The following is a 144179-nucleotide window of genomic DNA, read 5'->3' as shown; positions in this document are numbered from 1 at the left end:
CTTGGGACCTCATGTATTGCGAGGTGCTGTGGGCCCGGACTTTGTAATGATGAACAGTAATGCTCGACCTCATAGAGCACGGGTGGTTGATGTTTTCTTGGACACGGAAGATGTTGCACCCATGACGTGCCCTGCTCGCTGTTGTGGTTTGAATCCAGTAGAACATATATGGGATGCACTGTGGAGATGGGTTGCATCATGTCAGCATGCACCAGTCACTCCCCAAGACTTGCAAACAAATCTGCAGGCAAAATGGGCGTTATTGCTTGAGCGTGAGATTTTTGGTATCATTCACTGCGTGTCCCATTATTGTCAGGTCTGTGTTGCTGTCAGAGGTGGTCATACCCAATGCTGAGCACATTAACAAGTTGTCGCAATGTGTGTGCAAATCCGTCTACCATTATGCATGTTGCAGTTGTTTACGTTCTGTATTATTTACTATCGTCTGTTTATTCTGCTTTGTGGCAATATAAATGCAATCTTCCAATATTTTCGTTTGTTGCTTTAGTTTTGCACACGAGTTCAGTTTTAATAATAACCTACTTTTCTTAGATTTCTTTGAACAATTCATACGGTTTTGAAATAATGAACAATGATTGATGCATCAATTTGATATTCAAAAACAAATATTATAATACCAAAGAAACAAAAATTACTGCTTCTTTAGTATATCTGCACTGAATTGAAAAATCATGAGTCAATGTAAGTTTTTATCTACACTGACGTGTTATTTTACGATTGTTCGTCTTATGTCGTCATGTGTCGTTCTCATCATCTCCAGAACCACCGTGAGTTTAATTTATTGTAAACAAATCATGAATCTAAATAAGCCTGAAGCTATCTACTTCAGAGTTCCACGTGTAACATCGTTTTACCAGATGTGACTGTAGGGGGAAATAGGTGCTTATGCGATATTTTTTATTGGTGCTGTAGATCATACATTTTGTACAAGAAAGCACATCATGATATAGGCAAAGTCAGTTTGAAAATTATGTTGAGACGGTGTATGATGAAAAATGATGGTAGTGATGCATAACTCACGTAGCAGAATAGTATATATAGACAAAATATAAAAAAGGTGTTGTGTGATGGGAGATGACAGTGGTGATACATACTATACATAGCATATAAGAGATACATATAAGAGATAGAGGCAGAATATAGATAAGATGCAATATTTAACTACTACTGAAGGAAAAGCTTATTACAAGTAATTAAAATTTTCTGGTACAGACTTCACATAGCAGAATACATATGCAAGATACAGACAGAATATAAATAAGATACAATAATTAAATTATTTTACTAATTAAAATATCTTTAAGTGAGTAAACAGCTTATTATACATAATTAAAGTTTTATTTCAAGAAATTCATGTACCTAATAGAAACAGTGATTTAGACATAATTCCTTTAATTTAGTTCTCATAATTTTGGGGATTTTGCTTGTTTTCATGTCTGTTGGGAGGTGGTCATATATTTCAATTCCCATACACTTAACCTCATTAGCATATAATTTTATGTTGTGAACTATAATTTTAATTGTTTTTTTTCTGATCTCATGTGTGTGGTGGTCTGCATTTCTGTGGAGGAATTCCAAGTGCTGTACTGTAAAACAAGTTAGTTCCATTATATAATGGACTTTTTACTGTTGAAACAGTGGTTTACAGTGTTCATTTATTTTTTTAGTTTCATTATTCTTGCCACTTGTCTTTGTAACTTGAATAATATGAGAGATTCAGAGCTATTTCCCCACAAGATTTGTGATAGTGCCTCAATACATGGTTTCCCATATAGAATGTAACTGATGGTAAGTCCAAGCAATTTGGCGTCTTGCTTGTTAGTAATGTCATCTTTGCCAATAACTAAAACTGCATTGAAGGGGGGAAGATTTTGTCTAGTGTGGAAGTTCATATTTACAGTTTTTTGAGTGTTTATGAGTAGTCTAGTTACTTCGAACCAAGACTGTAACTGACAAGTAGTTTCACTGACTGCATATTGCAATGTGTCACCTCTACTTGCTATCAGAACATTTGTGTTGTCGGCATACAGAAAGGCGCTGGCATTTGGTATGTGTTCTGGAAGATCATTTATGAACAATATGAAAAGAACAGGCCCAAGAACAGATGCCTCAGGGATGCCATTTGTTGTATGTAATATATCTGACCTGCAGTGCCTGGTTGTCTTTGATTTTCTTATTTCTACATACGGCTTTCTTTCACTAAGGTAGCTACGAAACCAAATGTAGGCTACACCTATAATTCCATATTTCTGGAGTTTTATAAGAAGCAGCTTGTGGTCGACCATGTCAAATGCCTTGACTCATCATGAAGTATACCAACAGCAGGTGGTTTATGGTCAACAAAACTTGAGCAATTTTCTAGAAATGCATTCAAAGCATTTGTGATGGACCTATTTTCCGAAATCCGTATTGGGAAGATGGGATTCTGTTTTTAGAATTTAAAAATATTCTATTCTAATTGACATACAGTATTCAGATATTTTTGAGAAGGCATACGATACAGCAATTGGCCTATAGGTAGCAATGTCCGTTTTCTCTCTCTTCTTGTGGAGAGGTACAATTTTAGTAAGTTTGAAAATGTTCCCTCTAGGAATAAGGTATTTATGATATTTGACAGGGTTCCACTAACGTTATTTGAACACTTATGAAGTAAGAAACAGGGTATCATACCATGCCCTTCAGAATAAATCTTTTTAATCCTTTTTTAAAATAATATCTTCAATTTCATATGGTGTTGTAGGAGGCAGGAAAAATCAGGTGATAGGAGTCTTTTTTTTTTTTTTGAGGAGATGGTGTACAGTGTTTTGAGAGTTAGGAGGTTTGTGGGAAAAGAATGTACAGTATTTGAAGAGTTGGTTACGATATTTGTGGAAATTTCTGAAAAATATCTGTTGAATTTATTGGAAATTTTATATGCATTTTCAGTCTTTTGTCCTTCTATATTTAGTGTGATTTTGGCCTCTATCCTTAACTTTCTATCAGTCTGTTCATACCCAGATGGTCTTATATTTGTTGGAAGAGCACCTAATTGTTTTATCATTTAGAGCTTTTTTAGCCCAATTGATAATTCTCCTGTATGTGGTTTTGCAATTTCTATAGTATACCTTGAACTCTTTGGATTTAACACTGTCCAGTTTTCTAAGTCTGTGCGGCAGCCTCATCTTTTCTGATGAAGTTTTAATACCTTTTTGACCCAAGCATTCTGTTTTTTGTTAGTGTTAGTCATTGTTTTTCTGGGAAATGGCAATTAAAGTAATATTCAAATATTTGCAGGAAACTGTCATATTTTTCATTTGTAGTTGAAGAAATAAATACATTTTTCCAGTCTTCTTTCTTTAAGCTAGTTACAAAGTTATTTCTGTTACTGTCACTATAACTTCTATACTCAATAACTGTTTTTCCTGCTGGGAGTACATTGAGCTGTGGATTAAAATGTATTGTTAGTGCACTGTGATCTGAAAAACCAACATCTATAATTTTCACAGTGGAATCAGTGTTAGTAGCAACCTGATCAAGACAGCTCTTTACTCTCGTTGGACATATAACTTTCATATTTAAGTTGAAAGACACCTTTAAATTTACTTATTGCGGCTTCCGACCCGATTCTTCGAGGAAATCAGTGTTGAGATCACCACATAGTATTATATTTCTTGAATTATTGTGTCATAATTTTTCTAGCAATAGTGTAAAGTTCTGAGGAAGACAGAGAAAATACCACTAGTTGATCTATATAAACACATTATATACATAATAGGTCGGCAAGTACTACTTCAGCTATTTCAATGTCTTTCTCTATGGAATACACTTCAGAGGAATGGAAAGGTTCACAACTAAAGCTATATTTTACGTAGATACAAATTCCACCAACTCTGTAATTTTTCCTACAATAGTGGTGAACTAATCTAAAGTTTTGATTATACTGATAAGGTAATTCTGACTCTTTTAGCCAGTGTCCTCTAATACACAATAAGTGCATGTGTGACGAAACAATAGTATCACTCATAATAATATCAAGTTCACGTACTTTAATTCTCAGTCTTTGTATATTATGACAGTACATGTTAATGTTGTCACATTCTTCTATGCGAGGATGATTTATATCTGCTGCGTCCTCTTGCGAAAGAGGTGACTTGACCATAAGAAATCTTGGTTATTACCTGACACTTTTATTATTTTTCTTCACGACCTTCTCGGAGATATTGAGACCTGCTACACTTCCCTCCAGTACTAAATAGGTGATACCTTGATGTCTCAGAATGTGTCCTATTAACTGATCCCTTCTTCTAATCAGGTTGTACCATAATTTTCTTTCCTGCCCCCTCCCCCATACCTGGTTATTAGTTATGTGATTTACCAATCTAATCTTCGGTATTCTTCTGTGCCACATTTCAAAACCTTCTTGCGTAAACTACTTACTGTCCATTTTTCACTTCCATACATGACTATACGCCACATAAATACTTTCAGAAAAGACTTCCTGTAATGCTTTTCTTACTATTACCAGTATACTTTTTATATTCTCTGTGCTCCAGCCATAATCAGTTACTTTGCTACCCACATAGAAAAATTATCTACTACTCGGTCTCTCGTTTTCTAACCTAATTCCCTCTACATCACTTGATTTAATTCGACTACTTTCCATTCTCCTTGTTTTGTTTTTGTTAACGTTTGTCTTATACCCCCCTATTCAAGACACTCTCTATTCTGTCCAACTGCTCTCCAAGTACTTTCCTGTCCCTGACAGAATTACAGTAGCATCTGCAAACCTCATACGTTTTATTTCTTCACCCTTGACTTTAATTCCTATTGCAAATTTTTCTTTGGTTCTTATTTTTTACTGATTGCTCAGTGTAAAGACTGAATGCATAGTATGAATGAAGTCGGTGATTTCTGTTGAACTGTACTAATAACTAAGCAAGCAACTCATAAAACAATATGACTAGTAATGGATGTATAGCTAACACTTATTTGTCTCAGACTTACATTTACTTTTATTCATTGGAAAGCTGTATCTGAGTTCATATATCTAGGAACTCTTTACATCTCTTTGGACTAAGTCCCAGAAACGTTTTTCAAGTCTCTGCTCTCCGTGATTTATTTTATCAAATAGTGTGTAATACTGGATTAAAAAATAGAAATATTGCTGTTCTTACGTATTCTATAAAAACTTGTATGGAAATGATAAATAAGTAAGGGGAACTGGTTAAAGAGATACAGACACAACCCAGTTTATGCTCCTCATTTATGAAACATTGTATCTTATAATGCTTTTATATAATTACCAAAAATTTTCAGTTTAGATTTTTCTTTATATAATTATGACCTGCAGCACTAATACGAATACTATCAAGTTACACTTAAAGGGGAACAATCATAATAAGTTCAGGCATCTAATACGTTCACTTCATTTTCTTTTTCTTGTTTCATTGGTAAATCATACATTATTATTGCCTTTTATTCTTCAGGGAACATATTATGCTAATAGCTACTAATCCACTGTATTCAATTATTTGAGCACTGTAAAATTAAAGTTTTTTGATTCTTGAGTACACTGAAGCGCCAAAGAAACTGATATAAGGATGCACATTCAAATGCAGAGATACGTAAACAGGCAGAATACGGCGCTGCGGTCGGCAACGCCTACGTAAGACAAGAAGTGTCTGCGCAATGTTAGATCCGTTGCTGCTGCTACAATGGCAGGTTATTAAGATTTAAGTGATTTCGAACATGGTGTTACAGTCGGCTTACGAGGGATGCGACACGGCATCTCCGAGATAGCGATGATACAGGGATTTTTCCGTACGGCCATTTCACGAGTGTACCGTGAATATCAGAAATCTGGTAAAACGTCAAATCTGCGACATCGCTGCGGCCTGAACAATGTCCTGCAGAACGGGACCAACGGCGACTGAAGAGAATCGTTCAACGTGACAGAAGTGCAAACCTTCAACAAATTGCCGCAGATTTCGGTACTGGACCATCAACGTGCCAGCGTGCGAACCATTCAACGAAACATCACCGATATGGGCTTTCGGAGCCGAAGGCCCACTCGTGTATCCTCGATGACTGGACGACACAAACCTTTAAGCCTCTCCTGGACTCGTCAGCACCGACACTGATGACTGGAAACATGTTGCCTGGTCGCACGTATCTCGTTTCATATTGTATAGAGCGGATGGACGTGTACGAGTATGGAGACAACGTCATGGATCGGTGGACCCTGCATGTCAGCAGTGGATTGTGAAATCTGGTGGAGGCTCTGTAACAGAGTGGGGCGCCGGCTATTGGAGTATTATGGAACACCTCATACATCTAGATACGACTCTGACAGGTGACACGCACTTAAGAATCCTTTCTGATCACCTACACCCATTCAGGTCCATTGTGCATTCCGGTGAACTTGGGCAGTTCCAGCAGTAGAGTGCGACACCCCAGAAATCCAGAATTGCTTCAGAGTGGCTCCAGGAACTCTCTTCTAAGTGTAAACACTTCCGCTGACCACAGAGCCCCCCAGACATGAACATTATTTAACATATCTGGGACGCCTTGCAACGTCCTGTTCAGAAGAGATGTCCACTCCGTGGAACGCTTAAGGAATTAAGGACAGGCCCAGCAGGATTCATGTTGTCAGTTCCCTCCAGCTCTACTTCCGACGTTAGTCAAGTCCATGCCACGTCGTGTTGCGGCACTTCTGCATGCTCGCGGGGGTCCTATACGATATTAGGCAGGTGTACCAGTTTCTTTGCCTCTTGAATGTATTTCTGATCACGAAGAAGTTCATAGCAACCTGAGAATGGTTCCTACTCGTAACGCGTCAATTAAAAGCTTTAGTTTGCCAGCTGGTGGCTTCTTATTTAGTGACGAATACAGGAATTGTGCATTACTCCTACTGATTTGGAATATAGTCGCATTCTTCCTTCGTGACTTTATGTCACAATTACAAGCAATTGAGGTTTCGTTTGTAGCAAGACACTCACCATTGGTATTTTCACGCAAGTAGTCTGTATACGGCAATCTCAAATCCAGAACAGTTCCTATAGATGCAGCTTGCTCCGTTAAAATATCAACTCCCTTTCTGTAGCGGATACCAGCGTAGGAATACATCCACAGCAAAATGAGTTGTCCGCCCCCCTCCGACTAGTGCGAGCATATTCCAGCACCACATTCAGTGAATAACGTTTGACTGTTTTATTTCACGTAAATGAAGTCGCAGAAGGATACCTAGCGCTGATTGCAGACCTTAGCGATAAGTAACTGCCAGAGGAGTAAGACTGTTGCTACACTGTCAGCTATGTGGAACGCTAAAATGTATTACAAATTAATAAATAAAACACATGTAACAGAGTCACTTACGCACAGAAAGAGGAAGTTCCGATACTAGACATTTGCTTTGACCAGTAACGTACTTAACAATCGGCTGTCGCCGACTGATGACATTTTGAAACGTAAATGAGACAGACATTTATGATAACGAGAATATATTACACCGGAAAAAAGTATTTCGAATCACAACCCTTATGATCAATCAAATGCTAAATGAGGGTATCTCTTCGAACGAAATGAAACCATGTATTCTAGACAGTGCTCTACAGCTATAATGAAGAACGCTAATTTACAGTAACAGCTAAAAATATTACTTACAAAGAAATAAACGCTAGTATCGGAAAATTCACTTCAGCCTAAGTTCAGTTACAAGGAGAATCTTGCAACACATGTCACACGAATCACATAAACAATTGTCATGTTTGCCTTAAGCACGTTGGAGGGGCTAGGATCATCTATCACTATCGATTTAGCAGTTGACTGAAAGCAACTCAAAACTAGCATACACAAACACTATTATGCAAGTAAGAAGTACAATCAAAATATATTCTGCAGTACTTACAAACAGCAGCTGAGTAATGTAATGTGACAAGGAGGTTACTCTATAGCTTTCTTGGTCAGCGCTAAGGATACGCGAGAGTAACAGTGAAGTGTAAAAGTTAAATATCTTCTCGTTTCTGTATCGTAAGATGTCTGTTTATATGTTGTCCAAAAATGTTTTTTTTTTCCTACTGTTTTGTATGAGTGATGCAGAAACAAAAGAAACAAAGCCACAACGACGGCAGTCTTCACGCCGCAGGTCAGCCATAAGAGTATCTGGTCGACTTTGCCATCCAGTCGACTGCCACGGGAAAGAAGAAGATGCCTCGCACGTCGACTCACGACTGCAACGGCTTTTTAGTAGCTAAAAGGAAATTTCGTGTAACTTTGACTTGTATAGAGTCAGTCTGCCGGCCGCGGTGGCCGTGCGGTCCTGGCGCTGCAGTCCGGAACCACGGGGCTGCTACTGTCGCAGGTTCGAATCCTGCCTCGGGCATGGATGTGTGTGATGTCCTTAGGTTGGGTAGGTTTAAGTAGTTCTAAGTTCTAGGGGTCTTATGACCTAAGATGTTGAGTCCCATAGTGCTCAGAGCCATTTGAACCATTTTTTTGAACCATTAGTCAGTCTGTGTAATGCTGTTAGTCATGACAGTTGCGATCTCCTGCATGTCATAGATGTTCACGTTAGGTGCTGTATGAGGAGAATGAAATAAAATTATCTGTAACTGCGTAAAGTTTCCATGAAGAGTTTTGACTTGCCTAAAGTTGGATCGACGTCAGAAATATTTGAGTCTGTTAAGAGGTATCAAGATTTTTCCATCTGTGAAGAATTTATGCAAAAGTAGAGTCTATTTCTTCGCCATACAGTTGACAACGAGCAGCATCTTTAATATTTCTCGCACTTTATTTAAAGGGAAGTTGACACTTACTACTATAGGCTGTAAAAATACATCGCACCGGAATACTTACTTGATTGTCATTTTGATGTTGAAGTGACATCCTAAGTGGTATTTGGAGAGGTTATTTATGTGAGATAATTTTGGCATTTTCTGTAAATACGTGTAACGTGAGATCCAGAGATAACGTAATCCGCCAATTGCGTCATGAAGAGAGTCTCTGGTGGAGCGAGCTTAACAAATGTTTGCGATAACTGGCTGTTAATTAACTCAAATGTACATCGACAACATGTACAGTGAATTAAAATTTAAGAGGAGAAACTGATGAATACTGGTGTGCCACAGTAACCTGAGATACGTACACATACTGATTTCGCTAATAGTGTTGATAACTGGCTGCAAAGATAAATAGAGCGTGGGAGGTAGCAGGAGCAACGATACACTGGTGAAAATTTCGCCATACATGACCGTAATTAACACCGCCTTATTAAACCTACACATTTAACTCTGTATGCCAACACATAAACTGCATAAACACCAAATCAGCATAGTTTAGATAAAAATTTCTTCGAAGCTATTGGCCAGTGGCCATGTGAAGGCGTGTAATACAATCCCAAGAACATTGCACTGCGCCGCGCGTGACTGCTGCTAGACTTCCACAACACGTATCACTAGAGGAAAGTTGCTACCATTACAGTATTTTTACACGTAGTATCCGTACAGCAAATTAGGCTGAAAGAAAAAGATCGCCAACACTGGAATCCATGAGAGGAATTCAACTTTCAAATCTACCGAGTCTCTTCAAAAAATCTTTGAAATCCAGAGCAGTACCAACCCTCGCGATGTTCTCCATACTTCGCTGTTAAAATGACTACTTAATGACGAAATGTTACAATTCCCAACAATATTTAAAAATGCAGTCTTTTGTTTTTCACTCACAGAAAAGGTTAAGAAATTTATTATCTCGAAACCAAAGATAAAATCGCACCAAATATCGCTATAAATGAATGCAATTCAAAACACGAATCAGGAAACTGCTTTAGAACTTTGCGTCGTTGGTTAAAAACATCACTAGTATCGCAGATTCTTCTTTATCTACGTACCCTGCCAGCGCGTTGGCCTTCACAAATGAAAGCCACAGATTACTGTTATTGGGCGACCGATTTAAATCGTGTACTGGTTGTGAAACCAAACCGGAAATCCTCGTTCACTGACAACCCCTAACTGGCTATGTGTTCCTAGTTATATACGCCGCAAATGGAAGCAGGCTAGTTATTTAAGCGTAATTACAAAGACGGTAATAAAAAGTAAACATATACATGACACTAAAGGTGCTAATCTCTCATGTTTCGCTCGAAGATATGTTTCATCTCTAATGGTGACGATAGAGTTCACACAAAGCTCCAAACCCTCTGTCAGAGATTTCAGTGATTCCTTTGTTTGAATCAAGACTTCGCCTTGCGCGCAGTTACAGGGCACTATATCGACACTGGTCACTATCAAAAGAAACTCGAAGTAACGCTAATTGACAACAGACGACGCTCCATGGGCTTTTGAATTGTTGAGATCGTTCTCTGGAATTAACACTGAACTGCAGATCACTCCTCAGTGGTATATTGGTCATATGCTTTGAGTTTTCCGTTCACATGTCTGCGCAGAAGAATTGGGAACTACTTACAATAATGCTGTGCAATTATTGATTACAGTTCAGATGAAGCTGGTCTGTATCGGTAAAAATATTCATTAAAAAATGTGTCGTTAACCCACAGACTATTTAAAATGAAGAATTTCCCATTAAAATCATTCTATTTAGGTGCTGTTGGTAACAGATTTGCCTAAAATTAGGTAACAAGTGAAGTGGTTACAACTTGAAGAAACTGACAGTATTCCTTACTGGAGGACCGTGCACAGATTACAATCGCAATAGCCACAGTCAGTAAAGATAAGTGAAGTACCCAGATATCCCGCCATATTTTTATGTTGCCGTGACCATCCTGCTCTGGAAACGAGCGCCTTTCATGATTCCAGCAACACTGCCAACCAGTAACTACAGACAGACCATAATACATCAAACTTGTAGGAAACCTTCATTAAAATTATTCTGGATGTCCCGTCTTGTTATAGAATTCTAGAGTGTTTGTTTCTACCTTGTTGCAGCATCTTCCTCATGGCGCTGATTAAATTAACAGGTGAGTGTATCCTCAGTACATTGCGTTACTTATGGTGTTGCATGTATCAAAAACGGCTTTATCGATCCTAAAGTACCACTGGACATGACCACTTCTCCAGTGTTCCATTTAAGGTAACACTGGCTACCCACCCTGGTCTCGCACTAAGTACACTATGAGGTCAAAAGTATCCGACCACCCTCAAAAACATACGTTTTTCACGTTAGGTGCATTTTGATGCCACCTACTGCCAGGTACTGAATATCAGCGACCTCAGTAGTCATTAGACATCGTGAGAGAGCAGAATGGAGCGCTCCGCGGATCTCAATGACTTCAAACGTGATGACGTGGTTGAGTGTCACTTGTGTCATACGTATCTACGCGAGATTTTCACACTCCTAAACATCCCTAGGTCTACTGTTTCAGTTTTGATAGTGAATTGTGAAGGGACACGTAGAGTACAAAAGCGTACTAAGCCGATCTCGTCTGTTGACTGACAGAGACCGCCGACATATGAAAAGGGTCGCAATGTTTAATAGGCAGACATCTATCCAGACCATCACACAGGAATTCCAAACTGCATCAGCATCCACTACAATTACTATGAGAGTCACAGGGAAGGTGAGAAAAGGTGGATTTCCTGGTTGAGCGGCTGCTCATAAGCCACACATCAAGCCGGCAAATGCCAAACGACGCCTCACTTGGTGTAAGGAGCGTAAACATTGGACGATTGAACAGTGCAAAAACGTTGCCTGCAGCTACAAATCACACTGCACAATGTGGCGATCCGATGGCACGGTGTGGGTATGGCGAATGGCCGGTGAACGTCATCTGCCAGCGTGTGTAGTGCCAACAGTAAAATTCGGAGGCGGTGGCGTTACGGTGTGGTCGTGCTTTTCATGGAGGGGTTGCACCCCTTGTTGTTTTGCGTGGCTCTATCACATTGATGTTTTAAGCAGTTTATTGCTTCCCACTGTTGAGGAGCAATTCGGGGAAGGCGATTGCATCTTTCAACACAATCGAGCACCTGTTCATAATGCACGTCCTGTGGCGGAGTAATTATACGACAATAACATCCCTGTAATGGACTGGCCTGCACAAAGTTCCGACCTGAATCCTATAGAAAACCTTTAGGATGTTTTGGAATGTCAACTTCGTGACAGGGCTCACCGACCGACATTGATACCTCTCCTCAGTGCAGCTCTCCGTGAATAATGAGCTGCCATTCGTCACCTGCTTGAACGTATGCTTGCGAAAGTGGAAGCTTTCATCAAGGCTAAGGGTGGGCGAACACCGCATTGAATTCCAGCATTACCGATGGAGGGCGCCACGAACTTGTAAGTCATTTTCAGTCAGGTGTCCGGATACTTTTGACCACATAGTGTATATACGAACGGACGGCTGGTCTGCTGTAGCGATAATAGATTACACAGATGAATCTTCCTCGTGAAAGAGTTTATCTGTCAGTGAAAAATAGTTTTCATGAACAGCCAAAAAACCAGGTAGGGACCTCTCTTTTATACATGGTCCTGTCATATTAATGTGGCCATCACCTATGTTCGATGTCGGTGGCAAGAAATAACCGGTCACAGGCGACAGGTGGCAGCACTAGCGGTGTTCGGACGCGGAAGCAGTTGCACTCGTTGCTGTAATGCAAAAACGGAGAGATTTATTCGACGTACAAAAGGACATGATCATTTGCTTTAGAGCCAGGCGTAGAAGCAGTTTCGAAACTGTTAATTGATGATAAGGGTAAACGACGTCTACGGAGATGTGTACGGGTGAATAGACGTGCAACTGTTGAGTTAGAGACCCCCTAGATGAAGGAAAGGGGTACCAACAGTGTTTCCTCAACTACAGTTCAGCGAACGTTGCTGCCTCCTCAGGAGGCACCTGGCTCATGAACTCCAGCAGAATGCGGTTCGTGGGCGACGAAAGCTGGCATCTTCACGCCAGTATCACGATTGAACATCCACTGAATGGTGACAGGTGGCCTCTTCTGATAAATCGCGTTTCATGCTCCATTGGACTGATAGCCGCAGGCGCGTACGGCGTGAAAAGTCTGAGAGCAAAGACGCTGCAGCAATAACTGGAGCGTTACAATGTGGGGAATGTTTCTGTGGTTTTCCCTCGGTTATCTCACCATTCTGGAGTCACAGTGGATCGGCATAAGTACGGGGACCATGTATGCTCTTACATGCAGCTTGTTTTTCTCTCTGCACAATGACATCTACTCACAGGACAATGCAACGTGTCTCTTAGGTTGCAGTGAAGATGCGTGATTCGAAGAGCACCAGGATGAATTTGCCATACTTCCTGGCTATCAAAATCCCCGTATTTGAAACAATCTGAGAATTTATGGGAACACATCTAACAGGCTGTTTGCACCATTGATCCTCAACCGAGAAATCTAGAGCAGCTGTTGACGCCGACTGTGTCGGCACCGTTCCATATCCCTGCCGCTACCTTCCAGTACCTCGCTGACTCTCCCCCCGCACGTCCGAGCTGCAAAATTTCGGTATTCATTCTTCCGACAGGTGGTGACATTAATATGAATGGACCGTGTAATACGACATGTGTACATTCCAGTCATCCTTCGCTGCTCACTGGAATTCGGCGGCTGTTTACTGTTATTCCCGCCAGGTACTGCCTCCTCTGTGCGTCACGCCGCATGTAACAGGACTACCGCAACTTGGGTACTCGCTCACACAACACTCTCCGTCCATCATAGAGAGAAATTACAATTTGTAACTTATATATGATACCCACATGAGAAAACAGGGAAAATAGCAAAAATTAAGAACTTTTTATGAATTTCTAAATAACTGCATTAGAGACAGCTATAAAGTACTTTGATAAATTTCATCAACCACACTGATCAACAAACGCTCTAACAAGAACAACAAACTTATGGGCTCCTATCAACATCGAGACTCTGCAACACAGTGCGTCAAGACATGGAACGGATCAAAGCTGCACGAACAAGCCACGACCGGAGTCTGCCACCCTGTGACAACTAGCCACAACGAACTGTATCAATCTTCAAATTATTTCCAATTTACAACGCTGAATTAACTATGTTAATTCATCAGATTATAATAAAAGCTTATTAAAAAAAGTTGCTCAGATTCTTGCCACGAGATATCATTCCAAACACCAATTAAATATGGTACATGTAACATACATATGGTTCAAATGGCTCTGAGCACTATGGGACTTAACATCTGAAATCATCAGTCCCCTAGAACTTAGAACTGCTTAAACCTAACTAACCTAAGGACATCACATTTATCCATGCCCGAGGTAGGATTCGAACCTGCGACCGTAGCGGTCGCGCGGTTCCAAACTGAAGCGCCCAGAACCACTCGGCCACTCCAGTCGGTTGTAACATACATACATTATACATTCATCATTACTATAATTATAAACTATACATACGAATGTTCCTTGGGAATCAGTCTATCTATTCGTCGAAAGAGTATAAAAATCCTTACAGTGGTTCCTGAGATCAGTGTTCACATACAGACAGGGAAACACGACAGGGGACTTTGATTTGTAATATATATATATATATATATATATATATATATATATATATATATATATATATATATATACTCCTGGAAATTGAAATAAGAACACCGTGAATTCATTGTCCCAGGAAGGGGAAACTTTATTGACACATTCCTGGGATCAGATACATCACATGATCACACTGACAGAACCACAGGCACATAGACACAGGAAACAGAGCATGCACAATGTCGGCACTAGTACAGTGTATATCCACCTTTCGCAGCAATGCAGGCTGCTATTCTCCCATGGAGACGATCGTAGAGGTGCTGGATGTAGTCCTGTGGAACGGCTTGCCATGCCATTTCCACCTGGCGCCTCAGTTGGACCAGCGTTCGTGCTGGACGTGCAGACCGCGTGAGACGACGCTTCGTCCAGTCCCAAACATGCTCAATGGGGGACAGATCCGGAGATCTTGCTGGCCAGGGTAGTTGACTTACACCTTCTAGAGCACGTTGGGTGGCACGGGATACATGCGGACGTGCATTGTCCTGTTGGAACAGCAAGTTCCCTTGCCGGTCTAGGAATGGTAGAACGATGGGTTCGATGACGGTTTGGATGTACCGTACACTATTCAGTGTCCTCTCGACAATCACCAGAGGTGTACGGCTAGTGTAGGAGATCGCTCCCCACACCATGATGCCGGGTGTTGGCCCTGTGTGCCTTGGTCGTATGGAGTCCTGATTGTGGCGCTCACCTGCACGGCGCCAAACACGCATACGACCATCACTGGCACCAGGGCAGAAGCGACTTTCATCGCTGAAGACGACACGTCTCCATTCGTCCCTCCATTCACGCCTGTCGCGACACCACTGGAGGCGGGCTGCACGATGTTGGGGCGTGAGCGGAAGACGGCCTAACGGTGTGCGGGACCGTAGCCCAGCTTCATGGAGACGGTTGCGAATGGTCCTCGCCGATACCCCAGGAGCAACAGTGTCCCTAATTTGCTGGGAAGTGGCGGTGCGGTCCCCTACGGCACTGCGTAGGATCCTACGGTCTTGGCGTGCATCCGTGCGTCGCTGCGGTCCGGTCCCAGGTGGACGGGCACGTGCACCTTCCGCCGACCACTGGCGACAACATCGATGTACTGTGGAGAACTCACGCCCCACGTGTTGAGCAATTCGGCGGTACGTCCACCCGGCCTCCCGCATGCCCACTATACGCCCTCGCTCAAAGTCCGTCAACTGCACATACGGTTCACGTCCACGCTGTCGCGGCATGCTACCAGTGTTAAAGACTGCGATGGAGCTCCGTATGCCACGGCAAACTGGCTGACACTGACGGCGGCGGTGCACAAATGGTGCGCAGCTAGCGCCACTCGACGGCCAACACAGCGGTTCCTGGTGTGTCCGCTGTGCCGTGCGTGTGATCATTGCTTGTACAGCCCTCTCGCAGCGTCCGGAGCAAGTATGGTGGGTCTGACACACCGGTGTCAATGTGTTCTTTTTTCCATTTCCAGGAGTATATATATATATATATATATATATATATATATATATATATATATATATATATAAGGCATGCGTATTCCGTATTCAAATATGTAAACAGGCAGAATAGGGCGCTGCGGTCGGCAACGCCTATATGAGACAAAAAGTGTCTAGCGTAGTTGTTAGATCAGTCACTGCTGCTTCAACGGCAGGTTATCAAGATTTAAATGAGTTTGAACGTGACGTTATAGTCGCCGCACGAGCGGTGGCATACAGGACCTTCAAGGTAGCAATGAAGTGAGAATTTTCCTGTACGACCATTTCACGAGTGTATCATGAATATCAGGAATCTGGCAAAGCTTCAAATCTCCGACATCGCAACGGGCGGAAAAAAATCCTGCAGGAATGGGACTAACGACGACAGAAGAGAATCATTCAATGTGACTAAAGTGCAACCCTTATGCAAACGCTGCAGTTTTGAATGCCGGGCCACAAACAAGTGTCAGAGTGCGAACCATTCTACGAAACAGCATTGATATGGGAGTTCGGAGCCGAAGGCCCACTCCTGTACCCTCGACACGACACAAAGCTGCATGACCCAAAGCTTTACGCCTCGCCGCGGTCCGGCAGCACCGACATTGAATTACTGATGACTGGAAACATATTGCATCGAGCGGATGGGCGGGTACGGCCATGGAGACAATCTCATGAATCCATAGACCCCGCATTTCAGCATGGGACTGTTCAAGCTGGTGGAAGGCCTGTAACGGTGTGGAGAGTGTGCATTTGGAGTTATATGGGACCCGTGTTGCGTCTAGATACGACTCTAACAGGTGACACGTACGTAAGCATTCTGTCTGATCACCTGGATCCATTAAGTTACATTGTGCGTTCCCACGGACTTGCGCAATTCCAACAGGTCAATGTCACACCCCAGACATCCAGAATTGCTGCAGTGGCTCCCTTTGGCTACACTGGCTAATGGATTCTTCTAAGAAATACCAAATTAAGATAACCTGAAGATGCCTAAATGAGGCGGACCGCGTCGTTCAAAAATAAACTATAATTGCAACCAAGACTGTTTTTAACCAATACTGTTAAGCGCTGCTTTGCTGCAAGCCATTTATGAATTTTAAGAATTTCGACACTTTTCTGAGTTTAAACGCTTCCGCTCGCCACCAAAGTCTCCAGGCATGAATATTATTGAGTATATCTGGGATGCCTTCAATGTGCTGTTCAGAAGAGATCTCCATCCCCCACGTACTATTACGGATATATGGACAGACAACCTTACAAGATTAATGGTGTCAGTTTCCTCAAGTGCTATTTCAGATATTAGTCGAGACCATGCCATGTCGTGTTTCGGCACGTCTGCGCGCTCGTGGGCCGCTACACGATATTAGGTAGGCGTACCGGTTTCTTTGGCTCTTCGGCGTATATCAGACAGGAGCAACTGTAGCCGCATGCAAACGGTTTTAACCTAACTGCACCATATTCTTTCATTAAACTGTACTCTCAGAATTTTGTTGTCACAACAAGGGGACAACAAAAATCTTTCACTGGTTGTGCTGGATTCTAACTCGCTAAAATAAAACATTTAAGCCCTACATCTTTTGATTGATCTGGTAAAGGAAAACAAACGAACGCAATGTATACGCAAAGATCCGACAGGACCATGCATTGAAGGGTCGATTTACGTTCAAAATCAAATGGCTCTAAGGACTATGGGACATAACATCTGAGGTCATCAGTCCCCTAGACTTAGAAATACTTAAACTTAACTAACCTATGGACATCATACATATGCATGCCCGAGACAGGATTAGACCTGCGACCGTCCAGCAGCGCGATTCCCGACTGAAGCGCCTAGAACCGCTCTGGCACAGCGGCTGGCATTTACGTTCATTCGGTGCGCATATTCTTTGGTAGATTACTGACATCACGCAAATATTCTCTAAAGGAAAGGGAAGTTGAATAGTTTCGAATAATAGTTAACCTACATCCAGAAGTCTGATTATTCATGGCAAAACATAATGCCAGATTGAACAAATGCATAACATGAACCATCTTATATTATGTGTTCACGAGGAAGGAGAGGAAATTGTCAATTTACATGGGAACTCAGCACGGAAAGCCTCTTCATAGAATTTGGATAGGCATCCACTTCCAAATGGATTTAAGGACATGCAAAAACGCAGGGAATCCAGGCAGAATCTGGATAGTTGTTCCAGACTAGAATAAATTCTATGGAGCCTCCAGATTGTTCATGTAGTTTAATGAGTTCTGGTACTCGTTACTGATTTGCGTACGCGGTGATGGCGCCTGATAGCGACCCAGATGGGTTCCAAGGGATTTACGTCAGGCGAATCTGATCATCATGACATTAACATGAGTTCACTAAACTGCTCCTCAAACGACTGTAGCTCCGAGATACGAATAATTATACTGCTAAAAGAAAACATTGCCGTCGTGAAACACATCAAGCATAAAGCGATGCAGGTGGTTCACGGTTGTCAGCATGTCATCGATTACTACCACCGGTCCCATGCAGGTGCAGCACATAGCCTCCCATAGCATAATACTGCTCCCACCAGTCTGTGCCGGTAGTGCACTGTACTTTTCGAGCCGCCGTTCACCTCGATGATGGCGTATGTGGAGACGACCGTCGATCTAGTGTAACAAAAATGTGATTTCATTGATGGACGGTCAAATCCCCCATGGTCCCCTGCCCATTGGAATTGTTATTGACAATACCATTCAGTCAAATGTGTACACCTAGGAGATAAGACTGCTGTGGAGCCGTATGTTCAATGTTATACGATGAACAATGTGCTCCGAAACAACAGCACCAGCATTGTGCCCTCTGGGCAAAAATGCCTCACATTACCGTCTGTCCTATTTTACAGACGAGACAAGCCTCCGAATCTCACGTTCTGTGAAGAGCCGTCGACGTTCAACCATTAAGCGCTTAGTGGTACCTTCGTTGTCCTACCTCTTTCCGCATATGCTCACGACAGTAGCTTGTGAACACTCGACCACTTCGACGTTTTCGAGGTACTCGTTCAAAGGCTCTCCACAATAGTAATCTACGATAAAATGAACAGTCGTGATCGCAATAATATTTCTTCACTAACCGATTTCGGCTTATGTACCAGCCATATTCAGAATCCGACTTTTGCATAAGTCGAAACCGGTTAGAAAAGAAATATTATTGCGATCTCGACTGTTCCTTTTAACGTAAATATAGCATCAGGTTGCTGCTCTCCATAGACTTTGTTTTCAAAATGTATAATAATAATGTACCCTTTGTCAAAGTCGCTTATCTCAATGGATTTCCCCATTTACAGGCCATATCTTCGCTAGGGTGATCCCCCCCCAATGTCAGCTACACTGGCAAACTTATGTTACCGCGGCATGTGGACGCAATGCCATCTGGTGGCACCCAACGTCGCGGTGGGCAGTGGTCATAATGTTTTGAATTATCAGTGCGTCCATGAAAAGGCTGCTCGCAGAATCGCAAGATTTGGATGGAGGAAGGCGGGAGAGGGGGGAGGGGGGTATTCTTTGTGATCACTTACAGTTTGAGCTAGGAACATGGGGTTAAGACCTTGGTTTAGCCGGGACCAGTGACCATTCGAACATCTGTTACAGTATATTAGACAAGGCTAGAATCAGAGCTGGCATCTAGGTAAATTGTATGAATCGATTTCTTCCTTTTCCTAAATGTTTTAGTTGGGCTGAAATTAATGCTCAGCTAACAGTACCATTTGTATGTGCAGAGTCGGATTTTAGGTGTAAAAACCATTTCACTCATTCGGATTTTATTGGTAGAAACGGTTATCCTCAAGCAAACCGGACTGGAGTGAAACTGATGGTTCGAATTTGGTCCACCTCGGTATTGGACCATGGACTAACATAAGTTTTATCCGCTTGAAAAATGTTGCTTCTTGTGGATATTACGTGCAAGGAAAATAAAAGTTCTGGAAGGTTTTGAAAGTGCGTCACTTCCATACTTTACAATTGTAGGAATCGGTTCAAACGTTTCGTGGACATACATAAAGGGATAAAGTAAGAACCAGTTTTTTAATCGCATAGACTTTTCCGTTGTCAAGATACGATAGTTTAAAGTCGTAAATGTGATATGTAAAATTCGTTATTACATGAACTGAATGCCTGGTAATGTCTTAAAGTGATTGAAATAATTAAAAAATGCATTCTTATAATAGAATTGAAAACTCACTGTCAAAAGAGGGAAAAATAAGAAGTGAAGGTCATGAGGTCAGTGGTCATACTAAGTAGGATGCAGTGTAAGGATGCGCTATTTGTTCCCTCCTGTTCAACCCACACATAATGTAAGATGTCATGGTCTCCTGACCTTCATTGCTTACATATTCCGCCCTCACAATCACGTTCCGCACATCAAGGCGCTTCATTCGAACCCAAACTCGATAAGATAAAGTCAATGTTGTATGAATTCATGTAAATGATATGCAAATAACTAGTAAATCGCACGTGCACTCCGAGTTTGAAATATTCGTGGCTGGTGTACACATACACATTCAAGACACGACGGTCGCAGGGGCTTTCAGTTCGGGAGAGGCCAATCCCTTCAGAAGACGAGTCAACCTATCTACTCTCCTGGAAATGGAAAAAAGAACACATTGACACCGGTGTGTCAGACCCACCATACTTGCTCCGGACACTGCGAGAGGGCTGTACAAGCAATTATCACACGCACGGCACAGCGGACACACCAGGAACCGCGGTGTTGGCCGTCGAATGGCGCTAGCTGCGCAGCGTTTGTGCACCGCCGCCGTCAGTGTCAGCCAGTTTGCCGTGGCATACGGAGCTCCATCGCAGTCTTTAACACTGGTAGCATGCCGCGACAGCGTGGACGTGAACCGTATGTGCAGTTGACGGACTTTGAGCGAGGGCATATAGTGGGCATGCGGGAGGCCGGGTGGACTTACCGCCGAATTGCTCAACACGTGGGGCGTGAGGTCTCCACAGTACATCGATGTTGTCGCCAGTGGTCGGCGGAAGGTGCACGTGCCCGTCGACCTGGGACCGGACCGCAGCGACACGCTGATGCACGCCAAGACCGTAGGATCCTACGCAGTGCCGTAGGGGACCGCACCGCCACTTCCCAGCAAATTAGGGACACTGTTGCTCCTGGAGTATCGGCGAGGACCATTCGCAACCGTCTCCATGAAGCTGGGCTACGGTCCCGCACACCGTTAGGCCGTCTTCCGCTCACGCCCCAACATCGTGCAGCCCGCCTCCAGTGGTGTCGCGACAGGCGTGAATGGAGGGACGAATGGAGACGTGTCGTCTTCAGCGATGAGAGTCGCTTCTGCCTTGGTGCCAATGATGGTCGTATGAGTGTTTGGCGCCGTGCAGGTGAGCGCCACAATCAGGACTGCATAAGACCGAGGCACACAGGGCCAACACCCGGCATCATGGTGTGGGGAGCGATCTCCTACACTGGCCGTACACCTCTGGTGATCGTCGAGGGGACACTGAATAGTGCACGGTACATCCAAACAGTCATCGAACCCATCGTTCTACTATTCCTAGACCGGCAAGGTAACTTGCTGTTGCAACAGGACAATGCACGTCCGCATGTATCCCGTGCCACCCAACGTGCTCTAGAAGGTGTAAGTCAACTACCCTGGCCAGCAAGATCTCCGGATCTGTCCCCCATTGAGCATGTTTGGGACTGGATGAAGCGTCGTCTCACGCGGTCTTCACGTCCAGCACGAACGCTGGTCCAACTGAGGCGCCAGGTGGAAATGGCATGGCAAGCCGTTCCACAGGACTACATCCAGCATCTCTACGATCGTCTCCATGGGAGAATAGCAGCCTGCATTGCTGCGAAAGGTGGATATACACTGTACTAGTGCCGACATTGTGCATGCTCTGTTGCCTGTGTCTATGTGCCTGTGGTTCTGTCAGTGTGATCATGTGATGTATCTGACCCCAGAATGTGTCAATAAAGTTTCCCCTTCCTGGGACAATGAATTCACGGTGTTCTTATTTCAATTTCCAGGAATGTAAGTCGGCCGGGGACCGCCCGTAGAGCAGACAGCGTTTGCCCGAGTGAAAGGGAGAATGACCCCGTGTTCGGCTTAAAAGCAAATTCCGCTACATCGTGTGCGAGCGCCCAGCCTACACATTCTTTACAAACATAGCACGCAGTTTCAGTGGTTTTCACAGGGAGACAGGAAACGCCAAACGCCGATGCTACAGATCTCCGGATTGGTCGTCTGAAACCAAACATCATTCCCCGTTTTAGAAGAGCTATGCTGATTGGCAGATGATATTCCTGACGCCTTGAGCTGAAGGAGTAATGGAAGTGTCGGAAAGATATACCCCTTCATGTCTTGCGTTAAGAGAGGCTATTCCGTTGTCGCTTTTGGAGCGAGAACACGTAACGAGAACATGTGCACTTATATGTGAACTCTGTCAAGAGTGAGATTCTGTATTCAGTCCTTGCAACTAAGTGTGGTTCAGTGAGTTGGCCGCCACACTTCAAGGGCAGTTTGAATGGACAGAGTTATAGCTACAGAGTTATAGATAAACGACTGCGAGCAAATTTTTGAGTGCCATCGCAGTGGACTGGTTATGTGACCAGTGTACCACGCCAATAGTTAGACTAGGGACGAATAGGAGTCCTTGACTTTATCAAGGCGAAGGGAGAGTTTGATTGGCGAAGGTCAATCCAGATAGAACGAGAGTTATCTTATTTGTCAGCAGCGAGCGGCGCAGACAGCAGTCAATGCTGCTTACTGTATTGTGGGCTACAACTCTTGCGTGTCCCATATTTCCTCCACAACAGTACACTGCACTGCATTTCACATACGACAGCCTTGACGGTACCTAGCAACATTGTCACGGATAATCACTCAAGTTGAGTAGGTGCGGCTCTCAACCATTGTGCCAAGTCAATAATAATCTTAAACTTTGTATAGAAATTTCATTAGCGAATCCTATCCTTCAGAGGTAACTTCACATTCCGAAAAGAACCCGGAAATAACTTGTTCAGTTCATACCTATAAGTGCCATTGTGATTTCTCAGAATTTTTGCAAAATAAATAATAATTTTCGTTAGTCTCATGTTTTTGTTACACTAACTAGCACTGCTCCAGTACCCAAGTACCCCACTAGTTACGTAAGAAAATTTGTGAGTTTTTGTGTCATTTCCTGACAATGGTCGACTCCAGAAGATATTTATTGCTGACAGTTTTTCAGGCATTTCTCTTTAGAACGTTAGGAGCGTCTGTCAGACTTCTGTAGTAGTGTGGGGGTGGAAATTGCATCTTTCGGAGCTACAGGGTAAAGGGTACATCTCAGATTAATCCGTTGCTCAGAATGACAGAATAGCACCCACACGCTCACAATAGGAGAAACAATGATGTAGATAAAAGTAAGGTTCAGAAGTAAGATTAAGGTTAAAATTGAAAAGATACTGGCGATAAAATTAAGAGCAAAAAAATATAAGATTAACGGAAACCACCACGGATAAAGTGCCCACTGCTAGCTAAAAACGATTTACTAATATAAAACATAGGCATTAATTTTGTGAAGAAATACCTGAGAATGTACTTCATGTGGAACTGAATGATGAACAGTGGGAGCGCCTGGAAAGAAAACTGAAGAATTTCATATGTGGTGTGACGTTAGGATACTGAAAATAATGTGGGCTGATAAGATAAGAAATGAGAAGGGAATATGTGGACGAACGGGCAGGATGAGAGGATATGACTGTGTTAAGACATCAGGGAATAACACTGGGTGTATTAGAGGGAACTGTAGTGTGCTGAAAACTCTAAAGGAAGACTAGGATTCAAATAAATCCAATACACAATTGAAGAATTCAGATTTAAGTCCTATTACGTCCGTACGATTTAGCAGAACTACATTTTCAATCATAATAATGAAATTACAGGATGCATTAACGACAATAGTATGAAAAGGATAGATTGATACTCGCAATATAGTGGAGATGTTCAGTCGCAGATAGGCACAACAGGAAGACTGTCAAACAAGTACCCTTTCGGCTGAAAAGGCCTTTATCCGAATTAAACAGTAGTGTGTACGTATCTAATTCGTATGAGGGCCTGTTTGGTCGAAGGCTTAGTTGTTTCATAGTTTTTTGTTGTTTCAATATGAAACTCAACATCTGCTATATAGTGCATAGCAATCTATCCTTTTCATAGTATTTTTAATCATCTTAGCAGTTATAAAGCTGCTTGGCCTGGCAGAATCAACTTATGACTCCTTAGGTACAGAGGATTAAGCCTACAGTTGGGGACAATTGCACCTCTTAAACAAGTGCCCAAAGACAGTGGTAGTTACTGAATCGTTGAAGACAGCGTATATGATGCCAGTCTATTAAAAAAGGAGAAGATACACCTGCCAAACCCCGGAAGAACAAGCGTACTAAACGATTCTTACGAACTTTGCCAAGAATTATTAAGAAGAGAATCGGAAAGATAACTCGTGTCTCTCTAATGGAGGAACAAAATCGATTTACAGAGAGACAATGTTACAAATGCTCACTATTTAAGTGAAAAACGACGATAGTACAACCTGAACATATACATCACGTTAATAGATTATGAGAAGGCTTTCGATAAAGTGAACAGAAGCAAGCTTTAGAACATCACAGAAAAATGAAGTGTTTTAGCACACAGAAATTAAAACAAACACAGAGAAACTGAAAATAGAACCAACAGAGATCAGTACTGTGACACGGCCGTAGCCTTTCACCTGTTGGATCCCTTATATATACTATGTTGTTAAGACAATAGAATCGGGTTAGCTAACAAGGCGTCAGGTTAATACCAGGACATTCACAAATAAGCACTCTGTATCTTGCTCATGACCAAATAATTATCAGAAGACAACATTATCTCCTGTTTCCAATAATTCGCCTAACTGAAGTATAGTATGTACTGACTACCAGTGTTCTCAGGCTAGCATTGCTAGCTATTCATCAAAATGTCCTGTTCCGAGTTAGAACCTAGTCGCTGTTTGCATTCTGAATAAAAATCATCAGCAATCACCCTGTCGAGGAGGGAATGCTGCCAATCGGTGATCGGAATGTCGGAAATTTGAAGTTAGCATATGCGAAAAAGAAAAACGCAAAGGCTCATTCGAGGTATAGAGGGAGTCAGTGACGTGAAATGGACATATTGTATATTTGGATAAGAATTAATTGCAATATTGGCTGTAGTCTACAAAGATATTGTGATGATATAATTAGCTCACAAATTCACAAAGACTTCCAGTCGTCGACAGTAAGAACCCGGAAGTATGAAAGCAGATGTCTTAGTTGATCATGTGACTGGTGAATGATAAAGATCACCGCATGGCGTGGATCATGTGACAATCAGCGGGTGTGCACTTCTGCGATAAGCTTCTCCGCCGTATCCATGTGGCATCTCGCAGTCAAACAAGGCTGCTTGTTCATTGCAACATCAGACATCACGGTAGCAGCCCGTGTTACGGAGACGAGTAGTTATCAAGATGATGAGCTAATGTCAGATACGAAGCGACAGCGACCAGTCAGACTTTGAGCGACGCTCTGTGTGGCAATCCTCAACTGCTTCAGAACAGTAGGACGCTACTCAGCACTCGTGTTTGGGCACAGTAAATCCTGCAGGTAAGAAAATACTTCATTAGTCATCATTTCGTCTCTTTACATTGTAACGTTTTATAATTGGTGAGGTGTGACCTGCTGAAATACTAAGATGGAATTTTCTTCACCGTATTATAATATGTAGGGTTCCTGACGATTACTGAGGAATTCTATAGGAAATATTATTTGGTTATGGGCTATAGCGAGTATGAAGGAGAAACACTGAAATTCAACTGCCACCTCTTAGCATATTCCTTTCGGACAGTACCAAGAGAGCCATCGAACTTAATAACTCCGTCAGTGGTCACAGATACTTCCACAATGCGTAAAGGTTTGCGACGAACATCACTGACGCATAGTGATTGTAAATGTTGAGTCACACTTTCGGTGCTCAGATACTGGTGTTGGATACTTCTTCAACAATTAGGATTCGAAAGAGTTATGCTAACATCGTGTACAAACACCCCAAAGAATTCTTGTAAATTTCTAGGGACTGGATTAAGAAAAGATATCGAACTCCATTAACGTGCTGTAGGACCGAACAAAAGGGAACACTTACCGTCGCAGTATTTAACGAAAGATTTATTTCAGATTCTCCATAGTTGAAAACGAACAGATTCTTCGATGTTCATTCCACATTTCAAAATAACTTCTCAACATTCACACTTACTACTGGCAGGTAGGTGACGAACAACCAGAAACAAATTGTGTAATGAAATTCTATAGCTTCCATGTGGAAAAGGAAAGGTTGCAAGAGAAGAAATTGGACTTTAGAGTTGTTTAAGGATTCTTCCGTTACTTCTTGGTAGAACAATTCCATACTTAAGGCTGAGTAAGAAGTTCACTTCTTTCGTTCTTCTGACACTTATTTCTATTTAGTTTTCGGCTTATTGGTCCATCTCCGGGAAACACTGATTATCAGATAACCAAACATTATAAGAAATGATACAATCCAGTTGCATACGATTCTGTACACCATAATCTTTGGTTGAAATTACACTTTAAGAAATGGACAATATTAAACACAAGAAATATTTAAACTACAAGCTATTACAGTTTACATGTTCATAATGCTAAAGTTTGTAAGATCTTGGAAGTGGCTGAGAAACAGTCAAACTGATCATTCTTCTTTTATGTTGTGCACCACACACGTTTTTTAACACGAGGTGGAAATGTTACCTACATAAGAGTAAACTGAAAAATACTACATACGAAATCATACAACATCTCCATCCTAGGAAAAGCACTGAAATCCGTAACATCATCATAGATATTAAGTAAGGCGGGTGATAACTTTAGATTGCATTGAAAGAACCAGTAGTCGCGCTGTTTCCAAACGTTGCCTAACGCCACCTCCACAATGTGAGTGACTACCTCCTGCTTGTATAACAGCACTCTGTGTTGGATGTGTTCTCCACGTATTAGTGTCTCCCTTGCTATTAGTTCTCCAGTAATGTGGCGTTGCATGTAAGCTAACTAGGTTCATGTTCAGAAAAAAACAGAACGCCTTGACTGACTAGAAATAGATACTTATGTGGATGTGGTGTCCGAAAGAACAGACACCATATCCAAGTAAGTATATAGTTCTGGGAATACCGGCCATGACCTTCTTCAGTGCCGATGCACACATATTCCCCGATCTCTTACGGGAATTGGTAAGAATGTCTTCCACAAGTAATGAGTGAGTTGGGGTGAGACACTAAGAATGCAGTGTGTGGATATACAAGATGAGAATGTGGGCCTCGCGGGAGGCGTGCGTGAGATAGTCCCTGCAGTCGCACTATCCTCTGTGTCCTCAATGGCTCAGATGGACAGAGCGTGTGCCATGAAGCAGGAGATCCCGGGTTCGAGTCCCGATCCTGACACACATTTGCAGCTGTCCCCGTTGATATATATATATACGCCCGTCAGCAGCTGAAGGTATTAAAATTAATTCTAATTTCGACTAGAAATAAGGCGTTCATATTCACACGGGGTGCACATTAGTATGTTCTGCTGAAATGATTAACATTTGAACTATGTTAGCCCGCCTTGTGAAGGTCAACATCGATATCGCGGCGCAACACCACCTACGGGTAAAATGTGCCTGCGGGTTTCGTTGTCGCCATAAACCCAAGATTATGGATCAGTGTGACCTGAGCAGACGCGCAGGATGCCTCGCAGAGGTATGCGCGAACCGTACCGACAAATCAGTGAGTTTGAAAGAGGGCGCATTATTGTCATGAAAGGATGAGATGGACCGAATCGGGAAGTTGCTGTTTCATGTGGGACTAAGTGTTTCGGCAGTGCAACGGATGTGTGTAGAACGGTTCACGGACGGCCGTAGAACACGAGGAGATGGGTCAGGACGCAGCAGTCCCCAGGAAGATCGACACCTCATCCGAATGGCATTGCAGGACAGTTCTGCGGCCTCCTCGGCTCTGGCGCAACAGTGGAACAGTGAAACACATCCTACACTATCAGTCTGTCTCCGTTATTACGACATGGGTTAAGTGCGCGTCTCCACTTCTCCGTCTACCCTTGACGAAAGTGCAGAAATATACTAGACGCCAATGGTGTGCGGAACGACGTCATTGGGGACAGGAATGGCATCAGATGGTGTTTTCGTGCGAATCCAGGTTCTGATTGTCTCCAAATGATGGCCGCATTCTGGTTCGCCGCAGGCAAGGGGAGCAACATCACACTGACTGCATTCGCACGAGACATACTGCGCCATCTCAAGGCCTTAAGGTGTGGGGTGCTGCTGGGCAAAACCACAAATCACAATTGGTGTTTCTCAGTGCATTGTGAGCAATGTGAACTTCTTGCATGGCATCCTGCAACCCGTAGCCATACACTCTCTGCACAACTCCCCAGACGGCACTTATTAGCAAGAGAATGCACGACCACAGTTTGCTGCACGAACACGTGACTTCATGGTGTCGCAGGATGTCGGCCTTTTGCCCTGGCCCGCTAGACCACCAAACTTGACGCCAATCGAAACTGCATGGGATATGGAGATAACACGCTCACAGCGCTGTGACCCTATGCCAACCACCACAGATGAACTTTGGAACCTGGTGAATGTAGCATGGTTGCTACACCATAAGACGCCATTCACGCCTCATACGCGTCGATGCCATCACGCATCAAACAAGTTATCAGGAGCCAAAGCGGACCCTGTGCCTACTAGGCAATAGGATACATGTAGAACTCAGATGACTGAAATGCTAATGATTTCTGCAGACCGTGCTAATTTCCATGTACTACGAATATGAGCATCATATCTCCAGTCGTTAAGGTGTTTTGCTGGTTTTAAACATGAGTGTGTCAGTATTTCAAATAATAAAACACATGAAAATTTTTCCAGGATAAACTAGATTTAACTACTTATCGATCTTATGTATGATATGATTTTAAATCACTGTCATAACTGAACGTTTCTTTGTCTGCATGTAAAAATCGCAGGCGGATAAACTATCGTGTATGAGAATATTTAAGCAAAAATACATCATCTCGGTGTTAAGAGGCAAAGATCATTTTTATCACTTTTACTAATGAATTCCGTGTAGATATTGAATTATTTTTTAAATTTCACGCTGTCCGGTGTGGCTGAGCGATTCTAGGCGCTTCAGTCTGGAACCGCACGACCGCTATGGTAGCAGGTTCGAATCCTGCCTCGCGCATGGATGTGTGTGATGGCCTTAGGTCAGTTAGGTTTAAGTAGTTCTAAGTTCTAGGGGACTGATGACCTCAGATATTAAGTCCCATAGTGCTCAGAGCCATTTGAACCATTTTTTTAAATTTCACAAATAACTAAATTCGACATTTGCCATGACGAGGTCATCAGAGCTGTGTAGTAGGACATGTAACAAACGATAGTGCAGTGATGTTTCAAAACGCAGAAACGGTGATGTGTAAAATATGTGTAAAATTCGCCGTCCAGATTGAAGTTCTTAGTAAGCTATGTCATTTGAATTGACTACGGGTGTCAAATGCTTAACAATATGCTCACCCACCTTACCACAGGAGCAGACAGGCCTGGGTGAATATGACGAAATGATAAAATGAAATGTCTTTCATCCACTGAAGAAAGTAGTTTGTTCTTTAGAAAACCCATATCTGGTATCTTTATCATGTTGTATTAAACGAAGGGAGAGAGAGTTTGAAACAAGAGCAGTGCGATACGTCACTGCATCATTTATTCAAAGACGAACACTTTCCAGTGTGAGACGCTACTTATCGCATCGACAGTTTTGTCACAAAATTTTTGTCTATGGACGAACCAAGCAATATATCACACGCCCTCACACCCAATTTCGCGTAATTAGGCCTACCATGAGGTTAATATTGCATAAATTCGGGATTATACGTATGCAAACCGTCTGTTGCACATTCGAAAAGGAGATGTTTAGAGAGAGGGGCCAGGAGGGGAGACGAGAGTCAGAAGGATGGAGTGACGGAATCACTTGCACACCAGGTATCCTCCACGACACACCATACGTAGCTTTATAGATTGAAGATGTGCTCTTCATTTGCCTATTTGTTTCTGGTCACAAACACAATATCTTACGAACTTCCTTATTCATAATTAACTTCAGCGCAAGACAAAAAACACCCAAACAGGGTGACGTTGCAGGCAGTCACCGTTTCATGGACGAATTTAAGAACAGCAAAATTATTTCCCGAGCCTACAACTAAATAGTTCAAACTGAAACACAAAAAGGAAAATTTCACAAACTTCTATTTGCTGACGACCAGATCATAAGGGGAATGGTTTAAATGAAATAGAGGCAGCGATGTGTAAACCGAACCATATACAGGGAACTGAGCACTATGGGCCTTAACATCTGAGGTCATCAGTTACCTCGTATACAGGGAATAACTAAATTCCCATTGCAGTTCAGGTTCCTTATACCAAAATAAGAAAAGTATGTTTTGTAAACATGGGCTCTAAATCCATGCTATAAGCACTTGTTTAACAGAAGAGATGCGTTTCACATTAGCGAAGGTTAACAAGTGCTCATAGCTGTTAAGGTACGCGTTTTAGGACCTAAGTTTCTTGTTTTGGTATAAGAAACACGAAAATTTCCGTAAGTAAATCTAGAGTGATGGCATTTCGCTGATTGTAAGCAATAAGAGCAAAGACTGTAATAAATGGGCAAATAATCGATCAAATAACTGAACTGCAATATTTGGAACGTGATTGTGATTGTACAAAATAGGACTATGATGAAATTAATCTTCAGACATCCAGGAACTTCTGTGGCACAACTTGACGAACACTAAAATGTAATGTTCTTAACGAAACACTGCCCAAACTAAACAAAGTCCGTCGTTGTCCGGGTGCGAAAGTTGAATTCTGTCTTCCGATCACATAAGAGAATCTGAATTTCTCGGAAATGAGGTTTTACCGCAATGTAGCAGGAGACTTGCTTCCAGATCATAAGAGTAACGTTGGTACTAGTCGGCAATTAACTATGCGTTCGGGTGCAGATATAAAAAAATAAAATACCGAATAAACAGAACGGTCACGTTCAACACATGGAAAAAAACTGGTGTGCAATAAAGTCCGTAGGAAAACGAAATACTGACCACATTTCAGAATATGTTGTGAACAGTTTTGTGGTGTACCATGCCACTAGCTCTAATATATGACTACGATGGTTATGATGATGCTGATGAAAAAAAGAACTTTGGCAAGCAGCTGTGTTACTGTTGGAGAAGATAGAATAAACCTTCACCGAGCCTTAAGACAGGCACACTTATATTTCCTTATACATATTTATGGTCTTCAGTCCAGAGACTAGTTTGATGCACCTCTCCATGCTACACTATCCTGTGCAAGCGTCTTCATCTCCGAGTACCTACTGCAACCTACGTCCTTCTGAATCTGCTTACTGTATCCATCTCATGGTCTTCCTCTACGATTTTTACTCTCCACGCTTTCCTCCAGGACTAAACTGCTGATCCTTTGATGCCTCAGAATGTGTTCTACCAACCGATCCGTTCTTCTTGTCAAGTTCTGCCACAGATTCCTCTTCTCTGAAGTGTGTAATCTGAAATAAAAAATGCTAAATGGGTCATAGATTGTGTCGTCGATATATCGCGGAAAATTACTCTTGTCAATAAGAGACGTGTCGACGTTATCGGTAGTTATCTGCTTATTTGTCAGAGATTGCTGACTGTAATCTGCTCGTCATACCCTCATTTACAGTCCGACACGCCGCTTGTCCTCACTAGACGGCTAAGCGTGCACCTGGCAACTCAGCGTCAGGGTCAAATGGGCAAGATATTTGACGAAGCAGGGGCCCTGACGCTGTCCTTTCAACCTACATTCACCTACCCTGGTTTGAAAAACGTAAGGACGAAAGTAGCTGTCGCATGATGTATCACTGCCAAATCGATGAAGCATGGACCACACATAGAAGGAACTGCTGTAGTGTACTGCTGTATACTCGTCGCCACTGTGGAGTCTTGAACTAAGGAAGCGAGGGAGAGGATGTGGTTATGAATGGCTCGTATCCTCTTTGTACAACACAAATGCACACGTGGTTTCATATGGTTTTTTATTTACGTGAACATATAACTGCTACGTAACTTTAATAATGTGTTGTGGTACAAGGTCTTCCGTAATAGTCCTCTTGCAGACAATATCGATACTCTTGCTATTACATTAAGCTGGACGCTAAGAACTGGCGTAGTCTGTGGTGAACTATTCAGCTGCGCAAATGAATAACAGATGCCAACCTGGAGTACTGTACTGAGTCAGTGACTGTGCTAGTGAGTGAAGCCTCCCAATCAGTGGTGCCAGCCTAAAAACCTGCGGTCGAGAGGGCGTTGCGGCTGTTGCTTGTTGAAGCGTCGCTGGTCTCTCTCGTGAGAGGCAAGCTTGATTGATCGTCTATTATCTATCTTCGCAAGATCTTTGGCACTACATCTTTGGCGACAGCTTAAACCAGCACATATATTAAAGAAGGTAATGGAAAGAAATACGTAATGATACGAACAGAATTGACGTTTTTATTCAAAGACGATAATTACCCTGAAGCCACAGCGGTTTATGATCCCCCCCACCAGTCCAGTTCACAACAGCTTTATTGTGGTTGGTGTATATACACCTGATGCTGTATGTCTCCCTAACTCATCCTACACGTATTTGATGAAATTTTAAGGGGGTAGGAAGTCAAACGGGCCGACTTAGAGCAGGAGAGTCACTACAGGACATTTTAATTTCCACTGTCGATACTTTTACAATTAAATTCATAAAACTTTGTAACCATGACCAGGAAGGATGGAGAACTCCTTCCTGGTCATGCTGTTAGAGTTTTATGGATTTATTTGTAAAAGTATAGACAGTGGAAATTAAAATGTCCTGTGGTGTCTCTCCTGCTCCAAGTCGGCCCGTTTGACGTCCTACCCCCCCTTAAGTTGGGTTAACGAGCAGACCAGTCCAGTCACCGAATATCCTGTCGTTCCAAGAGCTCTTTCATCTGTCTGTTCGATACGGTCGCACACTGTCATCCATAGAAATGAATCCACTCTCTGACAGGACACAAATAGGCAACGAGTACAAGGTCACAATAGCATTGACTCTTCACAGACCGTGTTCAAAGATGTGGAGATCAGTACGCGCATGCAACATCATGCATCTGCACATTACAACACATGGATCACCAAATGGTCATTTTCGATAATGTTTCTGGGTGATTATGTGTTCCCGCCTGTTGATGACGTTTTATGCATCCCTAAATATTGCATCTGGCCTTCAAAAGACACACGTGAGATTTTCATATTCTGTCGCTCGCTACGTGCCAACTACACTCCTGGAAATTGAAATAAGAACACCGTGAATTCATTGTCCCAGGAAGGGGAAACTTTATTGACACATTCCTGGGGTCAGATACATCACATGATCACACTGGCAGAACCACAGGCACATAGAGACAGGCAACAGAGCATGCTCAATGTCGGCACTAGCACAGTGTATATCCACCTTTCGCAGCAATGCAGGCTGCTATTCTCCCATGGAGACAATGGTAGAGATGCTGGATGTAGTCCTGTGGAACGGCTTGCCATGCCATTTCCACCTGGCGCCTCAGTTGGACCAGCAGTTCGTGCTGGACGTGCACACCGCGTGAGACGACGCTTCATCCAGTCCCAAACATGCTCAATGGGGAACAGATCCGGAGATCTTGCTGGCCAGGGTAGTTGACTTACACCTTCTAGAGCACGTTGGGTGGCACGGGATACATGCGGACGTGCATTGTCCTGTTGGAACAGCAAGTTTCCTTGCCGGTCTAGGAATGGTAGAACGATGGGTTCGATGACGGTTTGTATGTACCGTGCACTATTCAGTGTCCCCTCGACGATCACCAGAGGTGTACGACCAGTGTAGGAGATCGCTCCCCACACCATGATGCCGGGTTTTGGCCCTGTCTGCCTCGGTGGTATGCAGTCCTGATTGTGGCGCTCACCTGCACGGCGCCAAACACGCATACGACCATGGCACCAAGGCAGAAGCGACTCTCATCGCTGAAGACGACACGTCTCCATTCGTCCCTCCATTCACGCCTGTCGCGACACCACTGGAGGCGGGCTGCACGATGTTGGGGCGTGAGCGGAAGACGGCCTAACGGTGTGCGGGACCGTAGCCCAGCTTCATGGAGACGGTTGCGAATGGTCCTCGCCGATACCCCAGGAGCAACAGTATCCCTAATTTGCTGGGAAGTGGCGGTGCGGTCCCCTACGGCACTGCGTAGGATCCTATGGTCTTGGCGTGCATCCGTGCGTCGCTGCGGTCCGGTCCCAGGTCGACGGGCACGTGCACCTTCCGCCGACCACTGGCGACAACATCGATGTACTGTGGAGACCTCACGCCCCACGTGTTGAGCAATTCGGCGGTACGTCCACCCGGCCTCCCGCATGCCCACTATACGCCCTTGCTCAAAGTCCATCAACTGCACATACGGTTCACATCCACGCTGTCGGGGCATGCTACCAGTGTTAAAGACTGGGATGGAGCTCCGTATGCCACGGCAAACTGGCTGACACTGACGGCGGTGGTGCACAAATGCTGCGCAGCTAGCGCCATTCGACGGCCAACACCGCGGTTCCTGGTGCGTCCGCTGTGCCGTGCGTGTGATCATTGCTTGTACAGCCCTCTCGCAGTGTCCGGAGCAAGTATGGTGGGTCTGGCACACCGGTGTCAATGTGTTCTTTTTTCCATTTCCAGGAGTGTATTTGCATTACAAAAATACGAGTATGACCTTTTTGTATGATATTTAATGTACAATAATGCTCATAAATTAAGAATAATTGCAGAATGTGGTGCCACACAACGTGGCACTACACAAAACTGGTGCTAATAACATAGGCACTTAGGGAACACACACGACAAAGATCTCTAAGTCCTCTGTATTGGTGGTAAGTTTAGAATACTGTCCCGAAACACATGTGCTACAAAACACCACTCCTTCCTGTCCATGTACCTTGACATCAATATGGGATATGATCACCATACATACGTACACAGGCCGCACAAGGCGTTGGCATACTCTGGACCAGGTGGTCCAGCTGCTGCTGGGGTATAGCCTCCCATTCTTGCACCAATGCCTGTCTGAGCATCTCACGTGTTCTAGGGATTTGAAGCCGTGCAGCGAAACGTCGACCGAGAGCCACCCAGACGTGCACCATGGTGTTCAGGTCTGGAGAACAGGGAGGCCACTCCATTCCCCTGATATCTTCTGTTTCAAGGTACCCCTCCACGCTGGCATCTCGATGGGGCCGTACGTTATCATCCGTCACGAGGAAGGTGGTACCCACTGCAGCCATGAAAAGGCGGACATACTGGTGCAACATGACGACCGATACACCTGACCTGTTACAGTTCCTCCTTCAAAGACATGCAGAGGTGTACGTGCACCAATCATAATCCCATTCCACACCATCAAACTATGACCTCCATGCAGGTCCTTTTCAAGGACATTAAGGGGTCGGTACCTGGTTCCTGGTTCAAGGCAGATGCAAACCCGGGGAATCCTGTTCAGACTATACCTGGACTAGTCAGTGAACATAACCTGGGACAACTGTTCCAATGAACATGTACAGTGTTCTTGACACCAGGCTTTACGGGCTCTCCTTTGACCAGGGGTCAGTGGAATGCACATTGCAGGTCTCCGGGCGAATTAACCATGTCTGTTCAGTCGTCTGTTGACCATGTCTCTGGAGACAACTGTTGCAGTGGCTGTGGTAAGGTCCCGAGCAAGGCTACCTGCAGTACTCCGTGGCCGTCTGCGGGCACTGATGGTGAGTTATCGGTCTTCTTGTGGTGCTGTACACTGTGGACGTCCCGTACTGTAGCACCTGGACACGTTTCCTGTCTGCTGGAATCGTTGCCATAATCCTGATATCACACTTTGTGCCACACGGATCGCCTGTGTTGCGGCCTGCTTTGACCAGCTTCCAGTCGTCCTAGTATCCTACCCCTCATAACATCATAAATATGTGTTAGTCGCTGCCCTGTACTCTGAAATTCACCAACACACGTCTGCATATGTGGGCTGCTGCCAGCGCCACCGTGCGACGGCCGCAGGTCAAATGCGCCTCATGGTCATACCCCGAGGTGATTTAAATCCGCAAACCACCCACCAGAGCGTTCTTTCACCATGTATCACCATTATCTTTCATTTATGAGCATGAGTGTAGTTATAATTTCTACTGGGACACGTTTCCACTAGAGGCCGTAGTTTTCAAGTTACTTAAGAAAAATGTACAAAAGTGGCCCTCAAAAGCTTCTCCTCGCTCACCACTCATCCGTCACCAGCCACGATTTCTAGTACGCTGTTCATGGCATTCCCTCCTAGCGCTGTACAAAAATTAGAACTCCACGAATTATTTCTCACATTCAACCCTTTTTAGTCTTCATTGAGTGGTCTTATTACACCACGGGCTTATTCGAGCACTTATAAATTGTAAAACTGAAGTTTGTGTAAATTGTATCCCACTATTTTGTGAATTTTAACAGTATAAAACAGACAAATTGCATCGTTATATTCGTCAGGCACCCTGACCTCCTGACTAAGAAACTGCAGTGTCTCTAAGTTTTAAGTTTGAACCGAACTGTCGATGCAATTAGTTTTAGCGTAACGTTTACGAAAGTCATTTTTGTTTAGGTATCCTCACGAGCGCATTAGAGTTAAAAATGTTAACGAAGTACCCGACTATGGTGGTGGCGTAATATCCCAGTCAAGACAGACCAAAAAAAGTCGAATATCGGGAATAGCTTGTGTAGTTGGGAACTGTTGCAAAATTGGTATCCGTATTTCTTTTTTCCACTGTTTTAGTAATTAACTAATGCTCATAGTAGTTAAGGCCGATGTAATCTGATGTATTATCTCTGTCTTTTGGTCTCGGCCTTATAATTTTAATACTTTTTACACTTTTTTACCTCACAATTCGCCTCATTGGCTTCTACTGTCTTCATGTGCAGACGTTGTGTGGAACTTCTCCAATTCAAGCCATAACGTGTTCACGCTAGTCGGGAGTTAACTTTTGTGCCTTTACCCAGGCAATTGACGTTTGTACCTCTACATAGGTAGTTAGCGCTTCGCCCGCTGTCTCCGTTCATCACCTTAGGGTATAAATATTCCAGTGTTTTTTTTATAGGTCTTATTTTTTAACTTTCATTGTTGCTGTGTCCCTCTAAATTGTAACGTTACCTGCATTCCAATATCTTGTACGAAGATGATCATAACTGATTGAAACCTTTTACCACTTTAATATATATTTTATACGATCAAGACTGTTGTAAATAATTTTTAACTTAATATGAGTGGCTCGATGGGGCTTTGAATCCAGTGCCTCTCGAATGTGAGTTAAGTACAATTTGTTACTTCGGAGATGTGAATTAATTAATTGTGACCTGAATCGGAATCGCAGTCGATGGAAGTGCATCACGCAATATCGTCGAGGAATAAACTAATCAGAACAATGCAATGCGTATGTGAAAGGAAAACCAGTGTGTTTTGGAATCCGGTGTATGTGAATCTGTGGGCATTTTCAAGAAGTGACAAACAAATAATTCTGTGTAATGTATCACCACTGTGATGAAATCATGCCTTAGTTCACCAATGACCTTGCGTTACAGTGAAAGATTATGCACTCGAAAGGTAACCACTACTCTTTATACAAAACTTGCCTCATTTATGTTACAGACTCCTTGTTCTGAGCTCATAGGTAGCAAACTGTGCCTAGTACACGTCCATCGCGGCGCTCGGAGGTCACAGCACAGTTGCGACACCTGAGGGTGGTGTTACGAGAACCCGAAAGCGGCCGTGACAATAAAACAAATTTACAGCTGAAACGGTATTTTCCACCTCTAGCTTATAGAAAAGGCTACCATCTATTAGGACACTTAGGGAAACTGGATATGGTTGTCGCTTTAAAGTTGGGGAAACTGAAAAACTTCGAGCATAGTTTATTGAGATGTAAAAGGAAGTTAAAATGTACATAAATTATATTGGAAAGCGAACGAATAATCACCAGTGTGACTACTTGATACGTAGAAGTAATTACGGTTTTCTCTATTATTTGAGAAATGAATACCTGCTGACGTTCTATATGACCCATACTTTTTTTCTATTATTTAGGAAATGTATTTCTGCTGATCCAATTGACCCAAGTTCAACGTCTATCGAATAAACTGGCATGTCGTGCCTACGAGCACAGGGGTATCCGTACATACGAGCTCCAGAGTTTCTGTTGTGATAAAAGTACAAGACATACAAAAAACAATGACATCAGTAGACAGAGCTTCTTTCCAGGCTACGAATCGTAAGACACATCACAGCGTAGATGCCTACCACTAGGCGTCAGGCGTGTCAGAAGAGGTAGACAAATCATCCATTCCCTACTCTCAGATCAAAATAGTTCTTGCCTGCAGATAGGCAACCCAACGAGCAGTTTACCAAAGCTGCCTGCTGTCGTAGCGACCTCAGTGAATTCCTTGTATGTTATCTTCCGTCCCAATTAACGCTTGTAGCATTACAAATGATGTCAACACTGAAAACCTGTAACATGAGTTACTCATATAGAGATGCTTTATCCACTGTCACGTGGCGGTTTTCTCTCAGTTGTCTTCTGAGACCCACGAGGACCAAAGATGACCACTTATATCGTTGTTCTGCACTGCTTAACAGTTTTTTGGAATTGTTAACAAGTGCTCATTCACATAGTATATTTTGGGGTTATTTAGAGCATGAGTATGACGTGGGCTAATTTTAGTGAAGTGCTCAAAAATTTCTTATTGAACACAATAAGTAAGTTTCCTGAATGTCTTCATTGATAACTGACGTTCTGTCGTACTTGTAAGGTGCTTATCCTCCAACAGTAACAATCGTTAACGTATTTTTTTCAGTTCCGAAGATGACTGCTGCGAAAACAGCTGAATATGAAATCATTCCACCTGATGGAGGCTGGGGCTGGATGGTGGTCCTGGGGGTCGCACTAAATTACGTAAGTACTGCGTCTCAACTTTTCAAGTTATCAAATTACTGTCCTGTTCTAATTCTGCACAACGTTGGTTCTAATGGAATCCAAGGAGAACACTTAGCGGTTAATGAAGTGGACAGCAGACATTTGTTTGCGACGCCCAAATACTGTGTAGAGAATTGTGGCTGGTTCCAATTCTCAAAACAACAGCCATTTTACAAAGACAGATTATCTTAGCTGACTGTCAACGAGAGGTAGTCATAAAGTTTTATTTATACCTCGGAATAAAGTTACTAGCTTAATTTTTGGTTTGACTGCAGATGCATGTTATGCATGTTTTAAGTTCATGTACACACTAGCTTAGCGCCCGCTGCTTCGCTTGCTCATACTCTATGGCATCAAAAGATTTTTTTCTTTTTATTTCATCGATTTTTCATGTTGTTCACAAATTTAAACACATTTTAAGGTTTTCATGTTAATTAAGATCATATCAGAATGGTCTTTTCCTAATATACCTCTGACCAAGAAGCGAGTCTGGTAGCTGGATCCAAATTTTTTGTTACTTATGCCTTTTGCGTTCTTGTGGAGATATTTCCACAGCAATTCGCACCCCCTAACAAATACTTCTTTATACCTAACCGAGAATTGAAATACCAATTTTCATAAATTTAGCTTCACAATTTTTAAAGCAGAATTTTCTTCAAAAGTTCCATGCCCTATTGCACTCTTTTACGGGATGAGTCTTCAGAAACACTGAAACACGATTTTTTTTTACTTTTGACTAAGAAGTCTAATACAAGTTGTCATAGACGTAGCCTTGAAAAATTCTTTAGTAGCTCTTAAGTAATTATTTATTTTCACTATTTTATTCCCTTGGTGGCTGAATTACCAAAAATGCTGACAAACATTTTTTTTTATTTTCTGACTTTGAAACCAGATATCAGTTTTCGTAGTTCTAGCTTCAAAATACTCTTAACACCGGCTTACTTTTGAAAAAGTTTTCATCTCTACTTTCAGCCCCTTAGCAGTGAAATTTCCGGCAATCCCTTCTTAAATAATGCTTACAGTATAAGATCCACACCCTGTCCAAATTTGAAGTTTCTATCCTTAAAGGTTTGGGCTGGGCGATGGTGAGTTGATGAATTAATCTGACCCTGTTTCATCCGCTTAGGGGCTCATTTTCGAGAAGCATTGAAAGACGTATTTTTTCATTTCCAACCTAGAAGCCACACATAAATTTTCGGATATTAAGTTTTAAAAATACTTTCGCAATGAAATATTTTCATAAAACGTTTCACTCTCTATTTCACTCTCTTAGGGGTTGAATTTCGAGAAGCAGACCAAGCGTATCTCTTATTTGTAGCAGAAAAGCGAGATACAAACTTTCATAGCTTGATCTTGAAAAATGATTAAACAATGAAATATTTTATAAAAACTTTCATTCCCCGTTTCAGCCTATAGGGGCTGAATTTCCCAAAACAGTGAAACACATTTATTTTTTATTTATAACTGAGAACCGTAGTTTAAATAATCGTAGATCTAGGTTTAAAAATGCTTTCATAACGAAATATTTTCAAAAAGTTCTCATCACATATCTCAACCCTTAGGGGTTCAATTTCACAAAACACTTAAACACTATTTTTTTATTTGTAACCGAGAAGTTAAATACCAACCTTCATCTATGTAGCTTAAAAATACTTCAGTAGTTCTTTAATAACGATAAATTTTCAAAAAAAGCTTTCACGCACTATTTCGCTCCCATAGGGTTACATTTCCAAAAATACTGAAACACGTATTTCTTTATTTCTGACCGAGGAACCAAATGCCAATTTTCATTTGTATAGCCTCCAAATAACCATAATAGAGACATTGTTCAGAAAGAAAAAAATGCATCCCCTATATCTCTCCCTTTAGGGTTGGAATTTCGAAAAATCTCTTCTTAAGCGACACCTACAGTATAACATCCAAGCCTTCTCCAAATTTTAAGTTTCTATCCTTAGCGGTTTGTGCTGGACGATTGTGAGTCAGTTAGTAAGTCTGTTAGTCATGACATTGCCTTTTACATGTAGCCATTTAAATCTTCGCTCCACGATACTGGAGCACTCCGCTAGACGAGCCAAATAAATTCGCCAAATCTCTTTGATAATTTGGAGTAACGTGCGGTAATTCATTATCTGCATTTGATGGGGAACAACGTTGTCACAATCCGTGAAGTGTTGGTGGATGTGTACGACAACGATGCACATCATATGACACAATGATTAGGTGGCGCAGTCGCTTCCAGCGTAGTCAAACAAGCCTAAGTGACGGAGTCGAAATGTCATACCAACACTAAGCAAAAAAAAAAAAAAAACTAAAATGGAAAGACTGGCGATTCACAGTCGAGGTGACAGTGGAAAACATGAAAGATACCTAATACATTAATATTTAACATATCTTCATGACTTTTTAACAAAATTCGTCGACTTCTGGGTGCCACGACTGCTCACAGCTGTTCAAAAACCCACCGATCTCAGGCAGCAGCGGAAGTAGTCCAGCTGTCTCAGGTCAATCCAAATGGCCTCTTTTGCCTCATAGTCACCATGAAATAGTGCTGGGAAACAAAACAGCAAAATAAGCAATGGCACCATGAGATTTCAACATCACCAAAATGCAAAAGACTCAACAACCATGAGGCACGGTGAGTCACAGTGTTCTTTGGTATAGCCATGGTGTGGTGCTAATAGTTTATGCTCCTGATGCACAGACTGTCACAAGAGCTTCCTACGGAAATCTTATGGATGCTACCAAGTCATTCATAATTGACAAGGTAGGTTGCAGGTTGTAGTCTGGAATGAAGAGGTTAGCACAGGAGAGGAACTGGTTGCGGGCCGCAGCAAACCAATCAGAAGTCAGATTGATAAAAAAAAGTCATTAATCGCTGGGAAAAATACGTCACACCGAAGGGTAAATATGTAAAGACTGGCCGATATCAAGTCTCATAGTCGCATCTCTATTAGTTTAGATTTTGTTGTCCCGCGACCGCTACGGTCGCAGGTTCGAATCCTGCCTGGAGCATGGATGTGTGTGATGTTCTTGGGTTGGTTAACTTTATGTAGTTCTAGGTTATGACCTCAACAGTCGAGTCCCATGGTGCTCAGAGTAATTTGAACCCTTTTTTGTTGTCCGATTCCTTGAACACTGAAGTGCCTAGTAATAACTCAATTAATTAGAGCCCTCTACATAAGTAACACTTTATTAGTTAAAACAAAACTTTTCTTGCCTCGCCAGGCTCGGCTGTAGCTATCAAACTGCACACGTGGACTTGCGGTTCAGAAAACACTAAATGAACAGCAATTACTGAGTCGCGAATTGATACAAGTTCATAGTGACTGTAACGTGGCTTCACTACAGTCACTAGGAAACGCTAGTTCGTAGACACTTGCTGACACAGTTCTGATAGCAATGGCGGGTAGACACAGATCACAGGAGAAGGATGCCACTTCACTCCCCGACGGTTGACACGGGCTGTGTCACGGCGAAACGGCAGCACAACGACGATACTCCGACAGGAACTTCCTGGAAGTGGGCAGCATCCGAACTCGAACTGAAGTGCCCTCCTGGTCTCTGACGACGCTATTTCATGGGAGGGGCGCTGCCGTGGCCGCTCGGAACTACGGCAGGCACGGCGTCTCCGTAGCATCTCATTGGCGCCTCGTCATTTGACTTTGCTGTGCAGTATCTCTGCAGTGGTCAGTACTTCTTGCACCTCTCTCGATACTTGACAACACCGTAAATACGAATGGTAATAGAAATAAAGTTTAATGACACATGAAGTGATTTTTCTGAAGAAAGCAATGAGGAATGTTTAGGTACAATCTCCTTCCGAACTTAAGGGTCCATAGTATTGAGCAATGGGAAACAACGTGAACCCTGAGGCTCGGAGTAAGGAGTCCTGTACAAATGATGACATAAAAAAAAATAAGGGAAGGAACTTGACCCTTTAATACCAATGGAGGAAACGGACCATTAGGCAAGAGAGGCAGCATTTTGATAAACATTCTTATTCTTCGTATGTCTCCATCGTTTCCCTGAACATCTATATCCGCTCTTCTTAAAGCAAGTGCATTTACTGCTGAGTACTGTTGTATTTCTCATTTAGTGAAAACTTTTCAGAATGCTTTATACAGTTGTTCTCAGACAAGCCAGTAGCATTAAAAGCAGTCTCAAGTCCTGTTTAAGATAATGCTACTACACTATTCGCAGATGATTTCGGACGTACATTTTCTTGTTGAGCACGTCGAGCGACAATGAAATTTCGACTTAAACTGACCGCTGAAAAGCCTTCATGGTAGGTGTATAGCACTGGCTGTGGTGAAAAAATTTAGAAACAGTCATAGAACTTTGCGCTTGTATTACCAACGTGTGAAACAGCATTTACGAGTATGACCACGTATAGACAACAGTTGCTATCCCCATTTGTGGAAAAAATTTTCATCCTTAATTATATGGGATCTCTTCAAACAATTTTTTTTAGTTTGACAAAATCTTATCCGCATGTGAATTAAACATAAACCCACTTAAAATAATGTATAATGCAATATGATTTAAATGTTAAGTGTCTTACAAGAGATCTATTCACAAATAATGCTACGTATAGATAAAAATTCATTTTCTTGATTTTTGTGTTTCGTTATTTTTGGAATCGCAACGACAACTCTTACAATGCCCTTTATTTTGGACAGCAATAGGTTGTCCCTTTACTTAACAAACAGAATGATCGTATTTCTGTAAGAATACAAACTAGATGACTGTCAGTGGAACTCACACTTAAACAATGTTGCAGCCATGAAAATTTAGGAATTTAAAAAAATCAGTAGGCTAGCCCACTACATCTAGTAATTTTCCAGTTGGCTCCCCTCTTAATTAAAGAAGATCAAAAGTAATTAATTATGAAACTAAACGATACAACGATCAGACCGTGGTGCTTAATTCATCTCCCAAATGCCTGTTACGAAAACAATAGTTCTTTAATAACCAAACTATTCAGTGTTTCCGATAAATGTAGCAATATTTTTATATTAAACACACTGTGGGGAAACTTGCATTCACAAAACAAATCACTCTCCGCACATTATTGTGAAATTGTTCCTGAAACAAGTTATAACCGCCTTTCTGTATGCAAGTTCACTGACATCACATGATTGATGAGGAACCAACTTCGCATTTGTAACACCCTCCACCTATAGAACTGCTGTTTATCATGTAATCGACACTCGAGATAAAATCCCCGATTACTCCTTGTATATATCCTTGTTATCTATGATTCCAGACTGTAAACGCAGATTTGTCATTGTCAATAATCATTTGAAAGGCGTAAGATGTCACAGAGATACAAAAATTAATATAAGTAACAAATATTTTTTTAAAGAAAGGTGTCCTGGGACACTCAGGAATAGAAAAAACAAATTGTAAAGGTGGTGTTACTACAACGTGCAATAGTTAATATCCTGTGCAGACGACTCTTACGATGCCACTGCTTATGTTTTATTGTTTCTCTGCAGATGACCAGTCAAGCCCTCATCTCAGTGTTCAGCGTGTTATTTGGACAAAAGTTGATCTCGATGGGGCATGAGACAACAAGTGCAGCCGTCATAATGAACGTCATGACGGCAGTCATGAACTTCTCTGGTGAGTACGAGAGATAATCTCCTCATTATATTGTTGTCTACTTGTTGCTCTCTTTTTTTTTTCATTTCTTATGCTATACCCAAGTGGACAGTTTTAGTTGTTTTTCAGACCTTATCACAGTGAACTGGCAATGGAAGGATTCGATGTTTTAAAAGCGGATGTACCGGATTCGTCTTAAAGCCAAAGAAACCTGTTCTGTATCCTAGGTTGAAATTGAGATTCTCATATAATTTATTTTAATGTTGGGTTAATACTATCTCAATCAAACCTACGTGACCTTAGCGCTCTACTAGTTGCTACCTACAGTTTATTTCACATACCAGTAGTTCTGATAGACACACGGAAAAAATCGCAGTGTCCAAAAATAATTAACGTACAGTAATGAAATTTCGAAACTACGCTTGTCTAGATAACATTGCAAGATCACGGATTAATGTAAGTATGAGATAAGCCATTGCAGATATGAAATTCTGGTACATTAATAAACAGCCAACAACCAAAATAATGAACGCAGACAGCCATGCCTTGTGTTGTACAGGTGCCGAATGCCGGTTTGTGGGCTGGAATTCCGTGCCTGTTGCACCTGGTCGGTTAATACAGAAATGGTTAGTACTGGTTGTCGATGACGTTGGAGTCGATGTCTTGTGATGCCTCAAATGCGATCTATTGGAGACAGAGACGGGGACCGATCAGGTCAAGGCAACCTGTCGACACTCTGTAGAGCATGTTGGGTCACAGCTGCGGTAAATGTGCGAGAGTAATACTGCTGGAAAACACCCCTTAGAATACCGCTCACAAATGGCGGTACACCAGGTTCAAATGGTTCAAATGGCTCTGAGCACTATGGGACTCAACTTCTGTGGTCATCAGTCCCCTAGAACTTAGCCAGAACTACTTAAACCTAACTAACCTAAGGACATCACGCACATCCATGCCCGAGGCAGGATTCGAACCTGCGACCGTAGCAGTCGCACTGTTCCGGACTGCGCGCCTAGAACCGCGAGACCACCGCGGCCGGCAGGTACAACAGATCGAATCAACAGATTGACGTACAAATTTAGAGCCAGGCTGCGTGTGATAACCACGAGATTGCTCCTGCTGTCTTACGAAATTCCATCTCAGACCATGGTCCAGCATTCAGACATGTTGGTTGCAAGTCCTCTACAGTCCGCTGTCTAACCAACACACGGGCATCACTGGCACCGAGGCAGAACCAGCTTTCATCAGAAAATACAACAGACCTCCACACCACCCTACAATAAGGTCTCACTTGTCATCACTAAAGACGCAAATGGCAGTGGTTTGGCGTCAGTGGAAGGCAAGCAACTGGGGCCGCCTGGCCCAGAGCAGTCCATGGAGTACACGATTTGTAACATTTCGTTACCTTTTTTTATCTAATTGACTCTTATATTTTCAATTTTCTGATTTACTCCTAATTTAATATTCGCAACGGCCCTGCCGCAGTGGATACACCGGCTCCCGTGAGATCAACGAAGTTAAGCGCTGTCGGGCGTGGCCGGCACTTGGATGGGTGACCACCAGGAGCCATGTCCTGTTGCCATTTTTCGGGGTGTACTCAGCCTCGTGATGCCAATTGAGGAGCTGCTAGATCGAATAGTAGCGGCTCCGGTCACAGAAAACCATCATAACGATAGGGAGAGCGGAGTGCTAACCACACGTCCCTCCTATCCGCATCCTCAGCTGAGGATGACACGGCGGTCGGCTGGACCCGATGGGTCACTTGTGGCCAGAAGACGGAGTGCTTTTTTCACTGCCTACATTAATATTATCAACGGTTAATGGCATAATTATTACTGTATATAAAATATACATCATTGTATGTCACCATGATTATGGAACATGTACGACCTGTTTAACGTTTCCAGATAAGAGGCAAAGTTTCGAGGCATTAAACTGAAACGGAATTGAACTGATTAGTCACTGTTTATTGAACATGCACCAACTGTTTAACGTTTCCAGGTAACAAATCAATTGAAACGGAACTGAACTGAATTGTCACTCAGGTACCAACTGCTGTTCAAATTGCTGCTGCAGATACAGTGCGATGCCCCAGAGCCCCTGAACACTGCTGTCAGCAATCATGTGTAGTTGCTACATTCCATAAAAAGACCTTCCGTAGTATTGCACAAGAAATATCAAGCTTCTCGCAGACGTATTACACTACCTCGATCAAACTGAGTGAGGTACTGATAATGGCGTCTTTGACGCCTTAAGGGCATTCTTGATTAACGTCGTCTCACCATGTCTAGGCTCAAAGGTAACTGATGCACATGATCGTAACAGCGTGAATTTAAAGAAAACCTGATTTGCATCCTCATAGTGGCGCTATTAGCGTCATTCTTATGTGATTGGCGTGGAATTTTCAGATGTAGAAACACGCCTACCAACTTTCGTTTATACCGCACGACTCAGTAATATCAGAAAACTGAGTCCGCCTAGATGCAAAACACCTTGTTATTCGTTTATTTCTTCATTCTCCCAAACTAGTTACGGCGACAAATATCACCATCATCAGTGTTTATGTAATCTAATTTTTGTATGTTAAAACATGTTTTAAGGAGTTATTGTCGCTGTCTGCGACATATTTTCTGTGCGCTTTTTGTTTCTGTTGCCGTTTTTACTTAGCGAACATCATGTCATGTTCGTTGAATTCAATTTATCATTGAAGTGGAAAAAGACCAGGCTATTTCGATGTGTTATTCATGAGACACACCGATGGCAGTCTAAAACATAAAGTGTTTCGGAAGAGCACACATACTGATAGATACTTACATAAGAACTGCAATCATCACCCACAACAAAAAAGAGGTGTAATCCAAAGTTTAGTGGACAGGGCAAAAAGGATTTGTGCGCCGGAACATCTGGTTACGGAACTGAATCATCTGAAACAGGATTTCGAAAAGAATGGGTATTCAAACAAAGAAATTAATAGAGTTTTAAGACCTTATTACAGCAAGCCAAACGACGAGGATGTCACACAACAGTGGAAGAAAACGGTATCTTTACGTTTCATTAGTAAGGTTACAGATCGAATCGGCAAAATTTTGCTGAACCATAAAAGTGAAACCGGTATTCAAACCTACCAGAAATATGGGACAAGTACTTCGTTCTGTTAAAGATAGAAGGCCACCATTATCATCTAGCGGTGTGTATAAAATTCCGTGTACCTATGGCAAGGTCTATATTGGTACTACGAAAAGAAGCGTGAATACGAGGGTAAAGGAGCATAAAAGTCTTTCCCGACTGGGTAAAATAGATAAATCGGCCGTTGCGGAACATGCACTTCAGTCCGGTGACCATGTAGTTAAGTTTTATGAAACTACAGTTTTGAGTGCTACCACGAACTATTATCCACGACTGTGTAGGGAGGCTATTGATATTTATAAACATGAAGATAATTTTAATAGAAAAGAAGAGGCATTGAAATTAAGCGAGATATGGACAGTGGCGTTACAGAATCGACAAGTGATTTTTATCTATGAAGGACTATTATCGATAGTTACATTTTATATTTGACTAGTTTTCTCTTTGCTACTATGTGCAAGCTAGACCACGCCCACTTTCTTCGGTATTTAGGCCGCTCTCCGACACCCGACTCGTCAGTCGGCAGGACTCAACAGGACCAGCCATACCTCTGAGGATGTCCAACGTAGTATTGGACGAAACGTTAGGAATAGAAGTATTCCATGGATCACGGCCATATAACCCGGAAGAATTATCAACAATAGCAGTCGATACTACGAGAGGTGATATATCGATACGCGCTACTAGTGCCGGTCACGGTCAGGCAAAGCAGCAAGTCACACGGGGAGGCCACGGCGTTTGGAACGCGGATTCACTTCAAACTTCGTACACTCGTAGTACTTCATTAGGATATCAAAATGTGTAAGCAGTAGCGCGCACTTCTCAAGCGTTATTGGGATAATCGCAACATAATTTCGGTCATCAAATATATACTTGTGCGTTCTCAGTTTTACCATGAAGCAACAGTCTGCCTTCGGCAGGGCAACAGAGCGGAAGCGTCCGTGCTGACTGCGTGCGGAGCGCGAGCTCGCCTTGTTTACATTCTGACGGCCGTTGCTTAAGTGCCGACTAACCTTGTTCGATCCATGGCGAACCGTTACCGTAAATAAACACTCCGATTTACTTTCTCCAACGATTATGCCCGACCCAAAGCACTCGAGGTGGAGCGTTTTCTGCGAGAGGAAGTGACGATCCCAGCGACCGATATTATCGGCATACATTTGTCAATTGTGAGCAGCACGGTCTATGTTAAAAATATTAACGACGCGGCGTGCGAACGCATACTACGTGAGATCAAACAGGGGCTCCGCTTCTGTCACGCTGATGGCAATGTGGGGGAGGTAACCGTCGACCACGCAGGCTTACGTATGCGAACGATCCGCATTTTCGAATTGCCATTCGAACTTCCTGCTGAGGAAGGCGTCGCGGCACTACGCCCATACGGCACAGTCCTGCGGAGAAGTGGACACAGTTTCGTTCGTATCCTGTCCTAAACGGGGTCCGACAGGTCACCATTGATCTCCGAAGCCACGTCCCGTCCTACTTACAGATCGGCGGATGCTGTGCAATAATTATATACGACGGCCAGCCTCGGACCTGTTCCGGGTGCGGCAAAGAAGGCCACCTTACATCCGAGTGCCTACAACGGCGTATTACGCAACTTCCAGCTGCTGAAGAACCACCCATGTTGCAACCTACAGTGCTACCGGTGACCTATGCTGCTGCTCTAGCTTCTCCTACCACTTTGCAACGTCGCCCGGTCACCACAAACGACGCCACCAACGATCCCGACCAGACACCGACGTAGAGCGCCTCGTACGGCCATCGACGCCGCTGCGACGATGCCGACGCAACCGGACGCGGACACTGACCCCGGAAACACGATGGAGATCTACTCGCTCATCGTTCCTACAGCGGCCTTTCTGCCAGAGCGACGCGACCCCCTTCCGTCGTCGGACACGGAGGGTCGCACAAGGAAACAACGTTCTCCGAAACGTCGCAAGCGAAGACGTAGCACAGTTTCCGGCCGAGAGGAGACGTTACAAGTCGGGGAGGACGTAACCGTCGACCAGCACGAGGCCTCAGAACCCGTTACTGCTGACGAAGACGTTATGAGCGAGGAGACATCTGTCGGTGTGCCTACGTCCCGTGCTGACGCTGAACTAAATCATGAACGTATCACAGGCGACACTACACCACGCACCATTACAACATCTTCTGCAGACAAAATGGGCGATACACCAGTTTCCGCTTCCACGGCATGGCACGAGGAGGAGGTCGAGGAGCAGGACCCGTTACGGGACCCTGCGCCGCCACGGCCGCACCACTAACCATACTCTCCCCAGACTCCCCTGCGGGCCAGCGGGATAACGTTCCGCTGCGACGTCCACACCCTTGCGCGGACGGCAGAGTGGACCAGCCTCCAGCAGTCCGACACCAGGCCTACCGGATAGCAACCATCAACACCAACAACATCCGTTCCAGGGTGAAAATCCGCCTGATGCAGGAGATGTTCTGGGCTTCGGATATTGATTTCGCCCTTCTGCTGGAAGTTCATTTGACTAGTGTCCCGGATATCAATGGCTACACCGCCCACGCCTCCGCGAGTGACCCTATGGGCCGCGGAGTGGCCATCTACGTCCGCCACGGGATTTCTGTGACCGACGTCGCCTTCTTTCCATCAGCTCGGGGCATAGCACTCACTGCCATGGGGACACGCATCATTAATGTATACGCTCCCTCAGGCACCGACCGACAGCTCGAAAGAGCTCAGTTTTATTCCGAGGAAATCGCTCCCCTGTTTTTAGGGCGTTATGAGCACTGCCTATTAGGAGGTGATTTTAACTGCGTTCTGCATCCCAAAGATCAGATTCCCTACTATACTACATGTCAGGAACTACATATAGTGGTGCGAGACCTCCTGCTTCACGATACCTGGGAAGTTCAACACGGGGACCGTTCTGGCCATACCTTTCTTACCAGTCATTCCGCAAGCCGACTAGACAGGATATATGTCTTACAAACTCTTAGATCTGCGATACGGGGCGCCGAACGCTGGCCGCTGGCCTTTTCCGACCATTGCGCTTCCATCTGTACGGTCCTCCTTTCGGCGCAATCAGTATGGCGCAGCCGTGCGCCATGGAAACTCAATACGTCACACTTGCATGACCTGGCGTGTCGCCAACAAGCCACTGAAACGTGGGCAGCCTGCGAACGACGCCTTCCCCGCTACCGCTCGACATTGTCATGGTGGTTGGACTGCGCCAAGCCGGCGATCCTGCCGACACTGATGAGACACGGGAAGGACATGGCCGACTGGCACCGCACCACTGTTGACTTTTATTACGCGATTCTTCGAGATCTGGACGCTCAACTGCCATCCCCGAACAACCAGTTGGAACTGCAAAGAACTAAGGCGAAGATAATTACACTTGCACGCCGGAAACTGCAAGGGGTTGTGATACGGACGCGACGCCACGATCACGCGGATTTAGAAATTCCATCCATGTATCATATAGTGTCCGACGAACGACGGCGTCGTCGGCAGATCATTAGCACTCTGACCACGCCTCATGGCACGCAGGTGACTACTCAGAATGACATCGTCCACGCATTCGTCGAACACTACCGTCGTACTTATAGTGAAGAAAACGCCGAAACTGCTGCAGACCACTCCATTTTGCATTACGTCACGCGCACCCTCCCCCACACGGAGGCGGATGCTCTGACAGTGGCGGTCACGCGTGACGAAGTCAACAACGCAATCGACAAGAGTGCTGTCAACAGATCGCCCGGCTTTGACGGCTTACCGATTGAGTTTTACCGTACCTTTCGGGACCTCGTGGCACCACGGTGGACGACTATGTATGAAGAACTGATGACATCTGACCAAGCAATCCCACCCGCCTTTTCTGAGGGCATCATCATACTAGTCCATAAACCAGCCCGTGGTTCGATGGTCACGAGGTACACACCACACACCCTACTCAATGCCGATTATAAGATTTTCGCTCGCTTACTGGCAATGCGGCTCCGAACAATACTCCCTCATATCCTCTCGCCTGAGCAAACAACGCCTGGAGGACAGGTTAACATACAGGCTGCCACAGGGGAATGCCGCGACTTAATTGCGATGGCGGCGGCCTGCAGACTCCGTGCAGCGGTCGTCGCTATAGACTTCGATAACGCCTTCGATAAAGTGCGCCATCGTTTCCTGTTTTCGGTGGCAGCCCGAATGGGCATCCCCCCTCCGTTTCTCGACGTCATCCGGCGTCTTTACAACAGTGCCAGTTCACGTGTCCAAGTCAATGGGCGATTAGCTGGGCCGGTACCTATCTGCCGTTCGTTACGGCAGGGGTGCCCCCTCTCTACCCTCCTGTATGCCATTGCCCTTGAGCCCCTTATTGGTGGCTTGACGACCAAGCTGGCCTCACCCTACGCCAACACACTTTTCGCTGTCGGGCATATGCTGATGACCTCCTCCTCCTCATTCGCTCCGGCTCTGAGATTCGAGAATTGATTACCCGTTATGAGGCTACCGCTGGCAGTGCCATAATGTCGCCAAATCTTCTGCAATGCACATTGGACGAGGCCTCCAGGAGGGTGAAGTGGCACCCCTGCCGCTTGTGCGGACTTTCCGGTACCTGGGCATTACCTTTACCCCCACGGTCACACGCACAGCGGCAACGAATTTCCGTCGCCTGTTACACGTCATCCGCAACGACGTTCGCCAGAATCTCTTTCACCGCCAGGACACACTTCAGCAGGTTGAGTTTCTTTATCTTTATGTGGCATCAAAATTGGTTCACATTGCGCAAGTTCTACCTCTGCCAACTGCAATTGGCCGCAACCTTCAGGCGGCATTTGGCTATTATCTCATGGCTGGTTCCATGTTTAAAGTCCGTTATGGGACACTTACCCTGCCCTCACGGGATGGTGGCGTCGGGCTCGTCAATGTCCGTACCATGACCAAACAGTGGATGGGCCATTGTACATCTCTAACACGCAGCTTGCTTGAGATCCTCCTACCTGCTTCCACCTCACCACCGGTGTCTGTTGGCCATATCGTGCATCATTTGTCTCATATTTGGACCTTTTTCGTCGACTACTGTTACATGCATACCAGTCTCCCAGATACGCGCCCACCCAGGACTAAGGATTTTTACAGCCTGCTGCTGCGCTGTGTTCCCCAGAATGCGATGGAGACCAAACATCCCTAGATCCAGTGGCCCATAGTGTGGACTACCGTTCACCAGCCCTTCCTCCCTATGAATGTCCGGGCACTGTGGTATCACATAGTTAACAGGAAATTTGCCACGAAGCAGCGACTGCACAACATTGGCTTGTCAGAATCCCCTCTTTGTCTCCTTTGCCAGCAACTGGACACTGATGAACACCGTCTGACATGCGCCTCATCACAAAATGTGTGGGGCTTCGTGCAGTAAATCATTGCCTGCTCTCTCCGGGTGCCACCAGACACAATCGAACCTCGAATGTTTCTATACCCGGAGGACAGACATTTTCCCGCCGCCAAATATCATGCTATTACGTGGGCCAAAAGGTGGGCGGTCGCTTATCTCTCATGAGGGACCTAAATCCCGCCTCGACTTCTGGACCTATTTACGAACAGCCCATCCTCCCCCGGCTTTTTCTTTTTCTTTTCCTTTTCCTTAACCAGAATTTATATTTCTTTTCCTCTTCCGCCGATGTGTTTCACATAATTTCATGATAACAGTGAATATTACAAAAACACATGCAAATAAATATATAACAACAATGACTTCCACTACTGTTGATTCCTGTGACTCCCACTTCCCTAAGCACCCCAGGATCGGTGGTAGTGAGGGGGACACTGTAACCAAGCCTTGGGTTTCGACCCCTGCCCACTTTGACCCCCGAGCCCCCACTGGTCCAAAACCAGAAAAAAAAAGAAAGTGGTTAGCGTTCAAGCTCCGTAATCGCTGGTTCTCTGGACAGAGTCCCGTTCGTCCTGTTTTTGTTTTTCAACACAGTCATATTCTTTACTATGTATATTACAATTGATGTAATGGGAAAAATACGTGGAATCGGATGAACATTATTAAATTTACAATGTTATTTGGGAGTCTACAAATTTTTATTATCACAAATAATATAATATTCATAACTATTACTAGTAAACGACCAAAGGCATAAAGTGATACTGAAAATGTATGCTTGTCTGTGATTTGAGAAATCCCTTACACCTGGAAGGAGCTCGAAACTACTTGTTAGTCCGCAACTCGTGGTCGTGCGGTAGCGTTCTCGCGCCCGGGTTCCCGGGTTCGATTCCCGGCGAGGTCAGGGATTTTTTCTGCCTCGTGATGACTGAGTGTTGTGTGATGTCTTTAGGTTAGTTAGGTTTAAGTAGTTCTAAGTTCTAGGGGACTGATGACCATAGATGTTAAGTCCCATAGTGCTCAGAGCCATTTGAACTACTTGTTACCTGCAAGTTTTGACCGACACAGACGGCTTTCAAAGAACGAGGGCAGGGCTAGGCTCGAACCGGGATAGAATGAGGTTCAATTGACGGTTAACTCGCATAGCGGTAAGACCTCGCTTATGTAGCAGGAATAAATAACCATCCTGCAAATTGTACTTATAATATCGAAAGCGAAGATTACTTGTACATCTTTCGAAAGCCGTCTGTGCAGCTCAAAACTTTCAGATAACAAGTAGTTTCGGGCTCCTTACAGGTATAAGGGATTTCTCAAATCACGGACAAGCATACAGTTTCAGTACAACTTTAAGCGTTTGGTTGTTTACTGGTCGATAGTTATGAATATTGTATTATTTCTGATAGTAAAAATTTGTAAATTTAATATAAGTTCATCCGATTACACGTATTTTTCCCACTATATCATTTGTAATATACATAGTAAAGTATATGACTGTGTTGCGGAAAAAAAAAACGGACGAACGGGATTCGATCCAGCGAACCACTCGGCTGCCGCCGCTTCATGATAAAAATGTCAACGCACAGGTATATATTTAACGACCGAAATTGTGTTACGATTTTCTCAATAACGATTGCGAAGTACGCGCTACTCTTTACACATTTTGTTGTCCTCATGGAGTACTACGAGTGTACAAAGTTTGCAGTAAATCCGTGTTCCAAACGTCGTGGCCTCCCCTTGTCAGTGACAGTAGTAATTTAAAATAAGGTAGTGAGCTGGAAGTACGTTAAAAACAGGGTGTAAACTACGTGATGATGGGAACACGAGCCGCGCACAGCTCAAGTACCGTAACAGAACGTTTACTGAGCGCCGGCAGATAACCTTCGAGGCTTTTGATAGGTGGTCACATTAATGTCACTAGACAGTGTATACAGACCAAAGCAATGTGGTGTCCAGCCACTGTGAAATAGTGCCAATAATTTGACCAAGGTGGCATAGATGTGGGTGAAGCCGATCAGGAAAGAACATCGACATCGACCGCAAGCTGAAAGAGCATATGGGGGAATAAGTTTTTTCAACGATGAGGACGTACACGCAGCAGATTTCGAATGGTTCAAACACAATAGAGTAGTTTTCTATCGTTGAAGAACTGAACGTTTGCTAGAACGTCCCTTGTTTACAGAGACAAAGTGACTGCGTTGAAAAAGTGTGTCATGTACCTGTGTCATTTCCAAGTATAATGCAGCGTTCGCTTTAAGTTACTTGACATTCTTATCTAATTCCCTATTTCATGTTCAGTGTTTATGAGCTATGAATAACACAGTGTCATCACTCCTAATTGTTTGAGCTGACGCAAGAAACGTGCTTTTCAGGTCTGCTTACCGGACCGCTGCTGAAGAAGTTCTCGATGCGGCAGGTGGCTGTCACCGGAGGGTGCTTTGTGGTGACCGGGCTGGTGCTCACCAGCTTCGCCAATTCCATCATCCACATCATCATCACCTACAGTATATTCGTAGGTAAGACAAAATCAAAAAGTTCAATGTACTCTTGCGAGTAATCGCATAATCGAATTGGCTTTGTTCTGAATTTAAGCTATTCAGCGACTTTGAATAACTGGTTTAGATTATGAACTGCTATTTTTCTTTTTTTTTTTTTTGCCCACTGCGATAATCGTGTTCCTTCGTTCTTGTTTTTCACTCTGTTTATACGCAGCACTGTGGTTTACTTTCCCTCATTTCGTTTTGTTGAATGTATGGGTAATCCGAGGATGACCTAAACTACGCGTTCACTTTCAAGCATAGTACACTCTAGGTATTGTGTGAGGGCGATGTTTATTCCAGTTTCTGGTTTCCTTACTAGTACAAACTTTACATTAATCATCAACAATTTCCTATTCAAAAGCACGTTACATAATACCGTAATTACATCTTTTTTTATTATTGTGTTCTTAAGGCACTATTGGTGGTAAAAATAACAGTCTCTTTACAACGCCATTCACGCATCTTGGGTCCAAAACATGTGTAGGTGTATGAGGAAAACTGTTATGAAAATATAAAAAAACTGTGGAGAGAGCAGTACAGCTCATAAGTTGTCTTTATGGATTTACAGGAAGCTCCACTCTTTGATGCGTTATAAATGGTTCACTATAGACCCATGCACACATCTAAGCTGAATCACCAAAAATTTTCACCGCCAATATTTCGGAAATGGAAAATGCTATTGATGCACAGCTTTCACAGAATGGAGTGATAGTCGGGTCTCGTTTTGTTAGCCAAAAAACATAGTACATAGAAAGTGGCTTTGTGCAAACATGCACTTTGTTGAATGCAACAATGCCTATTCACACGAGCTAACTAAAAGTAGTGTAAATTACAATGTCAGTAGTGTTTGTTGCCGGATTCTAGTGTGAGTCATTTACGAGATATCGTATTTTTAAAAGTTTGCACGCTGACACTTGTTTGTGCCATTTAACCGGCATACTTGCTAGTTACGATGCTGTTATGTTTGCTTATACTGTGCCTCTGTGTTCCAAGCGTGCGACGGTCCAAGCAGTAGGTCGTGAGTGGACTATTTCATTTACCAATGCAGAGAAAGCCGGCATGCTCGTGACGTTCAGAGAGTGTAGGAAGAAAGCAGTTCATTCTTGTACAATTTTTGTAGCAAGATATCCCAATAGACGTCAACCATCTAGGCAATTACTTATTAATCTCTTCAACCAGTTATGAGAAAGTGGTATTGATCTGCATGTTAGCTCCCGCGCTATTGGACAGGGAAGTTCTCCATCGACGTAGGTTCCATCTGGATCACATCTCCCTCCATCAAGAGCTGCATGGAAACGATTATAAGAATCGTGTTAACTTCTGCACATGGTTATTACGACAGGGTACTCCAGATGTATCAAATGTGTTGTTTAGTGATGAAGCTACATTTACCAATAACGGCTAGGTAAGCCACCGAAACATGCACTACTGATCTGGTGAGAATCCGTCAGATGGAACGTCAGCATCCATGGAGGATAAACGTGTGTTGTGGTACAGTGAGCCATTAGTTGATGGACCTGTTTTTCATAGATATCCTGCGTGCATGCTTACAAACAAAATCAGGTGCGACCCTCAGATCGGTACAGCAACAGTCACAATAACGACATACCTGCATGACATATCGAGATGACTTTTGTTGATGTTTGTTCATATACAGCGTCCATATCATCTTTTCATGTTTAAATTTGTACGTAATTATTGTGTGATGTATGTATCTTTCTGTTTTGTATTGAACGCTTTTGATAATCAACGAGGTGGACTGAATGTTGGAACGTACAGGGCAGTAGCAGGACTGTGGGAGGGGGGGAGGAAGAGGTTGGGGAATCGATGAATCGGTGAACAAGGAGGCGAATGGTGGCTGGTGGCAGAGGACAGCAACTCTCTCTGTCTTGGCGCTTATATGAGTTGGAGGGGGTGGGTGGAACAGCGTCGCGTTATCGCAGTAGTAGCTCTGAGTTCTTTCTAGAAAATCCGGCAGTTAAAACGGACGAACAGGTCATCCATAGGGAGCACTTTTGGCGTGAGCCATTTGGGTCGTTGTGTTGGGCCGAGAAGTTAGGCCCATGATTGGCCGAAATGTACATCAGAAAGTGCTTCCTCTCAGGGATAATGAGTGAGAGCTAATGGTATTTGGTGGAAGACGGGATAAGCTACAGTGTGGACGTGTTGGCCGGTGAGGACGCACTGTGCAAATGCTTGCTGGCCGAATTTGCTGAAATATTTGTCATGCTTGTCGCAAGCCAAATTCTTTACACTGTGCTGTTTTAGGTTGACCAATATGTTTGTTCTCTCGCTCCAATATTGTAACTAATATCCATTTTTCTCTCACTCTGTCCTCATACCCTGTAAATCGGTTAACAAAACAGTAAGTTTATTAGCCCCGCGAATCTCTGTGAATGACTAATGGCGATTTTCTCTCTTGTTCTTTACCCCCAGCCACGCTTATCTCTGTTGCAGCATGATGGCTTACACGCAATCTTATAAAGTTGAAAGATGGTGGTGCCTCATGGGCAGGCAACTGCCATCGTAATACCTGTCAGGCTGCTCCCCTTTCATTTTGTTTCGGTGGTTATCATACATCTTCATTCGCCTTTGGTGTATCTAAATTTTCCCTGATTGATATTAATGTGATGGGCTATGGGGGACCGGCGGGGTGGCGTAGTTCTAGGCACTACCGTCTCGACACACACGACCGCTACGGTCGCCGGTTCGAATCCTGCCTGGAGCATGAATATGTGTGATGTCCTTAGGATGGTTAGGTTTAAGTAGTTCTAAGTTCTAGGGGACTGATGACCTCAGCAGTTAAGTCTCATAGTGCTCAGAGACATTTGAATCATTTAACTATTAGGGTTAGGTAAAGGACTGATTGATCTCACAGTACTTGCATGACTTGAGCAGCAGTAGGAGAATTCAAATTGGCTACAGAGACAGATTTTTGGACCCTGGAGGTGACCATTGCATTAGGGATAGCTTTAGAACTTTCTTCGAGCAGCAAGGAAGTTGGCGGATTCCTTTGCAGTCAGCGAAGCGGGCCGTGGACCCGGCGGGGCAGTGTTTTATGGGCAGCGTTGTTCCACTAGCGGCCAAGCAACAGGGTGGGAACACCATGGTTGAATGCGAAATGACACTTCTTTGGAAACTGGCGGCGCCGGGAATCCTGCCGACTGTCTAAACGCCTTATTTGAGAGTGGACGTGGTGTGGGTCCAGGCACAGCGGCGTCGGACTGGCGCTCAGTTAACGTGTTTATTACAAGATGAGCGTACCTTGTGAAAGGGGATGACGAATTTCTCCAGATGTCGCGTTTCTTAGATGACGCACCGCCTCGCCAAAATGGCGCCCTCTAAATAGTTTTATGGACGAGGGAGAACTTGTTTTCACTAGGAAGTTTTCATCGTGTTGTGAAATGCTCTGGGGTTTTGGCTGCAGGACCTCTAGCCATTGTGTGCTGTTTATTCGGAGACCAGAATGTGTACTGCATTGCAGTGTTTGGTTGAGGGAGATCGGGTCTCCTTGCTAGTAAACATGATTGGCACGGTAAACACTGCTGGGCTATGACAGGTTTATTCGAGAACATGGGGGGAATGGTTGTTTCTCGGAAGGTTTTGAGCAAAAGGGAGAGGCAACTTGCTTCTCGACAGCCGTGGAGCACAGTCGCTAGAGCTCTTCCATTTTTACGGAGAGCGCAGTTATTTGTAAAGACGTCTGTACATCCGGGCGAAACTTTATATTTTCACAGACGTGAGACAATCTACATCTACATCTACATGTACATCTACATCCATACTCCGCAAGCCACCTGACGGTGTGTGGCGGAGGGTACCCTGAGTACCTCTATCGGTTCTCCCTTCTATTCCAGTCTCGTATTGTACGTGGAAAGAAGGATTGTCGGTATGCTTCTGTGTGGGCCCTAATCTCTCTGATTTTATCCTCATGGTCTCTTCGCGAGATATACGTAGGAGGGAGCAATATACTGCTTGACTCTTCGGTGAAGGTATGTTCTCTAAACTTTAACAAAAGCCCGTACCGAACTACTGAGCGTCTCTCCTGCAGAGTCTTCCACTGGAGTTTATCTATCATCTCCGTAACGCTTTCGCAATTACTAAATGATCCTGTAACGAAGCGCGCTGCTCTCCGTTGGATCTTCTCTATCTCTTCTATCAACCCTACCTGGTGCGGATCCCACACTGCTGAGCAGTATTCAAGCATTGGGCGAACAAGCGTACTGTAACCTACTTCCTTTGTTGTCGGATTGCATTTCCTTAGGATTCTTCCAATGAATCTCAGTCTGGCATCTGCTTTACCGACGATCAACTTTATATGATCATTCCATTTTAAATCACTCTTAATGAGTACTCCCAGATAATTTATGGACTTAACTTCTTCCAGTTGCTGACCTGCTATTTTGTAGCTAAATGATAAGGTACCTATCTTTCTATGTATTCGCATCACATTACACTTGTCTACATTGAGATTGAATTCCCATTCCGTGCACCATGCGTCAATTCGCTGCAGATCCTCCTGCATTTCAGTACAATTTTCCATTGTTGCAACCTCTCGATACACCACAGCATCATCTGCAAAAAGCCTCAGTGAACTTCCGATGTCATCCACCAGGTCATTTACGTATATTGTGAATAGCAACGGTCCTATGACACTCCCCTGCGGCACACCTGAAATCACTCTTACTTCGGAAGACTTCTCTCCATTGAGAATGACATGCTGCGTTCTGTTATCTAGGAGCTCCTCAATCCAATCACACAATTGATCTGATAGTCCGTATGCTCTTACTTTGTTAATTAAACGACTGTGGGGAACTGTGTCAAACGCCTTGCGGAAGTCAAGAAACACGGCATCTACCTGTGAACCCGTGTCTAAGGCCCTCTGAGTCTCGTGGACGAATAGCGCGAGCTGGGTTTCACACGACCGTCTTTTTCGAAACCCATGCTGATTCCTACAGAGTAGATTTCTAGTCTCCAGAAAAGACATTATATTCGAACATAATACGTGTTCCAAAATTCTACAACTGATCGACGTTAGAGATATAGGTCTATAGTTCTGCACATCTGTTCGACGTCCCTTCTTGAAAACGCGGATGACCTGTGCCCTTTTCCAATCCTTTGGAACGCTTCGCTCTTCTAGAGCGAATGTAGCGTCATCCCCCGCAGCACGATACTTTGGCAGCGCCAGCACGCAGACGACAGCATCTCGTCTTTCACTAGCTACATTGGTGATGTTGCGCAGCTTCGGATAATTCAGAAGCCTGTCAATCGTTTTCAAGAGCATTTTTTTCATAGTAGCCTTTCACTCGCAGTAGTCACTACCAGTGTCCATTGCATGGTTAATTATATTTGGATGTGAGAGACCAATCAGTGGAACGATGCAGCAGAGTGTGCTTGCCTAAATTGGCATCCTTTACATGTAAATTCTAGTAGACTCCCCAGGTCTATTGTCAACCAATCTGAGTACATGTTAATGAAACGTTGCATGGTGGAAGTTTCTGTTTCTATATTTGTTCTATCTTGAACATAGTATTAGTTAATAAATCGCTTTGTGATACCATAGGTCCTTGTTATCAATTTCTTCAATGACACCCATTCTCATTCACTACGATGTCATTTATTTTGTGGTGGGTTTGAAGATCATCATCATCATCATCATCATCATCATCATCATTTAAGACTGATTATGCCTTTCAGCGTTCAGTCTGGAGCGTAGCCCCCTTATAAAATTCCTCCACGATCCCCTATTCAGTGCTAACATTGGTGCCTCTTCTGATGTTAAACCTATTATTTCAAAATCATTCTTAACCGAATCCAGGTACCTTCTCCTTGGTCTGCCGCGATTCCTCCTACCCTCTACTGCTGAACCCATGAGTCTCTTGGGTAACCTTGCTTCTCCCATGCGTGTAACATGACCCTACCATCTAAGCCTGTTCGCCCTGACTGCTACATCTGTAGAGTTCATTCCCAGTTTTTCTTTGATTTCCTCATTGTGGACACCCTCCTGCCATGGTTCCCATCTAGTAGTACCTGAAATCATTCTAGCTACTTTCATATCTGTAACCTCAACCTTGTTGATAAGGTAACCTGAATCCACCCAGCTTTCGCTCCCATACAACAAAGTTGGTCGAAAGATTGAACGGTGCACAGATAACTTTGTCTTGGTACTGACTTCCTTCTTGCAGAAGAGAGTAGATCGTAGCGGAGCGGTCACTGCGTTAGCTTTCCTACACCTCGCTTCCAGTTCTTTCACTATGTTGCCATCCTGTGAGAATATGCATCCTAAGTACTTGAAACCGTCCACCGGTTCTAACTTTGTTCCTCTTATTTGGCACTCAATCCGTTTATATTTCTATTCCCCTGACCTTACTATCGTTTTGGAGATGCTAATCTTCATACCATAGTCCTAACATTTCTGATCTAGCTCTGAAATATTACTTTGCAAACTTTCAATCGAATCTTCCATCACAACTAAGTCATCTGCATATACAAGACTGCTTATTTTGTGTTCACATATCTTAATCTCACCCTCCCCCAGTCTAATGTTTTCAACATATGATCCATAAATAATATGATCAACAGTGGAGACAGGTAGCAGCCTTGTCTTACCCCTGAAACTACTCTGAAGCATGAACTCAATTTACCGTCAACTCTAACTGCTGCCTGACTATCTATGTAAAGACCTTTAATTGCTTGCAAAAGTTGGCCTCCTATTCCATAATCTCGTAGAACAGACAATAACTTCCTTCTAGGAACCCGGTCATATGCCTTTTCTAGATCTATAAAGCATAGACACAATTCGTAACTCGTAACACTTCTCCATTATTTGCCGTAAGGTAATGATCTGGTTCTGGCAACCTGTAAGAGGCCTAAACCCACACTGATTTTCATCCAGTTTGTCCTCAACTATTACTCGCACTTTCGTTTCAACAATAGCTGACAAGATTTTACCCACAACGCTGATCAATGAGATACCTCTGTAGTTTTTTCTAAACATTCATGGTGGTGTCTGATTGTACTATATCGTGTCTCCCTACCACTTTCGCGCAACGACGCTCTGAGCGTGTTTTTTAGGGAATTAACTCGTTTGAACCTGGGACCTGCTGCTGGTAAGGAGACGCCAGACCACACATGACATGTAGAATTCAGAAGAGTTCAGTGAGACTAGCGATGATATAACAAAATACTAAATGATCTCAGCGTCAGCTCCACTGCACTCCCTGTAAAATAATCTTAATTCTAACTAAATATAGTGGAAAGGGTTGAAGGCTTTCCTATTTTTAGTTAGCTGGTAAAATAACGTCGAAAAAGCAGTTAAGTTTACCATTGGAAATTTATTCTAATCACAAAACATCGTTTATAAATTGCACTATTGATAAAAGGAAATGTTTTAATACAGGATGGTAAAAACCAACAGCGTTCAACAAAAATGTGAACGAATATTCCCTAAATGGGTTTCCAAGTTCTACAATCGATCGAAGGATGACCTATGCCATATCACATCTATAATCTAGGTTTAAATTTAAGTTTCACAAAAGAGAAAACTATAAAAATGGTCTACAGTGACACTCAATTATCTTTAATTACTTATCTAACTTGTCGTAAATTACAGTGGCAGATGTAGCTTCTCAATAACTATATAAAAGAAAAATCATCGCGTTTCAGATCTGTTCTTCAAGTGGCAAATGTGAACACCATGAGTTTTAATTAACGATTAGTATTACGCAAAAAAGGGGTGTAACAGATGAGACTTCTGCAGTTCTGAGTGAAGCCTTATGCGCTCAAAAATGCGGCATCGCGTGCGTTCATTACCTTGTCGGTGTTTAGGCAGCGTCAGGGCGACAGCGGCCGGCGCACCAGCCGTCCAGCTCGCCGTCTCGGAACCAACTCTCCTCTAACTTCTCCTTACTACAATTTCCCGAAGTTAGTTTAAAAAAACTATCTGGCTATGTTTTCATCTGACCAATCAGGGTCGCAATGTTAACCTTAAGCTCCGCCTCCAAAAATTCTGTCTATCCAATAAGAAACGTTATACTTTTCGTGGTGGGGCAATGTTTTTAAAGTTTGCAACGTAACAGAGACGCTAAAAAGTCTCACGCTAAAACCTGCAGCTAGTGTGGTCCTTTTAGCGTTATCGTGAGATCTATACTGCTCTTCTGGAGGGCTCTATCTTTTAACATGGGCTGGGGAGTGATCCTAATGTAACAGACACGCGAAAAAGTCTCACGCTAAAACTTGCGGGTGGTAGTGGCCCTTTTTGTGTTATCGTAAGATCTATACTGCTTTTCTGGAGGGCTCTAGCTTTTAACATGGGCTGGGGGTTGTCCTTGACATACCTGAGACGCGAAAAAGCCTGGCGCTAAAACGTGCGGGTTGTATAGTTGTACAGGTAGGCTCACGGCGTGGGTGCCCAGCCCCTCTCTTTCCTAGCTTAACACGGTTCTGCTCTCGGCTTCTGTCCTCGTTTCTCCCCTCGGAACTGCGTCTGCCTCACGGTGGGGAGGAACGACATGCATTTAGGCCTTCTTGTGTTAGCCTGTGGTATTCCATTTGCTCACTCGTTACTCGTATTACTTTAGTTAATTTAATGTCTCGATTTATTCCGAGCTATGTGACATACTAGTAGATTTGCTTATTATGTTAGGGTTTTCATGTAAGGTGTTGGATGTGCCTGACACCTTACATGTTACAATCTTTTCTGTTTCCATGTTTAAAGATTGGTGTGATTACTGCTTTCTTCCAGTCTGATGGAACCTGTACCGACTCCCAGGCAATTTCAATTATCCTGTGTAGCCATTTAAGTCCTAACATTCCACTGTATTTTATGAGTTGCGACCTAATTTCATCCACCCCAGCTGCTTTATTGCACTGCAATTTATTGACCATTTTCTCCACTTCCTCAAATGTGATGCTATTTCCATCATCATTCCTATCCCATTCTACCTCGAATTCTCAAACATTACTGATCGTATTTTCACCTACATTGAGCAACTCTTCAAAATATTCCCTCCATCTGCCCGAGGTATCCACAGGATTCACTAGCAGTTTTCCTGACTTGTCCAAAATACTTGTCATTTCCTTCTTACCTCCCTTTCGGAGACTGCTAATTACACTCCAGAATGGTTTTCAAGCAGCTTGACCCATAGTCTCCAACCTATTTCCTAAGTCTTCCCAAGATTGTTTCTTGGATGCTGCATTTATCTGTTTGGCTTTGTTTCTTTCTTCAACATAACTTTCTCTGCCTGAGTTCTAGTATGTAGCCATTTTTGATACGCCTTCTTTTTCCTCTTACAGGCTGCCTTGACTGTGTCATTCCACCAAGCTGTTTGCATGATCCTACTTTTAGACACTACCGTTCCAAGACATTATTTAGCCACTTCTAGTACTGTGTCCCTGTACCTTGTCCATTCCTTTTCCAATGACTGTAATTGACTTTCTGAGATCGCTGTTATGTACTTGTGCCTGATTTCCTTATCCTGAAGTTTCTCCACTCTTATCCTCCTGCATATGGATCTGACCTCCTGCCCTTTCGGCCTCACAATACCAATTTCACTGCAGACTAAATAATGATCAGTGTCATCAAAGAATACCCTGAATACACGTGTGTCCCTCACAGCCTTCCTGAATTCCTGATCTGTTATTATATAGTCAATGACAGATCTGTTTCCCCTGCCTTCCCAAGTATACCGGTGAATGTTCTTATGTTTAAAAAAGGAATTTGTGATTACTAAGCCCATACGGGCACAGAAATCCAAGAGTAGTTACCCGTTCCTGTTGGCCTCCATATCCTCTCCTAATTTACCCATACCTGTTCGATTTCCAATCCTGGCGTTAAAATCACCCATGAGCAGAACACTGTCCTTGTCCTTCACTCTAACAACTACATCACTGAGTGCCTCATAAAAACTATTCACCTTATCTTGATCTGTCCCTTCACAATGCGAATATACTGACACAATTCTAATTTTCTTGCTAGACACTCAAATCTATTCACATCATTCGTTCGTTTACATACCTTATTGCAACTACGCTGGGTTCCATTTCTTTCCTGATATAAAGCCCTACACCCCATTGTGTTATTCCTGCTTTGACTCCTGACAGGTAGACCTTGTGTTCTCCCACTTCCTCTTCTTTCTCACCTCTTACCCGAATGTCACTAACAGCTAAAACGTCCAGCCCCATCTTACTTGCAGCCTCTGCCAGCTCTACCTTCTTCCCAGAGTAGCCCCCATTGATATTAATAGCTCCCCATCTCATTACCATTTGTTTGGCTAGACGTATCTTAGGAGTCCCTGTTTTGTCAGTTAGAGGTGCGACTCCGTCACCTCCAAAGGTCCGAGGCATTTTGCTCTGATTGTTGAAGCATCATATTTAAAGTACCAGGGAAGCAGGTTGCTAGCCTTACTTGCCCCGAGTCCCATTGGGTTAGGGGTAACCTAACGGCGGAGGGACTAACCGGTGGATTTGGTAGTCTTTGCCATATGAGCACAAAGGTGACCACGACTCAAAATATGTCCGAGATGCCCAGCCTTATTCCAAAGTAACTGGTATCCCGACTGTGGGGACCACTTACTTGGTCACTCATACATTGCCCGTGGTTAATGAACTACGACATGGCTACAGGAACCCACACCATGAACCACAAAGAATAAATTAAATTAATTTTATGTCAAGTTAGGCAACTCAGGAATAATCTACACTGGGGCCACTAGTTAGGAAAGTCAGATATCCTTGCGCTATTGATAATCGTGGCACCTCATGGGTATGGTGACTACGAATTTTTTTGTCATTTGGCAGACGGAGAATGGCTGCAACCACATGATAGCTTGCAAAATTCCCACCATTACTGATCATTTTGTCTGCTAAATTATTGTCAACTCTTCATTTCGTAGCGGACAGCATCACTTAGAAACATTGTTTGTTACATAGTTAGAATTTTCTTGATGTAAAAGTAACCATTAATAGTTCCAAAGGTTTGAACTCACTGTTTTAGTTCAAGGCCCCACGTCATTTCCATGTGCACCAGTCAATATCTTAAGAAATATATGGGGTATGTTTAAACATTGTTCTTGTCTCTTTGAGGCCATACAGTGTTACTTTTTCCATTACGTTAGAGCAAACGAATTGTATTACCAGTTTTCAGGTCAGATGTTGGTCGTACTTTAATTAACCACTCCATGCTATCAAATATGGTTCAAATGGCTCTGAGCACTATGGGACTTAACATCTAAGGTCATCAGTCACCTAGAACTTAGAATTACTTACACCTAACTAACCTAAGGACATCACACACAGCCATGCCCGAGGTAGGATTCGAATCTGCGACCGTAGCAGCCACGTGGCTCTGGGGTGAAGTGCCTAGAACCGCTCGGCCACACCAGCCGGCCCTATCAAATATGAAAAGACAGCCCACACTTTACTGCACTGAACATGACACTGCCTTAGGAATATATGACGGTAATTTGTGCAAGAGCATGGAATATATCGCAGCGGAAATTATGCATTAATACGACTGTCTTAAGTAAACTGTGTCCAGCGCAGATGTTCAGTATTGCATAAACAGTGTTTCCAGTTGCGTAAACTGCCACACAGGATGACAGCAGAGCCGTCCAGGGCGACGGATTCGAATCTGCGACCGTAGCAGCCACGTGGCTCTGGGGTGAAGTGCCTAGAACCGCTCGGCCACACCAGCCGGCCCTATCAAATATGAAAAGACAGCCCACACTTTAGTGCACTGAACATGACACTGCCTTAGGAATGTATGACGGTAATTTGTGCAAGAGCATGGAATATATCGCAGCGGAAATTATGCATTAATACGACTGTCTTAAGTAAACTGTGTCCAGCGCAGATGTTCAGTATTGCATAAACAGTGTTTCCAGTTGCGTAAACTGCCACACAGGATGACAGCAGAGCCGTCCAGGGCGACGGATGACCCTCACATCCAGAGGCTTCTAGTGACAATTGCTTACTGAACGTATTAGGTTCATTAATATTCAATATAGTCAGTCATACAAACGAAGGAATCATTCATACATAGCTGATGCACTATTAGTTCCACATTAGTTTCATAAGAATTGTGAAACAGGTATGTGGTAACTGCATTTCATTTACTTGCTCTGGTGCACCTGGTCAGAAGTGTGTACTCGAGTCCTGAGGCCGCACTTGACAGCACATTTTCATTAACTGGCAAGCATACGAAGTAGTTGCCAGTATGTGGGAATGTCCCCGCCCAAGTACAGCGCAACACATATACACTCCTGGAAACTGAAATAAGAACACCGTGAATTCATTGTCCCAGGAAGGGGAAACTTTATTGACACATTCCTGGGGTCAGATACATCACATGATCACACTGACAAAACCACAGGCACATAGACACAGGCAACAGAGCATGCACAATGTCGGCACTAGTACAGTGTATATCCACCTTTCGCAGCAATGCAGGCTGCTATTCTCCCATGGAGACGATCGTAGAGATGCTGGATGTAGTCCTGTGGAACGGCTTGCCATGCCATTTCCACCTGGCGCCTCAGTTGGACCAGCGTTCGTGCTGGACGTGCAGACCGCGTGAGACGACGCTTCATCCAGTCCCAAACATGCTCAATGGGGGACAGGTCCGGAGATCTTGCTGGCCAGGGTAGTTGACTTACACCTTCTAGAGCACGTTGGGTGGGACGGGATACATGCGGACGTGCATTGTCCTGTTGGAACAGCAAGTTCCCTTGCCGGTCTAGGAATGGTAGAACGATGGGTTCGATGACGGTTTGGATGTCCCGTTCACTATTCAGTGTCCCCTCGACGATCACCAGATGTATACGGCCAGTGTAGGAGATCGCTCCCCACACCATGATGCCGGGTGTTGGGCCTGTGTGCCTCGGTCGTATGCAGTCCTGATTGTGGCGCTCACCTGCACGGCGCCAAACACGCATACGACCATCATTGGCACCAAGGCAGAAGCGACTCTCATCGCTGAAGACAACACGTCTCCATTCGTCCCTCCATTCACGCCTGTCGCGACACCACTGGAGGCGGGCTGCACGATGTTGGAGCGTGAGCGGAAGACGGCCAACGGTGTGCGGGACCGTAGCCCAGCTTCATGGAGACGGTTGCGAATGGTCATCGCCGATACCCCAGGAGCAACAGTGTCCCTAATTTGCTGGGAAGTGGCGGTGCGGTCCCCTACGGCACTGCGTAGGATCCTACGGTCTTGGCGTGCATCCGTGCGTCGCTGCGGTCCGGTCCCAGTCCACGGGCACGTGCACCTTCCGCCGACCACTGGCGACAACATCGATGTACTGTGGAGACCACACGCCCCACGTGTTGAGCAATTCGGCAGTACGTCCACCCGGCCTCCCGCATGCCCACTATACGCCCTCGCTCAAAGTCCGTCAACTGCACATACGGCTCACGTCCACGCTGTCGTGGCATGCTACCAGTGTTAAAGACTGCGATGCAGCTCCGTATGCCACGGCAAACTGGCTGACACTGACGGCGGCGGTGCACAAATGCTGTGCAGCTAGCGCCATTCGACAGCCAACGCCGCGGTTCCTGGTGTGTCCGCTGTGCCGTGCGTGTGATCATTGCTTGTACAGCCCTCTCGCAGTGTCCGGAGCAAGTATGGTGGGTCTGACAAACTGGTGTCAATGTGTTCTTTTTTCCATTTTCAGGAGTGTAGTTTCAAGTAACTGTGATGATCCCCACGTAACGTGGCGGCCTCGTTGTTGTGCTGTACCAGGTCTGGGGATGGGCCTGTTCACCCCGTCGGGCTTCCTGGCGGTCAAGACGTACTTCGTGGAGTCGCGCGGCCGCGCCGTGGGGCTGTCGATGGCGGGCGCCAACTGCGGCCAGATGGCGATGCCGCACGTGGTGCGGCTGCTGCTGGAGACGTACGGCTTCAGCGGCGCGCTGCTGGTGCTGGGCGGGGTGGCCATGCACGGGCCGCTCGGCTCGCTCTTCTTCCACCCCGTGGAGTGGCACGCCGAGCGCCGCCCTGTGGCCAACGAGCTGGCGCTGCTCAAGGGCGAGTCCGACACTGGCGAGGAGGTGCGGCCGCGCCGGCCCAGGAGGAACGCCTCCATGGCGTCGCTGGCCAGCTCAGAGGTGGGCGACATGGCCGACGTCGTGCCCGAGGACCGCCGCATGCGCCTGGGGCCCACCTGGGAGGAGGACGAGGAAGAGGCCGCGGGAGTGGGCTCTGTCCAGCAGAGTGAGTAGCCGCACCTCTGCCTGTCCCGCCTCTCGTCATCGTCTCCAATCCGATGATTAGTTTGATGTATTTCTCGATGCCAGTCTATCCTGTGCAGGTTTCTTCAAGTCTGCGCTTCTACTGCAACCTTCATCCACTTCAGCATGCTTAGCACAGTCAGTCTTTAGTCTCCCTGTAGACCTTTACCCAGATTCTTCAAAATGGTTCAAATGGCTCTGAGCACTATGGGACTTAATATTGGATGTTATCAGTCCCCTAGAACTTAGAACTACTTAAACCTAACTAACCTAAGGACATCACACACATCTATGCCCGAGGCAGGATTGGAACCTGCGACCTTAGCGGTCACGCGGTTCTAGACTGAAGCGCCTAGAACCTCTCGGCCACGCCGACCGGTCCAGGTACTTCCCTTCATAAACAAGCAGACGATACTTTGATACCCCAGAATGTGTGCTAGCAACGGAATCCTTCATTCAGTTCAGTTATACTGCAATTTTCTTTTCTCTGCAGTTCGATTCAGTACCTCTTCAATTGTTTCAGCAACTATCCCTCTAATCTTCAGCATTTTCCTAGAGCACCATATTTTCAAAGCTTCTGTTCTCTTCATGTCTGAACTCTTTACCGTCTGAGTTTCACTTCAGTATCGTGCAATTCAGAAGCAAGGTAGTTTACAACGTTCCATTGTCTCACACAATTATACATTGTGACCAAAAGTCCTTAAAATTGGAAAATTCTTTCAATACTTCACGGAATAATGCAGGTAGAGATGAAATTTGGCAACCTTCATGGAACTGACATAAGAATTTATTGAAACCGAAAAACGTTAACCAACACATAACGTTTAATATGATACAAAATCGATAATTAGCTTAATAATTGACTTTAGCAAAGACTATCTCTTTTTCATTATCAGCAAAGACCATCTCTTTCAGCATCTCGGCCATCATTCATCGACAATACTTGCAGTCGAAGGACAAAGTTGTGAGTTTCATTGCACAGCGTTTCAGTAGGTAGGGTGAGAAATTGCCTACGGCAGTTGTCTGTTGTCATCCGTAGTGAGGTCAGAATATCACAGTAGACATGTGACTAAAGGTAACCCCACAATCAGTAATCACGCAGATGGGGTATGAGAACGTGTAAGGTCGAGAATGACGGATGTGGCGACTCACTACGCGATCATCACCAAACGATGTGCACAAGAGACCTTTGATATGTGTAGCAATATCGGGTGACATACCATCCTGCACGAACTCTTACCTTCCAGCAGATGTTTATCATCTGGCTAAAAATTGGTTGAAATGGCTCTGAGTACTTAGTGACTTAACTGCTGTGTTCATCAGTCCCCTACAACGTAGAACTATTTAAACCTAACTAACCTAAGGACAACACACTCATCCATGCCCAAGGCAGGTTTCGAACCTGCGACTGTAACGGTCGCGCGGTTCCAGACTAGAAAGATGATCTTACTACACCTCTCTTACTACAGGTCATTTTATACACGATTAAGACGCGGCAACCGGCCCCATCTGTTCATCAGGTTTCGCACTCGTTATTGGTTTCAATAAAACCGCAAGTCATTTCAGGCATGTGTGTCAGTTTTTACGTCTCTGCCTACGTTATTCCGTGAATTAGTGCTTTATCAAATGTTAACAGACTTTTGGATCACTCTATAAAAATTGCGGTGCAAATATTGCAAAAACGGAAAATACTATTGACGTGCCATTCCCACAGAACTGATTGGTAGTCAAGAGCTCGTACTGTTATCCTATCAATAGATTGTAATAATACTTAAAAAGTGTATTTTCTCTGCAAACATGCACTTTTTTAAATGGAACAGTGCCTCATGAGATTCACAAAGTAAAAGTAGTGTCCAAATTTTGAAAGGTTGTGGTACCCACCTCTTCATACTGACTGAAAACAAAAGTAGCCAGTATTGTGAGAGATGGTAGTACACATCACAGCATGAAAACAAGACCATCACAATTGGGTCTGGAAACGCATACTTTCTAAGATATGTTCACTTGTTCACCAAGTGACACCAGTGTTATCCAGTATTGTAGGAGTTTATAGTACTCATAATAACATGAGAAAAAGAGCATTACCCATGGGTCCGGAAAAGGGTACTTTCTGCGACCTGTACACGTCTTCGTAGGGTAGATACAACCTGGCGTCCATTCATGACACTTTTTATAGGATGTGCTCAAACTGACGTCAGTCCATGGCAGTGCAACCCTCTGCTGTAAGTGCTGGCATGTGCTGACGACACAATCCTAAAGAGTCTAGACATCTTTAACTGGGGTTGGATAAACTAATGCGTTCAAGCGTCCCCACAACCGCGAATATAGGGGACTGAAGTCTGGAAAAAGGGAAGGACAGGATATTGGGCGTCCCTGACAAATCTAGCGGTCCTGAAATATCAGTATAAGATGTTCACGCTTATTGTGGAGGAAATGTGCTGGTGTGCCATCGTGCTAAACCTTGCTTAAACCTGACGTGGCACATCCTCGAACAAGGTCTGCAATACATTAATAAGTGATTCATTCAATCTTTGCGATAGGATGTATGGCCCTAGTAAGTTATCACCCAGAACTACTGCCTACACGTTGACGTTGAAAGGATGTTGACACCCTCTTTCTTCAACTACATAGGGATTTCCATTAGCCCACATTACTGGTTATGAAAGTTCACAACACAGCCCCGTCAGTAAATAAAATCTTCGACGTAAACAGTGCATGTGCAGCATACTTCTGCAGGAGTCACTGACGGAACTGCGATCTGCTACGGTACTCCTCTGGCCTTAGTGCCTGGGCTCGCTGAAGACGCTATGGATAAAGCAGTTGTTCACGTAGTACCGTCCGGACAGGAGGATGACTCACGTCTTCTGCTACTGTCGATCACTGCACAATAAACGTAAAACATGCTTCCCCACCTGGCGTGAGGGGGCAAACAGAGGCTGTTCACTGTTCACTTTGTAGCCTACTGGAGAACCTGTGCCCTTAAGACACGGCAAAAATCGGCCGAACAACGTATCGGATGGGGCTGTAGGGGTGGGAAAAACTGACCGGTTGAAACTGATACAGGTATTTTAGTTCTGAATAATAGGTAGTTTTCGGTATTTGTTTGGTCTCGGTTGTAATGGATGGTTTTTACTTTTTACTAACAATGGAGAAAAAATGAAAAATCAATTAGCCATAGCAGCAATCTTCAAATTTTTCGTTTTTGAAAAAAGAGTAATTTTTATTCCAAAAATCTGCATTGGTTTGAAATATTTAGTTACTACAGAGAATGGGGAAAGCTATTGATGCTCTTTTAATAACAATGACGTTAGAAACGATGAATTAAAGCATAAGAACTGATACTGTACTTGTGAGACAGTATTGTGCCTGTTGCCGTGCTTCGTGGCATATGTACGGGTGTCCGTGTAGTGTCAAAGATATGTCCCCACCTGGTCCATACGGTATTTTCTCGCTGTCGCCTTCGTTGCCGGATATCCGCTGTGTTGTAGTATGAAACTAGTCATAGCCAGGAAATATTTTTACGAAGTGACGTAGCAATGAAATGCAATGCTTCAGTTGCTTTAAAAATATTAAAATCGTGTCTGCCATATCTATGCGGTTTTTGGCTCCAGGACAATTAAAAACTGATGTTGTTTTCCTTTCGATGCCGTATTTGGCCTCGAGACAATTAAAAACCGATTTTACCATCCGATATGGTACGACCTGTGCTAGGTAACTACTTAACCAACAATGCCACAACTGTTGACTGCCAAACTTGAGCAGTTATGCACGTTGAACAGCTCGCATGGTGCAATGTGGAACTCAAATCCTAGCCGTCGTGTTGCGATTCACCTGTCATTCGTAGCTTACCCATTCACGCTAAAGCGCTTATAGGGCCATCCATTCGTAACATTTCCGTTAATTTTCTAAATCGAGGACTTGCAGAGGGTACTGATCAGACAATTTATGAATTAGAACGCACGACCGTGACACAGCCGTTTGAAAACATTTTTGCGAGGTAGGTATGCAACAGCGAAGTCATAGTTGGAAGTGTTTACTTCGGATCGGCTGATATCATTTGACATCTACCGTAGTTCTCTGGCCTGGTTCGAACGTCATTCAGGTGTTAGGACAACATGGTTGAGTACGCGTTTGTAGAATACACCGAAATCATCCTTACGTATGGTGAAGCTTTATCAAGAACGTTATCACAGCGTCCAACTCCAACGCACACCCTTTCCGCCACAATTACGCAATGGTTTCGCGAAAGGGGTGCCTTCACCGTCAGCAGGCCTGACTGTGGTGCTCCAAGGAGACGCCACGCACCAGAATTAACTGTAAACAACAGTTTTTATGAAAACTGATTACGTTTCCTTTTTGTTTCTTTGCTTGTTAATGAGTGGCATTGTAAAACAAGTGGTGTACTGGGTCACGCCTAACAAATTACTTGTAACAGTGGTGGCGTTACAAACATGGTTTCAGATGGTTGTAGCACGGAAACGGTACGTTTCCGGACATCGTTTCAAATTCAGAATATGACAAACTTTAGATACAGGTTCCTTACAAAAAATTTGAAAAAATGTTTAGTAAACAAGGACTCTAAGGCTCATATGTTAAAGGATATGAGTACTTGCTTATCTTCAATACTTGAACAGCATCTCTTCTAGTGCAAGCTCTTTGCTCTCCAGATTTTAGGAGGAAGTAGAGTGGTCCAAGAGGAAAAAAATGTCTAGTAAACATGGGATCTACAATGCGTACCTTAAGAGCTCAGTAGAAGAGATGTGTTTCAAACTAGCGAAGCTGAACAAGTACTCACACATCTTAAAATAGGCGTGTAAGATCCCACGTTTACTAGGTAATTATTTCTTGTTTTGGTCAATAACTCTTGCTCCCACAATATGTAAAGCATAGATCTTGCAGTAGAAGTTCTGTTTCATAGGATGAAAAGAGCTAATTCCCTTGTAAGTTACGTATTTTAGAGCCCATTTTTCCTAGACAGTTAGACAGTTTTTACTTATTTCTATATAAGGAATCTTTCCTGTCCCCGAAGTTTTCCGGTGTTACTTGACACACACACATAAAATATGTGTATGAAACTGAAAATCCCTTGCGTCAAGATCTTGTACAGAAATAAGTGAAGTGAAATGAAATGTCGTGTGGCTAGGGCCTCCCGTCGGGTAGACCGGTCGCCTGGTGCAAGTCATTTAGTTGACGCCACTTTGGCGACTTGCGCTTCGGTGGGGATGAGATGATGATGAAGACAACACAACACTCAGTCCCTGTGCGCAGAAATTCTCCGACGCAGCGGAAATCGAACCCGGACCACTGACCACTCAGCTATCGGGGCGGACACGGAAATAAGGAAAAAAGTCTAGGAAACATATAAAGGATGAGTCAGAAGAAATGTCACATCTACATCTACATCCATACTCCGCAAGCCACCTGACGGTGTGTGACATAATTAGATGATTCTGCATATGAAAATAAACCGAAAAAGTCCTATGAACATGCGTGTACGATTTTCGATCTGTAAGAACTGGAGCAGGTTGAGGACTTCACACATCAATGAATGGGTATGAAGACAAGTGTGAATATTAATTACCGAAATGCTGTGTAGGCGCTATGGTGGACAGAATAACGGTGGGACGAATGACTGATCCATTCTGCAAGATATGTGGCGGTCTTCCAACACAGGGCAGCATGTAACATCGCACCATGCAACAGCTGCAAACACACTCAATGTGCAGTCGTAGTTTGGATCAGTCAGCAGTTGTAAGACTGTGTGCGGGTCGTTGCTTGAGTGTTGTTTAATTGAGCAAGTCCATTGTGTCAGTGAATACCTACATGCGGTTGCGTATAATACGCAGATGTCTTGTTTGTGTGCTGTGCGGCGGTGACAATATCAGATACGTTTCCCTGACCGACGAACCACTGTGCCAAAATATTTCCCAGGCTTTTTCAAATTGTGTGAATCTGGAACTCTACCCAGTGTACACGTAACTTCAGAACGTGAGATCATCCAGTCAGCTGAGGAAATGGAAGATATTACTGCAGTAGTAAGACTGACTTGAGTCCCATCACGGCGTATAAGCCGTCAGCTCGTTATTCCATAAAACGCAGATGTGGCGTTCGTTAATTCCGAGGTCTTGCACCCGTTTCACCTGTAGCTCATGCACCATCTGCATCCAGGTTACTCAATAAGCAGACAACAATGTTGTGAACGATTTCAGTACACTTGATTTTCAGATGAGGCTACCTTAATACGCAATAGTATCTTGAACACCCGCAATTGGTGTGGTATGATTGTTGACCTCATGATAGGCTTGCTCTGTTCCTGCCAAATTTGATTGACAGCCATTTCATACGCACATTTCGTAATTGAAGACCTCCCTGCACCTTTGGCTGACGTGAAATTAGAGCAACGACTGGAAATGTACCTGCAACATGTAGGATCACCGATTAACCGTACCAGACAAGTACCCCAGTCACCTAAATAACCACTTTACTCAACGGTAGATTGGGCGTGGCGGACACATTATCTGGACTGCCACATTACCCGATCTAACCCCATTATCCTTCTGTTTATGAGGGTAGTTACAGGGGATGTGTTCGCGAAGGTGGGTACCCGTGAAGAACTTGCCGTTCACATCACCGATCTGTTGCGCGAATTAAGGCCCGCCGAGTTGATGTTCGATGCGCAACGAAACACACCTTCCAACGTGTTGACAAGTGCTTTGATATGGGTGGAGTTCTTTCTGAACGCCTCGTGTAGGATATATCAGTTATGTGTCCCACCACTATTTTAACGACCACAACGCCTACACGGCATTTCGGTAAGTAATATTCACACGTGTTTCATAACCATTCATGGGTGTGTGTAATCTTCAACCCGCTTAAGTTCCGTAACGATCGGAATGTTCATAGGATTCTTTCGGTTTACTTTCACTAACGAATCAAGGGACAAATCATGTGACATTCCTCCTGAAGCACCATAGAGAACCGCTATTTCTTCCTAGCAGAATTTGGATGCGTCAGCCCAGATGTGTATTCGTATATTTTCAACTTCGCCGAAGCATTTCGACAGACTTTTCGGTGAGAAGCTGCATATTAGTATGCGGAAGACCGTGGTCTTCGAACATTTGTTCTCGTCGTTGCAAATATAGAGTGGACCATATTAGTCCATAATGGGCAGTGACTCGGGATAGAGATGTGATACAAAGAAATGTTTTAGATAAAAGTTGTAGATGGCAAAGAGGGTCACGCGTTGCTGCTAATGGCTGCGACCTTGACAGTGATTTTCTTCAAATGAGAACTCTAATACTTGGTTCAAGATTTGAAAAGGGCGGCAAATTTTAAGTATAAATGAGGCATTGTTCTAGGTTATGGCTAGTTCAATGGAGGTCAAATAAGCAAATATGTTTTTAGCTCTACCAGGGAGTAACTGAGAATGGAGAAAGGACACAGCAAATGCCATCTTGGATACAAACTGGAAGGGGTATCCCGACAAATGAGATGTCAGGAAATCATTCATCGATTTGTAAATCGACGAGCTACTTTTTATTCATGTTTGTACTGCCTCGAAAATGCCACAATAACATTTACACGCTTGTTAAGTATTTGTTTTTGGCAATAAACACCTTAATTAAAAACTAAAGTATAAATCTCTGTTTGCTCATCCCTAATCCAACATCACACATAGGGGTTTCTACGAAACAAAACTCAGCCTTCGAATGATCTTTGATAATTACCGCTAAATCATGATTATTGATAATGACACGTGGGCCCTTATGCCACTTACAATCTACATCTAACACTTTGTTTTGATGTATCCTTTCGTATTTTGCTTTAATCCCTACTACAACTAAAAACATATTTGCTTATTTGACCTTGGTTGAACCTTACCATGTACCATTTTATAAGTAAAATATGCAATTCTTTTCAAATCTTGAATCAAATTTTAGGATTCCCATTTTAAAAACTCTCTTAAATCTCCAAGTTCTTTTGAAAACCACTTTCGAGGCCACGGCCATTAATATCAATGCGTGGTCCTCTTAACCTCCTTCGACTTTTATCTACAACGTTTAGCTGTATCTCATCCCTGTACCAATTTGTTTTCCACCATGGATTAAAATGGTCAGTATATATACATATATATTGATTTGAGAAGAACAACCAATTTTACGAATAAAATGGTCTTAAAAAATATGGAATATCATGAGAGGTGGTAGTACCGATCAAAATAAAAATTCCAATAAACATGGGTTCGTAAACGCATTCATTCATAGATCTGTACGCTTGTCCCAAGTGGTGATTTACGTACCCTGCCGAAGTTGTCGGCTGCAGTCCAACGAACTTGTGAAGTCGTCATGAGATTGACATTCTCCTGTTTACTTACACAATAATACAAATTTACAGTAAGCTCATTTTGCAAACGAAGAATGAACACATCTGAAAGGTGTCATAGTCTGTTCGGAAAACATTATTCCTTTAAATCATTTATCTACGTCGTTCTACCACGTAACTATGGTAATATGTGGTGCCTAGTGACTGGGTGTAACTAAGAGCGAAATTAATGCTTAAAATGAGGTGACAGTGAAGTAAATAATGTGTTAAACAACAAAGTGACGAAGTATATATCTAAGTTATTCGTAGTTCTCAAATGGTTCTAAGCACTATGGGATTTAACATCTGAGGTAATCAGTCCCCTAGACTTAAAACTACTTAGACCTAACTAACCTAAGGACATCACACATGTCCTTGACCGAGGCAGGATTCGAACCTGCAACCGTAGTAGCAGCGAAGTTCCGGACTGAAGCGCCTAGAACCACTCAGCCACAGAAGCCGGCATTCGTAATGCAAGTATGCTTCCAAGCATGGCGGTTCTGGTTAGACGCTGGCCAAAGCACTCATCGAAACGTGTTATCAACGGTTAGAATCCAACATTGTTCAAAAAATTTTGCGTCGGTATGATGTGTTACTACGTAAGCACGCAGACCAACGCTTGCCACATTCAAACAAGAAAACGTCGCTGTTGTGGATATTGTGCTCTGTGCACACTACACTGGTATACGGCCTGAATGTAGTCTCTTCCGTGAGTCTTCAAGTTTTTCACAAACGAATACGTTGACATGCTTATTATTTGTGGTAAATCAAGAAAATATGATCTAGGCAGTACTTGTGAATCAGGAACGGTATCTAGGCAGGCGATACCCGACTACAAAGACATTCCGCTTGTGCTGAAAGACGTGTAACGACAACAGCTGTGATTCATAAAGCATCATCCGTGAGATAGGGGACCGTAACACGTGGCAAAAGCCCGTCTTGGATACAGCTCTTACTAATCCACACATGAGTACAAGGCCAATGTCTCAATTGTTGAACACCACCCAGTTCCATGTATGGTGAATACTGCATTCACATAAATTTCACCCATACCGTCTACTGTCAAACCAAGAGCTCCACGGGTGGGATTTCGAAGCTCGAATGAATTTCGGTCAATGGCTATTAGGCATTCCGAAAAATGATGCAGAATTCCTAACGCACGTCTTGCTCTCGGACGAATCGCGATTCCACAATGATGGCACCATCAGTCGTCAGAAATGCACTATTGGTGTACTGACAATCCTCACTTGATGCCACAGGTAGTCAGTAGTGAGCCATTGGGTGTGTTGGAGCTTCCATCGAGCGACAGACCCCCTTGAAGATGTCATCCGCAGACGGGGACGAAACGTTGGAAATTCATCAACCGACCACGGCATAACAGCCTGGGTAATTATAATGGACAGAACAGGTAGCCTGTCAGGTACTATGGGCAGCGAATGTTTGGTGTGGAACTTAGGTGGTCGCTTTATTGGATCGTATTTGTTTGAGGTTCGTTTGACTCGCAGACGATACCTGCGATTTCTGTGTTAGGAAGTTCCACTACTGATGGAGGATGTACGATTGCAAGATTGTTCAACGATGTGGTTTCAACAAGATAGAGCTCCGCCACATTCGACTTTGCCTGTTCGTAACCATTTGAACGAGGAATATGGATATGGATAGGAAGAGGAACACCGGTCGCAACTGTGTGCCTACCATGCAACGGATCTGGGTTCAATCCTCGGCTGGGTTGCAGATTTTCTCCGCTTTTGGACTGGGTGTTGTCCTGTCCTTCTCATCGTCACCGACGCAAAAGTAGCCCAATGTGGCGTCACCTGAAATAAGACTTGCTCAGTGCCACACCATTATTTCATTATTTCTTCCTGTTGGGATATTTCAGACACGTAGTTCACAATCAGGTGACGGAAAATTCCAACCACCTTCGGCACCTCATCATCTACATCTACATCTACATGACTACTCTGCAATTCACAATTAAGTGCTTGACAGAGGGTTCATCGAACCACAATCATACTAATAGCCGGCCGGAGTGTCCGAGCGGTTCTAGGCGCTACAGTCTGGAACCGCGCGACCGCTACGGTCTCAGGTTCGAATCCTGCCTCGGGCACGGATGTGTGTAATGTCCTTAGGTTAGGTAGGTTTAAGTGGTTCTATGTTCTAGGGGACTGATGATCTCAGAAGTTAAGTCCCATAGTGCTCAGAGTCATTTGAACCACAATCATACTATCTCTCTACCATTCCACTCCCGAACAGCGCTCGGGAAAAACGAACACCTAAACCTTTCTGTTCGAGCTATGATTTCTCGTATTTTATTTTGATGATCATTCCTACCTATGTAGGTCGGGTTCAACAAAATATTTTCGCATTCGGAAGAGAAAGTTGGTGACTGAAGTTTCTTAAAAAGATCTCGCCGCGACGAAAAACTTCTTTGCTGTAATCACTTTCATCCCAATTCGCGTATCATATCTGCCACACTCTCTCCCCTAGTACGCGATAATACAAAACGAGCTGCCATTTTTTGCACCCTTTCGATGTCCTCCGTCAATCCCACCTGGTAAGGATCTCACACCGCGCAGCAATATTCTAACAGAGGACGGACGAGTGTAGTGTAAGCTGTCTCTTTAGTGGACTTGTTGCATCTTCTAAGTAACCTGCAAATGAAACGCAACCTTTGGCTCGCCTTCCCCACAATATTGTCTATGTGGTCTTCCCAGTTGAAGCTGTTCGTGATTTTAACACCCAGGTACTTAGTTGAATTGACAGCCTTCAGAATTGTACTATTTATCGAGTAATCGAATTCCAACGGATTTCTTTTGGAACTCATGTGGATCATCTCACACTTTTCGTTATTTAGCGTCAACTGCTACCTGACACACCATACAGAAATCGTTTCTAAATCACTTTGCAACTGATACTGGTCTTCGGATGACCTTACTAGACGGTAAATTATAGCATCACGAAACTTACAGGTCAGTAGTACCGCGAATGTTTCGGCGAGCGAGAAAGATGTATGCAGTTTTGTACCCAGATGTGTGTAAACCAAAACGGTCATCACTTCGAGCATCTGCTGATATGATAAAGAAAGTAACTGCAGGTTAATTCTCCTTATTACTCTTTCATATTGGTCCAGCCTGGTGTCAAATAGGCCCTTCTTATGGCACTCCCACTGATATACAATTTGCGTAAAAAGACGATATTTCACGTACATTACGTGTGTAACGTAAAACAAAAGAAACGCAAATGATTCGAAAGCCCCACCTTACACGCAAGACTTGTCCGCAACGCTCGGTCCGACCTTTTCCAGTACGCTGCTGTTTACTGAAACATAACTGTATAAGTCTTAACGCGGTCACAGCTTCACCTCAGTGTTTCGGCGGCGTTTCAGTGTCTAATTATCTAGACAGCACACTCATCATTTCCATTGTTTAATAATATTATAACCATACGGCGTTCTATTACGGTGAGGCGGTAAACCTAAGATATCTGTTTGTGTTTGCTGAACACATCAGACGGATAGATGTTTTCGGGTTAGATATAAAACTGAGGGCTGCATCACCTTGTATATGGCATGAATGGAAATGTCAAACATTCTAAATTCCAGATTTGCATTAGTCTGGAGAGTCTTACTAGAATCCGAAAAACTGATAAGGCATTCTGATACCACAGAAATATGCTGCTCACCTCGTAACAGGTAAACTTGGCTGGTCTTTGAGATGAAGTACGGCGTGACATACAGCAGCCATGGTCTTTCCTCCTTTGAAGGCAATGACTTTTTCCATTATTCTGTTCCAGAGTAAAAATTTTTAGTAGCCCTTTCAGGTGGATAAGTATGAGACACACTGATCACACTTCATTTCTAGACCTTACATGCGTGCATTAACAACAACGTTTCAGCAGCGTTTTGAAATAAAAGTATGCCCTGCTTGCATTTCTTCTACCATGCATTTCTGGTAATATAATGTTTGAAATATTTTCTCCGTGTTTTGGCATTAGGAACAAATTTAGGACGATTCTAGGGACTTACAACAGAATTCTGAGAACACAGCAGCCCTCAAAGTGCGTCTTGCAAAAAAATGCACTTAAAACGTTTGAAGTTGTACGCTTCCTCCGGTGCCGAGATCGCAAACACACGCCAGTGCAGTGGTGCCCTCTTACCAAGTAGCCATTTGTAATCTTAACAGTGGAAGATATTTTCGTAATATTTAGCCGGCAAGTGAAGGACAGGTGTAAGCGTACAGTTCCCGAACAAAAGACTGTGCGCCATTTTCCTGGGCTAATTTCCAAACGTCTCAGTAATGTAGCATGTACTGCTTTACCTGAGGCTCACAAAGTCAGTTTTCGTAAACCTTTTCTCAATGCAGTTTCTGCTTTGTCGTTTAAACACTTCAGTATTGATTTTGTATATGCAATTCTAGTTGCCAGATTTTCTCTTCCACATTAGATTTCCAACCCATTTAAACGCTCACCCGATTTTAAAATTCTAGGTATGTCAGATTCCGCCCCGTTTCTAAAAACATAGTGTTAATTGTACGGCGTGACTATTTGTGCAGCGAAGGAGAAGAAATAATACCCTTAGGAAGAACTTATGGACGTCATATGTTGAACTGAAGCGAAACAGTCATCGTGCTAACTAAATGAATAACCAGAACAGCTGATTTCTCAAGGTCGTTCATATAAAAGAACTGATAGCTGGAAACCGATATTTGAGCAGGCTACCAAAATCGATCAAAGTCCTTAGCGTATGAACATTACACCGAAAAACTGTTCCTGAAATTTGATTTTCCTCCTCGCGTCCGTCGGAAAAGCCATTAACCATCGCCATCACCTTGGTGCTACCACACATTCAGAGCAACATAATCACTTCGCCAGACTGTAAGTAACTCATCAGACGTGTCCACGCTACACACATGTAGGAATCTGCCTAGGATGGAAATGTGGTATTTTCTCGTGGTCTGTTCCTCAGACTAGGGCGGGCTTCACCTTTGAATCTCAGATGGTTCAAATGGTTCAAATGGCTCTGAGCACGATGAGACTCAACTGCTGTGGTCATTAGTCCCCTAGAACTTAGAACTACTTAAACCTAACTAACCTAAGGATATCACACACATCCATGCCCGAGGCAGGATTCGAACCTGCGACCGTAGCAGTCGCACGGTTCCGGACTGCGCGCCTAGAACCGCGAGACCACCGTGGCCGGCATCTCAGATGGGGATCCAAATGAATAGAAGTGTAAACATTACAAATTGTTTACTCTGTTTGAGCCAAATCTTTACGATCAAGACTGTACGAACGTCAGAGGAATTAAAAATGTAGGTCTTTGAAATCTTAAACGAACAGTATAGTGGCGTAAGTGTTTGTCACCTATTCTCGTTCCGTAGAAAAGAACTGCCTGTGGCAACGACGCTGATGTAAATACTTTGAAGAACCATACACAACCACTAGAGATGCATTCATGCTTTATTTTACTGTGGTTTACAGTTCTTGACTGATTTCTGAAGGTAGAGCGCCACTTTCTATGCAGACTTGCAGATGCACGTTTAATGGACGGCGCAGCTGGGTGTGCTGCCAAGAAAGCCAAAAAGGACGAACACTGAAAAGTTTTGCAGTTGCCTTCATCCTGTTTGAATAATATTTATAATGACCGCTGTGGATGGGAATTCATAATAAACTGGGCTCTTCAAGTCACAGAGGTAAGTCAAAGATTATTGACAAAGAGGTCATGCTGCAGTAGAATCGGATTATGTGAAGGAGACTTATCAAGAAACATCCATCAATTAAACTGTGAAATGCACATTTTGAAGAATAAATGTGGAGAGTTTGTCGAGTCATGTCGTCATCGTGCAGTTTAAAGGAGTGTATTCGACTCATTAAAGCGTAAAATGTATCTGTTTCTTTGTAGTAATGTTATTTAGCTGAAAAGTTGTTAATAACAATCGAGATCTCCTATTGCTGAAGCAACTCGCTTGCGTTTAGAAAGGGAATAATCCGTTCTCATAAACACATATCAAACAATTAATTCATTTTCTAAATGGTGGTTCTGTTCACTAAGAACAGACGCCTTTAGTTACCACATCATTAAAACATCATAATTCCAGTATCAATGTCTATGTGATCTTGGGCACTAATCACCTCTTATTTTATTCCACCAGTCAAACAACTGGACTGCACTAATTTCCAGTCTCTCCTCCAATTACCATTTAGTTATTGAGACTATCACAGGAAGAAAAGGAGTAACAAACACATACACTCGAATCACTTATACTCTCTCAGTCGACAAAAACAAGTAAGGCAGTGACAGTAAAAATAACAATAATAGCAGTGAGCTACATCATGAAATAAAATTTATTAAATAGTGTGGATACAAGCTATTTTGTTACAGGTTATCCGTCAGTTCTTCAAACAACTCAAGGATCAAATGGCTCTCAGGACTATGCGACATAAATTCTGAGGTCATCAGTCGCCTAGAACTTAGAACTAATTAAACCTAACTAACCTAAGGTCATCACACAGCCATGCCCGAGGCTGGATTCGAACCTGCGACCGTAGAGGTCTCTCGGTTCCAAACCGTAGCGCCTAGAACCGCACTGTCACTCCGGCCGGCAACTGAAGAATCAGTGAGGTTTTTAAGGGGATTGCACTGTCTTATAATATTCTAACGTATTTCACCCATTTCATTAATTATATTATATATGACGACGGTAAATGCATGTGAGTTATCAGCTACGTCACATCAGAGAGCTTTATCAAATGTTTAAACTGTGGTACTATGTACACGTCGCTGTTGAATGTTATGATACAGTGATGTTGAAACCATTCGCGAGGTTTAAAAAGTAATGCGTTACTAAACAATTTATTGTAATTTCCTGCTCCTACACAAATGTTTCGTTTCCCACTTGGGTCAAAGACGTTTTTACGACCCTTGCAAAATACTGTTGGTTATACACTTCAGAAAATTTCGTAAATTTTATTCCCTACGATGCAGTTGACTTTTTCTAATTGCCTTCTCCAGGGTTGGAATCGCAGTGGAACTGCAAAGACATACCTTCCTTCTGCGCCTGCGTTGGGATTCAGTTCTCTGATGTAGAGAGCAATAATCTTTTCGTCTTCTGCTGGACCAGGAAAGATGGCGGTCGACCGCAATGGCGAATTCCTTCTTACTATGTTGAGGATACCGTATAAAACATAAGTTTTGACCAACCGCACTATGAGAACGTTACGTTCTTTCAATCACGACTCAGATTTCTGAAGCAAGACGAAGTATCGATATGCAACTGAAACACTATAAATCTGTACACAGAACGTATATGCCTAACTGGGCTATCGCGCTACTTTAAGTACAGAATACATCGGTTTGCATCACATGTTGTATAAAATCATAAGAGAAATTCATGCGCATAATCACAATATACGGTATATTTTATTTTTTTCCCAATTTGTTTGAAATTAAGCGCAACGGGATTTCTGCGTGATGAATTAGAACGTCGATTTTGTACCGGACGTCACCTTCACCTCCAAATCACTACCGTCTCTAGTTCTGGCTCTCGAGGAATAATGGACTGCCATTCCACCACAGACATCCAGATACCTCATTGAATGGGCCCCAGCAGACTCCAAGTATTCAAAAGGCGAAGGGTGGACACAAGCCATATAAATGTCCATTAACAAATGTCCAGCTACTTTTGATCAGGTACTGCGTACGATGGTGGCAGCAGAATGAGCCCACAGTGTTCTTCTAATACTGGCTTTCTAAATATACCCAAAGTATTTTCGTAATAACTACGCTATTTTCCATGACGTCCCATTTATGTTCCCTGAGCATTTTTGTTACACTTTCGTAAGGGCTACACACAACTGTTACGATCCTAGTTGCGTAACTTCATAAGGAAATCAAACGCTACAACTATGTAACAGAATCATTAGTGTATTGGATGCAATTTCTTTTACAGATGCATTGCAGTTTCCTAGAACCCTTCAGACACATCGTTCTATTCGCATTCCCTAATACTGAATTTACGTCTTCGTCACGTTTTATATCGCTTCTTAGTGTTAACCCTTAACACTTCGGCGATGCGAATTGCGCAAGAAGCACACCATTAATCGGATACTATGGGCTAATTTCTCTGTGTTGTGGCATTAACTTGCAACCAACCACTTTGAAAGAGGACTTCTATTCATTACGTGAAACGAAAATTTTCTCAAAGAAATTCTGCACTTCAATGCTATCGTTCAACAACGGTACTTTCCTGTTGACCATAGCATCATCAGTCAAAAATATGATGGTACTGCAGATCTTCTCTGTGAAAAGATTTTTTTATATGATGAGCACTTTAAACGTGGTTATACTTTTCCTTGGGGCACATATGACATTTGTGTCGTTAATATTGAATATTCGACGTCTTCTTTAACGTAATGGGTTTTATTAGTCAAGTATTTGCCTAACCTGTCACTTATCTGTGGAGATTATATGATCCTATCGTGGCTATTGGTCAACCATTTGCGAGAGACTTGCTGTGGGATACAAAAAAAAAAAAAAAAAAAAAAAAAAAAAAAAAAAATCTTAAGTGAATGAATGACTTTGTTATAGTTATTTTTCAGTTATTACCGAACTAGAGACAATGTGTCACAGGGTTGTGGCCTTTATGGAACTGTTTCTAATGTGGGACATATGGAACGACTGTTAAAGTGGATACTTTTAGAACATGAAACTATCGTTTGCGTTGTCAAGGAATGGCAGCGTTTTCGACGGTGAATTGTGTTTTGATCGAACTCAACCTACTATGATATATCAAAAAGCTTAATAAAGAGTGAACAACAACAATACAAAAATATCTGCTCGTGGTTGCAGAAGTGCAGCCATTTCGGTGGCATGTTGCGTTCTTGGTGAAACTGGCCCTATTGTGGGACATTCAAAAAGCGTTATAACGAAAGAAAAACCTGTAGAATCTCTGACAAACTGTTTGGTTGTTGCATAATTGCAACCGTTTGAAAGTGCGTAGCGGTGTTAAAGGACCTGAACCTACTGTTCTGTATCCGAAAGTGTTGTGCGGTATGGGAAACGTATAAAATGTCAGTGTTGATCGTTGCAGAATTATAACGGTTTTGGTATTCCAGGACCTACTGTGGGTTGTACAAAGGCGCTGTAGCGACCTGCAGAATCTGAAACTATCTTTTGCGTTGTTGCAGAATCACAGTCATAACGCAAGGGGATTGGTGGACTTGATGGAGTAGGCCCTAAGCAAGACATGTACGGCGCAGAAAAGCATCGAAGTCTCGATGAATCTGACAGTATCTTTTGTGTTGCTGCAGAGCCGCAGCCGATCTGGCGGCGCGTGGTGGCCTTCATGGACCTGGACCTGCTGCGGAACCGTGTGTACCTGAACGTGCTGCTGGGTACGGCGTGCATGATGACGTCGACTGTCAACTACTCGCTGCTGCTGCCGTTCTACCTGCAGCGACACGTGGGCCTGTCGATGACCGACACGGCGCTCTGCCTCACCATGATGGCCGCCGGCGACTTCGTGTCGCGTCTCACCGTGCCTCCCATCACGGACCGCATCAAGGCCAGGGCGAGGTACACCTTCTTCCTCGGAGCCTGCTTCATGGCCCTCACGCGATCAGGTGAGTGTACGACTAACCAGCTAGTACCAACACAGGTCCTTCACTTATTGGAGTGTGAAACCTGTTAGCACCGAAAATGCTGTTCCGATGGGACTCAGTTTTTCCACTCCCTTTCGTCATTAATGACATCGTGTCGTAAAGCACGATATGAGGCTAGGTGAATTTCCACTATACCAATCTCGTGGCAACTAAATCACTGATACACTGGCGGAGTAAGATTTTGGCTAAAGCTACGAATTGATGTTCGATTTCACAAAAAAACTTGCGGGTTGATAGGCCTTGGTCGAAGCATAAAACTTCTGCCTAACGTTTCATCTCCAACTGCGAGGGACATCGTCAGAAACAAAACTGCGAACTTCAACCAGAAGTCGAGGGAGCGCCGAATATATAGGCAAAGCTGAGGCCACTACACTCCACCACATGACGTCGGCTACAAGAATAACACTAGTAATGCCGACATTCTCGACTGAAAATCACCGATCGTAAATTTTATGGTGCTACGATGGCTACCAAATTTTATCTAATTTATCACTTTTCTGTAAAATTATTCCAGTTTCTATAAATTTCAATAGTGCATGATAATGTGATGTTTTCAGTATGACGACTGCATTCTATTTCGTCATCACCTTCTTCGTAAAAATTTTCCTCTACTTCCGATTTATCCATATGTCCCAGGTGGAAATTCCTCTTGTTTTCGAGCATACGAGTGTTAACACTTCTTTTCGTGGTACCTGTGTAAACCATTTCACAACTACAGGGAATTTTATATACACCGGTGTAGCCTTAGGATGTTATACATCGTTGGTCGATGGTAATTTTTTTTAAAAAAGAAGATTTTTATGTTCCTTGTGGGTCAAAAGATAGTTTCCACACTATACTTGCTCAACCCTTCCCCAATTCAACCTGTAATCTTACTAATGAACGGAAGAAAACTTTTCTCTTTGTGCAGCCGTTGTTCCTCGTTGATCCTGATTATCTCGTTAGGGTGATGTGCTCGATCTATATCCTTGCTGTAACAACGATTCTTCTTGAATGTCGACCGTAGATGTTCAACTCTACCAAGGTTTTAAACATACAAACTTTTTGTCTGGGATGACAGAATTTTTATGAATGTAACGGCCACTATGCGTAACTTTACTTGGGCATCGCTGGCCGACTTTTATCGATTTGGATGTCAACGTTGCACTGTGAGACTATCATTACTTTCAATCGTTAATGTTGACATTACTAGAGATAATATCGTAGCTGACGTAATGTGATGGACTGTGGTGCCCTCTACACTGCCTATACATTCGATACTTCCTCGAGATTTGGTTGCAGTTCGCCGCTTTACCTCTGAAGATATCTCCTGCAGTCGGATGATGATCATGTCTGGTTTGTGGGGTGCCAAACTGCGAGGTTGTCAGCACCTCTAGAAAGTCACAGTTGTTACACAGTCCAATTTTTTTACACAGTCCAATCTAGCCATCACGAATGCTGATGACAATGAACTGATGAGGACAACACAGACGCCCCAGTCCCCGGGCAGAGAAAAACCCAACCCGGCCGGCAATCGAACCCGGGACCCCGGGACCCAGTGGTAGGATCAACGCTAGCCACTAGATCACGAGCTGCGCACTCGACAGTCGGTGATTAACCGTTAGGGGAAAATTTATGCACTGACCACGGCTTATCAGCTCGCAAGTGTTCTGTGATGTCAGTACAGGCTATGAAAGCGTACACTGACTGACGTTCGGCTGTTGTGCTTTCGGCCATCAGCTGTTTGGGTAGTGTGATACATGAGCTTTCTCCATCTACTTTTCCAGGATGCACTGTTACAAGGAGCTATAGAATCTGAAGTGCTGCACGCAAAGCTGATTCATTTTGTTGCTCCCAACCCCTCATAGTGCAATATAAGCTCTATTTAGGAAAACTGTTTCACATTTGTGTATCCTCCCAGATTTACTTGAGCCTTAACATAGAAATATGTTCGTTTTTCTAAATTTAAGAGGTCTTATACGCTGAAAAAAGGCAATTTCTGTATTAAACGTCTAAATGTTTGAAGGAAGATTTCACCTATCGTTTCCTGCACATGGCTGTGTGCTTCTTAGTGGTATATTACAGACAGCTGTTTCTAACTACACTACACTAAATTAATACGATACCTTCGTTGAACTAAACATTTTATTAAAAATACTTTGGTCACCACCTGTACACCGAAAAATACTCACTCTCCTCAACGAGACGTCATTTCATGCTGAACGTAAACACGTAATGATACTGTTATCTGCTACGTGCAATACAATTTGTCGGCTTATTCGACATTGCAGTGCAATTTAGTGCACACGTAAATGAAATAAACGAATTGCTAAAAATGATTTGGTAACCACACAAATCATATAACATAAATTTTGTCTTCCAAAAAAAAATTATCCTTTCTTTAAGCTTGTGTTGAAACTGTTGACCTTAGACTGAACGGCACATTTGTAATCGCCTTTCGAAATGACGATGAATGCATGTAATTACAATGATGACAAGGTAGAGCATGCACTGGCGATTCGAGGACACATATCGTCTGGTGTAGTTGGGACTTGGTCATAGACTGCTACTTTGAATGCTCTCCAAGAAAGAAATCACGAAGAGCCAAATCGGGTGACCTCGCAGGCAATTAAACAACAGAATTTGGCCCAGTCCAACGTCCAGGAGGGTTATCATTCAGTATTTGCGTGGAAAACGGGGCGAGTGAGATGGACAACCGCGTTGTTGCAGCTACATACACTGTAGAATATCCAGTGGTACGTCTATTAGAAGAATCGGCAGAATGTTCATCAGAAAATGTGCGTAAGAATGTCCACCTACAACGCCTGAAATGAAGATAGGTCTCACAATAATTTCCTGTGATTCAGCACCATACTTTTACACTCCACGGCCGCTGATGTTGTATCGAACGAAGCCAGTGTGTTTTTTGGGCTGCCCAGTAGTGCATGTTATGCAAATTTACATTAGCGTGTATAGCAAACGTTGCTTCATCGGTAAACAGCACACGTTGGGAAAACTTAGGGTCAGCTCCTAGTTGCTGAAGGGCTTACCGACAAAATTCTGTACAACGTTCGAAATCACGTATCCGAGTGCCTGATGTAGCGGCAGAATATAGGGATGGAAATTTTCTCGAGAAGCGAATGACACTCGTCTGCCAATGCGGATTCATTAGCGTCGTAGCCAGAACAGCTTCTCCGTGTTCTCTGTTACTTTTAGTCTTCTTTGTTCCCCTCTTTTTGACGTTCAAGGAGGCTGTCAGCAATAGCGTCTTAATTATTCGTCCAATTGCCTGGTGCACCGGACACATGCGTTCTAGATAGATAGCCATACCGCTGTAGTGTTTTTACAGCATTTATTGTAGACTCACCTTATAAAAGTAGCATATCCAAATTATCCTCATTGGTGTACATGGCTGCACGCAACGAATACTGAAGCAGAAATGAGCGGCCGGCAAAACAGACAAGCACACACGCAAATGGGTTGACATTCTGACGCAGTGTAGCACGGGAGCTCTTGGCGGTGTCTGGACCGCTAATGCTGATTCCGGGCACAGTGCTCTCAAATTCTAGGATATGTTTCTAATTTTTTACGACAAATTTCAAGGTCGGCATTAATAAATGCTATATAACCGTAATTGTATCCTCAAGAGCTAGCGAATGCAGTTATAAAAAGTATACGGTACCATTTAAAGAAACTCGTGATGACTGGGTGTTGTGTGATGTCCTTAGCTTAGTTAGGTTTAAGTAGTTCTAACAGCTAGGGGACTGATGACCATAGATGTTATGTTCCATAGTGCTCAGAGCCATTTTGAACCATTTAAAGAATCTTCCGTCCTTCAGTATCTCTGCTGATACCAGCGCCGAAAAACACTAACAATATATATATATATATATATATATATATATATATATATATATATATATATATATATATATATATATATATATACTCCTGGAAATTGAAATAAGAACACCGTGAATTCATTGTCCCAGGAAGGGGAAACTTTATTGACACCTTCCTGGGGTCAGATACATCACATGATCACACTGACAGAACCGCAGGCACATAGACACAGGCAACAGAGCATGCACAATGTCGGCACTAGTACAGTGTATATACACCTTTCGCAGCAATGCAGGCTGCTATTCTCCCATGGTGACGATCGTAGAGATGCTGGATGTAGTCCTGTGGAACGGCTTGCCATGCCATTTCCACCTGGCGCCTTAGTTGGACCACCGTTCGTGCTGGACGTGCAGACCGCGTGAGACGACGCTTCATCCAGTCCCAAACATGCTCAATGGGGGACAGATCCGGGATCCGGAAATCTTGCTGGCCAGGGTAGTTGACTTACACCTTCTAGAGCACGTTGGGTGGCATGGGATACTTGCGAACGTGCATTGTCCTGTTGGAACAGCAAGTTCCCTTGCCGGTCTAGGATTGGTAGAACGATGGGTTCGATGACGGTTTGGATGTACCGTGCACTATTCAGTGTCCCCTCGACGATCACCAGAGGTGTACGGCCAGTGTAGGAGATCGCTCCCCACACCATGATGCCGGGTGTTGGCCCTGTGTGCCTCGGTCGTATGCAGTCCTGATTGTGCCGCTCACCTGCACGGCGCCAAACACGCATACGACCATCATTGGCACCAAGCCAGAAGCGACTCTCATCGCTGAAGACGACACGTCTCCATTAGTCCCTCCATTCACGCCTGTCGCGACACCACTGGAGGCGGGCTGCACGATGTTGGGGCGTGAGCGGATGACGGCCTAACGGTGTGCGGGACCGTAGCCCAGCTTCATGGAGACGGTTGCGAATGGTCCTCGCCGTTACCCCAGGAGCAACAGTGTCCCTAATTTGCTGGGAAGTGGCGGTGCGGTCCCCTACGGCACTGCGTAGGATCCTACGGTCTTGGCGTGCATCCGTGCGTCGCTGCGGTCCGGTCCCAGGTCGACGGGCACGTGCACCTTCCGCCGACCACTGGCGACAACATCAATGTACTGTGGAGACCTCACGCCCCACGTGTTGAGCAACTCGGAGGTACGTCCACCCGACCTCCCGCAAGCCCACTATACGCCCTCGCTCAAAGTCCGTCAGCTGCACATACGGTTCACGTCCACGCTGTCGCGGCATGCTACCAGTGTTAAAGACTGCGATTGAGCTCCGTATGTCACGGCAAACTGGCTGACACTGGCGGCGGCGGTGCACAAATGCAAATAAAAGGCGTATTACTATATATGTACACACACACACACACACACACACACACACACACACACACAGAGAGAGAGAGAGAGAGAGAGAGAGAGAGAGAGAGAGAGAGAGAGAGAGAGAGAGTTAGTGGAACTGTTATTATTAAACCGGAACGTTGTATTTATGGCTTACTCGTTTACTATTAGAATAGTATTACAGAATCTGAATCTTCATAAAACAAACATGGCTCATGGTCAGAAAGAAGGGGGACAGGTGATGAACGAAGGTGTGGGAGAAGATGGACATGGAAATCGGGAAGGAGGAGGTAGACACAAGTAGAGAGGACGGGAGGATGTAAGGAGTTCACGTAGTGTCAAAATTTCAAAGCTACCGGTCAAGATACACCATTTTGAAGAAACGATCATTTACATTCTGATTTACACAAAAGAGCAAAACAAACTGGTACATCTGCCTATCATGTAGGGTCCCCAAGAGCAAGCAGAAGTGCCGCGAGATGAAGTGGTATGGACTCGACTAATGTCTGAAGTAGTAATGGAGGGAATTGTCAGTAAGAATCCTGCAGTGCTGTCTACAAATCCGTAAGACTACTAGGGGATGGAGATCTCTTCTGAAGGGCTCGTTGCAAGGCGTCTCAAATATGGTCAGTTATGTTCATCTGGGGGTAGTTTGGTGGACAGCGGAAGTGTTTAAACTCAGAAGAGTGTTCCTGGAGCAGTTAAGGACGTGTGAGGTATCGCATTGTCTTGCTGGAATTGCCCAAGTTCGTCGGAATGCACAGTGGACATGAATGGATGCATATGATCAAACAAGTTCTTACGCATGTGTCACCTGCCTGAGTCGTAGCTAGACGTACTGGTAGTCCCGTATCACTCCAACCGCAAACCCCTCACAACATAACAGAGCCACTATCAGCTTCAACAGTTGCCTGATGACATGCAGGGTCTATGGATTCCTGAGGTTGTCTTCATACCCGTGCACGTCCATCCACTCGATACAATCTGAAACGAGACTCGGCCGACCAAGTAATATGTTTCCTGTCATCAACAGTCCAATGTCGGTGTTGACGGTCCTAGTCACGGTGTAAAGCTTTGTGTCATGCAGTCATCAAGGGTACACGAGTGGGACTTCGACTCCAAAAGCCCAAATCGATGATGTTCCGTTGAATGATTCGCACGCTGAAACTTGTTGATCGTCCAGCATTGAAATCTGCAGCAATTTGCAGGTTTGCACTTTTGTGACCTTGAACGATTCTCTTCAGTTGTCATTGATCCCGTTCTTGCATGCCGCAGCGATGTCGGAGATTTGGTGTTTTACTGTATTCCTGATACTCATGGTACACTCGCGGAATGGTCATTCATATCTAACTCCGAGGTGATGTGTCCCATAGCTCGTGCGCCGATGTTACACTACGTTCAAACTCACTTAAGTCTTGATAACATGCCATTATTGCAGAAGTAACCGATCTGACAACTGCGCCAGACACTCGTCTCATTGCCGACCGGAGTGGCCGTGCGGTTCTAGGCGCTACAGTCTGGAACCGAGCTACCGCTAAGGTCACAGGTTCGAATCCTGCCTTGGGCATGGATGTGTGTGATGTCCTTTGGTTAGTTAGGTTTAATTAGTTGTCAGTTCTAGGCGACTGATGACCTCAGCAGTTAAGTCGCATAGTGCTCAGAGCCATTTGAACCATATGACCTCTTCTTATACGCGAACGCTACGGTGGATATGTGTGATGTCTTTAGGTTAGTTAGGTTTAAATAGTTCTAAGTTCTGGGGACTGATGACCTCAGATGTTAAGTACCATAGTGCTCAGAACCATTTGAACCACTTTGTTTTGGTGACAATTAGTTGCAGTAAAGCTGCAGTGAAAACTAAACTGGAGTATTCAAGTGTAGAAAATCATACTGGCGGCATATGCTTCGGTCTGGGCACCCCGTAAATGCATGCAGTAGCCGCTGCAGGGTTTCAGATGGAATCACTTCAGTATACAGTGTATTTTACAATCTGTCTTCACTTTCAATCAATGTACCAGCAAGAAAATCACTGGCACTTTCCGAACGGCTGCTAAACATCACTGACACCTTCTAAACCGCTGTTACTTTTACTAAAACAGTATACTTCATTAATGTTTTTCAGTAACTCACGAACTTTATTGTTGGACACATTTTTTTTAAAAAAATTGAAAAATCGAATGAAATAAACAACATTAACTAAAAGAAAAGTAGCACAAAAACATTATTAAATAACAATACTGTACGAAAACAACGACGTCAGGTGAAATGAAAATTGTAAGCAAGTATTAAGAAATACTGTGTCAACAAACGAATAATGCAGTAGCACAGCTACCGCAGTACGTATAAATTGAAGCCTTGACCATCAATATCAAGCACTGAGTACATTTCCAGATTGATCGATACTGAGGGACCCTATCACACATCGACTGTACCCAAGAATGGCTCTGAGCACTATGGGACTTAACATCTGTGGTCATCAGTCCCCTAGAACTTAGAACTAATTAAACCTAACTAACCTAAGGACATCACACACATCCATGCCCGAGGCAGGATTCGAACCTGCGACCGTAGCAGTCGCGCGGTTCCAGATTGTAGCGCCTAGAACCGCTCGGCCACCGAGGCCGGCTCGACTGTACCCCTCCACACCTGATCTGAACCCACACAAAAGTCTGTGATTACTTGAGAGTTATACATATACTGACAGAAAATACAGCAACACCAATAATAATGTAAAGTAATGAAATTTCGGGAATACATTTCTTTAGGTAACATATTTAAGTTATCAACATTTCAAGATCACAGATTATGTGACCGCAACATGATCCATTGAAATTTTGAAATGTTAGTACATGAACAATGCAAAAATGTTCACAGATGTCAGTTTCTGTGATGGAATTCCATGACTGCTGCACTTTGTCAGTCGGCATGGGAACAGTTAATGTTGGTTACGCATGATGCTGAAGTAGCCGTCCGACGATATCCTATATGTTCTCAATTGGAGACAGACCTGGTGATCGATCACGCCAAGGCTACATGACGACACTCTGTAGAGTATGTTTGTTTGCAACAGCGATGTGTGGGCGACAGTTAACCTGTTGGGAAACCCCCTGGAATGGTGCTCGTGAATGGTAGCACAACAGGGCGGATCACCAGACTGACAGACAAATATGCAGTGAGAGTGCGTGGTATAATCACGAGAGTGTTCTTGCTGTCATACAAAATCTCACCCAAGACCATTGTTATAATGACGACGAACGAGTCGTCGCCAATGTTGACTGGGGGCCAGTGCTAGAAACATAAATCACAGCAGGTTTGTCAGTAACGTCGATAAGGTGGTGGCTGCATGGTCTGGATCTGCAACGACTAAAATAACCAGAAGTCGTTAGTAAAAAATAATATATATTGTACTTACATGGTTGTACATATAAACAGATACTGAGGCCGCACTTAGGCCATACGTTACCAAGCGCCTTGTTAGAGGTTGCTTCCTATCAGCTGACGGCTATGCTACTTTACTACTTGACGTCCCGAGCAAGAGTGGACGAGAGCTCGCTGGAAACTTGATACAAGCCGCGGAGCGGCGCTGGTTGCGACTCGCGGGTCCAGCGATATCTATTACGGACCGCGGTCGATAACTGCAAGCCCTAACAAGCGTGGTATCGAACGTTGATACCACAACCATTACTGAAGGTACTGGTCAAGTGTATCTAACACGCAAACAAGTTTGTTGCACGCCCTCAGCTGGTCTCCATCACTGGCACTGAGACGGAACCAGTTTTCATCAGAAAACACGACTTCCACCTTGCCCTCCAATGAGCTCTCACTTGACGCTACTGAAGTCGCAACTGGCGGTGCTTTGGTGTCAGTGGAATGCCCGCTACAGTGCGTCTGGCTCGGAGCTGCCCTCCAAAGAGATCTCGCTTGACACCATGGAGGCGCAAACGGCGGTGGATTGGGACCAGAAGAATGTCCAGCACAGGGCATCTGACTCGGAGCTGCCCCCGAAGTAACTGATTCATATCCGTTCGTTGTGTCACTGTGGTGCCAAATGCTACTCAGATTGCTGCATCAGATGCATATGATGCGCCAGAGCCATGCAACGAACACAGTGGTTTTTCCTCTCTAGACCAAGTGGCCGTCCGGAATCTAGTCTTCTTCCGACCGTGCACTCCCGTGTCCACCGCTCCCAGCAGTCATGTACAGTGCCTACACTCGTACCAAGTCTTTCGCAATATCGCAGAAGGAGAATCTTCTTTCTCATGTCCCTATTACACGACCTCGATCAACTTCAGTAAGGTGTTGATAATGGCGTCTTTGTCCCCTTAAAGGCGTTCTTGACTAACATCGAATCACCAAGTCCAATCTTAAACATAGGTAATGCTCACGATCTTTTAAGCGTGTATTTTCAGTAAACCTGATTTGCGTCCTACTAGCACCACTCTTATGCAACTGGCGCCAAATTTGAATAGACATCATATTTCAGATGTAGAATATATGTGTAGGGTGATTTCTCTCCCTCTACCGCTGAGTCTTATGCAACCCGTAACACCTTCAAATACTAGCGCAAGATTTTCGTATTTTCTCGCCCTCTTTGTGCGAACTATTACTCCTACAGAAGAAATGAACTTAGTCTTTTTTTAGGAAATTTAATGTAGTCAAAATCTATACTGGAATCCGTTTTCACTAGAGGCTTTACTTCTCGAATTATTGAAGAAAAACGTACAAATGTGGCCTTCAAACACATTTTTATTGAATAACTCGAAAACTGTGGCCTCCAGAAAATACGTGTTTCCACATAATTAAACTGCATAATATTTTCTATCAAAATGTCCTATTCTTTTTTTTTCAGTAGGGCTAACAGTTTGCGCCTAGCGAGCGATATAATATGAAAACCTTGCGCATGATACTTCAAGGCGTTGCAGGTTGCACAAAACCCAGCGGTAGAGTCGGCTGAATTACCTTATAAACATATGCAAGTTTAGTATAGCTGTCATCATTACTCGCTTCCCATTTGCAGTTGCTTCCCTGCCATCCAATCTGCATATAGCTAACGTGTATTCTGCATTGCTTAATCTATACACTGGTCTACCACTTTTCCTTCATCCAGAGGATATCCACCGCCATAATCGTCTCTACCCTCTTGTGCCACACATCCTTTCAATATCGAAAATATACTAAAATAGTGTTTCTGTTTCAGTTGTCTTTATAATAGTTTTTCAACTTCCATTTTCCTACGTATTTCCTCATTTCCGCTCCTCCTCCTTCTGTAGTCCATTTCTTAATTTCCTATGTTTCTGACTCATATGTAGCAATACTTTCCACAACTGTCTGGTGTATTACTTTTTATATTGATTATTAGTTCTTCATTCTATAAGGCAGAATTTAACTGTCGTGTTGCCTTCTCGCTTTCTCCAGCTTTATTTGATTTCTTCTGTGCACCTTCCACAAACAAGTTGTGTCACCCAGAGATGTTTAAAAGCTTTGCTTCTTTCACCTCGCCAACGTCTATTAACAAATCCATTGCCTGATTTTCTCTCTTCGCAAGATATTGCAAGATTTACTGAAAGATGGCAATTGTCACATCGTTCTCTGAGTTTGGGTAACATATATTCAACATCTTCAACATTTGTTAGAATGATCAGTTTGTCGTTCGCTAAAAGTAAGAAACACAACGTTTCTATTCCAACAGGAATTCCCATACCGTTGCATTTACATTTACATTTTCTGAATGGTATTGAAAGGGAATGCTGTGGACTTCAGAGAGCGATCAATGAAAATCTTTCAGAAAATGTTGAGAAGTTGTCCGCAGAACTTTAGATATTTTAAATTCGCAATACTCTCTGAGTACCTCTCATAATAACTTAATTTCAAATATCAGTAGGTATTTTTAACAGCAGAAAATACTCTATATTCTTTTAATGTTAAGAGAACAATGTTAAAAGAAACACTTTTATAAAAGAGGAAGGGCTTGAAGGAGAACTTCCCATTGCTCACAGAAGGGGATGAGGCCCAAAACATAGACAACGTTACTTGTAGTGAAAACGGCATTGCCGATACGAAGGTTAAACACGTGACAGCTATCGTATCTGTCAAAAAAGCTTCAGTAAGCAGGTGATACTTTTAGAGGTAATTTACCTCGGCAGATAAGCCATGTTATACAATTCCGCGGAATTTCCAAGGAAACACCTTATCTCATAAAGGGAATGTACCACACTAGAATGCTTTAAATATCGCTGTGCGGGAACCAGCTCGCTATCATATTGATTCGTACGATATAGACGAATGCTATATGTAGGACAGCAGTAAAGGGCACGCATTGTATATTCAAACGTATCCTCCCTATATGCATTAACTAATAATTAAATAACAGAGTGATCGGAAATTCGAACACAACAGCACTCCAATCGAATGAAGAATTATTTAAAATACCGAATGTTAAATCTGAAGTAGTTATTATTAACGGGGTTCATAGAAAACCCAAATCGAGTTATAAAAAATATTCTAAAATACTGTACGACGGTGATATTTGATATTTTAACTTAGATACCTTATCAGACGAAAGTGATAAGCTAAAGATTGGCAGTAGGCCAATCACAGTAAATATACAACCCAGTTTGTAATTTGTTTGTCATTCACGATTTATCTAAATTAGTATAAGTTGATGTCAGGAAAATGTAATTTTTGCTTTAGAAAAAGAAGTTTAATTTTTCTTTAACTTGCGCATGATTAAATATTGTGGCACTGTATCAGTGAACAACCTTGTTTCTGAGCGCATCTCTAGCGAGAAGCTGGGCCGAAATGTACCAAACACGAGAGCTTGGAGTGCGGCTTACGACGTATCCTCGTTCGGACAATCCGAATAATATGTTGACTAATTTTTTTTTACCAAGCACTAAGTACAAGCTATAATCGTTCATGTATATTAAAAAAAATTAGTGATCTGTCTACCAGTGTGCTGCGAGATAACCTTGCTGACTAGGATCATGCGCATAGATAGTGGAGCTTCTGCACAGAATATTAACTTGATCATATAAAGGCCGAACCGTGAAGTACAGATAGCAGCCAACCATCAATCAAAATGCATGCATATAGGTGAAACCGTCGTAGGTGTAATAGGGCATGAAATCGTCTCCCAGATTAAACAGTAATCGAATACAAATGACATGACACAGTTTCATAGACTTTACTGGTCCCATACAGATAAGATTTTTTGCATGTAGATTGAAGCGGCGAATGAAAATTTGTAACAAGGCCGGGAATCTAAGCAGGATTGTATTCAAATTTTCTCTCGCCACTTCAATCTATATATATATTTATAAAACCAATCGAATAGTTTACAGGAATGCTACTAGTTAGAGATGTCCAACTCAGACAGTCATTTGATGGGTACCTTTGTCATTATCGTTATGACCCTAACAGGAGTACTTTTCTGAAGCCCTTCTTTAAAATCTGTGGTTCGGCTTATGGGTCTGTAGGAACAGGTTTCTGTGAGAGTTTTGTCGGCTTTTAGGAATATCGAAACTCAGTTCTTTGGGTTTCAAAGCGAGATACGCGCATATTCTAATATGGCTGAAGAAAAGTTTTATTCTGAATCAAAACATAAACAAATTTTTGGCCATGGGTGCTGGTCAGAAAACTGGATTTCAGGAAGCGAACGACGGAGAAAAGAGTGTAGCAATGCTGTCATGCCATTATTAAACCAATAATGTATGGTGGAGAACTAGATGGGGTGAAACAGTAGATAAACCGTTAAAAGAAAACTAGGTCCGCGTTATATTCTTACATTGAGCTGAAAAACTGGCTTGGCAGCTAAGGCAATTTAGCCTCTGTGGGTACTTTCCAACTGTGTTATGATGGTAATGAATATCGTTATGCCTTCAGCTGCCAGCGATGGATGGAAGAAATTGGGATATCAGTTGAATGACTGGGAACAGTGAGTTGTAGTGTAGCAGGAGTAGGTTTGTTCTCATATTTTGGGCGTGTATGGGATGGAACTCAATGCATTTGTGGCAGGAAGTGTGGATTTTAAGTAGGGGCAGATTTTTTGGGGGTGTTAGTACTTGAAATAAGGACGGATGGCAGAGCTTTTGAACTGGATTTGATGGTGCTCGTTGTATTGTAGGCATTGGCAGGATATTAGTTTGGGTAGAGGGAACGAATGCTTAAGCGATTAGCATCAACTTCAGTCAAGGTGTCCTACATGATGGAAGCAGTGATGGAGGGAGGGATTGGAAGGTACCGGGCTGATGTTAGATCTGGATGTAGCTGTTCTCACTATAAAAATTCCAGTCAGCATAGTAGCAACCTTGGGTTCATTTAGTTAGGGTATTGCGTGGCTGGGTTCGTTGGTGTAGAGCAAGAGTTATGATTGGCTGAAGTTGCGAGGTCTTCCTCTACTTTTCCATCCGTCCATTAGTTTCCACAATAGTGCAGTTTGCATGTGTACAACATGCCCCACAAGCTTCAGTCTTCTTTCAGCAACGATTTTGTGCAGGCTACGTAGACCACTTCTTTGAATTTCATCATTTGAAACCTTGTTGCGATAATTGACATTCAAAATTTGCCTCAAGCATCGTTGGTGAAAAATGTTGAGCTTATGTGCCGAATTTCCTGACATTTTCCCGGTCTCACAAGCGTACATGGCCATTAGCAAGATGACAGAAGAGCGCATCTGGAACTTTTTGGACGTACTTATAGAGGCACATCGATCGCATTCGACTGGAGACTGTAGAAGCGTTCGTATTTCGGGTACTGATGCCTTGATCTACGTTTCCGTTGTTACAGCTGAGGCTGCCGAGATATGGGAAACGATGGGTATCTCGTGGTACGTTGTGTTGCACCACAATTTGAGTCCTGTTGAACTGCCATTCCATCCAGCATTGTACTCATTAGTTGTAAAATTTGTGGGATTTGTGCCAGAAAAATGATGTCGTCAGCAAAATCCAGATCCGTAAGCCCAATTACCTCATTCTAACTTATTATCGTGTTGAAGTTTTTGTGATTATGGAATCAACGACTAATATAAAAGGCAGTAATGACAAAATGCAGCCTCGTCTGACACCCGTGAGAACAGTGAAGAAAGGGGCTTTCCCATGCTGAATTCTTACGCAGCAACTCATTAAAATAACCAAGTTCGGCCTCGAATACATCGCTCTTTCTGTGTTCCTCTCCGCCGTCCAATTGTCTCTTCAGCACGTGTACTCACACTTTCCCCAAATTTAATTTATTGCGTCCCATGTCCTCCGGTAGATTTTGAAGTGTTTAGGTTCGATTCGTAAGGCTCATTATGAATGGATTTTCTACTTCCTAGCGTTATATCCTTCGTCACATCAGATGGTCGCTTACATTGTCAGTATTGCTGCGATTTGAATTTCACTTTTAAGTCCGCTCGTACTAGGAAACTGCCCGACACAACATCAACAGCACGACAGGTAGGTGTATTTGGTAACTGATAAGGTAGTAAAAAAAACCAAAAAAAACGGTTGTGTACTTGGCAGAACGATTAATCTAGAAACAATCCTGTTGGATGAACATCCGCAACTGAGCGTTATAGCAGAGGTTGACAATACCGCTTCAGTTGTAAATTACTTTATTTTCACACGACAGTGTCGGACTGTTATAAGCACATCCTCAGGTGTCGTAGATGTGCTGTCATCCCCGAGCCCTTCTATACTGACTACCCTTGGATGGTGCTATGTGGTGATATTTCAGGTATGTGAAGGATCATATGTGAATAAGATGATCGTTGGGGATTCTCTAAAGAGGAAAATGAGATGCGTGGAAAAATCATTGTTACATATGCGGTCAGCAGTCCAGATTTCAAGATCAGTCATTATTTACGCTTCGATCTCATCAGCTGCAATTCCATCCCTGACCAATGAGATGAGAATCAACAACGTTGGGCATGTTTTACTGAATTGGTGAGCTGAGATTGGCATGGAATGAAGCACCGCTGTTTTGGCCACAGGAGGGTAATTGGTCGTACCGACCGCCGTGCCATTCTGCCCCAGTGACGTAGGGTTGAAATTTTAGCAGGCCTGATGCTACTACAGCTCTTCATGTAGCTTCTAATTGGTGTTACGATGCTGAGTGCACCCCTTTCTGTCCTCCCACTACGAATAAAAACCAGACAGTACCAGGAGTCGAACACGTATTCCCTGCATGGCCATCATCCACTCCGACCACCATTTCAGATGCAGAATGGTATGGTACTGGTAGGCTTCAAAGTGTCCATCAGTAGAATTAATAGTAATGAAATTTTATCTATGTATGGTTTGGTACACATGAAGTTTAAGCGAATGTTTGCAGATATTATATACATTAATGGTTCAGGGACGTAGGGTAACGCTGTTGAGGCTCGAAAGTACAAGTGGTGAGGTAGTTGATTTGAAGGAGTGCGCAGGTTTAAGATGGAAAGAGGCATGGGATTGATTAGGTCTAAGATGCTTATATTCTACGTTGTATTTATTGATTTGGAGAGTTTTTGCTTCTTTTATATAACGGCATATTAGAGGAAATTTCTTTCGTTTCTTAAATGGCTGACATGATTGGCTGTTGCTGGCAACAGAAACAGCCCCTCTTATTTAGTGAAACATCGGCTGGTTGGAGTAAACATCACAATTTGTTCTGTTACTATTAAGTAGCAATGGTGTACAGGACGTCTAGTTTCTCTTCGTGCATACTCTTCTATGTTAACAAATTGCCTGTAGGCATCTGTCTCGGGTTCTTCGGCCGACGTTCATCTAATGATTTACTGACGTTTCGCCAGCACGAGTGGCTGGCGTTGTCAAACCTTCACCCTCCATTGCCGGTGGTGAACTGGAGCCAAGCTCGCGGCCGCAGACTATATGTATCTGGCGCGCCAACGTCCGAGGGCTTCTCCGCGGTCATTTCCGGTGCGGTTCTCCTCTTGCTATCTACGGCGGTCGTTCGCTCCAGTACGGGAAGCCAGGATCCGTTTACTTTACGGCTTTCCTCTCTCTTCTTGAAGCTGTTCCCGTGTTTTTGTATTTCTACAGCTTGTCTGAACAAGCGCGTGTGATAGTGCTTCTCTGCAGCCAGGTATAGGTCTGCGTGTGTCGGTTTTCGATACACACTGTGTCACAGGTTTTCGCCATCCCTTGTAACTAGCACATCTAGAAAAGCTTATGTCGGAATGACTGGACGATCAATCAACACTAGGATCAAAGAACATAAGCGACATTGGAGGTTGGGGCAGGTGGAGAAATTGTCCGTGGCAGAGCATCCACTGAGTGAGACCTACCACGTAATAAAATTCGCCGACACGGAAGTTCTGGCCAGCACAACAGACATTTGTATTACAGAGAACAATCAGCCCCAACCCTGTTTGATACATGCCTTGAAATTCTAGACAGATTTGGAGATCGCTTCGCCTTCCACATCCGCCTCCCTTCACAACCTGTATTTTGTACCCACTCATCCAGCAATCACATCTTCTTCTCTTCCTGGTCACTTTCCAAAACAAAACAATAATCGGAAAACCCACTTTGCAGAATCCTATATCCTCCCTTCTGATCACCAATGCTAGTACTCAGCTGGGCTTACAACCTAGCTACTGGCACCCACGAAAACGGACGAGCGGGAGACACTGAGGCAGCTGCATACATTTCGTACTTGGTCAACGAGTCGAGGAAGATCGGTAGACACCTATGACAGCGTAACACGATGTGTGATTTCGGTCCACCGGCCGAGGTGGCCGAGCGGTTCTAGGCGCTACATTCTGGAACCGCGCGACCGCTACGGTCGCAGGTTCGAATCCTGCCTCGGGTATGGATGTTTGTGATGTCCTTAGGTTAGTTAGGGTTAAGTAGTTCTAAGTTCTACGGGACTGATGACCTCAGAAGTTAAGTACCATAGTGCTCAGAGCCGCTTCTGTGATTTCGGTCCACTTCCTGGAACCTTGGACTTATGATGACCACTGAAAACGGATCCAGTCCGCTGTAAGTTGTAATTCTTCCGTATCCACTGCCAGTGTGGAAAAGCATGTTTTTGGAATTCTATGCGCACACCTGAAGAATGAAAACCTCATTGCTGTGGCGGCAGCAGGGGTTGGGAGGGCCGGTAAGACAATGGAAGAACGTTCAGCCCATTAGTCGTCAAAGTCACCTGTAGACGGCAGCGAGCCTCCTTGGCAAAATTTCACGCGGAACCAACGTTTTAGCTAGGCAGTAAACCACAGCAGCGTTAAAATCGTTAAAATCAGTGTTTTTTTCGTCGTTTTGCCTTTAGTAATATTATCTAATCCACCTAGTTTTTCATGCTTCACGAACACTTCAGCTACATTAATATCATGTCCCGAGATACCACATCCCTTAACAATTATTATATCATTAAATATATAAATATTGATATAACGTGAAGACCTACGATAAAAATAACGTGCGGCCACACATTTATTTATACTGGAGCATTCTTCCACATGAAACAATTTATATCCATTAGTAATACCTCCACACCCTGAAATGGTTTCCCAAATCGGAGTTTCTACAAAGAAAAAATGAAATTAAAAAATATTTCCCTATCTATGTAACAAGTAAATCGGCTCAAAATACCATACTGCAAGTGAAAGAGATATATCACAACGTTTCTATAAATGAAAGTGGTATATAAGAGCATTTCTCGGTAGAGATCTATTGCATCTGAATACAAAATTTAATAAATCCATGTTTTAAGTAGATCTCTTACTATTGATGTGTAGATATCTATGAGCCACCGTGGTAGTTCTATGTCAGTGATATGTCCACCTTTTAAACAGAAATCCACAGTGGAACGCCTCTGCATGCTCCTCTCTTTCCCGCAGTAAGCAGACGTGCCCTATTGTATGTCCCATTTCGTAATTACAGAAGACACCTACGAAACATAATTCTTATTTTCTTCACAGTGTTGGCATGTTATTTGAAGTTGTCGCCACCCCCTTACATGCCTTTTTTTGGAAGGGTGTGTTGGATTTTCGAAGAAAAGTGAGAAAGGAAGAATTCGAGTTTTGGTTCCTAGTCGCCTCTGGTTTCATTATGTCCTCAAGAGCACCATTAATTGCCAGTCAGAGTCAGCGAATTCATTCATCGAGCGAATTTATGCTGAAACAAATCTTTAACGGATCATAGTTAACGTGCCGATTAGTAATGACCTGCCCTCCCATACTATCGCAGTAGCTGCGAAACTAAATTTTGGATGAAAATCGATAGATAAACAATACACATGGGGATTCATTTAAAACACGTTCCATCTTCTTTCAAAAAGCCAGTCCAGCACTATGCTTGAAGTAGCTATGTATCTGAAGATGAGCCTGAAAAAGTTCGGAAACAGATTCATGGAATGAATAGATAAATATTCCAGAAAAAAGTGACCAGTTGCTGTTTTATGTGGCATGTACTAATGCCATGAAAACGTCTTGATTACTAAAAACTTCATGTATGAAGCGTTTCGAGTCGTCATCACCATGAGATAAAATATGCTTAAGAAAGCACAAATAAGGGAACAATACAAGGAAAACGAACAGTCTCACATACAGTTGTCATTAGGTGATATCTGCAAAAGGTGTTATTTGTAAACTTACCTTCTTTTATGTACTTTCATGTTTAATATATTTCAACTATCACAATGTGGTTCAGTCCTGGAACTCATGCACACTACTCTTGTTCATCAAAAGCTACAGTGAATAGACAAAAATTTACAGACACTAAGGCGCTGCAGTCATTAACTGTGCGGCTGGTCCCGGCGGAGGTTTGAGTCCTCCGTCGGGCATGGATGTGTGTGTTTGTCCTTAGGATAATTTAGGTTAAGTAGTGTGTAAGCTTAGGTACTGATGACCTTAGCAGTTAAGTCCCATAAGATTTCACACACATTTGAATATTTTTTTTTATTCGCAGACATACGTGTCATTATGTAAATACAGTGCTCAAAATATATTGGTATATTTTCGAAGCTTTAAAACTGACTGTTGTAATCCAAACACGTTAAAGTATCAATACAATTGTTTGTTTTTAGTGTAATTTAGTGGAAAAAGTAGATGTTTCTACCGTGAGAGGGGCAATATGTGCAGTCCATGGCCACAGTGTCACCTGTAAGCGTGGCGGTAGCCTAGAGTTGTGTAGCTTCAGTATTGTTTGGACATCAAAAATGTGTGAGCGGAGGTTCCGTATACGTTCCCAGTGGGGCAGCGAATGAGACAGGCGGACGTCGCAGTGAATGTCGCTGTGGGTCACAGTAGTGCCTCTAGAATCTGCAACAAGTTTGTAGCGACAGGGTCAGGTGATGACGTCAGAGGAGTGACCACGGAACAAAGTCAAACAGGTGTGCAGGACCGACATCTGCAAATAGACACCCTGAACACAATGCGACACGCCCACGGTGACAGTTCCAAACAGGAGTCCACGCGTCAACACAGATGATACGAAATAGGCTCTATGAACAGGGATTAGCGTCCTTTGAAGGCTCCACTTCTAATTTGGGTTAGATGTGGCGCTTGTATCGCATGGGCATGAGATCCCTTTTTTTGGGCTTAGCAGCAGTGGGACACAACACTCTTTTCTGCTGAGACGCGCAAGAGCCTCCACACTTACAGTACTGATATTCGTGAGTGGAGGCTACAACAACACCCTCGCCCAAACTGTGTCGTAGATCGACACCCTTATGGGAAGACGACTGGTCTGAAGTATCGGGACGACATCCTTACAGGCATTGCGGCTCTTTCTGGTGAACATATTTGAGCGGGATTACAGCTCATGGACGACAATGCGGGCCCTCACCGTCACAGGCTTGAGAACAGTTTCCTATTGGAGAATACAGTCGGATGGAATGGCTCCCATGTTCTCCTGATCTCAGCTGCACTGAAAATGCATAGGCCACGCTAAAACGAGCGGTTGGTAATCGTTCTGTCCCACCAGAGGTCACAGAGAGGCCGCTGTGGAGGAATACAGGAATATATCACAGTTTTATCTGGACAATTTGGTAAGGAATATGCCTAACGAATTACAAAAGTCTTTCCATTTATGAGGAGGACCAATGGGTCCATAAAAAATGTTTTAGGCAATATGAAATTGAAAATAAACTGTAGTGACTGCTAGAATCTTTTGTAAGACTTTGTTTCTGTTTCTTTGATAGTGTCGATCAGATGTAAAAGTGCTTATCTCCTTTTTTCGTATTCTTGTGGATGTATCTGACAGTACAAGACCCATTTCCTATTATGGTTCAAATGGCTCTGAGCACTATGGGACTTAACATCTGAGGTCATCGGTCCCCTAGTACTACTTAAACCTAACTTAAGAACATCAAACATTGCAGGTTCGAATCCTACCTCGGACATGGATGTGTGTGATGTCCTTAGGTTAGTTACGTTTAAGTAGTTGTAAGTGGTAGGGGACTGATGACCTCAGAAGTTAAGACCCATAGTGCTCAGAGCCATTTGAACCATTCTTTTGACATCGCATCCATCCACGCCCGAGGCAGGATTCGAACGTGCGACCGTAGTGGTAGCGCGGTTCCAGAGTGAAGCAGCTAGAACCGCTCGGCCACAATTGCCGGCTTCCTATTACGTCCATATTGGCAATAAATCAATATGCAACATTTATTTTTACCACTGTGCATGACTTCTAAGAGGAGTAGGTAAATTTAAGTAGCCTTGTTGACTGCACCATATAATAAGTCATGACGGCTTGTTCTCAGCAATCGCGATGAGCACCGGGATGGTGCCACTGTGCGTGTGGAACGCGCTCTGCGGGTTCTCTCGCGGCGCCGCCGTCGTCAACAACAACCTGTGCGTCGCCGAAGTGTGTCCCGAGGAGAAGCTGCCGGGCGCCGTGGGGCTCAACATGGTGTGCACCGGCTTCATGCTGCTCGCCGTGGGGCCTATAATAGGTAAGGGTTGGGTCTGGCGTCATACACGGGACACCTAATATTTCCCAGTACTCAACATTAGCTATATCGTGGGGGTGTACGGCATGTAACGTCCGCGCCGATAGCTGAATGATCAGGGTGTAGGACTGCCGTCGTATGAGCCAAGGTTCGATTCCTGCTGGGTCGGACTGTTGTGTTGTCATCATCATCATATCATCCCCATCCGGCCCGCAGGTCGCCCAATGTGGTGTCGAAGGTAATTAGACCTGCACCAAGGCGTCTGGACCTGCCCTGTAAGAGGCCTCCCGGCCAATGTCACCAAACGCTCATTTCTATTTCCACCGTATGTAAAAAGTGCATCATTTTGAACATCACGTAATTTTTAAAAGTAATGATCTTAGAAGGACGTTCTTTAGTTGGTGAGCTGTAATTGTTGTTTAAATCGCTCAGTATCTCTCCGAAGGTTCATGTAACCCGTACCAGCCTGTACCACACGACATAAAGAATGTATTAATCACATGCCTCGACAGTCAGTAGATGGTCAATTACTTCTCGTTAAAGCTACATTAAGGGGAACGAAACGGTAGATGTTTTTGTTAAGGAGTTCACATGCGACGGAGTAGTAATAGATTATTATTTACTATGAAGAACTAAAGCAACGAAGATGTGGAACAAATAATGTGAGGCGTCTTTCAGACATAAAATTATACGTTACTTTATCCATTTTAATACCCGTTGAGCTCCATGGCTCTCTATTATACTCCCCAATAAATACAGCGACTGGTAAATTCTTTTGTATTGTGATTTATGCCAGTAAACGTTACTGGGTTTCGCCTATCTTCGTTTGACGTGGTACACTGCTTGACAATCGCAAGGAACAACTGACACTATCTAGAAAACAACTGGCAATTGTTGGGCTGGCAGAAAAGCCAACACCGTGTTACGAAAGGAAGCCGAAATGCACGCGTTTTAGCTCACGCAGGCTGGCGTGAGGAGGGAAGGACTATACTAAAGTGAGGTGTGGAACATGACAAGGAATTAGAATTCAGAAAGCGGACGTAGCTAGTTTGATACTTAACTTTAATCCGTTAATGATAAACGTCGCTCTTGACGGTACATGATTCACATCATTATCTGTTCAGAATACATTCTTGTAACTGAATATGGCGCCTTGCAAATGACGTAGCTGAAGGCTATGCTAAACTGTCGCCTCTGCAAATGAGAGCGTCTGTATACAGTGATCCATCGCTAGCAAAGTCGGCTGTACAACTGGGCGAGTGCTAGTGAGTCTCTCTAGACTAGACCTGCCATGTGGCGGCGCTCGGTCTGCAATCACCGATAGTGGCGACACGCGGGTCCGACGTATACTAACGGACCGCGGCCGATTTAAAGGCTACCACCTAGCAAGTGTCGTGTCTGGCGGTGACACCACGGTAATTGTGACAGATCACTGATAATTGCTACGAATACCCGACCGATAGTCATAAAAGGAAATGTAGAGGGTGGGATGTGTACAGCGAAGCCTGTGCACGAACGGTCTACATTTGACATATCGTGCAGTCCGTTATTTGACGGAGGTTGTGGTGAAACCAATTAGTGCGACGTTGCGTGTGATACGGTTATATTTCTACAACACATCATTCGAGAGCTTAGGATAGTGGATGAAAGATGAACCGCTCGAACTCGGTCCAATTATCACTTGTGCGGCCACAGTGTGTCCAGAAGTGGAAATTTGGGAATTTGTGGTAAGGTCTAAATGGGAACAAGCTGCTGAGGTTTTCGGTCCCTAAGCTTACACACTAGTTAATCTAACTAACGCTAACTTGCCCTAAGGACGACACAAACACCGATGCCCAAAAGAGGAGTCGAACTTCCGACGGCGGGGGCGGGGGGAAGCCGCACGGACCGTGACAGGACGCCCAGACCGCTCGCGGCTATCCCGCTCATCCCAGAAGTGGCATCTCGCGCTTAAGAAAGGCAGCTTTGCGAAAGCATACCGGTCGTCGTATACGAAATACCACACCGTTGAAGGATCGACAAGTAGCTCTAGTGACGAAAAAGAACAGACATCTCACTCCTAGTCAGATCGCTGAAAACATAGAAAACCGCTATCTGTATATCCGTCAGAGACATTTCGCGGTAATTAAATCAGGCTACCTTGTATGCTCTAAAGCCTGTTCCACGTATGCCGCGTCAACCACGCCATCGTCGAGAGAGACTTCGTTGTTCCGCAGAGCGTGTTGGTTGCGATCGACAACAGTGGTGCAGAGATACGTTCTCTGACTAACAGCTGTTAGTGCTGAGAGAGAAGTGTACACGCTGTACACCACAGAATGTTCATGAACGTTATCCATATGGCCTACGAGTTATGGTGTGTGCAGGCATTATGCATAATTTGCCAAACCTCGCTGCATATCTTTGCGCTAGGTCCCGTTACGGCACAGCGGTAGTGCAGGGAGGTTGTTTTTAATCATGTCTGCGTCTCTTTAAGGGAGCGACATGTACCAACTACCAACTTACTTTTTATGGACTATAATGCGCCCGCACGGGATCGCTGATGTATCGGACACAATTGAAAATTAAGATAGTGAATTTATGGAATGACCTGTGTGATCCCCGGACCTGTACCCTGCACAGAATGCTCTTGGCAGACAAATTTTTCATAGAATATCAGCTTACCGAACCGTTTTGATGCGGCCCGCCACGAATTCCTGTGCTAACCTCTTCATCTCAGAGTAGCGCTTGCAACCTACGTTCTCAATTATTTGCTTGACGTATTCCAACCTCTGTCTTCCTCTACAGTTTTTGCCCTCTACAGCTCCCTCTAGTACCATGGAAGTCATTCCCTCATGTCTTAGCAGATGTCCTATCATCCTGTCCCTTCTCCTTATCAGTGTTTCCCACATATTCCTTTCCTCTCCGATTCTGCGTAGAACTTCCGCATTCCTTACCTTATCAGTCCTCCTAATTTTCAACATTCGTCTATAGCACCACATCTCAAATGCTTCGATTCTCTTCTGTTCCGGTATTCCCACAGTCCATGTTTCACTACCATACAATGCTGTACTCCAGACGTAGATCCTCAGAAATTTCTTCCTCAAATTAAAGCCGGTATTTGATATTAGTAGACTTCTCTTGGCCAGAAATGCCTTTTTTGGCATAGCGAGTCTGCTTTTGATGTCCTCCTTGCTCCGTCCGTCATTGGTTATTTTACTGCCTAGGTAGCAGAATTCCTTAACTTCATTGACTTCGTGACCATCAATCCTGATGGTAAGTTTCTCGCTGTTCTCATTTCTACTACTTCTCATTACCTTCGTCTTTCTCCGATTTACTCTCAAACCATACTGTGTACTCATTAGACCGTTCATTCCCTTCAGCAGATCATTTAATTTTCTTCACTTTCACTCAGGATAGCAATGTCATCAGCGAATCGTATCATTGATATCCTTTCACCTTGTATTTTAATTCCACTCCTGAACCTTTCTTTTATTTCCATCATTGCTTCCTCGATGTACAGATTGAAGAGTAGGGGAGAAAGGCTACAGCCTTGTCTTACACCCTTCTTAATACGAGCACTTCGTTCTTGATCGTCCACTCTTATTATTCCCTCTTGGTTGTTGTACATATTGCATATGACCCGTCTCTCCCTATAGCTTACCCCTACTTTTTTCAGAATCTCGAACAGCTTGCACCAATTTATATTGTCGAACGCTTTTTCCAGGTCGATAAACCCAATGAACGTGTCTTGATTTTTCTTGAGCCTTGCTTCCATTATTAGCCGTAACGTCAGAATTGCCTCTCTCGTGCCTTTACTTTTCCTAAATCCAAACTGATCGTCACCTAGCGCATTCTCAATTTTCTTTTCCATTCTTCTGTATATTATTCTTGTAAGCAGCTTCGATGCATGAGCTGTTAAGCTGATTGTGCGATAATTCTCGTACTTGTCAGCTCTTGCCGTCTTCGGAATTATGTGGATGATGCTTTTCCGAAAGTTAGATGGTATGTCGCCAGACTTATAGATTCTACACACCAACGTGAATAGTCGTTTTGTTAACACTTCCCCTAATGATTTTAGAAATTATGATGGAATGTTATCTATCCCTTCTGCCTTATTTGACCGTAAGTCCTCCAAAGCTCTTTTAAATTCCGATTCTAATACTGGATCCCCTATCTCTTCTAAATCGACTCCTGTTTCTTCTTCTATCACATCAGACAAATCGTCACCATCATAGAGGCTTTCAATGTATTCTTTCCACCTATCTGCTCTCTCCTCTGCATTTAACAGTGGAATCCCCGTTGCACTCTTAATGTTAACACCGTTGCTTTTAATGTTACCAAAGGTTGTTTTGACTTTCCTGTATGCTGAGGCTGTCCTTCCGATAATCATATCATTTTCGATGCCTTCACATTTTTCCTGCAGCCGTTTCGTCTTAGCTCCCCTGCACTTCCTATTTATTTCATTCCTCAGCGACTTGTATTTCTGTATTCCTGATTTTCCCCGAACATGTTTGTACTTCCTCCTTTCACTAATCAACTGAAGTATTTCTTCCGTTACCCATGGTTTCTTCGCAGCTTTCTTCTTTTTAACTATGTTTTCCTTCACAACTCCTGTGATGACCCTTTTTAGAGATGTCCATTCCTCTTCAACTGTAATGCCTACTGCGCTATTCCTTATTGCTGTATCTATAGCGATAGAGAACTTCAAACGTATTTCTCGTCATTCCTTAGTACTTCCGTATCCAACTTCTTTGCGTATTGATTCTTCCTGACTAATGTCTTGAACTTCAGCCTACTCTTCATCACTACTATATTGTGATCTGAGTCTATATGTGCTCCTGGGTACGCCTTACAATCCAGTATCTGATTTCGGAATCTCTGTCTGACCATGATGTAATCTAATTGAAATCTTCCCGAATCTCCCGGCCTTTTCCAAGTATACCTCCTCCTCTTGTGATTCTTGAACACGGTATTCGCTATTACTAGCTGAAACTTGTTACAGAACTCAATTAGTCTTTCTCCTCTTTCATTCCTTGTCCCAAGCCCATATTCTCCTGTAACCTTTTCTCCTACTCCTTCCCCTACAACTGCATTCCAGTCGCCCATGACTATTAGATTTTCGTCCCCTTTTACATACTGCATTACCCTTTCAATATCCTCATCCACTTTCTCTATCTGTTCATCTTCAGCTTGCGACGTCTTCATGTATACCTGAACTATCGTTGTCGGTGTTGGTCTGCTGTCGATTCTGATTAGAACAACCCGGTCACTGAATTGTTCACAGCAACACACCAACCGAAGAAGTTTTGATTATGAATTAAAGACGCTACCCGTAGACCACGGGTACAAGAACTGAAAGCCAAAAGACTAGAAGACTAGGAATTGTACAACGTCCCCCAAGTTATCCTCAACATTTAGGTAGCTAGCAGGAGTAATAGGCGCAAAATGTGCGTTAGTGCCAAAGGAGAGCACATTCCTTAGTGAGAGCCCGGTATCGACTTTTATGTAGTGAGTCTGACATGTGTCAATCAGGACCGTTATTTAAGCCTGTTATCCGGCTTTCTCATGTTGTGAAGTGAGTGTAATGAGTAAATCTACCACCCGCCTAGTGTCACGCATGTACTGTGCTTCATGAGTGCATTATTGCCTGTGATTATTCTTGTCCAACCACGTCTCCATTCGTTAGCAACTGTTAAGCAGCGTATATATAACGCTGTTACCCTGCTTTCTCATGTTGAGAAATGAGTACAATTTTTCGTGATAAACCTACCACTGACATTCTTTCAGGCATTTACTGTGACGGCAGGGCTTGTGGCCGCTCGGTTCTAGGCGCTTCTGTCTGGAACCGCGTGACCGCTACGGTCGCAGGTTCGCATCGTGCCTCGGGCATGGATGTGTGTGATGTCCTTTGGTTAGTTAGGTTTAAGTAGTTCTAAGTTCTAGGGGACTGATGACCACAGATGTTAAGTTGCATAGTGTTCTGAGTCATTTTTTTTGGTACCGTGCTTCGTGTGTGCATTATTGCCTGTGATTATTCCTGTCTAATCATGTCTCTGCTCCTCAGCAACTGTTAAGCGTCGTATATATTTAAATCTCAGTTTGCATATCACTGAAAACATACTCTGTAATAAGGATGCTGCAGGTGTTCTGTGCAAAAGAACTATTTCGTTTAACTCCTAAACTTAGCGAGTTGTACATTCACAATATATTGCTCGTTAGATATTTTAATTTCTGTTTTGCTCAATGTTTATCATATTTTCCGGATAAATAATCATCACATAAACTCTTTCTCTTTGTAGGTTGCACAAAGACAGCGCAGTATACTCATTTTGCCGACTGACATGTATGTTTATAACGAAAAATAAGTCTATGGTCAAAATTGCATCTTGCTTAGGCGTACTGAAAGTACTACTGCCGAACTGATACATTAAATGTTTTTAATTTAAGCTTTCACATAAATTGAAAACTGAAATTCTGTAATATTCAATATACTTCATTAAACGTGTCACTACTGCACTTAGTAGATTACCATACGCAGCGCTCAGTATGTAAGTAGAATGTTTAGGTTTTTTTATTGGTAACGCCGCCGCCACGTAGCGCTCTGTATGAAAATCACTGGCTGTGCCGTGTGCAGTCTGTGGCTGGTTGGCATTGTTGTAATACTCGCCATTGTAGTGTTGGGCAGCGGCAGCTGGATGCTAACAGCGCGTAGCGTTGCGCAGTTGGAGGTGAGCCGCCAGCAGTGGTGGACGTAGGGAGAGAGATGGCGGAGTTTTGAAATTTGTAAGAATTGGTGTCATGAACTGCTATATACACTCCTGGAAATTGAAATAAGAACACCGTGAATTCATTGTCCCAGGTAGGGGAAACTTTATTGACACATTCCAGGGGTCAGATACATCACATGATTACACTGACAGAACGACAGGCACATAGACACAGGCAACAGAGCATGCACAATTTCGGCACTAGTACAGCGTATATCCACCTTTCGCAGCAATGCAGGCTGCTATTCTCCCATGGAGACGATCGTAGAGATGCTGGATGTAGTCCTGTGGAACGGCTTGCCATGCCATTTCCACCTGGCGCCTCAGTTGGACCAGCGTTCGTGCTGGACGTGCAGACCGCGTGAGACGACGCTTCATCCAGTCCCAAACATGCTCAATGGGGGACAGATCCGGAGATTTTGCTGGCCAGGGTAGTTGATTTACACCTTCTAGAGCACGTTGGGTGGCACGGGATACATGCGGACGTCCATTGTCCTCTTGGAACAGCAAGTTCCCTTGCCGGTCTAGGAATGGTAGAACGATGGGTTCGATGACGGTTTGGATGTACCGTGCACTATTCAGTGTCCCCTCGACGATCACCAGAGGTGTACGGCCAGTGTAGGAGATCGCTCCCCACACCATGATGCCGGGTGTTGGCCCTGTGTGCCTCTGTCGTATGCAGTCCTGATTGTGGCGTTCACCTGCACGGCGCCAAACACGCATACGATCATCATTGGCACCAAGGCAGAAGCGACTCTCATCGCTGAAGACGACACGTCTCCATTCGTCCCTCCATTCACGCCTGTCGCGACACCACTGGAGGCGGGCTGCACGATGTTGGGGCGTGAGCGGAAGACGTGCATCCGTGCGTCGCTGCGGTCCGGTCCCAGGTCGACGGGCACGTGCACCTTCCGCCGACCACTGGCTACAACATCGATGTGCTGTGGAGACCTCACGCCCCACGTGTTGAGCAATTCGGCGGTACGTCCACCCGGCCTCCCGCATGCCCACTATACGCCCTCGCTCAAAGTCCGTCAACTGCACATACGGTTCAAGTCCACGCTGTCGCGGCATGCTCCGAATGCCACGGCAAACTGGCTGACACTGACGGCGGCGGTGCACAAATGCTGCGCAGCTGCCGCCATTCGACGGCCAACACCGCGGTTCCTGGTGTGTCCGCTGTGCTGTGCGTGTGATCATTGCTTGTACAGCCCTCTCGCAGTGTCCGGAGCAAGTATGGTGGGTCTGACACACCGGTGTCAATGTGTTCTTTTTTCCATTTCCAGGAGTGTATATTATGACTAGTGAGGTAAATACTTTGTTTGTTCTCTATTAAAATCTTTCATTTGCTAACTCTGCCTATCAGTAGTTAGTGACTTCCGTAGTTTGAATCTTTTATTTAGCTGGCAGTAGTGGCGCTCGCTGTATTGCAGTAGCTTGAGTAACGAAGATTTTTGTGAGGTAAGTGATTTGTGAAACGTATAGGTTAATGCTAGTCAGGGCCATTCTTTCGTGGGGATTTTTGGAAGTCAGATTGCGTTGCGCAAAAAATTTGTGTGTCAGATTAAGCACAGTGTTGTATAATTTTTCTAAGGGGACGTTTCAAGTATATTCCTGCTAAAAGTATTTTGTCACACAGAAGCTTCAATTAAAAGTATTTCATGTATACAACCAACCGACTTCAGCAGGAATTTCAGAATCTGTTGGCAGCACATAACTTTGACTATAGTCGTAATTTTTCCATGTAAACAAGTACGTCATTCAGCAAAATGACGAAAACTGTGCAGTTTTTCTGGAATGTAAAAAGAAAAAATATTTGTGTCACGATTTCGAATGCGAAAAACTGGAGCAATATCAAGCAGGAGAAAAAGTGAGTAAAAGTAACGAGTAATATATTGTAAATATACAACTCGTGAAGTTTAGTAGTTACATGAAATTGGTATTTCGCACAGGAAAACTGCTGCGTTCAAACTGCAGTCGTTGTTTTTAACGATATGCCAGCTAAAGGTTTGAATACGTATTACGGCAGTTGAAGGTAGGAGAAACCCCGAACGTGTACCGACATAAAAAAGAATAGATAAAAAAATGGTGGTTGCTGTATTACTGCCGACGTTCAAGGATCCTCACATTCACGGTGCAAGCGGCAGCCTCAAGAGTCACCCGCACTGCCTTAGTATTACACCATCCACACAGAGTAAACATGGCCAAGAGGAAAACACTGATATTATCTCCTGCGACTGAATAGATCAGTATTTCAATTTCCTACGTCTGAGTCGTCTGTCTCCTAACCGTACTCTTTGAGAGAGCAGCTGTTTTACGAGTCGAATTTCCGCCGGATGTAAAAATTTCGTGCTAGCCACAAACACTTCTTTCAAAAATTCACCACTGCTGAAAGGACTTGGTGATTTCACTGTTCCAAATGCTATGTGATAGGTTAGTTTCATTTCAACATCATTCTGCAGCACATGATTTTTCTCCTCCACAACACAAAAGAGGGGTAAAATCGACGTCAAAACCGTATAATGCGTTATAAATAATAGTAACCAATTAAATACTGCCATAGAAACGTCCCCTTTGAAAAATTATACACGACTGTGCTTAAACTGACACACAATAGTTTTTAGCGCAACGCAATCTGACTTTCAATCTGACTACAAGAGAATGGCCCTGACTAACATTAACCTATATGTTTCACAAATCACTTACCTCACAAAAATCTTCATTACTCGAACTACTGCAATACAGCGAGCGCCACTACTGCGAGCTAACTAAAAGATTCAAACTACGGAAGTTACTAACTACTGATAGGCACAGTTAGCAAATGAAAGATTTTAATAGAGAACAAACAATGTATTTATCTTTATAGCCATAATATATATATCAGTTCATGACACAAATTCTTACAAATTTCTAAACTCCGCCATCTCTCTCCCCACGTCCACCACCGCTGGTGGCTCACCTCCAACTGCGCAACGCTACGCGCTGTTAGCATCCAGCTGCCGCTGCCCAACACTGCAATGGCAGACAACAATGCAAACCAGCCACAGACTGCACAAGGCACAGCCAGTGATTTTCATACAGAGCGCTACGTGGCGGCGGCGTTACCAATAAAAAAACCTAAACAGCCTACTTACATCATATTCCCTCTTAGCTCGAGTAGTGTGGCTTTACTTTCCTCAGTATTCAAAGTGATGGCTAGTTTCTCCTACTGATATTGTCACTTCGTATAATTTTTGCTTTGTTTTACTTGCTTTGATTTTTACAAACATACGACCTAATGAATGTACAGGATGTAACAAAAATGTACGGCACAAATTGGAAGACACGTTCCTCACACACAGATGAAGAAATTGAGTTATACTGTATGAGCATCTGTCTGGAAACAGTTTACTTCCATGTTAAAATTCGTTTACTCCAACCCATTAATTATGGGAAACACACAAGGACAGAACTTTAGAATCATGAAGGACATGGGCTCTTGGTGACGCCTGGTTACGTTGTGCACCGCCTGTGTTTTGTTTCACATCTCCCAGTTGCAATGCAACGTACGTCAATGTTTGTTTACAGGTAACATCAACTGTTTCAGTGATCGATCAGTACGACCGATCCAAGCACACGTGTTAGTACGTGGCGTTAATCAAAGACTTTGTTCGTGCACTGGCAGTGTACACAAATGCAGAGATGACAGATTCCCTTTCGCTGTATGAATTGGCAATGGCGCTCGTGCTGATCATTTGTACCGGGAAAGATTCGCAGGACGGAGGTACCCCGACAGAAAAACGTCTTTAGTCGTTGATCTTCGTCTTAGGGAACAAGGGGCATTTAAGAAGTGATACTCATTTAAGCCTGATACGACCGAGAGGGCCTAGAAGGACGAGGACATCGCAATGGGAGGGCGACACTAGTGACAGTACGAGGTATGCAGCTGCAACAATAAATGTCGACCACGTGGCTGTACGGCGAATGATGAAAGTGGACCAGTTGTACCCGAACCATTTACAGCGCATGCAGGCTCTATCAGCAGATGATTTTCCTGCATTGGTACTCTTCTGTGAATGGTTTATTCAACAAAGTGTCAAATCTTATTTTAGTGCAATGGTACCGTTAAGGTATTAGGCATCGTTTCAGCGAGATCAGATTGTAAATTTTCACAGTCGGCAATGTATGTGTAGACTTCAATCCTCACGCAGCTGTTGAAACAAGTCATCAACAAAGATTGTCTGTCAATGTCTGGGTCGCATTGTTGTTGACAGTTTTTCCACCCACACTTAACGGGCAAAGCGGTCATCATTTCATAAAGAGTGTTGCACCTGATATGTTAACAGATGTGCCTTTAGCTGTACGACAAAACATGTACTTTATGCATGACGGAGCACGTCCTCAATTTAGTGTTAATGTCCGTCGGCTTCTAAACAACTGATTCAGTGACAGATAGATAGGTAGAGACGGATCAGTTGCCTGGCCTCCATTGGAGGCCTCCATTAGTAGGAGCATTTGGAAGCTTTTATGTATGTAACCCTAGTACGAGATGCTCAGAGTTATTATGGAAGGCTGCAAAACCATAATCAACACTCCAGGGGTACATCACTTCATCTGGGGTTCACTCCGACGCCGGGTTGATGCTTGTATCAATACCCACGAAGCGCATATTGAACGTGTCCTATGAGAAAAAGTTGCTTGTGGCTTATTGGTGTGTTCTGTTCGTGCGTGTTTTAGAAAATGAGTTATAATATGGAAACAAAGCGTTTCCAGACCATGCTCACATGACGTAATTTCTTCGTCTACGTGTGAGGAATCTGTCCTGCAATTTGCGAGGTTCATTTTTGTTACAACGTGTTTGAAAAATGTTCTTGTTTACTCACGTAGTCACAGAATGATACAATCAAGCCACGTACATCATTCCAGTCACAAATCTGTGTGATGAATTTATCATGATGTTATTGAATAACAATGGTTACGTCCATGAGGTTTTGTACAAATGCGATAAAAACATAGAAATTATAAAATACCTACAAAGACAATTCATAAACAGTGAATAAATAAAAAAAAGTCCTTTTAAAGTTTTCATCTCTTCCGTTGAAGAGCTAGACATCGTATGACTCCGACTTTCGACACCGCGAAGAAATATGACAATAATAAGAGAATTTTGTTGTCCCTTGTTGCCAGAAGCATTTTCACGCTGAATGGCCTGCTGTGTTTCATGCTCCTCAGCTGCAGGTTTGAAGTGTTCGTTGTTTGTCTTCGTCGTTGACAGCAAAGTATCACATAGTTGATATTTTCTTCCTCTTCACATTCACAGTAGTGGAAGTCTGTTCCCGTTTCGCTGCACACGATTTCTGTAGCGTCCGTGCTTAAATTTTAGGCGAGTCACAGTTACAGAAAACCTGCATAGGATGAGTTGGAATGCCACTGTATAGTAGCTGGGACACAAACTTTCATTATGACTGCCCCCTAGAGACGTTACAAGTTTTCCATTCATTGCACCACTGGTTTCATATCAATGCCTTCAAAGTTTAGATCAGGATCTTTGCGGTACTCATTGCCAACGCCTGTCCGCCATTTCGTTGCTCCGATAGCTAGAGTCAATTTATGCTTCATCGACGTAGGTATTTTATGTCACAAAAAAAAAACAATTGGGGCCGCTTTATGTTTCAATAACAACGCTAATGATCTCTCTGTGGGCTGCAACGTAAGGATTCTTTACGTTTTCATCTTAGCGATGATTTCTCCCCTTTTTCCTTCTCACTAATTCTGCATTTTTACAAAAAACGGTACTTTAACATAGACAATACCATCGAAACAAGGTCAGCAGGCCGTGCTGCTGCACGTATCTTGGTTTCTAATGAGCGTCACCAGAAGGGTTAGGACGGTTGAAGGGAACTCCTGGCTGACATTCCTTAGTGTCAAAGAATATGGGTGGGGTGGGGGAGGACGGGAGGCAGTGGCAGACCACTGTGAGTCCCTGAGGGCGCCAGTACCCGCACAATCGCTTTGGCTCAACGGTGGTTTAGGTTCAACGCAGCACAGATAACTAGTGTGAGCTTCTTTGAGAGAATTTCTGGACTCATTGTTGTGTATGAAGACAGTTTCACTCTCTACACCGTATCATTATTTAGAACAGAAGCCTAGTAACTGGAGAAGTGCTCAAATAGTGAGACTTAATGTAGTGGTTTGCCAATAAAAATCATGGTAATGGTTCGCTTTAATATCAATATGAAAAATGTCGTCGACGTAAATCTCTTTTTGTTACTTTTAACAAGTTGAGAGTGCATGGAATCTTTCTTGCTTTCAGGATACGTCCGTGATAAGACGGAGAACTATCCACTGTGTATGCACCTCCTGTCAATCCTGGTGGCAATAGCAATGCTCTCCTGGCTCGTCGAAGGCGTACTGCACTGGTGTCGCCGCAAGAGATGAATGTGGACCATCATATGACAAAGTTTAATTAACAACACTGCCATGACTTTTATACATAAAAGTGTTCCCGAACCAGGGAATATACATTGTTTGTGTCCTAAGAGAACACTGGAATCAGGAGCTGATGTAAAAAATAATTTTTCACTTAGTACTATGGACGTTGTAGCACGGAAAGACAAGACTGAAGTGAGATCCGTCATATAGCCTTATTACTGCCATAGTACAAGAAAAAATCGTGCTCCGAAACGACAACGGGTGATGATTCTCAATAATTTCTCTATGTGGTCTGTATGATATAGCTTGATAATTGTGTTGTGCAAACCATGAGTTAAAAAGACATGTCTTGTGTTTTGCCAGTATCTCAGAATTTATTTAGTTTCTTTATGTATTAGGCTTTCCTTGTGTAGAGAGTGTTAAATTACCGATTTCCGTTCTTCCGTCACAAAGAGACTGGAGCCTAGGAAGTCAGATAATGGAAGATGTCCACTTACTAGTTGCAGAGTTGAGGCTGGGCACTCAATTCAAAGATGAGAAACCTCCCTAGCTGTACAGACACCCAGACAAGTATTCCAGAGGCAATGACTCCACCAAGATGCGGTATAACTAATAAGAAGCCAAAGAAAGAGTAAGCACCATATCTCGTATGTTGTGATGGAGAAGAAGACCGAACATGATGAAGAAGAATGATAAAGAAGAAGACGTTGATTACAAAGAGAACTATATGTATGTGAAAAGAGAAGCTGGATGTATTGGTGGAGATCATGAAGATGAAGTTTACAGTGAGGAAGATGACGATGAGCCAGACGAAGTTTACAATGAATTGGAAGTTAAACTCCAACGAATCTCCAGTAGATATCATACATGTCTACTGGAATTACCTGAATGGATTTGTAGCGAAATTTTTTCCTTGCTAGCTTCAAAATCAGTAGGTAAAAATTCAAATGACAATGAAATTATTAACTGTTGAAGAAGAACTTCGAAAAGCTGCGATTACTGCTTATAATTTACAACATCTGCAGAAAATAAAATGAAACAGAGTCAACTGTAGGATGTTAAGTTGCATATGGGAGCAACACAACCAAAAAAGATACAATTCGCAAATTCTAAAGATTCCCACGGTTCACACAATTATACCAGGGGAAGTTGCTTACTAAACAGCACACTTTCAAAATGGTTTGAGCTTGTACTTGATTTCAAAGTAAAATAGATAAAATGGACAGACTTATAGTGCTAACGCTACGAGATGGACATACTGTCAGCCATTGGTACTACCATACAGTCTTAATATTCAGTACCTGACACCTGCTTTCAAGTTACGGCACACAAAATGTCAACTCATGTCACACACACTGCCAGCTTCTGGTTTTCGAATACTAGTTCAGTTATAAATGCTTGTTCATTTACGTCAGCTTTTACTGCCTCTCTACTTATCATTACCAGCAGAAGATGACAACATTTTGTACTGCAAGATAAAATTAATATCCTAATGTTGGGTCACTATTGTGTCTGAATGACTACGAGATTGGTCATATGAATGCATGCGACCCTGTTTCTCACCTATATGAATGTTTATCAACAATACTCAGTTTGCTATTTTTCTGAAGACTTACTCCAAAGAACGATGTGTTAAGATCAATAATAACGAACTTACTCCATTGAGCCAGATCTTTGATGTTGTCGACTGAATAAAATTCGTTTAAGGTGATGGTATCAGGAATATAGTTTTAACAACTTCACCTTCCCAGATGTTTTCGCTACTAGTTAATGCATTAACAAAAAGCATTGCCTGGTGGCAGGCATTCTGATCATATTTCTTTGATAAATGCATGATGAGAATGTGAAAATGTATGGATAAATGATAAACCACCTCAAACTACTTTTTGGAAGTATGAGATGTTGTGAATGCCAATGCTGTTGGAATAACATGGTTTACTTTGGTAACCGTTATTGAAAAGTGTACTTTAAGCTGCAATTTAGGTGAGTGATAGTGCCTTTGTGTGTTTTTCAGCACTACATAGAACCAGTTTTATGTGTTTTCATTAATTTAATGCATGGTACAAATAATAGACTATAGTCGTCTACCAACCAATAATGTATTTGAGTAGTGTCAGCAAGTGACCTGTATGAATTTTTGTAATTAATACACACAATTTCTGTGTAGAAATATTCAATCTGTATGACTATTGTGCTTGTAAAGCGTGATACAAAGATAAAACTTTAGTTGTCAACAAAAAATCGTATAGAAGAATTAAGTTAAGATAATATTGCCAAATGTATTTTGTGTTGAAAGTCATACATATTTTGAAAAAAATCATTTTATTTTATTTTCATGCCAAATTTGTATTTTTGTTCGCAGTCAGGAATTTGTAATTATAATTGTGTTTTATGATAAGAGACCTGCATGTGTTTTGACACTCAAAATCAATATTTATTACTATAAATATATTTATTTTGCTGAGTAAGATTATATTTTCGAGATACCGAATTTTCGTTTGTGTCTTGTTCAACAATTACCTTTGGACATGTATCACACCTGTCTTGTTCCAACACATTCTTTACTCAAGTTGTATTCTACATCTACATCTACATGACTACTCTGCAATTCACATTTAAGTGCTTGGCAGAGGGTTCATCGAACCACAATCATACTATCTCTCTACTATTCCATTCCCGAACAGCGAGCGGGAAAAACGAACACCTAAACCTTTCTGTTCGAGCTCTGATTTCTCTTATTTTATTTTGATGATCATTCCTACCTATGTAGGTTGGGCTCAACAAAATATTTTCGCATTCGGAAGAGAAAGTTGGTGACTGAAATTTCGTAAAAAGCTCTCGCCGCGACGAAAAACGTCTATGCTGTAATGACTTCCATCCCAACTCGTGTATCATATCTGCCACACTCTCTCCCCTATAACGCGATAATACAAAACGAGCTGCCCTTCTTTGCACCCTCTCGATGTCCTCCGTCAATCCCACCTGGTAAGGATCCCACACCGCGCAGCAATATTCTAACAGAGGACGAACGAGTGTAGTGTAAGCTGTCTCTTTAGTGGACTTGTTGCATCTTCTGAGTGTCCTGCCAATGAAACGCAACCTTTAGCTCGCCTTCCCGACAATATTATCTATGTGGTCCTTCCAACTGAAGTTGTTAGTAATTTTAACACCCAGGTACTTAGTTGAATTGGCAGCCTTGAGAATTGTACTATTTATCGAGTAATCGAATTCCAACGGATTTCTTTTGGAACTCATGTGGATCATCTCACACTTTTCGTTATTTAGCGTCAACTGCCACCTGACACACCATACAGCAATCTTTTCTAAATCGCTTTGCAGCTGATACTGGTCTTCGGATGACCTTACTAGACGGTAAATTACAGCATCATCTGCGAACAGTCTAAGAGAACTGCTCAGATTGTCACCCAGGTCATTTATATAGATCAGGAACAGTAGAGGTCCCAGGACGCTTCCCTGGGGAACACCTGATATCACTTCAGTTTTACTCGATGATTTGCCGTCTATTACTACGAACTGCGACCTTCCTGACAGGAAATCACGAATCCAGTCGCACAACTGAGACGATACCCCATAGCTCCGCAGCTTGATTAGAAGTCTCTTGTGAGGAACGGTGTCAAAAGCTTTCCGGAAATCTAGAAATACGGAATCAACTTGAGATCCCCTGTCGATAGCGGCCATTACTTCGTGCGAATATAGAGCTAGCTGCGTTGCACAAGAGCGATGTTTTCTGAAGCCATGCTGATTACGTGTCAATAGATCGTTCCCTTCGAGGTGATTCATAATGTTTGAATACAGTATATGCTCCAAAACCCTACTGCAAACCGACGTCAATGATATAGGTCTGTAGTTAAATGGATTACTCCTACTACCCTTCTTGAACACTGGTGCGACCTGCGCAATTTTCCAATCTGTAGGTACAGATCTATCGGTGAGCGAGCGGTTGTATATGAGTGCTAAGTAGGGAGCTATAGTATCAGCGTAATCTGAAAGGAACCTAATCGGTATACAATCTGGACCTGAAGACTTGCCCGTATCAAGCGATTTGAGTTGCTTCGCAACCCCTAAGGTATCTACTTCTAAGAAACTCATGCTAGCAGATGTTCGTGTTTCAAATTCTGGAATATTCCATTCGTCTTCCCTGGTGAAGGAATTTCGGAAAACTGCGTTCAATAACTCCGCTTTAGCGGCACAGTCGTCGATAACAGTACCATCGGCACTGCGCAGCGAAGGTATTGACTGCGTCTTGCCGCTTGTGTACTTTACATACGACCAGAATTTCTTCGGATTTTCTACCAAATTTCGAGACAATGTTTCGTTGTGGAACCTATTAAAGGCATCTCGCATCGAAGTACGTGCCAAATTTCGCGCATCTGTAAATTTTAGCCCATCTTCAGGATTTCGCGTTCTTCTGAACTTCGCATGCTTTTTCCGTTGCCTCTGCAACAGCGTTCGGACCTTTTTTGTGTACCACGGGGGATCCGTTCCATCTCTTACCAATTTATGAGGTATGAATATCTCTATTGCTGTTGCTACTATATCTTTGAATTTGAGCCACATCTCGTCTACATTCGCATAGTCAGTTCGGAAGGAATGGAAATTGTCTTTTAGGAAGGCTTCTAGTGGCACTTTATCCGTTTTTTTAAATAAAATTATTTTGCGTTTGTTTCTGATGGATTTGGAAGAAATGGTATTGAGCCTAGCTACAATGACCTTGTGATCACTAATCCCTGTATCAGTCATGATGCTCTCTATCAGCTCTGGATTGTTTGTGGCCAAGAGATCAAGTGTGTTTTCGCAACCATTTACAATTCGCGTGGGTTCGTGGACTAACTGCTCGAAATAATTTTCGGAGAAAGCATTTAGGACAATCTCGGAAGATATTTTCTGCCTACCACCGGTTTTGAACAAGTATTTTTGCCAACATACCGAGGGTAGGTTGAAGTCCCCACCAACTATAACCGTATGAGTGGGGTATTTATTTGTTACGAGACTCAAACTTTCTCTGAACTGTTCCGCAAATGTATCATCGGAGTCTGGGGGTCGGTAGAAGGAGCCAATTATTAACTTAATTCGGCTGTTAAGTATAACCTCCACCCACACCAATTCGCACAGAGTATCTACTTCGACTTCACTACAAGATAAACCACTACTGACAGACACAAACACTCCACCACCAATTCTGCCTAATCTATCTTTCCTGAACACCGTCTGAGACTTCGTAAAAATTTCTGCAGAACTTATTTCAGGCTTTAGCCAGCTTTCTGTACCTATAACGATATCAGCTTCTGTGCTTTCTATTAGCGCTTGAAGCTCAGGGACGTTTCCAGCGCAACTACAACAATTTACAACTAAAATTCCGACAGTTCCTTGATCCAAGCACGTCCTGTAATTGCCAAGAACCCTTTGACATTGCAGCCCATCCCGCACTTTCCCGAGGCCTTCTAACCTAAAAAACCGCCCAGTCCACGCCACACAGCCTCCGCTACCCGTGTAGCCGCCAGCTGAGTGTAGTGAACTCCTGACCTATTCAGCGGAACCCGAAACCCCACCACCCTATGGCGCAAGTCTAGGAATCTGCAGCCAATACGGTCGCAAAACCGTCTGAGCCTCTGATTCAGACCCTCCACCCGGCTCTGCACCAAAGGTCCGCAGTCGGTTCTGTCAACGATGCTGCAGATGGTGAGCTCTGCCTTCATCTCGTAAGCAAGACCAGCAGCCTTCACTAAATCAGATAGCCGCTGGAATCCAGAGAGAATTTCCTCAGATCCAAAGCGACACACGTCATTAGTGCCGACATGTGCCACCACCTGCAGCTGGTTGCACCCTGTGCTCTTCATGGCATCCGGAAGGACCCTTTCCACATCAGGAATGACTCCTCCCGGAATGCACACGGAGTGCACACTGGATTTCTTCCCCTCCTTAGCCGCCGTATCCCTAAGGGGCCCCATTACGCGCCTAACATTGGAGCTCCCAACTACCAGTAAGCCCACCCTCTGCGCTTGCCCGGACCTTGAAGGCTGAGAATGATCCTCTGAAACAGGGCAGGCGGCTGCATCTGGCTCAGCCAGAGACAGTGCCTGAAACCGGTTTGTCATACGCACCGGGGAGGCTTTCTGATCAGCCTCCGGGGACGCCTTTCGCTGCCTGCCACGCCTTGGAACGACCTCCCAATCAACCACAGGCGAGGGCTCAGCCCCACTGCGGGCAGCAACCGGGGCAACCACAGCGGCGGACCGATCTGGGGACAGACGGGACGAGGTTGACATCCCCGTGATACCCGAGTCCGGCTCCCCACAGTGGTGCCCATTGGCAACAGCCTCAAGCTGCACGACCTAAGTCAGCGCCGATTGCAGCTGTGAGCGAAGGGATGCCAAGTCAGCCCTCATCCGAACACAGCAATCGCAGTCCCTGTCCATTCTAATCGATGTTTAACAACAGTTACCGAAACACGAGTCAGTGCCTAGATAACGCAAGCGGAACACGCAAAGAATGTATCAACTAACCTGTACAAATGCCTTACGACTGCGCTACAATCTGCTGAATTTACGATTACAGTAACTAAAACTCGAAATTGCACCTCCTATACGAAACTCACACGCAATTTAAATAAGAATCTACGAAGTAAACATTAAAGCGCGATGCTACAACTGTCAAATACTATAATACGCCCTAAATATATGAATTATACAATGGAAGTACCCAAAAACACGCAAAGAAATTAATTAAACTATCTAACAAATAAGTAAGCTAGGGTTATGCGACTTGCTGCTGCAGCTGCTTATCCAACGGCGGCAGGGAGCACACTGACTGACCAACCGACACTGGCCGTTCACAACAAAAACAGAAGACAGACGACTACGCGAATTTGCACTATTCAGGTACTAAGGCGCGATGCTACAACCCTCAAATACTATAATACGCCATAAATATATGAATTAAACAATGGAAGTACCCAAAAACACGCAAAGAAATTAATTAAACTATCTAACAAATAAGTAAGCTAGGGTTATGCGACTTGCTGCTGCAGCTGCTTATCCAACGGCGGCAGGGAGCACACTGACTGACCAACCGACACTGTTGTATTCCATTTGTGATAGGAACTTCTCCTTGTGTGTTACAAAGCTATCTAGTTTAAGTATTACATATCAATACACCACATCTTTTGATTAGATTTGTGGTATTATTTGGCGTGTGATAATGAGAGATACAGTCTGTAAAGATTTTAGAGAGCCTTGGCACCAAAGTTCAATTTGTTAAATGTTGAAGCATTTCTCGAAATCTCATTTTGTACATAACCTCTAACAGGAATAGTTGGAATGCTAGTAAAAAGCATTGCTAGGCTCTTCAAAACTGACGTATTTTAGATGTGGAAATACTGAAAGTTACAGCCTTTTTGTAATTTTTTGGATAGGGTAGACTAGGGCTAGTAGGCATATTTTTTACCTAACGATTTTTCTAGTTCTTCCTATAGTACTTTCCAGTTTTATGGCCGATGCTGCAGATAGTGGTATCCCTTGGCTATTAATTAATTATGGAAGTATCACTTAGAATTGCATGCTTAACTCGTAAAAAAAAGTTTACTAAAACGTTAAACTATCCCACATGTGAGGCAAGTTGGCAAACGCGCTGAGATAAGTTGGCATGGTTAACAGGTCCTGTGGAATAGACGCAAGTCAGTTACTAAGATTCTTTTATTTCACTACCATATAAAGGACAAAATTGTGTTGTCACTTTCTTTCAATTGCTAGTACATACTGTAGTAGTGTCTGTCAAAATGCCAACAGTATTAAAATATTATTAAGTTAGTAAATGAACACAGAAAAGTTATATGATAGTAAAATAAAAAATAGCAACGAAATTATAGAATCATAGCTTCGTGTCCACCAAGAAAATAAGTCAACTGTTCACTTGAACTGGTGAGTTCAGTTTTCGCACGATTTTGCTACTAAATAGAGTCAGGAACGTCACGCCATCGCCAATATTTCTTTTTTTTTCACCATTTTGGAACAAAGTATTTCATCACCATCAATTTCCAGTATCTTTCCAGGATACAGATATGTACTACACTGCACCATCACGAAGTCTTCCAGGTGATACTGCACCGAATTGTCTTCTTGAACTACATTCATGCTGTCCTCTTTAGTAGTCGGTGTTGACGAGCATTCTCGATATGGTGGACACTTGGGCCCATTTTGCTCTTGAGTGTCTGTACTTAGTGGGAAATCGACGATATCCTCAGAATCAGCATAGCTTATGGTATCTGTCGTTTCGTCTTCACATCCCATCATTACTGAATCATTTCCCTGAAAATGTTTTCCCTTCCTCTTTTTTTTGAGTTATAGCTCTTTTGCCTGTCTTCTCTAAAATAGGCTTACTACTTGAAACTTGCTTTCTTTTTGCCAGTATGTTTTTGGTAGGAGTGTCTGACAAGACAGCAGTATGTCACCTTTTCCTGCCACAGTTACGCAGTTTTCGTGAGCCTGATTTTGGAAAAGGGTGAATTTCTTCTGGTGTTACAATTCCGAACGATGATGATGTGCTTGGAGTAGTGGAGACGCTGCATCAGTGGAAGACGAGTGGGAGGATTATGTTGAGGAAGCGGACCAGTTACAACGTCGGAATTCACAGTCTGGACACCATTAGGAGGCGGGCGATCAATGACAGATGATGGCAGAATGTCGAATTCATGAAAGATGTAAGGATTGAAAGGTCATATGCCTTTTACTCTAAGCCCTGTGGTGATATTGGATGGGGTTGCTACAGTGCAATAGCAGCTTCACAGTGCTACATATACAATAAATTGAAATCGTTTGGCCAGGATGATTACTCATCCAAACACACTCCGGTCCAGAGGCTGCAATTTGTGACTGCAGTATGGGGGAAATGATAGAACAACCATCCTACTTTCTTTCAATAAATCAATTGCTTCAATAGACAAATGAGAGTCATGGTTGTCAAGCAGCAGAAGTGTTGGCCGATCCTACGAACTTCTAGGATAGTGAATGAAGTGCTTGGAGAACTTAATATAATTTGTTTCTACCATCCAACCTGATTTCTTTACATCATCGTCAGAGCCAGCTGAAGCGTTTAGAACTAAATTTGGTTTTATTTTGCTCTAAGAAATACAAAGAACAGACGGATAGCATTACCTCCAGGTGATACACATGTTGCTAGGCTTGCGAGACTGACTCTTTCAGCAATGGTTATCCTTTCAATTTGTTTCAAACCTTTTCGTGCTACCACTCTATCTGGTATCTATACTGTTGTGATCCCCGTTTCATATATTTTCCATATATCCTGAACTTGGAACTTCAGTCTTTCCAAAATATTTTTAAGCAGACTGAAGAAATTGTTCACATTTTCTTCATTAAAACTGGTGGTCCTGGCTAGTCTTGTGGCTATAGGCGTTCGGATGGATAAACTCTGTTGCCTCTTCATAAAATACGTGTATGAATCAGGTCCTGCCATTTTCTTTTGCTCCCAACAAAGTGGTACGTTGACTTCATATTTGGTGGCGTATTGAAAAGCAAATTTTCTAACGTACTCCTGTTCAAGAGAGAAACCCTGTAACACAAAATACGAAGTATGTCATCAGTTGAGAATCTGATATTATGACAGGCATATGTAGTAGCTAGACATATGGCCTAGGAGTTCAATAGAACTACAGGGAAAAGCTTACATAACTATTTTTTTAAAGTTATGGCACTTGGCTGATACATACCTTCCTAGGAGTTTTATATCCACTTAGAACATCAGGGACTTCATCAGTGGAAGCATCACATTATCTCGCTTTTAGGCAATATCTAGGTAGGCAGGGATATTGAATTCCTCTGCTGAGGTGTCTAGGCTTCTTTTGTCGATAATGTCAGCACGTACGGCATTCTTTACGTTCCGAGCAGGATGGTTTGTGCGTTCCGTCTTTCTCTTGTAAATCCTCATGATAAACTTCAACGAAATGTATCAGGAGGTAGTTAAAACACTTCAGCATATACCTGTGTGAAAGAAACGTCAGTGAGGGGTGACATACGCCACGCGGTGTATGCCAACATGCCCCTAAGCTGAGACGCCTTCTTGCCCCAACAACACATTTTAGAGAAATGGATGCCTCACCGCTACACAAAAAGTTTTAAGAGGCAATTTAGTACTTGAACGCAATTACTACTGTCTCCTCTACCCATCACAGCTGCTTAAAATTCCGACGAATTCTAGAGCTTCATGTAATAACAAAAAATTACAGCGAAAGAAAAAAAATATATTCTCCCGTCTTAAAAACAAGAAACATGAAGTCCTTCCTCCCTGGGAGCTCTCGTCAGAAACAAACTACAATGGAAGGTACAATGTGGTTTGTGCATTTGACTGATTATATCCTAGCGATCAGTTCTTATAGCGGTAGAAACAGGAAGCTGATTGCCAACTTAACCCATAAGCCAACTAGCCCCGGTCTCCCCTGTATAATATCCGATGTGGTACATAAATTTCATATTCTTTTGAACACAGTCGAGAGGGGTGCTCTTGAGCTACAGTGTATTACACTGTTTTAATGGCCACTAAAATGCTACACTCTGATTGGCTGTTTCATTTTAATACTACACTCTTATTGACTTGACAGGAAATGAGGAGGGGAAGGGAGAAGAGGGAATGACAGGGTGTCATGTGTCACATGATGGTGATGATGAATATGAAGTCATAGTAACGGAGGGTGTGATTTGTCGCTTGATAGGTATGGGGGCATAGCCTGTCGTCTTTGGGGGCGTAGCTGTTCATCTTGGATTTTTGATTTTCTGGCATCGTCAATGACTGCAGTGCTGCGACAAAAGTGCTAACTACTGGCAGAAACTTGAACTATGCGCCAGAAGATACACAGCTGTAGATATACTACTTAAGATATTTGTTGCTGGAAATTCTTGAGATAGGCTGTAATAGTGTCATAATACACTTTCCAATAAGTATATTTTCTACCGTGAATTCTTGAAGATTAGGTATTCCTTAAAAGCTCAAGCTGTGATAAAATTAATAAATATTAGATAAAGGCTTGATATACTTGTGGGTAGTGGAATCTGCTATAGCTTAGTGTTTGTCTTCTACTGCACTGATGTTGGCATCAGACATACTCAGATCACTTAAGGACAAAGGCGACGCTAAGTGTACACGTGTCTAATTTAATACAGTGTATACGATAAAATAAAATAGTGTATACGACACCATGACAGTTGCAGAGCAAACAATTCATTTACTGGCGCTATGTAGAGGTATAAGCTATAGCGAAAGATTGGTAATATACAATTTGAATAACAAACAAGAGGGAATAATATCAATGGAAGCTCAAGTGATAAGTGCTCAGATTAAAAAGGGCATAGTATAAGGATTAAGTGTTTCTCCCCTGTTGTTCAACCTGCACATCGAGGAAACAACAAGGGAAGTAAAAGGAAGGTTTAGGACAAAGGTTAGAACTAATGGTGGGAGGATAGTAATAATAAATTTCAGTGATCCAAGTCTAACCTCACTAAAGTAAGGATAAATAAAAGGCGCTATTGACTGGAATGATCAGTTTATTGAGAGTAGTGTAAGGGGCCCTAATATCATCCCCACTCCTAATTTCGTCCCCCTAGAATTTTCGGTTCCCACAGTTGGTAACACACGTATATTCGTGACCTCTGTCCACTGTGTTGTTGACAAAGTTTGTTGTATGGATCACGTGTAGCCTGTATATATGAAGGAATTCATTATTTTATACCAAGGTGAGTTAGTGTACGAATCAAATTAACAGCCTGAAATCTTTGTGTGAAATATTGGGCTCCATTTCAGTCGTGTGTTGAAGTCTCTGATGTGTAACTGTGACAGTCAAGGGTTTTGCTTAAGCTGCTGTAACGGCCAATGTAATAAATATGAGGATGTTCGTAATTTATTCCCTCATGCAGTTTTTATTTTCGCCCAGAGGACAAAATTTAGAACAGTTATTAAACACTGATTTGATGTAGTATTTACAAGAACTGCTATTTTATTTCTCTTGGGATGGGAAGAAGCAGAGGGAGAGAAATGGATTTGTTGCGCATAATTCACAAATTCATAAGGCACACGTCTTTACAAAGCTGAGAAAGCTTCAAGCTTAGAAAGGAAAACTACATTTAAATTAATAGAACCATAGAGAATTTTTGTGAGGGACGAAATTAAAACACTCTTTTTGAGTTTCTGTTTTTACAACGTTAACGTTTTTGTCTAATACTGGATTTAATACGTTACAAAAATGCAATTGTAACTTGCCTTCAAGTGCAGCATAAATTTAGAAATACACATAAGAGTTTATAACCTTTTCCGTAACCTTTCAGGAATTATACAGGCCCTAACGTTCTAAGGGGACGAAATTTGTGCTCCCTACCTTGCATCAAAGAAAGATGAAAGTATTAAGAAACAGCAGAAATGAGATTGCCGAGGAACAGCGCTTTTCTCGCTAAAAACAGTGTCCTAATATCAGATGGCCTAATATAAGACGTAGTCCTTCATTTGATGAAGAAATGTCCGAGTACGTACATCTGAAGGATAACACTGTATAGAAATGAATCATGGACTGTGGGAATACCAGAAATGAGGAGAATCAAAGTATTTCGGATGTGGTGTAACGGGAAGCTACTTGAACCGAAAATTTAGTGGGCTGGTAAGATACGAAATGTAAAAGTTCCCGCAGAATCGTCGAGGAAGGGATTCTGTGGAAGAAGTAGCAGAATCGGCAATATGATAGGGTGTGTGTTAAGGTATCGGGGAATAACCTCGTAAGTACTAAAACGGGCCGCAGAGACCAAAAGCTGTAGAAGAAGCGGACACAGGGTTGGGAAAGTTGGATGAAAGTATAACTCTGAAGGGACTGTACAGGAAAAGAAATCGAAGTGAGCGGCGTCAAAACAGTCATTAGGCGACACTACTTCAGCGAATTTAGCAGCCAGCGTGCGTTCATGCAATTCAACAGCATTTCATCTTCAATCAAACCATGAATGACCTTATTAAGCACTGTGTTCTCAACGGAAAATTGGAAATTTGTGGTAATCTCTATAGGACCAAACTGCTTAGGTCATCGGTTCCTAGGCTTACACTCTACGTAATCTAACTTACGTTAACTTACGCTAAGGACAACACACACACCCATGCCCAAGAGAGGACTCAAACCTCAGACGGGGACAACCGCACGAACCGTGGCAAGGCACCCGCGACCGCACTGCTCTCACCGCGCGGCTGTTGTGTACCACTAAATTCTTTTTAAACAGATCCAATATGGAATTTGTTTGTTACATTTCATTGCCTGCCCATACATGTTGAGCGGACTCTTTGAGTAATTGTTGTGGTTGGCAGGAGAGCCAACCGTATGGTTAAAGGAGGCCGAAATGCACGCGTTTTAGCTCACGCAGGCTGGCGTGAGGTCTGGAACATGACAAGGGAATTAGAATTGAGAGAAACGGACGTAGCTGGTGGAATACTTAACTTTTATCCATTAATGGAGAACGTCGCTCATTATGGTACATGATTCACAATATCAAAAGTACGGATACTGGTGCCTTGCTAGGTCGTAGCAAATAACGTAGCTGAAGGCTAGGCAACTATCGTCTCGGCAAATGAGAGCGTAATTTGTCAGTGAACCACCGCTAGCAAAGTCGGCTGTACCACTGGAGCGAGTGCTAGGAAGTCTCTCTAGACCTGCCGTGTGGCGGCGCTCGGTCTGCAGTCACTGATAGTGGCGACACGCGGGTCCGACTTATACTACCGGACCGCGGCCGATTTAAAGGCTACCACCTAGCAAGTGTGGTGTCTGGCGGTGACAACACAGTAATGACTCACCGAAGGGTCAGGGTCTTGAAACAAATACCAGGCGAGGTGCTAATAGATATGAAGGAAGAAAGGAAGATTAGTTTTCAACGCCTCGTCTGCATTGAGGTCATTGGAGGAGAATCTCGGATTGCTTCAAGGATGGAGAAGGAAATCGGCCAGTAGCGATTTAGGGAAATCACGGAACACACAAATCAGAAAGGTCAGACGCGGATTTGAACCGTCGTCCTCCAGAATATGAGTCGAGTGCGCTAAGCATTGCGTCACTTTGCTTGGTGTTAGCGGATAAGAGGTATTATCTGTTGGGAATATTTCAGGGCGATTTCGAAATAAGCTCTGATCAGAACCGCGGGATGGGAACCATTTATAACTTACCACTGAGTTGAATCGCCTCACACAAAACATGGGTACAATAATCTACGCTATGTCTGCTTATTGATGGGTGTTTTAAATAACGTTGCTCGCCAAGTGGAGTGTATGGATCGACAAATAATGTGTACCTAACAAGATTAAGTACTTGACAGACAAATTAAGTGTTTTGATCGACAAGTAATGAGTGCCTGACACGGGTGAGTACCTGGGTGACAAGTTAAATAGATGCCTCGCAAGTTGTATGTCAAGTGTATGGCTCGACAAATGATATGTACCTGTCAAGGTTGAGTACTTGTATTGATGCAGTTTATAACTAAATTCATAACTATTTACTACACTGCTGGAGTAGAAACTAGTTATGCAGTCGATTCAGATACCGCAAAACGGCCTGAAAAAACAGGCGATTTTGTTGGCTCAACCTTAGTCGAAAGAGACCGTCTTCATCAGAATACTGAATTAGACAGATAGTCTAAGGATGATTCGTCGCTGTACTTCTAAAAACTACAATTACAGTTTGTGAAATGGTGAAATTGCTCAGAGAATGTGGTCAGTTTATTCAGAAAGCGCTGTTGTTTCTTGTTTCTCTTGCAAACTATTTTCTGACATTAAAATATTGCTCACTTCAGGCGGTTACAGTAACTGATGGAAGATTTCTGAGAAGTTATGTAGCCAAGGTGGGATCCATGTGCACCAAAAGTGCATGGAGCTCAGCAGAAGATTAAAATACACTCCTGGAAATGGAAGAAAGAACACATTGACACCGGTGTGTCAGACCCACCATACTTGCTCCGGACACTGCGAGAGGGCTGTACAAGCAATGATCACACGCACGGCACAGCGGACACACCAGGAACCGCGGTGTTGGCCGTCGAATGGCGCTGGCTGCGCAGCATTTGTGCACCGCCGCCGTCAGTGTCAGCCAGTTTGCCGTGGCATACGGAGCTCCATCGCAGTCTTTAACACTGGTAGCATGCAGCGACAGCGTGGACGTGAACCGTATGTGCAGTTGACGGACTTTGAGCGAGGGCGTATAGTGGGCATGCGGGAGGTCGGGTGGACGTACCGCCGAATTGCTCAACACGTGGGGCGTGAGGTCTCCACAGTACATCGATGTTGTCGCCAGTGGTCGGCGGAAGGTACACGTGCCCGTCGAACTGGGACTGGACCGCAGCGACGCACGGATGCACGCCAAGACCGTAGGATCCTACGCAGTGCCGTAGGGGACCACACCGCCACTTTCCAGCAAATTAGGGACACAATTGCTCCTGGGGTATCGGCGAGGACCATTCGCAACAGTCTCCATGAAGCTGGTCTACGGTCCCGCACACCGTTAGGCCGTCTTCCGCTCACGTCCCAACATCGTGCAGCCCGCCTCCAGTGGTGTCGCGACAGGCGTGAATGGAGGGACGAATGGAGACGTGTCGTCTTCAGCGATGAGAGTCGCTTCTGCCTTGGTGCCAATGATGGTCGTATGCGTGTTTGGCGCCGTGCAGGTGAGCGCCACAATCAGGACTGCATACGACCGAGGCACACAGGGCCAACACCCGGCATCATGGTGTGGGGAGCGATCTCCTACACTGGCCGTATACCTCTGGTGATTGTCGAGGGGACACTGAATAGTGCACGGTACATGCAAACCGTCATCGAACCCACCGTTCTACCATTCCTAGAACGGCAAGGGAACTTGCTGTTCCAACAGGACAATGCACGTCCGCATGTATCCCGTGCCACCCAACGTGCTCTAGAAGGTGTAAGTCAACTACCCTGGCCAGCAAGATCTCCGGATCTGTCCCCCATTGAGCATGTTTGGGACTGGATTAAGCGTCGTCTCACGCGGTCTGCACGTCCAGCACGAACGCTGGTCCAACTGAGGCGCCAGGTGGAAATGGCATGGCAAGCCGTTCCACAGGACTACATCCAGCATCTCTACGATCGTCTCCATGGGAGAATAGCAGCCTGCATTGCTGTGAAAGGTGGATATACACTGTACTAGTGCCGACATTGTGCATGCTCTGTTGCCTGTGTCTATGTGCCTGTGGTTCTGTCAGTGTGATCATGTGATGTATCTGACCCCAGGAATGTGTCAATAAAGTTTCCCCTTCCTTGGACAATGAATTCACGGTGTTCTTATTTCAATTTCCAGGAGTGTATGTCAATACTGTCGATGCAGGAACTCTGGAGATACTGAATGCGCAAACCCGGCATTGGCAAGGTGTTGCCTTGACAGTGTCTTCGTTGAAGAGGAACTTCAGACAAGGTGTTCACTCAAAATCAGGAGACGTTCTCAAAGTTGGTCGAATTATTTGGATAATTTATTTCAATTCTGGGAAGAAATCTAGTGTTGAAAATAAGTCTCATTATTATCTGAGAAAAATATATAAATTGAAATAATTCACATTCTCCTTCACAAAATTGAAACCAAAATGATGTCTCTACTTAAAGCTGTTAAATATTATAGTGCAAGTTTGTAGTATACACCAGACATTTCTTGTCCTGCGAAAGTGATAATAACAGTCCATTTCGTTAATGATAATCTACACTGATATTGACACTCTTTTGTTTGGTGAGAAAAATTTATGATTGCTGTTCTGTGCTTACGCAAAGGTGGGCAGTCTTGAACCGACATATATCTGCCCTAACGTTGAAGCCATTGAAGGCAACAAGATGGGAAGCGGAATTGACGCAGTCGCCCCTGTAAAGTAAGAAAAGCAATAAGAGAAGCGTTCAGTGATCAAAGTTAAATTTTTCATCCAATGTGAGTAAAACCGCTAAGAGGTTTTCGTCGTACGAAACATGAGTGGACGGTTCAAAATCCTCTATCAATTCACTCAGTGATCGTAATAGCACCTCAACAGAAGATAACAAAGAAAAGGCCGCAATGCAGAATTCAAGTCTTCCGAAACTTCCCTACCTTCAATCAACATGCGAACATCGAAATGGCAGATATTGAGATAACCGATCGCGGAGTAGAAAGGCAGCTACACTCGCTTTGTAGTGAAAAGGCTTCAGGACCAAATTAGATGCCTGTAAGCTTCTCCAAAGATTATGCGAAAGAACTCGCTCCCTTCCTATCACTAGTTTATCGTAGATCGCTGCACCAACGAAGGGTATAAAGTGACTGGAAAAAAGTGCAGGTCAGTCCTGCTTTCAAGAAGGGTTGTACTACAGACGCACGTCAGTCTGTTGTCGAATTATGGAACATGTATTATGCTCAAGGCTTACTACGTTTTTGGAAAACGAAAATCTGTTGTATAAAGTTCGACATGGATTCCGCAACAGAGATATTGCGAAACTCAGCTCGCTCTGTTTCCCACTGAAATCCATTAACACTGTAGGCAAGGCGCTCAGATTGATGCCGTGTTCCTTGACTTCAGGAAGGCATTTGACACCGTTCCAACTGTAGTTTAATGAAGAAAATATGAACTCATCGAGTGTCGGACCAAATTTGGGACAGGATTCAAGACTTCCTTGCTGGTGTAATGCAGCATGTCGCTCTTAAAGGAACAAAACCGCCGATGTAGAGATAAATGTTCCTGTTAAAACATACATGGGCAAATTTTAAACACATTGTAAATCACGCATAGGTTTAACAGCGCAATTCGCAGAATGCTCAGAAAGCAAAGACAGTTGCACTCCGGGCACAAGAAAGATCGGGAGAATGAGGACAGGCAAAAGTTAGTAGAGATTCGTGCTGCTGTAGAAAGAGCGATTCGCGAAGCATTCAACCACTACCACCGTCATACCTTAGCAAAAGATCTTGCTCAAAACCCAAGGAAATTCTGGTCTTACGTAAAATCGGTAAGCGGGTCGAAAGCTTCCATCCAGTCACTCGCTGATCAGTCTCGCCTGGTAACGGAAGACAGCAAAGCTAAAGCTGAAATTTTAAATTTAGCATTTGATAAATCTTTCACGCAGGAGGATCATACAAACACACCGCCGTTTGAATCTCGTACAGATTCCTGTATGGAGGACACAGTGATAGACATCCCTGGGGTTGTGAAGCAGCCGATTGGGTTGAAAATAAATAAATCGCCAGGTCCTCATGGGATTCCAATTCGGTTCTACAGAGAGTACTATACTGCATTGGCTCCTTATTTAGCTTGCATTTATCGCGAATCTCTTGCCCAACGTGAAGTCCCGAGCGACTGGAAAAAAGCGCAGGTGACGTCTGTATATAAAAAGGGTTGAAAGACGGATCCTCAAAATTACAGACCAATATCCTTAATATCGGTTTGTTGCAGCATTCTCGAACATATTCTCAGTTCGAATATAATGAATTTTCTTGAGACAGAGAAGTTGCTATCCATGCATCATCACGGCTTTAGAAAGCATCGCTCCTGCGAAACGCAACTGGGCCTTTTTTCACATTATATCTTGCGAACCATGGCTGAAGGGTATCAGACGGATGCCATATTCCTTGACTCGGTGTCCCACTGCAGACTCCTAAGGTACGAGCATATGGGATTGGTTCCCAAATATGTGAGTAGCTCGAAGACTTTTTAAGTAATAGAATCCAGTACGTTGTCCGTGATGTTGAGTGTTCATCGGAGGTGAGGGTATCATCTGGAGTGCCCCAGGGACGTGTGGTAGGTCCTCTCTTGTTTTCTATCTACATAAATGATGTTTTGGATTCGGTGGATACCAGTGTGTGGCTGTTTGCTGATGACACTGTGGCGTACGGGAAGGTTTAACAAGCTTAGTACGGGAAGGTGTTGTCGCTGAGTGACTGTAAGACAATACAAGTTGACTTGGACAGGATTTGTGATTGGTGTAAAGAATGGCAGCTAACTCTAAATATAGATAAATGTAAATTAATGCAGATGAATAGGAAAAAGAATCCCGTAATGTTTGAATACTGCATTAGTAGTGTAGCGCTTGACACAGTCACGTCGATTAAATATTTGGGCGTAACATTGAAGAGCGATATGAAGTGAGACAAGCATGTAATGGCAGTTGTGGGGAAGGCGGATAGACGTCTTCGGTTCATTGGTAGAATTTTGGGAAGATGTGGTTCATCTGTAAAGGAGACCGCTTAGGAAACAGTAATACGACCTATTCTTGAGTACTGCTCGAGCGTTTGGGATCCCTATTAGGTCGGATTGAGGGAGAACATAGAAGCAATTCAGAGGCGGGCTGCTAGATTTATTACTGGTAGGTTTGATCATCACGCGAGTGTTACGGAAATGCTTCAGGAACTCGTTGGGAGTCTCTAGGGGAAAGGAGGCGTTCTTTTCGTGAATCGCTACTGCGAAAATTTAGAGAAGTAGCATTTGAGGCTGACTGCAGTACAATTTTACTTCCACCAACTTACATTTCGCGGGAAGACCACAAAGATAAGATAAGGGAGAATAGGGCTCGTACAGAGGCGTATAGGCAATCATTTTTCCCTTGTTCTGTTTGGGAGTGAAAAAGGGAAAGAAGATGCTAGTTGTGATACGAGGTACCCTCCGCCACGCACCGTATGGTGGATTGCGGAGTATGTATGTAGATGTAGATGTACATAAAGGATCTAGTAGAAAGTGTCGGAAGCTCTTTAAGGCTACTCGCAGATGCTGTGGTTGTCTATAAGAAAGTAAGAATGCCATGAGGACAATATCGATTTGCAGAATGGTCTACGGAGAACTGACGGATGGTGCAGGCACTGGTAGTTCACCCTGAACGCAAGTAAATGTTACATCCACTATTGTACAATTACTTTATTGATGACAAATTGCTGGAAACGGTATCGGCCGTAAAATATCTATGCGTAACTATTCAGAGCGACGTTAAGTGGAATGACCACATGAAGCAAATAGTAGGAAAAGCAGATGCCAGGCAGAGGTTCGTGGAAATAATCTTTAGGAAATGTAACTCATCCACGAAAGAAAAGGTTTATAAGGCGGCTTTTGGACCGATTCTGACAGAACAGAGAGAGCTGGTCCAACGGAGAGCGGTACTGTTCGTAGAGCCATTGTTTAGCTGGCGCGAGACCGTTACCGATACGTTCAACAAACTCCACTGGCACGCGTTGCAAGAGAGGCGTTGTGCATCACGGAGAGAATTACTGTTGAAGTTTCGAGAAAGAACTTTCCAGAGATAATCGGACAACATAGTACTTCTTCCCACATACATCTCAAGACATCAACACGACGAGAAAATTCGAGAACTGAAGCTAAGACGGAGGCTCCCACGCACCACTCGCAAGTGGAACAGGGAAGGGGGGATCAATTAGTTGTACCAGACACACTCTAGGCCACACGCTGTTAGTTACCTTGAGGGGTATGATATAGACGTAAATAAAACATAGAAGAGGTCTGCGACGCATTGTTTGATATATTTTACATGATCAGAGAGGAAAATAAGGACCATCTGGCAAACCTTATTCGCAATTTTACGTTACTTTGTTCAGTAGTGATATGGTATGCTACACTACTCGATATTAATGTTTTCAGCAAAAACCTACATAGTATTACCACAGATGTAGTGAAGGCCACTAACATACTTCAGGACACAACAGAGTATTTCACAATTGGAGGTACCATCCAAGAGTACCTGCTACTTACTAATAGCCGCGCGGGATTAGCCGAGCGGTCTAAAGCGCTGCAGTCATGAACTGTGCAGCTGGTCCCAGCGGAGGTTCGAGTCCTCCCTCGGGCATGGGTGTGTGTTTAACCTTAGGATAATTTAGGTTAATTAGTGTGTAAGCTTAGGGACTGATGACCATAGCAGTTAAGTCCCATAAGATTCTACACATATTTGAACATTATTGAACTTACTAATAAACTGGCAACCCAACTCGATACAGAAAACATAACCGTATACGGAAAAACTGAGACACGGAAGATTTAGGAGAAGAAACAGTTCCAGCATGTGGGAGGAGATGAGAAAGTGGAAGATGGTTAGGTTAGGTTAGGTTAGGCTCAGAAACGCAGAACAAATAGATTTTTACTTTGAAGAGCTAGATGTTACCAAATGTGCGCTCCGCGAGAGTTTTAAACAGCTTAAAAGCCTCAGTGAGCTTGTTGACTTTTTGTATGACGTTAGTAAAGTTTAAGACATGTGACCTGACGTTATAACAATCAAAGGCCCCAAACTGTGCTGTAGTTTTAGTCATGGGCCAGCTAAGGACCACATCTTCCTGACTTTCAAGATGAATTTAAATTGGTCTCATTGTTGATATAGCACGGTAGCACACTATCTGAAACTGAAACTCATTCCGGAGTATGACTTGGCGATCAACGTAAGTGTATTCTCACGAACTACGCTAAAACAACAGTGACAGTGGCAAGCGTTTAAAGAATGTCTTTGATGCTTAAACTGATTAAATGTACCGAGTTCAACAATGGTGTGTGGACGGGTGTCCATTGAACAAAAGCTATACTGTGTTCATCATAAGAGTAAACCTGGTGTAAACATTAAACCATGTATTCTTTAGCGTTTTCTGGAATCTCATTGGATTTCCTTACACTTGGAGCGGAAGCCATGCTGTCACGAATACAGTGAATTACGATAATAGCGATACGTTTTATGCTGTGCGTTACGCGCACATCGATTTATCGATAATAGGAGACCATAACTTTACCGGAGCATTTAACTAGAACAGCACTGGCTATCCTGCTGGTCCAACTAACCTGCAGTGGTGTGGGCAGTTAACATTTACGACGTAAAACTTGACGAGCAGAGAAACAGTATATCTTTGAAAGAGAATGAAATAACATTCCGCAAAACTCCAGCACCGCACGCTTCTTTGGGACCAGACGGAAAACATAACAGGCTTCAGTTC

General features: G+C 43.4%; 1 protein-coding gene across 1 annotated transcript; it reads left to right on the top strand.

The window, feature by feature from the left end:
• Positions 1-25471: 25471 nt before the first annotated feature.
• On the top strand, positions 25472-124703 carry LOC126273046 (monocarboxylate transporter 2-like). Its single transcript, XM_049976442.1, has 8 exons — positions 25472-25618; positions 38991-39088; positions 44608-44734; positions 55566-55709; positions 69472-69942; positions 87627-87938; positions 108867-109058; positions 122094-124703. The coding sequence occupies exons 2-8, from the start codon at positions 38999-39001 to the stop codon at positions 122216-122218; spliced, it is 1461 nt and encodes a 486-aa protein (XP_049832399.1). The 5' UTR covers positions 25472-25618; positions 38991-38998; the 3' UTR covers positions 122219-124703.
• The last annotated feature ends 19476 nt before the right edge of the window (positions 124704-144179 follow it).

The sequence above is a fragment of the Schistocerca gregaria genome, chromosome 5 (genome assembly GCF_023897955.1).
Source record: "Schistocerca gregaria isolate iqSchGreg1 chromosome 5, iqSchGreg1.2, whole genome shotgun sequence".
Taxonomy (NCBI): domain Eukaryota; kingdom Metazoa; phylum Arthropoda; class Insecta; order Orthoptera; family Acrididae; genus Schistocerca; species Schistocerca gregaria.
Note: the sequence above shows the minus strand (reverse complement) of the source record. Positions and strands in the feature narration are given on the sequence as shown.

Coding starts and splice junctions, on each gene's coding strand:
- LOC126273046 (XM_049976442.1), top strand. CDS start 38,999: ATGACTGCTGCGAAAACAGCTGAATATGAAATCATTCCACCTGATGGA. Junction 39,089..44,607: donor TGGGGGTCGCACTAAATTAC/GTAAGTACTGCG, acceptor GTTTCTCTGCAG/ATGACCAGTCAAGCCCTCAT. Junction 87,939..108,866: donor CATGGCCCTCACGCGATCAG/GTGAGTGTACGA, acceptor GCTTGTTCTCAG/CAATCGCGATGAGCACCGGG.